General features: G+C 46.3%; 1 protein-coding gene across 2 annotated transcripts; it reads left to right on the plus strand.

Annotated features, from left to right (window-relative positions):
- Positions 1-1,962: 1,962 nt before the first annotated feature.
- On the plus strand, positions 1,963-50,955 carry FBXL8 (F-box and leucine rich repeat protein 8). Of its 2 annotated transcripts, none has more exons than XM_077455221.1 (3): positions 1,963-2,039; positions 25,579-25,753; positions 46,485-50,955. In XM_077455221.1, exons 2-3 carry the CDS (start codon positions 25,602-25,604, stop codon positions 47,482-47,484), a joined length of 1,152 nt encoding a protein of 383 aa, XP_077311347.1. In that variant the 5' UTR covers positions 1,963-2,039; positions 25,579-25,601; the 3' UTR covers positions 47,485-50,955. The 2 variants fall into 2 exon arrangements, with proteins under 2 accessions (XP_077311347.1, XP_077311356.1); XM_077455230.1 differs by lacking the exon at positions 46,485-50,955 and adding an exon at positions 36,191-39,169.
- The last annotated feature ends 63,426 nt before the right edge of the window (positions 50,956-114,381 follow it).

Below are 114,381 nucleotides of genomic sequence, written 5' to 3' on the forward strand. Positions count from 1 at the left end.
ATAAAAGAGATCAAACTGTCATTGACGTTAAAGGCGGCAATACACGGTATTAAGAACTGGGGTATGCCAGCTTTTGATCAGGGTCATTTGGGTAGTTTCTGTTGCCACTATGACTTAAAAAGAGTAAACACAGTTGATAGATAATAAATGGCTTCAGCCAAACACTAACCACGAGTGAAAAGTTTTTTTTTATCATTCATTTTCTCTGAATTTTTTTTTATTTTTTTTGTGTGTTGTATGGCGCTGCAGTGCCTGTGGTATATGTACTGAAGTACTGCTTCTGGCCAACTCGCAGCGACAGTTTAGAGCCAAGGGAACCTCCTATCTAGAGATCTGTAGAGTTCTATGCTGGGGAAGGGGGCTGGGGGATTTTGAGTCTGTACTGAGGAGGGGCTTGCACTGAGGAGATTCTATACTGGGGGGGGGGGGGGGGGTCAATACTGAGAGGTGAGTCTGTATCAATGCACTCTATACTGAGAGGGGGGTCTATAGGGAGGAAAGAACACATATTTTGGTATAAAACCATTTCACGCCAATATGGATTTTGCCAGGACTTGTGTTCTATGGTCCCTAGAGACCGTTAGAAATAGGTCAGTGCGTTTCCTTAGGACCTCCCATCACCACTTAGATCATCACTTGGTATCTATATCAAGTTTGACAAATATGATCAGGTTCATCTATGAGTGTGGAAAGAAAAGGACAAATCCAAAGATGTCCTACTGGCCCCTGGGGAGAGCAAGACCACTCAAAGGGGGACCTATTAAGGGTCTATCGCATTCTCAAATACATTTTTTCCCAATGGCAAAGATGAAAAATACCACCTGGGGGCTGTAAGTCCCATGGCTGGAATTGTTTAAACATTTAGCCCAGGTTCACACTGAAAGCGGGATTGGAATCATGTCAGCCCCGACTTCAGGGGCGTTTTCAGAGACATCTATGTGGGTTGCTGCCCAGATGTCTATACAAATCACACCCCAAAGTTGCCAAAAATAGTACAGAAATGATTCAGACGGTGCCATTGCTGGAAATGGCTGCCGATTTGGCATGCGATTTAACATGTGAAATCCCCCATTGGTGGTTATTTTCAAAAGGCAAATCCACTTTGCACTACAAGTGCACTTGAGATTGCACTGAAAGTGCAGCCGCTGTAGCTCCGAGGGGGACATGCAAGGAAAATAAAAAAACAGCATTTTAGCTTGCGCATTATTGGATGATAAAATCAGCAGAGCTTCCCTTCATTTCAGATCTTCCCCTCAGATCTACAGCGACTGCACTTCCACGTGCACTTGTAGTGCAGAGCGGATTTGCCTTTCGTAAATAACCCCCACTGTTTTTAAAAAAAATAAAATAAAAATAGTCGCCCTTTTTTTGTATAAAGCACAAAAAAAAAAAAACGCAGAGATTATCAAATAACACCAAAAGGAAGCTCTATTTGTGGGGGAAAAAGGACATACAGGGGGTTATTTACGAAAGGCAAATCCACATTGCACTGCAAGTGCACATGACAGTAAAGTCGATGTAGATCTGAGGGGGACATGCAAGGAAAATAAAAGGACACAGGATTGGATGATAAAATCAGCAGAGCTTCCCCTCATTTCAGATCTACCCCTTAGATTTAGTGCGACTGCACTAGAAAGTGCACTTTCAGTGCAAAGTGGATTTGCCTTTCGTAAATAACCCCCACAGTTTATTTGGGTACAGCGTCGCACGCCCATGCAGTTGTCAGTTAAAGTAAAGCAGTGCTGTATCGCAAAAAATTGCCTGGTCGTGAGGAGGAGGGTGGAGTAAATGTTCTGGAGCTGAAGTGGTTAAAGTATATATAAATAAAAAAACTATAAATAGCCATTGATGAGCAAACAGGATAATGAAATGTGACGTAGTGGTAGACGTTTGGATTTCTGCTGCTGATGACAGTCAGTACGCCTCTTCTGTACATCGCACGCCTCCTTCCTGGCTCTGACTGTCATCTGACCCTAGAGAGCCAATACAGATTTGTAGGCGGTAGGGCAGCCTTGTGTTGCAGGAAGGGATCAGACTTGGTGAGTGTGCAGGGTGTGTTCTTCTATACACTTCTATTATGCTAGTATCAGCCTATATTTTCTATTATCATTAAGTACACAGTTTTATCTTATGGTGTGCCTATAATCTTATTTAGTGACTCTTTGATAAAGCGGCTTTTCAAAGGTTAAATGATTTTTGTTCAAGTGACAGTAAAGTGACAGTTGCTATGGGAGCGCTTGTACTGCCAGTGAATCGTGCCTGCGAAAAATCCCTTTGACCTTTTTAAATGCAACAAAATGTGTGAAGAATGTTGTCGGCGTTGATGGGATCAACGTTGGTGAAAAGTGGGCGTTATTTACGAAAAGCAAATCCACTTTGCACTGAAAGTGCACTTGGAAGTGCAGTCGCTGTAAATCTAAGGGGTAGATCTGAAATGAGGGGAAGCTCTGCTGATTTTATCATCCAATCATGTGTAAGCTTAAATGCTGTTTTTTTATTTTCATTGCATGTCCCCCTCGGATCTACAGCGACTTTACTTCCAAGTGCACTTTCATTTAAAGTTATTTATTTGCAAATCTGACATTAATTTGCAGTGCTTTGCTTACAGTGATTTTAACCACTTGCACACTGGGCACTTTTACCCCCTTCCTGCCCAGGTCAATTTTCAGCTTTCCGCGCTACCACACTTTGAATGACAATTGAGTGGTCATGCTACACTGTAGCCATATGACATTTTTATCATTTTTTTTCACACAAAGCTCTTTCTTTTGGTGGTATTTAATCACCACTGGGGTTTTTATTTTTTGCTAAACAAGCAAAAAAAAGAAAAGACTGAAAATTTAGAAAAAAAAGTCTCTTTGTTTCTGTTATAAAATTTTGTAAATAAGTACGTTTTCTCCTTCACTGATGGGCTAATGAGGCGGCACCGATGATGAGACACTAATATGCAGCACTGATAGGCGGCACTGATATGCAGTATTGATGGGCACTGATAGTTGGCAGGGATGGGCACTGATATGCAGCACTGATAAGTGGCACTGATATGCAGCACTGATGGGCACAGGTTGGCATCCCTGATGGTGGTATTTAATCGCCACTGGGGTTTTTATTTTTTGCTAAACAAACAAAAGACCAAAAATTAACCACTTTCAGCTTTTCAGCGCTGTTGCACTTTGAATGACAATTGCCCGGTCATGCTACACTGTAGCCAAACTAAATTTTTATAATTTTGTTCCCGCAAATAGAGGTTTCTTTTGGTGGTATTTGATCACCTCTGAGATTTTTATTTTCTGCAAAACAAATAAAAAAATACCAAAAATTTTGAAAAAAAACCAAACTTTTTTTTTTCTTGTTACTCTTACAAAACTTTGTAAATGAGTAGGTTTTCTCCTTCCCTGATGGGGCTGCACTGATGGGCACCGATGAGGTGGCACTGATGGACACTAATATGCAGCACTGATGGGCATTGATAGGTGGCACTGATATGCAGCACTGATGGGTACACATAGGTGGCACTGGGTACTGATAGGCAGCACTGATAGGCGGCATGGATGGGCACTGATGTACAGTAATTGAGGGTACGGATGGATGCCAATCATTGCCAAACAATAATGCCTGCCAATCAGTGATGCCCATTGTGGGCACTGATTGGCATCCATTGTGGGCACTGATTGGCATCCATTGTGAGCACTGATTGGCATCCATTGTGGACACTGATTGGCATCCTTGGTGGTCTAAGGTGGCATACCTGGTGGTGACATCCCTGGTGGTCCTAGTGGTGTCCCTGGTGGTCCAGTGTGGACATCCTCGGGGGACTTCACTGATAATCAATCAGCACAGACCCCCCTGTGAGAGGAGCAGCCGATCGGCTCTCCTCTACTTGCGTCTGATTGGACACAGCTGATCACGTGGTCAAAAGTCTCTGTCAGAGACTCTTTACCTAGATCGTTGTTGCGTTGAGTCAGACTGACACACCACACCACCGATCGCTGCGATGTGCGCCCCCCCAATGGGCGCGTGTCGGCTGTTATCCTGCTGGACATCATATGATGCCTGGTCAGGATATTGAAACCACTTTGCCGCTGCCATTTTGCTATATGGCGGGAAGCAAGTGGTTAAAAAAAAAACAAAAAAACTGTTTTCAGAGTTATACAATTTTGCAAAAAGGTAATTTTTCTCCTTCACTGATGGGCACTGATAGGTGACACTAATGGGCACTCGTGAGGTGGCATTGGTGGGCACTGATCAGGAGGCACTGATAGGCGGCACTGAGGTGGCACTAATGGGGAATAATAAACAGGGCCAAGGATAAATTCAAGGAAAAAAACAAGCTTACTTACCGACCAGCTCGCAGACAACCAAAGTCCTTGGCCCTGTTTATATCTTCTTTCGCCCTCCAATGCTGCTTACTGCGATGGCCAGTTATAGAGGGGGGGCAGTGGCGCTTTTTATGTGACACTGATGGGCAATGGTAGGTGACACTAATAGGCAGTGCTGATAGGTGGCAATGATGAGCACTGATAGGTGGCACTGGTGTGCCCTGCTTAGCAGTACGGATATGCACTGGCAGGTGGCACTAGTTAGTAGCAATGACTCTCGGTGCATGGCACGATGTCCCATTTTATACAAGCCGGTAATTAGCTTATTTATTTCTCTTCATGCTGTCAGCACGAGGGGGGAAAAAAGCGGATTAACAGCTTCTGTTTACATCATGTGATCAGTTGTCATTGGCTGACAGCTGATCATGTGATAAAGGGCCTGGATCAGCCCCTTACTCTGATCTGTGATCACCTGAGTCTCATAGACTCGCTGATCACAGAGCGCACCGCCCACGCCCTGCAGGGGGCATGCAGTCAGTGGTTGCATGGGAGGACATACATGGATGCCTCCTGGCAATTTAGGCCCATGTTGAAGCAGTCTTTCGGCTATAGAGTGGGCGTGAAGAGGTTAAAGCAGTATTAAACCTAAAAGCAAACATTTATTTTATTACAGCATAACAATTCTTAGATGTAATGGCTGCATTACTTTTCTTTTTTTTGGCTTTCTGTCCTTTATTTTCATCTGGAGATTCAGCCAGTAAATCAGTTTTTTTCTAAAGATCAAGCCCTCCTCCAATTAGATCAGTTTACATGGATGACACATCAATTTAACACTGGCAGGGGTGCTTACAATGATCAGCTTTTATTAGTGCATGTAAAAAACTTTCTCCCAAAAGAAAAAGAGGTTTGCTGTGACTGATTATAAAGTGTTAGCTGGAGTTCAGCTTCAGTTTGTTAGTGTATTTAAATTTGCTAGTACATCTAACATTCATCCCCTTAGTCTGACAATGGCGCCGCTGTCTGCTGTGCCTCCGCGCTTATTTATTAAGATTGGGGGCACGAATACAGGAGGTGTTTTACTGGCCAGATCAGCAGGTAAAAACAGAGGGAGAAAAGCCTAAATTAAAAAACAAAACAAAAACAAATGTAGTCACCACAGCTAGGGACTGGTAAGCTGCAATGTGCAGTATTAAATTTTTGGGTTTGAAGTGAATGTGAAAGTTCTTTATAAAACAAAAAAGTGTTTTATGCCATATAATTCTGTGTAATGATATGGCACAGAGCAGCCTTCTAGGTCCCCTGGTCAGGTCAGGGTTCCTCTCCTTCTCTACCGCTATTGGAAAATCCTGAGCTGTGCTGTGTGTGTCCATTGACACACACAGTGCAGCTCGGCCCCACCTCCCGATACCTCATGACTGGATTTGATTGACAGCAGCAGGAGCCAATGGCTTCTGTTGCTCTCACGAAGTCCAGTGAGGGGGGAGAGAGAGAGCAGCGCTGGATCGAGATCAGACTCGGGTAAGTATTTAGGGGGGCTAAGGAAGATGCTGTGCATAAAGGGTTTTGCCTTAATGCACTGAATGATTTAAGGTAGAAAATCTGTAACCTTTACAACCCCTTTAATAGCTAAATTTTTAAGCACGTTTAGCAACTGATTGAATAAGAAGCTTCTGCATCTTTTAAATTCTCTGTTCCAGTTTGAAGGAGTTGTAAACCCTCAGGCCGCGTACACACGCGGGGACTGTTCGCTCAACTTTGTTTGTCAAACAGTTTCAGCGGACAGTCCGCTCAAAATTAGCATGGACGGACTTGGCCACACACGACGAACGAACAGTCCGCTGAAACCGTGCGCGATGACGTGAACGGCACGTACGACGGGACTAGAAAACGACGTCCTATACACTGCAATGCAAACTTCGGCGTGTAAATCCTTTCTGAGCATGCGCGGAACTTAGTTTGACGAACAAGCCTACACACGAGGGGACTGTCCGCTGAAACAAGGTTTCAGCGGACAGTTTTTCGGAAATTCCGAAAAACTTTGTTCAGCAGACTGTTCGCTGAAAGCCCACACACGAGCGGACTGTCCGCTGAAACACTGTTCAGCGGACAAAGTTGAGCGAACAGTCCCCGCGTGTGTACGCGGCCTCACAGTTTTGCATAGAATGCATTAAGGTGAAGACCTTTTGTGCTGCCGCCCCCCAGAGCCCCCCCTTTTCCTTACCTGCAATTGTTCCAGCGATGGTGACGAACACAGCAGTCCCAGCTGCTGTCTCAGCTCCTCATTGGATAGATTTATGGCAGCAGGAGCCATTGGCTCCCGCTGCTGTCAATCAGATCCAGTGACATGGGAGCCAGGGGCGGGGCCGAGTCTGAATGAAGGGGTTCAGGTAAGTAAAATGGGGGGGGGGGCGGTGACTGCCAGGTGTTTTCTCACCTTAAGGCTGGGTTCACACTGGAGCGGCTACGAGAACCGGATGTGATTCGCACCGCACTGCAGTGCAAATCACATCCGATCTCTGTGCGATGCGAGTTCAGCCATACAGATAGTATGGCTGAATTTGCATCACACCCGCCGCAAACTCGCACGGGACCCTTTTTTTGGTCCGCAGCAGAATCGGATCGCATGGGTGTTCACACCATGCGATCCGATTCCTGTCCGAGTTTGCAGATCGCACTGCGATATGCAAACTGATCTGGGGGTGTCATTAAGGTTTCACTGACACTCCCAGCAGTCCGCATAGGGCAGTGTGAACTGCCGGCGGGAGGCATGCGATGCGGGAACCCGCCGCGGATTCCCGCATCGCTTCAGTGTGAACCCAGCTTTATGCATAACGTGAAAAAACACAAACCTTTACAACCCCTTTAAGTTGGTGCCATGGCCACTGCCCCCAGTGGTGGTTTCAGGTTGGTTCATTTCTTTTGCATGGTAGGACTAAAGTTGAAACCCCCTACACTTTGTTCTTCAATAGAAACACAAGGCCCTCCCCATCTCCTCCCTCCTACCCCCTCTCTTCTGATAGCTAACAGACTGGCTGGAGACTGCACTGTCCACTGTTCACACCAGCGCAATAAGGGGACAGGTGTGATTACAGTGCCGGTTCCCACATCGCATAGAACTTCCAGGCAGTTCACACTGCCCTCTGGGAACCACTGCAGGTGTCAATAGAATGTAAGGACACCCCCAGATTGGTTCACATAGCTCTGTGCGAACTGTGAATTCGGACACAAATCGGATTACCCATGCGATCCGATTCTGGTGCAGACAAAAAAAATCTTGCATGATTTTGGTCTGAATGCGATGCAAATTCAGCCATGTGATCTGCACAACAGTGCGGTGCAAAGCACATGCGATGTCTGGAAATCGCACAAGTGTGAACTGGCACTTGTAGTTGTAAATTGCAAGTGCCGGGAAAATAATTTTAACAAATAGTTTACTGGGGGATGCTAATTTTATTGTGCTCAATGTGGAAAAATAAAAACATGCAAGAAGTTTGATACGGCTTCCAGGCTAGGTTTCCACTATTGCGACCTGAAAGTTACGTGATTTTGCTGTGATTTTGATGAGACTAGAAGCAAAGCCCGTGTATTCTTGATGTCTATGGACCTAAAGTCAGACCAAAAGCAGGGCAGGAACTACTTTGAAGTCGCTGTGATGCACAGATATGAGCGGTACAGGGGGTCCCCGAGTTACAAACCTCCGAATTGCGAACAACTCTTACTTACGAATGGCAGGCGCCGCTGGCAGGCACATCAAGGTTGGAAAACGAGGTTGGAAAATAGAAGAAAACATTGGAAAACGCTGCAATGCGCACTCGCGTCTGAATTACAAACAAAATCGGCTTAAGAACAAACAAGCAGTCCCTGACCTGTTCGTAACTCGGGAACCCCCCTGTACTCATTGGAAATCATGGGGGTACGACTTTGCAGTCCCAAGTCACATGACAAGTCGCACTAGTGGAAACGTAGCCTAGTATTCATCCACATTTTGTAGCCTTACAACCTCCACTTAAAGGGGACCTTCGCCCCCTTCTCATAAATTGAAATGTATTTTTTTATTTCTGTCCCCTACTACCCATTTAGGGACATTTCCTGGCACTTTTGAGATTCTCATCTAGAACAGAATGATGTCCGACTCGCCTGCAGCCTCCTGGGATACTGACATCACACATCCCAGGAGGCCTTGGGGTACCTGACAGTGCTTGTCATCAGGGGTGTGGCTATCTCTTCCTGTTCAGAATTATCACTCCCTGATTCACCTGTGGGTGTGGATTCTTGCCATACACTGCGAGACTCTGATTGGAGGAAAGGCACCCCCCCCCCCCCCCCCCCACATAGGCAGAAAAAGGAAGAAATAATGCAAAGCTGTGCTGTGAATAGACCAGCTCTCTGCTAATCTATTTATAGTTGATGAAGAACTTGCCAGAATCATGCTGATAACAGAAGAAAGGAGCAGGAGAAAGCCAAGAGACTTTGAAGAGAGCTAAGTAAACACTGCAGATATTTGTGCCCAGCTCAAATTGCATGACTGGCGTTTACATCCACTTTAAGTAAACAACACGATGCAATCATTGTTACGTTTGCAAAATGGGGTGCGATTTGCAGAATCGGATCGCAAGGGTGTGAACACCCATGCGATCCCATTCCGGCACGGACAGAAAAAGGGTCCTGCACCAGTTTATGGTAAGTGCTCATGCACATGGACGTTTTAAAAAACTGGCTGCAAAGCTTGCTCCGATGCCTGGAAAAATCTTCATTAAAAACCGCGTTTTGCATTGGCGTTTTTGCGCGTTTTTTAGCGTTAGCGTTAAGTAACGTTTTTTAAGAAACACATCTCTTGGCTATAGCACTCAGAAAACAAAGAAAATATGTTGTGCGTTTATGCGCGTTTGTGCGCGTTTTTGCGCGTTTTCCCGCGATTCGCGTTTTTACAGCTCTAGCTCCACGCCACGGAACGCACTGGTCCTGGGTTTTTTTTACAGCTTAAAAACGCCTATGCCATTTGCAGCTCAAAAACGCCTAGGTGGGCATGAAGCCATAGACTAACATGGACAGCCGTTTTTAAGCTGCAAAAAAAGCTCAAAAAAGCGGCTGTAAAAACGTCCGTGTGCATGAGGCCTAAAAGAAAACGCTGGCAACCCAAAGCTTCTAATTATAGAATTGTATTTAAGCACAATAGCAGTGTACAATCCACATGATGCTTAGCGTGGACACTGCTATTGTGCCTAAATCCATTTCTATAAGTAGAAGCTTTGAGTTGATTTCTTTTACCATGGATTCACAGTGATCCAGCGCACCGACTCCATCAACATCAATATAGCAGTAGAGCTTGGGTGAGCGTCTTTCCTGCACCAGTTTGGTGCAAATGCTGTGCGATTTCAGCCATACAAATCCATAGCTCAATTCGCACACCGGAGACACTGCATGTAATTCGCACAGGAATGTGCTGCGATTCCTGTGTGAATTACATGCAGTGTCTCGCACAGCAGCAGTGTCTCACTGAACTGGCAGAATTTCAATCCATGTATGGCTTCAGAGGGGAAAGCTGACAAGCTTTACAGTGCTGAAGTTCACAGGTCCATGAAGGAGAAAGGAGAGAATACCAGGGAGAGAAGATAAGAACTTGGTAAGTTAACTCTTTTGTGTCTCCCCGGCAGCTGCTCCTGCTTCTCTTTTCTCCCTCCCTAATCTGTGTTCCCTCTTCCCGAATCCCGACCGCCTCACGCCGATATACGTCGGCAGAAGGGCTCGTACAGGCAGAATCACGTACCTGTACCTTGCCCTTTAAGAGGCGGCGGGGGCACATGCGCCCGCAGGAAGCACAGTGAGTCCGGTCGCGGGTCCCACGGACTCGATCGCCATGGGGATACCTGCGATTGCCTCACGCAGAGGAAGAACGGGGAGATGCTAAAGTAAACAAGCATCTCCCTGTTCTGCCTAGCAACAGTGACACTGATCTCTGCTCCCTGTGATTGGAGCAGTGATGTGTAAAACACAGCCATGACCCCCACAGTTAGCAACACGCCCCTAGGACACACTTAACCCCTACACTGCCACCTAGTGGTTAACCCCTTCACTACCAGTGTCATTTACACAGGAATCAGTGCATTTGTATAGCACTGATTGCTGTATAAGTGACAATGGTCCCAAAAATGTGTCAAAAATGTCTGATGTGTCCGCCATAATGTCGCAGTCACGATAAAATTCGCTGATCGCCGCAATTTAAAAAAAAAAAATGCCATAAAACTATCCCCTATTTTGTAAATGCAATAACTTTTTGTGCAAACCAATCAATAATCGCTTATTGTGATTTTTTTTTACCAAGAATATGTAGAAGAATAAGTATTGGCCTAAACTGAGGGGAAAAAAAATATATCTTATATATTTTTGGGGGATATTATAGCGTTTTTTTCAAAATTGTCACTCTTTTTTTGTTTATAGCGCAAAAAATAAAAACCACAGGGGTGATCAAATGCCACCAAAAGAAAGCTCTATTTGTGGGAAAAACGGAAGGACGTCAATTTTGTTTGGCAGCCATGTTGCATGACCGCGCAATTTTCAGTTAAAGCGACGGAGTGCCGAATCGCAAAAAGTGCTCTGGTCAGGAAGGGGGTAAATTCTTCTAGGGCTGAAGTGGTTAATGTGGAGTCCCATCCAAAAATGTAACTTCCGCTTATCTGATCCCCCCCCCCCCCCCCCGACTGCCTCATTTGGCACCTTTTGGGGGGAGGGCATACCTGTTTTTTCACAGGTACCCTTTCCCCACTTCCGGGCGACCAGGCCGTGGCAAATTACGTTCGCAACTCGGCCCCCCTTCTTCAACCGGGCCAGTGAGAGAGCACAACACGCTTCACACATGCACAGTAGGGACCCGGTCGTGTTGCCAAAAGGCTATCTTCCAGTTCCCTTACCAGCAATGGTGGTGGCTAAGGATGAGCTCTGGCATGTTCGCACAGCCCACGTGCAGAGCCCGCCAGGAAGTCGGCGCTGCGCTAATTACAGGCAGTGAGACATTTCGCGATCTCTGTGCGAACACACCGGAGATCATCCTTAGTGGTGGCAGCACACGGCCAGCAAATGGAAACATCAGCTGCGCTGCCGACATCACTGGATTCCAGGACAGGTAAGTGTCCTAATGTCTTGAATGGGTAAGTTTGACAAGTGCACATTTGCATTGTGTTTGTTCCACTCAAAATTGTTGATCGGCAAAGAAAAGGCATTCAAGAGTAGTGATGGACGAACGTTTCGCCCGGCGGTCGTTTCGCGGCGAATTTCCGACTTTCGCCGTCCGCGGGTTCGAACGCCTTTTTCCGTCGTTCGCCCCGGCGGACTTACGTGTTTAATGTATACAAGAACTTTAACCTTTCGTGACACGTTTATCATGTGTTACAGGACAACCAATTGAGACATGACAGCTCATGGACACTTGGACATTCCCCCTAACCTATAAATACACCCGATCCGGTGGCCATTTTACATTCTTTCTTCTGTCACTGTAGGGAAAGGATCCTGTGTGGAGTAGGGACAGAGAAAACGCTAGCTATTTGGTACACAAAAGTTCTTTTCAGGACTGGTATAGGTGTTAGGTCAGCAGCCTGAGTTTCTTTTGTCAGTTTAGATAAAGGGACAGAGCGCTGTATGCTGCTATTTTAGGGACAGCTCAGCCAGATTAGTCTTTCTTCATCATCATCATCATCATCATCATTAGCTGTTACTATCAGGTCCACAAAAGAGCTGTTCCAGCTAATCGTTCCAGCCTACTCTTTTTTGCCAATTTGTATAGGGACAGGCAGGAAGCAGTGTGTCAGGCAGTGAGGATAATTTTAAAGACTTGCTGTTACTATTAGTTCCACAAAGGTTCTTTTCAGGACTGGTATCAGTGGTACAGTAATAGGCTTGTACACGTATAATATTCTTTCTTCCAAATATAGAAAGAATATTATACTTGACTGCTGCCCTTCTGCTGCAGTCTGCTAATCATTCACAACTCACTTGTTCCACAAAGCTCTTTATCAGGACTGGTAACTTGGTCTGTCTAGGGTGCTACGGTACATAGGCTTGGGTGCGGTACAGTCTGCTGTTCTGTAAGGACCGCTATCGGTCCACAATACATAGGGTTGCCGTGCACTACTGCTGACCGCTGCCCTATACTGCAGCAGTCCTTCAGCGGTATAGGGACTGACGCACAGTCTGCTAAACACTAATACACAACCTGCTTGGTCCACAAAAGTTCTTATAAGGACTGGTAACTTGGTATAGGGTGCTACGGTACATAGGCCTGAGTGCGTTACAGTCTGCTGTTCTGTAAGGACCGCTATCGGTCCACAATACATAGGGTTGCCGTGCACTACTGCTGACCGCTGCCCTATACTGCAGCAGTCCTTCATTGGTATAGGGACTGACGTACAGTCTGCTAATCACTAACACACAACCTGCTTGGTCCACAAAAGTTCTTATAAGGACTGGTAACTTGGTATAGGGTGCTACGGTACATAGGCCTGAGTGCGTTACAGTCTGCTGTTCTGTAAGGACCGCTATCGGTCCACAATACATAGGGTTGCCGTGCACTACTGCTGACCGCTGCCCTATACTGCAGCAGTCCTTCATTGGTATAGGGACTGACGTACAGTCTGCTAAACACTAACACACAACCTGCTTGGTCCACAAAAGTTCTTATAAGGACTGGTAACTTGGTATAGGGTGCTACGGTACATAGGCCTGAGTGCGTTACAGTCTGCTGTTCTGTAAGGACCGCTATCGGTCCACAATACATAGGGTTGCCGTGCACTACTGCTGACCGCTGCCCTATACTGCAGCAGTCCTTCATTGGTATAGGGACTGACGTACAGTCTGCTAATCACTAACACACAACCTGCTTGGTCCACAAAAGTTCTTATAAGGACTGGTAACTTGGTATAGGGTGCTACGGTACATAGGCCTGAGTGCGTTACAGTCTGCTGTTCTGTAAGGACCGCTATCGGTCCACAATACATAGGGTTGCCGTGCACTACTGCTGACCGCTGCCCTATACTGCAGCAGTCCTTCATTGGTATAGGGACTGACGTACAGTCTGCTAATCACTAACACACAACCTGCTTGGTCCACAAAAGTTCTTATAAGGACTGGTAACTTGGTATAGGGTGCTACGGTACATAGGCCTGAGTGCGTTACAGTCTGCTGTTCTGTAAGGACCGCTATCGGTCCACAATACATAGGGTTGCCGTGCACTACTGCTGACCGCTGCCCTATACTGCAGCAGTCCTTCAGCGGTATAGGGACTGACGCACAGTCTGCTAAACACTAACACACAACCTGCTTGGTCCACAAAAGTTTTTATAAGGACTGGTAACTTGGTATAGGGTGCTACGGTACATAGGCCTGAGTGCGTTACAGTCTGCTGTTCTGTAAGGACCGCTATCGGTCCACAATACATAGGGTTGCCGTGCACTACTGCTGACCGCTGCCCTATACTGCAGCAGTCCTTCATTGGTATAGGGACTGACGTACAGTCTGCTAATCACTAACACACAACCTGCTTGGTCCACAAAAGTTCTTATAAGGACTGGTAACTTGGTATAGGGTGCTACGGTACATAGGCCTGAGTGCGTTACAGTCTGCTGTTCTGTAAGGACCGCTATCGGTCCACAATACATAGGGTTGCCGTGCACTACTGCTGACCGCTGCCCTATACTGCAGCAGTCCTTCATTGGTATAGGGACTGACGTACAGTCTGCTAAACACTAACACACAACCTGCTTGGTCCACAAAAGTTCTTATAAGGACTGGTAACTTGGTATAGGGTGCTACGGTACATAGGCCTGAGTGCGTTACAGTCTGCTGTTCTGTAAGGACCGCTATCGGTCCACAATACATAGGGTTGCCGTGCACTACTGCTGACCGCTGCCCTATACTGCAGCAGTCCTTCATTGGTATAGGGACTGACGTACAGTCTGCTAATCACTAACACACAACCTGCTTGGTCCACAAAAGTTCTTATAAGGACTGGTAACTTGGTATAGGGTGCTACGGTACATAGGCCTGAGTGCGTTACAGTCTGCTGTTCTGTAAGGACCGCTATCGGTCCACAATACATAGGGTTGCCGTGCACTACTGCTGACCGCTGCCCTATACTGCAGCAGTCCTTCATTGGTATAGGGACTGACGTACAGTCTGCTAATCACTAACACACAACCTGCTTGGTCCACAAAAGTTCTTATAAGGACTGGTAACTTGGTATAGGGTGCTACGGTACATAGGCCTGAGTGCGTTACAGTCTGCTGTTCTGTAAGGACCGCTATCGGTCCACAATACATAGGGTTGCCGTGCACTACTGCTGACCGCTGCCCTATACTGCAGCAGTCCTTCAGCGGTATAGGGACTAAGAGTTTTGTCACAGGGTGATTTAAAAAATGACAGGCAGAGGAAGAGGCAGGCCCTTCCGCAGGGGTGGTAGGGGTAGGGCAGGAGCAACAGCCTTGAGCCAAAGTGGGAAGTTGCAGAAGGTGCGTTCAATTACTTTAAAGGACGCACCAGACTTGGTTGAGTGGCTCACTCAGCCTTATTCTTCTGCACCCTCCTCATCCTCTCGATCTGCACCCTCTTCTTCACTCTCTGCTATGTGCACCCCCAAAGACACTACCACCAACAACACCACCACCACCACCACATACCTTCCGCTTGAGTGCAAATGGGGGCCTTCATGCTCCAGTGTTTTAATAGGGACCCCCGTATAAAAAGCATGAGGGTCAAGGACCAGTACTGGGTGGCAACGTACTTAGATCCCCGGTACAAACACAAAATGGCGGAAATGTTACCGCCGTCGCAGAGGGCTGTCAGAATGCAGCACTTCCAGGCCTTGCTTCGAGAAATGCTGCATTCTGCTTTTGCGTGCGCTGGCAGAGGAGCAATTCCCACTCCCAGAGAAGGATTTGCGGGTACCAATCCAACAGCGCCTGCAAGAAGAGGCCGGTTTGAAGATGTGTTGGTGACTTCGGATATGAGGTCATTCTTTCAGCCGACCCATCGACAGGTGTCATCCGGATCCAGCATCAGGGAACGCCTAGACCGTCAGGTGTCCGACTACATTGGGTTAACGGCCGATGTGGACGCTCTGAGGAGTGATGAACCCCTAGACTACTGGGTGGGCAGGCTTGACCTCTGGCCAGAGCTTGCCCAATTTGCAATCGAACTGTTGGCTTGCCCCTCATCCAGTGTCCTGTCCGAAAGGACGTTCAGCGCAGCAGGGGGGATTGTGACCGATAAGCGTACTCGCCTAGCTCACGACAGTGTTAACTACCTCACATTTCTAAAAATGAATGAGGCATGGATCTCGGAGGAATTCAACACATGTGATCAGTAGACCATGTATATGTCTATAAACAATTTTTGGAATCAAGCACACAGACCTTCTTAATTCATTTGGCTCACTTCCCTGACCCAAAAAAGCACACCGTACTATATGCCCCTACCCTCCTCTTTGAAGAGGTTGAGCGGTGTCATATTTCTACTGGGGCTGCTTATTATGAGGGGTTCCCACCATCCCTGTGCTGTGCTGACTTCCTCCTGGGTGTTCTTATTATGAGGGGCTCCCACCATCCCTGTGCTGTGCTGACTTCCTCCTGGGGGTTCTTATTATGAGGGGATCACACCATCCCTGTGCTGTGCTGACTTCCTCCTGGGGCTGCTTACGGTGCTGCTGTCAGCGCTGTATGTCACGGAGCTGCTGTCAGCGCTGTATGTCACGGAGCTGCTGTCAGCGCTGTATGTCACGGAGCTGCTGTCAGCGCTGTATGTCACGGAGCTGCTGTCAGCGCTGTATGTCACGGAGCTGCTGTCAGCGCTGTATGTCACGGAGCTGCTGTCAGCGCTGTATGTCACGGAGCTGCTGTCAGCGCTGTATGTCACGGTGCTGCTGTCAGCGCTGTATGTCACGGAGCTGCTGTCAGCGCTGTATGTCACGGAGCTGCTGTCAGTGCTGTATGTCACGGAGCTGCTGTCAGCGCTGTATGTCACGGAGCTGCTGTCAGCGCTGTATGTCACGGAGCTGCTGTCAGCGCTGTATGTCACGGTGCTGCTGTCAGCGCTGTATGTCACGGAGCTGCTGTCAGCGCTGTATGTCACGGAGCTGCTGTCAGCGCTGTATGTCACGGAGCTGCTGTCAGCGCTGTATGTCACGGAGCTGCTGTCAGCGCTGTATGTCACGGAGCTGCTGTCAGCGCTGTATGTCACGGTGCTGATGTCAGTGCTCTGTATTACGGTGCTGCTGTCAGTGCTCTGTATCTCCTGCACCCTCTTGTTTGCCTACCCTGGTCCCTGACCTTCCCTCTCCTCCATTGCCTTCATTAGCTCCATAGTCCTGAATTGTCAGAACAATTTCCCAAATAAAAAAAAAATGCTTGTAGTTATCGATCCCAAATTCACCTCATACATGTATTATGCTATTGTCCAGGTGGTGGGACTACGTGCTACCCCCTAATAATTACCCCGTGGCCGCAAATTCGACCTAAAGGTTTGCGAAATTCGCCTCCCATTGAAGTCAATGGAGCCCGCGGCGAACGGTCGTTTTCGCGAACGTTTGTGTCCGTTCGCGTTTCGCGTTCGCGAAACGTCCCGTCGGAAGTTCGTCCATCACTATTCAAGAGATGGCAGTATCTGTAAGCTGCTGATTAAGGATGAGCTGCGGCGTGTTCGCACACTCCACGTGCAGAGCCCACCAGGAAGACGGCACGGCACTGCGCTAATCACAGGCATTCAGACATTTTCCAATGTGCAGCTGCAGAGACTGGGAAATGTCTCACTGCCTGTGATTAGCGCAGCGCCGTGCCATCTTCCTGGCGGGCTCTGCACATGGAGTGTGCGAACACGCCGGAGCTCATCCCTACTGCTGATTAAGCCCTCGTTCCCACTGGGCCGATTTGACATGTCAAATCGCATTCCAAATCGGAGCCTATTGTCAGCATTGGCACCGTTTGAATGTGACGACTTTGCGGTTCCGCACCGATTCCCAAAAGTAGTTTCTGCACTACTTTTGGTGACTTTGGGGGTGATTTCAATAAACATCTGTGCAGGAACCTGCTCAGATGTCTGTCAAATCGCCCCCCAAAGTCAGACTGAAATGCCAGTTTGAAATTGTATGAGTTCAGCTCTCAATGTGAACGTGGGCTAAAGGCAAAGTTCACCTTTCTTTAAAAAAAAAAAAAAAAAAAAAAAAAAATACTAAATGCACATTTTGCAGGTAAAAAAAAACAAAAATGCATTTATTATTATTTTTTTTCCTTGTGTCCTGCAGACCTTGTCCCCCTGGTTAGTGGATCGTGGGTGCAATGTCAGGATCCTGAAGACAAATCTCTGCCTGTACCTCTATAGAGGCAGACAGTTACTTGCTGCAGGGAGTGTCGGGGAACTAGGAGGGCACTGATAAGCGCCTTGGTAGTTCATTAAAGCAGTGTTCCGCTTAAAAAAAAAAAATTAAAGTCAGCAGCTACAAATACTGCAGCTGCTGACTTTTAATAATCGGACACTGACCTGTTCCAGGGTCCAGCGATGCGGGGGATCGAAGCCCCGCTTGTCTCCCTCTCCGCTTGGTGGCGCCGGGATTTTAACTGTGGGCATGCGGCTGTGGCTTCACAGCCAGGCATCCACTGCGCATGCGCCGTGACTGGCTGCGCAATCATCTGGGACCTGTCACATGTTCCAGATGATTGACAAGAGGGAGGGGGGAGAGGCGAGGGAAATGACGTTAGGAGCCCAGGTGCCAAAGGAGGCAGATTATGAGAGACCCCCTAGCAACAGGCATTTAGAGAAGAGTAAAACAAAAAAAAATCTCCAGTTGTTGTTTTTTATTTTATTTTATTTTTTTTAAGCACATTAATAATTTTTTTTTTTTTGGGGGGGGGGTCGAACTCCACTATAAGAACTACAGGCTGATTAGCACAGTGGAAGCGGGGACTTGTACTTCATTTATTCACAGATCTCTCTGGGCTCGGGCAGCACAGCTGTGTAGTTTCTAAAATGTGACAGCAGGTGTGTGAAGAAGAACCCCCTCCCACTGTCAGGGGGGTGAGGGAGGTGAGCGGGGATGCTACATAGTAACATATAACTTCTTATACTCTAAACACCAGTCACATGTTACTGAAGGGGAACTGATCCTGTAATTGCCCACTGAAATATGATCCACCACAGATAGCTTTTCAGAGACAGCTCTAGTGTGAACCTAGTAGATTTGCCACCTCATCCCTTTAAACCTGAACACCTTTAAATTACACAGGTTCTTCGGCTAAGTAAATGCAGATAAGGCACCAAGTGAGTTTAATTACCACCTTAATCAGCCACAGAACCTGTGTAATTAATATGTGTTCGGGTTTAAAGGGATGCAGCGGCAACCATAGAACCTAGCCTAATCTAGGACTGAATTTAGCTGGATAAGGTGACAGTTTGCATGAGCGGATCATGCTAGTACCGGTAGTAGCGATTAAATGAGAACTTTATTGGCTGAAATGAAGATCCATGTGAATAGCAGTTGAGTTACCAATTACCTGATCCAAAGAGATCTTCAAGTCATCAGTTCCGGGTGTGCTGAGACAAGCCAACTGTCTCTTTCAGCCCCAGAAGAGGCTCTGAATCTAGAATGTTACTAAAGTTAACTAGTTAATTGGGGAAAAGGCTGCACAAGACTTTTGGCCTAGATAAGCAGTAAGTATAAGGCCGGGTTCACACTGGTATGACAAATGCTCTGACATTGGGAGCTCATGTCGCATGACGTGTCAAAATCAATGTTTCCCCATGAGAGCCGCCTAGACTGGTCCAATACAAGTCGGTCTGACTTTGAAAATGCTTCCTGCACTACTTTGGTCTGAATTTGATCCTACTTCAGCCCACTGAATATCACTGAAGTCAGATAGCCGTCTTGACTGATCCGACTTTGGCATGCGACTTGTGCTCTGATCTTGATCCACGCCAAATTATTAATAAAAAAAAACGAAAAATGGTATGGGTTCCCCCTCCAAGGCCCTTCGGTTTGTTATGGGTTTTAAGGGTAACCCCCACGCCAAAAAAATGACATGGGGGCCCCCCAAAATCCATACCAGACCCTTATTCGAGCACACAGCCTGGCAGGTCAGAAAACGGGGTGGGGACGAGCACGCACCCCCTCCTGAACCGTACCAGGCCACGTGCCCTCAACATGGGGGGTGAGTGCTTTTGGGGCAGGGGGGCCCTGCACCCCCCCCCCCCGACCCCAAAGCACCTTGTCCCCATGTTGATGAGGACAAAGGCCTCTTCCCGACAACCCTGGCTGTTGGTTGTTGGGGTCTGCCGGGGGGGGGGGGCTTATTGGAATCTGGACGCCCCCTTTAACAAGGGGGCCCCCAGATCCCGGCCCCCTACCCTATGTGAATGAGTATGGGGTACATTGTACCCCTGCACTCTTAACTAATGAACAGGCCACCCCTAGTGTTGCTGCAATGCATGGCATTGTAACATACTACATTTTTGCAGTAAACATTTTGTAGCATGATTTATTTTTGGTGCATTGGCAGCCCTTATTTCAATGGGTTACTTTAACCCAATGCACATTAACATGCAACATAACAAGCATTTATGCAGTTTTGCTAGGACACTACATAAATGTAAATGGGCCTGCAATGTATTTTAAGTTACAGAAAATGTATCAGGAAAAGTGAGAATCCTTGGTGTGATGGAAGGGTTCCAGAGCCAGTACTATGGAAGCACAATAAATTTTACATATACAAAGACCGAGAAATTTTATTGGACTAAAATGGAATCAGTGTTTATTTAATGTCCAGGAATGTTCTTGACTTTGTGGGGGTGTCATTCAGATATCGGCTTTTTCAGCCGGCGCTTCCCTAAACGATAAGAATGATCATAGTGGCGTTCTTCCGGCGCATCCCTCTGGTGCATCTACTGACTCACCGCTTTCATTGGTTAGTCCGAGAACGGATGCGTTGGCCGCAGATGGTGATCACAGATATTTCTGGTGGACCAGATGGTCGCCGGAGTCTCTATGATCATTCAGAGGCCGGGCACGATGTTATCACATCACGCCCGTCCTCTGCATTCAAACGAATGGCGCTGCCTCAGCTGTGAAGCTGAGATTGTTTATTTTATTGTTTTGATTTCAGGTTTCCCAGCCTAGAGGTGAGATGCGGGGTCTTATTGACCCCATGTTTCACTGTAAAGAGGACCGATCATGCCATATTCCTATTAAAAGGGATGTTTATATTCCTTGTAATAGGAATAAAAGTGATCAAAATTATTATTATTTTTTTTAAAGTGTCAAACTAAAAAAATAAAAGTCAAATAAACAATAATTTTTTTTTTTAAAGTGCCCCTGTCCCCTTGTGCTCGCAGTCGAACACTTATGTAAGTCCCACCCACATATGAAAATGGTGTTCAAACCACACATGTGAGGTGTCGCCGCAAACGTTAGAGTGAGAGAAATAATTCTAGCCCTAGACCTCCTCTGTAACTCAAAACATGTGACCAGTAACAATTTTTAAAGTGCGCCTATGGGGATTTTTAAGTAGCGACGTTTGCCGCCCTTCCCACGAGCATGTGCAATTTTGAAGCGTGACATGTTAGATATCTATTTACTCGGCGTAACTTCATCTTTCACAGTATGCAAAAAAAATGGGCTAACTTTAATGTTTTGTTTTTTTTAAACAGTTTTTTTTTTCCAAAAAAAAAAGTTTGAAAAATTGCAATGACCGCCATTGTATTATCTAGGGTCTTTGATAAAAAAAAACATATATAATGTTTGGGGGTTCTATGTAATTTGGAAGTGGTTAAAGGGGCTGTAAACCCTTGTGTTTTTTCACCTTAATGATTCCATTCATTAAGGCGAAAAAACATGTGGCAGTCACCAACCCCCCAGCCCCCCGTCTTACTTACCTGAGCCCCTTCATCTCCTCGGCAGAGACATGCTGTCCCTCTCTCCGCAGGGTCCCAGGTCTTGATTGGATAGATTGATATAAATGCAGCCATTGTCTCCTGCTGCTGTCAATCAAATCCAATGACCGGGGCAGAGTCCGGCATTCATGTCTGTGGATGCAAATGCTGGACTCGGAAGCATGCCCGCAAGGTAACCCCCAGGTAGAGCGCTTCTCCTAGGGGGTTATCTGATGCAGAGAGGAGCTGCAAGAGCCGATGGGGGACCACAGAAGAGGATGTTTGGGGCCACTCTGTGCAAAACGAGCTGCACAGTGGAGGTAAATATGACATATATGTTTTTTTTTTTTTTAAAACAAACAAAAAATGATCCTTTACAATCACTTTAAGGAGTTACAGCAAGCCATCCATAAAACGACCATAAAACAAAACTAGCTCATTCTGCAAGACCCTGGCCAAACATTAAAGCGGAGGTCCACCCTAAAGTGGACCTTCCGCTCATTAGAATCCTTCCCCCCTCTGGCGCCACAATTGGCACCTTTCAGGGGGGAGGGGGGTGTAGGTACCTGTACAGTACAGGTATCTGCACCCACTTCCGGTGTAGATTCTGCAGAAGGTACGCCCCTTTCCGAAAGTCCCCCGCTGCCTGCTGGAAAACACACGGATCCCAGAGACAGCGGGGACCATCCTTATTGCACAGCGCAGTAGGGAACCGGGAAATGAAGCCGAAAGGCTCCACTTCCTGATTACCATACCCAAGATGGCGGCGGCAGCACCCGAGAGACGATCGAGAGATCGGCTTCGGGTGCCGACATCGCGGGCGCGCTGGGCGGGTAAGTGTCATTATTTTAAAAGTCAGCAGCTGCAGTATTTGTAGCTGCTGGCTTTTTAAAAAAAAAACGGCGGACTCCCGCCAGCTCCAGATAGTTAAATACATCACATTGTCCATCCAACACTAGACTGGATGACTAAAACCGGCCATAGATGGAGTGATTTTCTTTCCTGCAACCTATGCAAAATCGCTCAATTCCATCAACACAATCAGTGTTGATGGGTGAATCCCTCTCGCTGAACCATTTTGTTCTCCGGGGGGGTGATCACTGCTAGTATTAAGCGCATGTAAAATCCAACAGGCTGGTTTTGATCAACTTGGGTACATTGGATGGAATCGATCGATCGATCAACTTGGGTACATTCAGCTTGCCCATGCATGGTTCGAATCCCAGCTAGTCCCTGCTGATCTGGTTCGAGATTCAAACCATCTATGGCTGGCTTTACCTAATAAAAACACAGTGAAATATAAAAAAGTTTTAAGAAATGGGAGGAACTGTGCAAAGCTTTGATGAGGTCCCCTTGGGGTGGTTTTCTAACAGAGTGGAGGTGTAAAAAATAGGTTGCAGGTATGTGGATTAATAGAGGGTTAGCAGCATAGCCCCTTACTAGACATGGGAGCCCCCCATAAAATAGTCTCCTTTTACCATCAAAGGCCTTATAGCAGGGACCTCCAAACATTTCAAAGGGCCAGTTTACCGTCCTTCAGACTTTAGGGGGGCAGGATTGTGTCCAGTCGGGTGCAAAAGGCCTTGGGCCAAGCATCCATGAGAATAAACATGGCCTCAGGGTTGGGGATCTGTAGAATGAGGAGTAGTGCTCCATCATTGGTATCAATGGGAGGAATAGTATCCCATCATTGGTATCAGTGGGAGGAATAGTATCCCATCATTGGTATTAGTGGGAGGAATTGTGCCCCATCATTGGTATTAGTGGAGTGAATAGTGCCCCATCATTGGTATTAGTAGAGTGAATAGTGTCCCATCATTGGTATTAGTAGAGTGAATAGTGTCCCATCATTGGTATTAGTGGAGTGAATAGTGTCCCATCATTGGTATTAGTGGAAGGAATAGTGGCCCATCATTGGTATTAGTGGGAGGAATAGTGGCCCATCATTGGTATTAGTGGAGTGAATAGTGGCCCATTATTGGTATAAGTGGAGTGAATAGTGTCCCATCATTGGTATTAGTGGGAGGAATAGTGGCCCATCATTGGTATTAGTGGAGTGAATAGTGCACCATCATTGATATTAATTGGAGAAATAGTGCTCCATCATTAATGTCAATGGCAGGAATTTTTCCCCCCTGCTGTCAGTGGGAGGAATAGTGCCTCTAATCATTGGGAAGAAAGGTGCCCGAAGGGCCGGATAAAGGCTAGCAAAGGGGCCCTCAGGGCACAGGTTCGAGACCACTGCCTTACAGCTTTAGCAGAATGCCAGAGGGTAGGAGGCAGAGCAGATCTGAACAAAGGTGCACTTCCATCCTTTTCTGAATGCTTAGGGGTGGTCCTGCATTCTGCCTGCCCTGGATCAGCATCATGCATTGCCATGGTGTGAGCTGGATGCTGGGCCCTAGAGCTTTATTAGTTGTTATAGTCCTGGCGGGCGTTGCTGCACATGTTGCGGATCCAGGGCATTTTGTGTCTGTGATCGCAACACCTGGGAATCCAAATGGCACCCAAGTGCCCTAGGGCTAATTCACATGATGCAATCCATAATGCAACATATTTTTTTTGTGTGTTAAGGCTTGCTGCATTAAGGCAAGCTATTGGTTTTGAATTGCACCTTAACCACTAGACGACCTGCCGCCACAGTTATCCTGCAGCAAGTTGGTTCGCCTGGGCAAATCACCGTAGGTATACATCGGTCGCTTTAAGACCACTACCCTGTTTCCCTGAAAATAAGACCTAGCAAGATTGTCGGTGATGGCTGCAATATAAGCCCTACCCCCCAAATAAGCCCTACCCTGTTTCCCCAAAAATAAGCCCTACCCTGAAAAGAAGACATACAAGGACTTTAACTAGGGCTTATTTGGAGGGTGGGGCTTATGTTGCAGCCATCACCGACAATCACGCTAGGTCTTATTTTCGGGGGGAAACAGGGTAGGGGCACGTGCGTGTGACGATGGAGCCGAGGGGGCCGCAATGTTGACCAGGCACCCATGATCACTCCTGAGAGACACAGAATGGAGATCTGTCAATGTAAACAGACAGATCTCCGTTCTGTCAGGGGTGCGGAGACACATCTGTTGTTCATACTAAGTATGAACAGTGATATGTCTCATCCTCCAGGCAGTCCCATCCCCCCTACAGTTGGAATCACTCCCTAGGACACATATTTAAACCCTTGATCGCCCCCTAGTGTTAACCCCTTCCATGCCAGTGACATTTATACAGCAATCAGTGGCTATTTTGAGCTCTGATCGCTGTATAAATGACAGTGGTCCCAAAAATGTGTCAAAAGTGTCCAAATTGTCCTCCGCAATGTCGCAGACCCAATAAAAATCGCAGATTGCCGCCATTACTAGTAAAAAAATATAATAATAAAATTGCCATAAATGTATCCCCTATTTTTCAGATGCTTAAACTTTTGCGCAAACGAATCAATATACACTTATTGCAATTTTTAAAAAAATTTTTTTACCAAAAATATGTAGAAGAATACATATCGGCCTAAACTGAGGAAGAAAATCTTTTTTAAAATATTTTTGGGGGGGGGATATTTATTATAGCAAAAAGTAAAAAATATTGCTTTTTTTCCCAAAATTGTCACTCTTTTTTTTGTTTATAGCCCAAAAAATAAAAACCACAGAGGTGATTAAATACCACCAAAAGAAAGTGTGGAATTTGTGGAAAGAAGGACATCAATTTTGTTTGGGCACAACGTCGCACGACCGGCAATTGTCAGTTAAAGCGACACAGTGTCGTATCGCAAAAAATGGTCTGGTCATTAAGGGGGTAAATCTTTCCGGGGCTGAAGTGGTCTACACTGTCTACTGTCAATGTCTACAAGAAAATGCACCTGCAGTAATTTTTGTCGAAGCAGTTTGCAGTGGTGTGCTGTACTGCAGGTGCGCCAGCAACTCATGTGCAAGCGCCATGGGGGCCATTCATACTGACTGCATTCTACGCCCATTGGCATTAACATATGTAATGGGCCCTCAATAATCTAATTAACATTCCAGCCCAATAACCAAAACTAAAAACAGAAAAAGTTGGCATATTAAAACCCGCTGTATGTCCTGGCTACAAAAATCCTTCTACTGGAAGAGTAACCACCATCAACCTTCTATTCGGATCATTTGGCCTCTTACACAATACAGGGCACTATTTATCTAGCTCAACCTGCCTGTTTGAACTTTTACCCGCCATGAGTAATTCCTTTTAAGGTCCAACAATGTTTAATTTAGACCCATAAACTTTTTCCTGAGTGCAACTTAAATAGGCCAATGAGAGAGAAGGAAAACTGCGATGACCATGTTTGGTATCAATGACGGTGCAATAAAATACCTGTGCTTGTTCCAAACAGGTTAAGCTGGAAACAGAGGCACGATGTCTGAGCAATGGGAGTACATGCCTCAAGATGTCCTCACACAAGTGTTCTATTACCTGCCTATTACTGATAGAAGGGCTGTCTCCCAGGTCTGCCAGTCCTGGGCATCGGCTGTGGCTTCAAACTCTGTCTGGCACTACACAGAAATCTGGTAGGTAATAAGGTTTTTATTTAAAATGTTATTTAATTTATTTATTATAGGTATTTTTATAGTGCTGACAATTTACGCAGAGCTTTACATGTATTCTACATTCACATCTTACCTCAAAGGAGCTTACAATCTAAAGTTCCCACCTTCCGTGCATATATGCACATACTAGAGTCAATTTAGACAGAAATCGTGTATCATTTATCATACAATATTTGCTGCTTTATTATACAGTTAGGTCCATATATATATGTATTTGGGCACAATTTAATTTTTTTCAGGTATTTACCAAAATATATTCAAGCTATAGTTATATACTAGATATGGGCTGAAAGTGCACACTCTCTGGTTTAATTTGAGGGTATTTACATCCAAATCTGAGGAATTGTTTAGGAATTACAGCTCTTAAAGTGGTAGTAAACCCTTACAAACCACTTTGACCTACAGGTAAGCCTAGATTAAGACTTACCTGACGGTCCAAGAAATATCTCCTAAACCTACACGGTTTAGGAGATATTTACTAAAAGACACATACAGCTGCGCCGTAGACAGCTGCGCGCAGGTGCACTATCGCCGTTAGCAGCATGCTGCTGCTAACGGCGATATGCCGTTAGTGGCGGCTCCCGTGCGCACGCGCGGGAGTGACGTCATCGCTGCTCCGGCGCTGTGAGTGGCCGGAGCAGCGATACCCAGAAGAAGATGGACGCTCGGGACTACAGGGGACAGTGACGACGTCGCTGGCTCCTGTGTCAGGTAAGTGACACATAATGGGCTACTATGCGATGCATAGTAGCCCAGTATGCTTTACCTTTGCAAGTAGACAAAGAGGAAGTAAACCCATCAGGGTTTACTTCCTCTTTAAGAATAGCCATCCCCTTTTTTTAAGGGGCCAAAAGTAATTGGACAATTGAATCAAAAGCTGTTTCATGGCCAAGTGTGGGCTACTCCTTTGTTATTTCTTCATCAATTGAACAGGTAAAGGGTCTGTAGTCAATTTAAGTGAGGTATTTGCATTTGGAATACATTGCTGTGAACCCTACATCATGTTTTGAAGGGAGCTGTCCATGCAAGTGAAACAGGCCATTGTAAGGCTTCAAAAATGAAACAAATCCATCAGAGAGATAGGAGCAACATTAGGAGCGGCCAAATCAACAGTTTGGTGCATTCTGAGGAAAGAAGAACGCACTGGTGAGCTCAGCAACATAAAAAGACCTGGTCGTCCACGGAAGACAACAGTGGTGGATGGTTGCAGGATCCTCTCTATGGTAAAGAAAAACCCATTTACAACATCCAGACAAGTGGACACTCTCCAGAAGGTGTATCATTGTCAAAGTCTACAATCAAGAGAAGACTTCACAAGAGCAAATACAGAGGGTTCACCACAAGGTGCAACCATTCATAAGCCTGAAGAATAGAAAAGCCAGATTAGACTTTGCCAAAAAACATCTAAAGAAGCCAGACCAGTTCTGGAAAAGCAATCTTTGGAAGGATGAAACTAAGATTAATGTGTACCAGAATGACGGGAAGAAAAAGGTGTGGAGAAAGCTTGGAACAGTTTATGATCAAAGGACACAATGTCATCTGTAAAACATGGTGGAGGCAGTGTGATGGCATGGGCATGCATGGCTTCCAGTGGCACTGGGACATTGGTGTTTATTGATGATGTGACAGAAGACAGAAGCAGCCGGATGAATTCTGTAGTGTTTAGAGATATACTGTCAGCCCAGATTCAGCCAAATGCAGCAAAGTTGATTGGATGGTGCTTCACAGTACAGATGGACAATGATCCAAAACACACTGCAAAAGCAACCCAGGAGCTTTTGAAGGAAAAAAAGTGGAATATTCTGCAATGGCTGAGTCAATCACCTGATCTCAACCCAATTGAGCATGCATTTCACTTGCTGAAGGCAAAACTAAATGCAAAAAGACCCACAAAGAAAGAACAACTGAAGCCAGCTGCAGTTAGAGCCTGACAAAGCATCAGAGAGGAAACCCAGTCTTTGGTAATGTCCATGGGTTGCAAACTTCAGATAGTCATTGCCAGTAAAGGATACTCAACAAATTATTAAAAATGAAAATTTTATTTATGATTATATATATATTTGTCCTATTACATTTGAGCCCTGAAAATGGGGGGACTGTGTATAAAAATGGTTGTAGTTCCTAAAATTTGTACTTGATATTTATGTTCAACCCCTTGATTTAAAGCTGAAAGTCTGCACTTTTCAGTTTTTCATTTGGATTGTTTTGTTTTAATTTTGTGCTGGTGGCATACAGGCCCAAAAATATGAAAATTGTGCCTGTGTGCAAATATATATGGACCTAACTGTATATCCACAAACTTTAGAACTTTTTCAGCCATAGAAGAACATTGTTTATTTCACCTGTGATTCTGAGAACTGGAGAGCTGATATTGGCGTATGAGGCCAGAATTAGGCCATGATGGACCATGACAGCCATAATCTCTGCTGACACAATGTACCTTTCATGTTCATATTATAATTGACAGTACCAGTATGTAAGTACATAGGACCAAATAGAGCAATACAATTTCAACAGGGATGCAACACAGTACTTCCCTACTCTAAAAAAACTCTTGGGCTAAACTTACACTTTAAAAGAAATGTACAATTTGCCAACCCAGAAGCATGCTGATAGGAAAAGCAAGCAGAGTGACAGGGAGATTAACTGATCACTGTGCTGCTTCTCCTTTCACTGTCCATTCAGAGACATGGGCGGATCCATGACAACCTGGCTGTCATTCAACCTGGAAGACTGAGGACAGCTAGTGGTGGAACAGTAGTACTGCAGGGTACAGTCTCAAATCAAAGGGTTATTTCTTATTTATAAAAATAAACTGCCTATTGCAGGTAAGGGCCGGTTCACACAGCGGGCGATGCGAGGCGACACGACTCGCCTCGCTCCCGCAAGTCGCCCCCGTTCTGTACAATGGAACCGTTCTGAGAGGAGCGACTCGAGTCGCTCCGACTCAGAAAAAAGGTTCCTGTACTACTTTCGGGCGACCTCGGGGCGACTTGCATTGACTTCTATACAGAAGTCATTTGCAAGTCGCCGACGAGGCCGCTGCAGGTCGCGGCGAGGCAAGTCGGAGTCGCCTCGCCTCGCCTGCAGTGTGAACCGGCCCTAAGGGGTGTTTATAGTTAAAAACAAACTCTGCGGCTATGACTAAAGTTGAATATTGCCCTTGCTATAGGTGTAGGCCATTTATGTACCTCCAGAAGCCCAAGTGAAATACTCCCAGGACTTTGCTGGGACAGTTAAGCTGAGTTCTTCTTTACACATTACCAGGCTATAAACTTATTTTTTTCCTGTGTTTAGTTGCAAATCCTTACCATTACCTAAATTATTCTAATGAAGGCAAATAGATGAAGAAGGATATCATGTTTAAACAAACTCAATAAGAGCTTGCGTGTTCCAAAACCCTCAACAACAGGATATATGATTCAGACACCCTCTGCGTAGTCACCTGGTTGATATCACTATTCAAATATTGAGGATTCAGAGCTTTTTATGTTGCCTGCCAGCTCACTGGACAATAAAATAACGCAATCACATTGCTTAGATTTTATTTCTTCTTCTTGTAAGCTGATAGGCGCTGGGTTCACATATATCCCCGCATGTGATTCGGATAGGAATCGCACCGCATTCCTATTCAAATCACGTGCAATGTCTGTGCGGTGCAATTTTAACCATTCATTTGTGTGGCTCAAATCGCACCAAATTCGCACAAAAAAGGTGCAGAACCCCTTCCTACACCGGAATCGGATCACATGGGTGTTCACATCCATGCAATCCAGGTATTCAATCGTGCTGAATTTTTCATACCATTTCGGGGTGTCCTTAGCTTAACATTGACCCCCCCCCCCCGCAGTTCGCATGAATGCCGTGCAATTTCAGTGCAGTGCAGGAAACGCACAGGATACCCAACATTTCTCGCACCGTATATATGTGAACGAAGCTTAAAGGACAAGTAGGGCCAAAGCTTTTTTGCCCCTACTTCTCCAATAGATCCCAGGAGTGCAGAAAGTCCACCCAGATGCCTAGATTGGAAGCTGGCTCATCCTCTCCAATGAGCTCTGGGTGGGCAGAGCACAGAGCTGGTGACTGACAGTGACTCTGCTCGCTGAAAAGACCGAGAACTGAGTAATCAGGGTTTTCCTTTATTTTTTTTTTAAGAAGCCCGTTCCTCTTTTTAAGAAAAATCCTTCACCAGCAATGCAATATAGCTCAATTGGTTCACAATGCTTACCCCCCCCCCCCCCCCCCCCCTGCAAGGAATTATGGGAAGATGATATACACTTTAATTTTAGGCAATTATTCTAGCAGTATTTAAAGATGTATGTCATAATGTTTAATGAGTACACAACTGGAGTAAAGGGTGGGTACTTTTTCTTGATTTTCATCTTTTGTCTGAAGTTCAAAGTTTAAAGCCCACCTCTGGGAAAATTAAAGAGGAGGTCCACCCACTCTGCAAAAATGAAGAGCCAGCAGCTACACATACTGCAGCTGCTGACTTGTAATAATAGGACACTTACCTGTCCTGAAGTCCAGCGATGTCGGCACCGCCACCATTGCTGGTAAGGAAATCCGGCAGTGCAGCATTACGGCTTCACGCCGGGTCCCTACTGCGCATTCGCGCGAGGCACCGCCACGCTCTTCAACTGGCCCAGCGGTGGGGGAAGGAGGAGGAGGGACCTGAGACACTGACGTAATTCGCCACGGCCTGGACTCCCAGAAGTGGGGACATGATACCTGTTCAAGACAGGTATCTGTTCCCCCCCAAAAGGTGCCAAATGTGGCAACGGAGGGGGGAGAAGATAAATGAGCGGAAGTTCCACTTTTGAGTAGAACTCCGCTTTAAACTGTAATTTCCCTCCTACTTCTGTGCTTACCAACAAGGGTTTCTTCACCAAGTACTTAGTCGTGTTTTGCTTGGGGATCGAATACTTATTTTACTCACTGAACTGCAACTCGATTTATAACATTTGTATCGTGTTTTTTCTGGATTTTTGGTTGATATTCTGTCTCTATCATTTAAAATACACCTATGATAACAATTAGAGACCCCTCATTGCTTTGTAAGTGGGCCAACGTACAAAATACACAGGGGATCAAATCATTATTTTCCACACTGTATAGTGCATATGCATAGCTCCCAACTGTCCCTGATTTTGAGAGACTGTCCCTGATTTTGAGGGACTGTCCTTGATTTCGAAGCACTGTCCCTGATTTTGAGAGACTGTCCCTGATTTTGAGAGACTGTCCCTGATTTTGAGAGACTGTCCCTGATTTTGAGAGACTGTCCCTGATTTCGAGGGACTGTCCTTGATTTTGAGGGACTGTCCTTGATTTTGAGGGACTGTCCCTGATTTCGAGGGACTGTCCCTGATTTGGAGCAGTATCCCTCTTTTCTCCTCATTTGTCCCTCATTTTGGTCTGATCTAGATAGATGTGTATAAAATGCACATCTATATAGCATATAGAAAAAGTGTTTCCCAGTGCTAAACTTTTCATCTGATTTATAAATGGCTGCATTTGTAAATTCAAAAAGCCAATATAAAGGAATAGTAGTGGTAAAAAAAAAAGTACTTGTGGGTTTAACCAATCTTGTTTTTTTGTATAATTCTCCTTTAAGGGGGTGTGTCCTATGCCTGCATACTTTTGCTGATAGGTGTCCCTCATTCCCTTCTCAGAAAGTTGGGAGGTATGGATATATTCTGATCAGCAGATCCTGCTCTACTGTAAATGCACCTGTTAATGCTGACTGTAGCTCGACCCCATTCTGAGGTCCACATTATGGGCATTCCTTTGGGGGAAAGTACAGCCAGAAAAGTGCCCCTCCCCCTTTCCAAACTGAGTGAACTGTCACTACTAACAATGAACAATCAGAACTGCTTGTTCATTCATATAAGTACAGGTATACCCCACTTTTAAGTACACAATGGGGTTTATTTACTAAAGCTGGAAAGTGCAAAATCAGGCTGACTTCTGCATAGAAACCAATGAGCTTCCAGGTTTTATTACCAAATCTTAATTGAACAAGCGGGGGTTAGAAGCTCATTGGTTTTTATGCAGAAGTGAGCCTGATTTTGCACTTTCCAGCTTTAGTAAATAAACCCCATTGTGTACTTAAAGTGGTGTTCCACCCACAAAAAAAAAAGCTTAAAATTCTTAAAAAAATAAAATAAAAAACATTTGGATTTTTTTTTTAAACTCACCTCTAAACGCCTGTTGCTAGGGGGTCCCTCGTAGTCTGCCTCCTTCAGTGCCTGGGCTCCTGACGTCACTTCCCCTCGGCGCAGGAAGGGCTCAGCTCTGCCCCTCCCTCCTGTCAGTCATCTGGGACACATGACATTTCCCAGATGACTGCGCAGCAACGAGAGGAAGGGGGGATGAGGGGGGCTTCGTTCCCCCGCATCGCTGGACCCTGGGACAGGTAAGTGTCTGATTATTAAAAGTCAGCAGCTGCAGTATTTGGAGCTGCTGCTTTAAATTTTTTTTGCAAGTGTAAGTTCCCATTTTTAACCACATCAGCCCTGGAAGGTTCGCCCCCCCTTCATGACCACGCCATTTTTTGCGATACAGCACTGCGTTACTTTAACTGACAATTGCACGGTCGTGCAAAAAACACTGTACACAAGTAAACTTCACCTCTGCGGTTGTTATTTTTTGCGCTATAAACAAAAAAAGACCAACAATTTTTAACAGAAAAAAATATTTCTTACTTTCTGCTATAAAATATATCCAATAAAAAAATGTAAAAAAATCTGCATTTATTCATCAATTTAGGCCAATATGTTTTCCGCTACATATTTTTGGGAAAAAATATCCAAATAACCATATATTGACTGGTTTGCGCAAAAGTTATAGTGTCTATAATGATATATTTTTATCTTTATGGAATTTTTATTTATTTTTTTATTTGTAATTGCGGCGATCAGCGATTTTAAGCTGAACTGCGACATTGCGGCGGACAAATCGAACACCTAACTACCACTTTTTGGGGACCAGTGACACTAATACAGTGATCAGTGCTAAAAATAAATATGCATTTTCACTGTACTAATGACACTGGCAGGGAAGGGGTTAACATCAGTGGCGATCAAAAGTGTGCTTAAGTGTGCTCCTAGGGAGTGCTTTCTAACTGGGGGGAATGCTGTGACTGGAGGAAGACAGAGAACCTTGTTTCTGCTTAGCAGAAATACAAGATCTCCATCTTCCTCTCTCACAAAATGGCAGTCTGCTTTGTTTACATAGGCAGACTGCCGTTCTGCCTCTTCAGAGAACGATCGGCGGGTCCCGGCGGACATTGCGTCCACTGGACCTGCTGATTGGCTCCCACTGTGTCCAATCACAGTGGGAGCAGGTTGCCGGTGGCGCATGCATGCCTGTACATGATTTGACGCAGGAGGGCCTCCCTGCCGCAGTATATCTGTGCACAGCGGTCCTTAAGAGTTTAATGTACAAGAAACAGCAAATAAGTGTATAAACAGCCTCCGATTTTATTTTCTTCTATACGGAGCACTGTGTGCTTTATATGAATGGCAGTGCTGGTCTCCAGAGCAGGGAAGGGATGTCCAACCAGGCTGCTTAGCAACCCGGGGGACAGATTTGAAGGGGACCAAGTGCTATATGTACTAGGTTTCCAGTAGAGCAGGGGTCTCCAAACTTTCTAAACAAAAGGCAAGTTTAGTACAGACTTTAGGAGGGCTGGACTTTGGCCAGTGATAGTGGAAATTTCCCTGGCATCAGTGTGAGTAAACATTGCCACATTTGGTATTAGGGGGAATATTAGTGCCCCATTGTTGGTATCATTGGAAGGGATAGTGCCCCATTTTTGATGTCAGTGGGAGAATTGGTGCCCCATTGTTGTCAGTTGGCAGTGGGAGGACTACTCTAGTGCCCCAAGGGTTGGATAAAGGCAAGCAAAGGGCCCCCGGGCTGCAGTTTGAAGACAACTGCTTGCTGAATCTGTACCCCACTGGTTGCCCCGACCATGCAAGCCATCTGACACTCTGGGTTCAGACATTTCTCGATGATAAGAATTAAAGACACACATACACACTTTAGGTGTAAAAGTTGGATAGTGTTTACTGAAAAGCTAAGAGCATAAATCCCCAGTGGTTTAAACTTGACCCCTGGGGAAGTTTCACAGTAACAAGAAAAATACAATAGTGACAATGATATAAAACAAAGACACAAAAGCAAAATTTGGTTGTAGAGTGCAAAGATTTTCAAATAATACTCTATACGGATGTGAACAGGCAGGGGGAGGTCAGAGGGGTGACCGCCTTTGTGTCAAACCACTCCCTTCTATGCCTCAGCACCACAGGCCAAGTGGGGCAGCAGGTTATAACAATGTCCTTACATTGATAAAATGATTAACTCTTGAATACTTAAACCCAGGGCCGTCTTTAAGGCAGAGCAAAAGGGGCAGCTGACCTGGGCCCTGTCATTGTTGTGGGGCCCAAAGCAGCTGCCTCATACTTGCCAAGTATCCCAGTTTAAATTCCCTTGTCCCTTGAAGTTTTAGTCCTGTGCTGTGTCCAGATAGCTCAGTGTGAAGTGCTGCTACTAATGCTGCCCTGCCCGAGTTTGCCCTATTGTTGTGTATTGATGACTCAACCTGCAGACACTGTGATTACATGTAAATAACCAGTATTCATATGTAAGTACATTACATTACTAAGTAAATAGCTGCGGCCCATGGCATTGATATGTAAATACAGGCGGCAGTCATATGTATATCATGCTCCCCTGCAGTGAAGAGATGATGTGATGTAACCTCTAGCAACCAGTGAGCAGTATTACTGTACAGTAATCTCTAGCAACCAACAAGCAGAAAACATTTGCTTTAACCTCTAGCAACCAATCAGTGAGCCGTAATGTGTGCTGTAACCTTTAGCAACCAGCCAGTAAGCAGTAATGATATGCTGTAACCATTGGCAACCAGTCACAATTGCTGCCTGATCTGATGCAGTAAACTGATAGCTAGCTGCTATTTATTGTATGTCTCAGAGCAGGTGGAGAGTGAAATTGCATGGTGGGGGGGGGGGGGCAAGAAAATTTTTGCTCAGGGTCCAATCAATATTAAAGATGACCCTACTTAAACCCACTCTGCCAGAAAATAGAGTCCTGGGTGTAGACACTTATACTTATGTTTCTAACTGAACAGTCCCTCAGTGGGGAGGAGGCTATATATTGTAGTCTCTCAGAGAAGAAAGAAGCCTTTGGTCTTCAGCTACCCCTTTAATGAAGTAGTTGAGATATCCTGGCTATTGAGAGGAGGTAAAATAGCCTGGTGAAACTTTAACTAACAATGTGTAGCAAAAGGTATTTATGATGTCCTGTGGAGAAGGAGCACTGCTGTTGTTCTGCAAAGTGGCTCTGCGGCACCAGGTCCTACAGGCTTAGGCAAAGGGATAAGCAGTGATGTCTGCATGCAGTGTCTTCATGATAGAAGAATGGGCAAGTGCCTGCTCACCAGTCCCAATGACTCTTGGTAGTGGACACGACATGGGCCTCAACAATAGGCTTTGAGGGAGCCCTGCTCAAGGATACAGCAGTCTGGTGACACACCACGTTTCAGCCTGGCTGGATCTGGCATGGACATGCAAAGAGCGACCTCCAGATTGCCGCTGGTCGGACAGAGGTAGCTGGCAACAGATGCCCCTGCACCCACATGCGATGACTCTCAACAGAGTCACTTGCCAGCAGCTTTCAGGCCGGGGGCCCCAAGAGGCAGATTCCACCCGCACACAGGCCTTTTATCACCTCTCCCAGCATCCTGTTCTTCCTCTCCAGCCAGCTGGTATTTGTAGTTTGAACCAGCCCAGCTGAATGCAGATCGTAACTCTATGGACTATACTTCCCAAGATGCTTTTCTTTTCTTAGAGAACTCAGTTACCCTACGTTCAGGATATGACAACGCAGAGTCCAGCTGAACACTAGAATAGAACAGCTCTACAGCAGCAATGCTGCACAGTGTGTCCTGACAATGTAGGCAGCATTAGCCAGCTCCTGGCTACATCTAAGACCTTATGCTAGGTGTCAGGGGACAGTTAGGCCACAGGAACCATGCTTGGTATATTAAAATGTTTCTACTTTAAATGCAAATACAAGGTCTAGCCACACCCCTAACCAATAACGTATCTTGGTGTTCACCACTGTTTGCAAAATGCATGTGTAGGTACTGGCATTCTTTCGGACAAAGGAAAGGGATGCCAAATATGCACCGTATGCTAGTACTATGTGGTCAAGAGGGCTTGGATGGAAAGCAAAGGACCAACATGTCATTCATGCAACTATCATAGCATCATACATTGATCAAGAGTAACGGTTAAATGTTCCTAAGGTGTACTGTGTGCAGGTAACGTTATCAATATTTCAGTCACATCCTGTATTTTCTTTCTTTTGTAGCTGGATAACAGAGGATCAGCTACATTCCCTAGATGGCTTGCAAGATTTCCTTGGTCAGATTAGACAATTGAAGATTGTGTTTGACCAATCCAAAGAAGCAAATAGAAATAATGTCATCCAGATGCTTAACTGTTTGGCCAAAGAGGGCAAAAAGTTACAGAGTCTGACCATCATATGTTGTGGGGAGAACCCTTTATTTTACTCCGGCTTAGAAATTTTGGACAGCATTATGGAACTGTGCCGTAAGGAAAGCAACGTAGATCTCCATCACATCGACTTAAGAAAACTTCCATTTACTCTCAGCGATGGGTTTACAAGGCTCATTGCTACAGGAAGTCCAAATCTCCGTAGCTTGTACATCAACAATAGAACATTGGTTTGCAAAGTGACTCCTGACACACTTATAGAGGTCTTACAAAAGTGTCCCAAGCTGACTGTTCTAGGTGCCTTTTGTTCCAGTCTTTCAGAAGATGTATTCCGGGAACTTATGAAACCAGAAAGACCACCCTTTAAACACCTGGATATCTTGTGTGAACGTCTTGATAAGTACCTTCCTGCTATTTCTGATGAGGTTTGGGGAGAACTTCATCAACACCAACCTTCTCTGTCTGTGGATATGGAGTTGGACCACACTGTCCCAGCATGGAAAATTCCACGGATCCTAAAGCCGAATATACCTATATCTACATTACAGCTCAACACTTACAATGAAATGACAAAACAACTAGCATTTGTCAGTGAACATTATGTGAAGACTCTCAGGAAGCTTGTGGTACAGACCACCTCCTCTAGTGGACTCAACTCAAGTTTGATTGACCTAGCGACAAAGTGCCTTCAGCTGGAGGAAATCCACTGCTACTGCGTAGTTAGCTCTGATGTTTTTAAGGCTTTCCTAACACACTGTCCTTGTTTAAAAAAATACACACTAAAAGTTGATAAAGAAAGTTATCCTTGGAAGGCAACCTATTGTCAACCACCATCTAAAAAACGATAGCTTAACACAAATTTTAGAGACAAAAAAAGCCTTGTGCTAAAGGGTGCATATTCTTGCTAAATGTTAAAGTACTGTATATCAAAAACTATTTTCTTAACCATCAGGGTCAGCCCACTCAGCTTCAAAAATCCTCATTTGCAGTGTTGTCCATGTGTCTGTTTGGACCCTCTGGCCTCAGTACACCTCCGCACGTGGTGCTTCCCCCAAATGAATGTACCTATAGGTGCTAATGTATGCTAATCCCCTGCTGAGCTGAGCGCATCATCCGGGTGACAGGTTTTTGCCCACTCTACTTATACAGATTGGACACGGACACCGCCAGCTCTGCTCTACGGGCAGCCGGATGTAAACAGACGAGCGGTCTGTTTACACCCGACTGCTGTCCATTCCGGCCAGATGGAGGGGAGTGGATCCCCTTCCATTTTTTTGCCGGATTGGGCCCGGAGGTAGCCGGGTGTAAACAGTCCCCAGTCCATTGACATCTGGAGCTCTATTGAGAAGAATGGAGCGTTCCATCATGTCCGAATGAAAAATGGACAGACGGACCCAATCTGACCTCTCGTGTGAAAGAGGCCTAAGCCCTTGTACACAAGGTCAGACATTCCGACAACAAAATCCGTCGGATTTTGTCCGACGGATTTTGTCTGAAACTTGTGTTGCATACACACGGTGACGACGTTATTTCGTTACGACCGGACTACGTTCAGGCTAGTAGCCAATAGCTTTGGTCTAGGAATTTGTTCTGAGCATGCGTGGCACTTTGTCCGATTGGAATTCTCTACACACAATCGGACAAAGTCCGATCGGATCATGTTGTCGGAAAGTTTTATAGCCCAGCTCTAAAACTTTGTTCGTCGCATATTCCGACGGAAACAGTCCGATGGAGCCCACACACAGTCGGATTATCCGACAACGCGGAATGTCCGACCGTGTGTACAAGGGCTAAGAGGTACAATATAATCTGCTCCTGAACTGCTCTCAAGTAACTCAATTTGCAAAGGGTTTATATGACTGACAGGTGATTTGAAGTATTTATTGTAGAAGTATTTGAAGTACCTAGTATCAAATACTGCATATCTATATCAAATATATATTTTTTTAATTATAAGTGCATTCATGATAATTGGTAACACTTAGGCCTCGTGTATACGCAATTTAGAAAACGCTGCTAAATCTGGCCATAGATTTTTGAACAAAAATCCGTAGGAAAAGAAAGTTTGTTAGTTCTTCCAGTCATTAGTGGGTCAAATCGACGTTCCTTTTTATCCACAGTGACAAGACAATTTGAAGGAGCAGGATGGATAATTTTTCTCAAAACAAATTTCTAATAGTGTATTTGGTTTTCGTTTGGTAAAATCCATTCGTTCCGAACTCAAATGTGAAAAGCACACAAAATCTTTCGAATGCCATTCAAACATTATGAGAATGTTCTTCGAATTTTCGCAGCAATTTTCATGAGATTTTTCCTAAGAATTTTTGTTCAAATTTTATCCCTCTGCTGTATGGGCAGCTTTATTAGGCTTCATGCACAGGGGCATAAAAATACTGCTGCTAAGGGTGTTTTTATTTTTTTATTTTTTTTATGCCACGAACACAGTTGTATGTTATTTAATGTGGCCATGCACATGCAGGCGTTTATATGCAAATTTGTACCCAGCACTCAGAGGGGAAAAAAAAAAAGCTTCACTTACACTGAACACAATACACATGTACACGCATAGACTTACGCAGCATTATCTGCATTGTTTTCTGCCAATTCCTCGCAGAAAAAAACAGCATATTTGAAGTGTTACCATGTGCATATCCTTAAACAGGCATTCAGCTTTTCTATGTAAACGCATACCACTTTAGTGCTGAGTGTCATTTCTTATGTAACTTTTGTGTTTATTTCTGTTTTGTATTATACCTCATTTTGAGTATGTGTATAATTTTTGGTGTGCATTTCATGGTTTATTCAATAAACATATTTTTTCTGATTTAAAAAACTCACTCTGTCACAATCCCCACATACTTACTCCTTGTGACACCTATTCACTATGTCCTGTGAGCAGGGCAGGACTTAGGGTGGTGGGGGTCCCTGGGTATTTATCGGCGTATGACACACACCGGCATATAACACGCACCCCAAGTTTAGGATGGAATTTTAAGGAAATAACTTTTAGGAGGGAAGTTTAAGGAAAAAACTTACATTTAAATGCCCATCAATGCAGCCTTATCAGTGTCCATCTGCAGCCTTGCCCATCCATCTGCAGCCTTGTCCAGTGTCATTGCAGCCTTGTCATTTGCAACCTTGTCATTGCAGTCTTGAAGTTTAAAAATAGTGTCCTATGTATCTCGGCGACTCTTGGGTCCTCTCGGCGGTGTAACAACATATTCCGCGACCTATCGCAGTTTGCTACCGAAGTGACGTTCCGTCGTCGCCATCTTGCTACACCCCACACTCGTCCACTGTAAGGATACACTAAAGCCTCATACACACGGTCGGACTTTGTACAAACTTTTCCGTGGACTTTTGTACAAAGGGCGTGGTACACAAGTTTGTATTGCATACACACGGTTCGGACTTTTTGATAACAAACACGGACGTAGTGACGTCACAACGTTCTGACGCTGCTTCAAAAGAGGACGTTCAATGACTCCAGCGCCACCTTTGGTGAACTTCTGTATTGTAGTCTGATCTTTTGCATTGGTTCTGAGCATGCGTGTTTGTACCTTGTACAAAAGTCCGATGCTTTTGCATACACACGGTCGGACTTTGCTCCATCTGACTTTTGTTGCCAGAAAGTTTGTCCGTTCGCACAGCCAACAAAAGTCCGATGAAAACAGAAAAAGTTTGTCCGATGGAGCGTACACACAGTCGGATGTTGCTCCAAAACAGCTAATTTGCATGTTTGTTGTCAAAAAGTCCGACCGTCTGTATGGGCCTTAAGAAGGGGTAAACCGGAAAATGTTATTACACCCACCCGAGTTTTGCATTTTACATGTATTTATAACAGTAAAGTCAGTTTATATAGTGAAATACAGGACTTAGAACTCCGTCTGACTACTTTGATCTTGAATTTTAAAAGCAGCGGCATCCTTGCTCATCTCACAGGTTTGCTAATCTGACAGAAGTTCACTGCTTTTAAAATTCAACATCTAAGTAGTCAGACGGAGTTGTAAGTCCTGTATTTCACTATATACTAACTTTAATGTTATAAATACCTCTAAAATGCAAAACTCTGGTGGGTGTAACAATATGTCCGCTTTACCCCTTCTTAGTGTATCCTTACTATGGACGAGTGTGGGATGAAGCAAGATGGTGGCGATGGAACATCACTTCCGTAGTAAACTGCGATGGGTCGCCGAATATGTCATTGCAGCGGCTCTTGGGTCTGCCGAATAAGTTGTTACAGCTGCTCTCGGGTCATCTCGCAGTCCCGAGCGGAGCCAAGAGTAGCCGAGTGTACTCGGTTCGGCTCACAGTCACGCCCAGTCCCTGTGTTATGTCCATCATAGGGCGGGACTGGGCGTGACTGTAAGCGGAGCCAAGCCAAGTACACTTAGCTATGTATCTCGGCAGGGGCCGTGGAGCCCTCTATTGGGCGGGGCCCATGGGCTTGAGCCCAGTCAAGCCCAATGGTAAGTCCGGCCCTGCCTGTGAGTAGGCACTGCTATGTCAAGCATTTCACAGAGCCTGTCTTTTGACCTACAGAGGTGCTGAGAGGAGGCATTTCAGGAGGCGGAGTCAGTACAGGAATCACTGCTTGAAGGCTACAAGGTACCATGGGATATGTAGTCCTTAGAAATTGAAAGTAAGCAGAGGAGAAGTTGCAAAGCATGCAGGATAATGTGTAAAGAGATGACCAGCAGAGAGGCAGCACTCACAACATGAAAGATTATATTGGATTATCATTATATAGCGCCAACAGTTTGTGCAGCGCTTTACAAAATAAAAGGAGGCAATACAGCAACATTGCAAGAGGATTAGGGCCCTGCTCCTGTGGGCTTACAATCTAAAAGGGAGGAGCTGGTGGAACAAAAGGTAATAACGTTGAAGAATGAATTGATGAGGGAAGTAGAAGATTTTAGTTATTAGCTGAAGGCAGGATATTCTTCCCTGAAGAGATGAGTTTTCAGGGATTGCCTAAAAGTGGACAGAGTAGGGGCTAGCCGGGCAGATTGGGGTAGGGAGTTCCAGAGGATGGTAGATGCTCTGGAGAAGTCTTGGAGATGAGCATTGGAGGAGGAGACAAGGCTAGGATGGTTTGGGTGATATTTGGAGTTAAGATTGGTGATACAAAGCCATTCACAAGATTGCGAATGGCTTTGTATGTTGTTAATGTTTTGAATTTTATTCAATGGGATGCCAGTGGAGGGATTTGCAGAGAGGAGTGGCGGACACTGAACGGTTGGTAAAGTGGATGAGTCTGGCAGCGGCGTTCATGATATGCTGAAGAGAGGATAGCCTGTGAAGAGGTAGGCCTATGATGAGGACGTTACAATAGTCACGGCTAGAAATAAGAAGTAAGGGAATAAGTTGCTTAGTGGTTTCAATCGTTAAAAAAGGGAAAAAGCTGTGATTAAGCGCCAACTCACTTGTGAAAGTGTATGCTATTTGCCTCTACCTCTGCATAGCATGGAATGACTGTTTGGATTTTAATTCATCAATAAAGGTGTTGTATCAGTTTTTTTTCAGGACTTTGTTTAGTGAGGCCTAGTTGCTACTGGTCAACTCCACCATTACAAGAGTGAGCTACTGCATCAAGGGAGGGAAAGAGCATGTGAGGTGGTGTGAATCACAGAAGCTCACTCCGGTTATAGTGGAGGTGAGCAGTAATGACTAGGTCTCACTGAGCAATGTCCTGGGAGTATTTCACTCAGGCTTCTGGAGGTATGTAAATGGCTTACACCTATAGCAAGGGCATTAGTCAACTTTAGTCAGAAATGCAGTTTGTTTTTATCTACAAACACCCCATAATTTCAAGCTGTACCTTGCAGTACTACTGTTCCACCACTAGCTGTCCTCATTCTTCCAGGTTGAATGCAGACAGCATACTTTAACCCACTTCTTCAGAGGCCAGGTTGTCATGGATCCGCCCAGGTCTGTGAATGGACACACCCCCCACATCTCTGTACCTGCCCCTCCACACACACACACCCCCGTGCACCTCCCAGCATCCTCTTTATGCCTCTAGCACACCACTGTACACTGCGGCAAGTGAACTTGGCACCCTGTACACACACCCCTAAGGCCCCATTCACACGGGGTGGATCCATCTGAAAGGGGCCTAACATATCTCTGCTCTGTACCCACTGGATGTATAACCCGACCCCCACCCTCACTTTTACCCCATGGCCACCCACCTGCATATTGATGGCAGTCTGTGGTGCCTGCAACATCTCCCCTTGCACCTCAGATCACATCAGTTGCAGTTCACTATGCAGTAAAGGGAGGTGGGAGGAGGCGATCATTGGCTTTGTGGTGCCCGCGGGATCTCCCTCTGGCTACCAGTGCACTTTGTTCTATATAGTGCACCCCCCCGCTGATCTGAGGTCTCTGGGCCCGGTACAACAAGGCTGGCTGTAAAGGCCTTTCAACGGCCCTGAGGACAGTTCTAAGCCCTTGTACACACGGTCGGAAATTCCGACCACAAAATTGGCCTTTATGATGTCAGGAGCTGACACCAGTGGAGCATGTGGGAGAAGGTGCAACAAGGGCTGGTCTAGCAGCACAAAGAAGTAAGGGCAAGTAGACTTTCTTTTGTATGTCCCCTAGATATAAAAACAAGCAATTATCTGCTCCCACACTGCAAGGGATCATTTTAAAAGTGGAATTCTGACATAACCCCAACTACTCTTAGCCCTTGTACACACGGCGGAAAATGTCCGATCGGATTATATTGTTGGAAAATCCGATTGTGTGTGGACTCTATTGGACTTTTTCCGTCAGAGATTCCAACGGAAAAAATTTGAGAGCAGGATCTCAAATTTTCCGACAACAAAATCCGATCCGACTTTTTCCAATTGTTTGTAGAGAATTCTGATCGGACAAAGTGCCACGCATGCTCAGATCAAAGTACCAGAGCAAAGCTATTGGCTACTAGGCTGAACGTAGTCCCGTCGGAACGAACGAACGAACGTCATCACGTTCCGAACGATCGGATTTTCCGACAACTTTGTGCGTCCGTGTGTATGCAAGACTAGTTTTGGCCAAAATCCGTTGGAAAAAATCCGATGGATTTTGTCGTCGGAATGTCCGACCGTGTGTATGGGGCATAACACATGAATATGCTTTGATTTAAACCAGTGTTCTCCAAACTGCGGCCCTTTGCTTTCCTTTATCTGGCCCTTGGGACACTATTCTTCCCTCTGATATGCAGAACTATTCCTTTCTGCATTGACTACAACAATTGGGGACTATTCCTCCCACAGACACCACCAATGGGGCGCTATTCTTTCCACTGACATCAATGATGGGACACTATTCCTCCCACAGACACCACATATGGGGCACTATTCTTTCCAAACAAAAGAACTTGCTGCTCCAGGTGAGACAGGAAGCCTAACAATATTACAGGTGCCCGCCTTGGCTCGCCTCCGCATACAATCGACACTGAAGAAATGGCTGCACTTCAAGATCCATCAAAATTCTTGTTTAATAAACAAACAACCCAAGTGTTACAAACAGTTCAAATAGTAGACGCGTTTCACACACCAAGAGGTGTGCTTATTCAATACCAGTGTGTGAAACGCGTCTATTATTTCAAGTGTTTGTAACACTTGGGATGTTAATTTATTGAACAAGAATTTTGATGGATCTTGGAGTGCAGCCATTTCTTCAGTGTTGTACTATTGTTTCCATGGATATCAACGATTGGGCACTATTCCTACCACTGACCCCAGTGATGAGGCACTATTATGCCCACTGACACCAACAAAGGGGCACTAATAATTCCCTTAATACCAAGGATGGGACATAGTTTACTCACACTGATGCTGGGACATTTTCTACTCCCGCTGGCTGTAGTACAGGCCCCCTAGTCAGAAGCACAGTAAACCAGCCCTTTGTTTAGAAAGCTTGGAGACACCTGATCTAAACCATTCCATTGTAGCTCTGGCTGTATGTTTAGGGTCATTGTCCTGCTGGAAGGTGAACCTCTCTGCCCCCGTCTCAAGTCTTTTGCAGACTCTAACAGGTTTTCTTCTAAGATTGCCCTGTATTTGGCTCCATCCATTTTCCCATCAACTCTGACCAGCTTCCCTGTCCCTGCTGAAGAAAAGCATCTCCATAACATGATGCTGCCACCACCATGTTTCACTCACAGTGTGGATGGTGTGTTCAGTGTGATGTGTAGTGTTTTTCACCACACATAGCGTTTTGCTTTTAGGCCAAATAATGTTGGTCTCATCTGACCAGAGCACCTTCTTCCACATGTTTGCTGTGTTCCCCACATGGCTTCTCACAATATGCAAACAGGACTTCTTATGGCTTTCTTTCAACAATGGCTTTCTTCTTGCTAATTTTCCATAAAGGCCAGATTTGTGGAGTGCACGACTAATAGTTGTCCTGTAGACAGATTGGCCTCTCTGCTGCTTCTCTAATTAATGCTCTCCTTGCCCGGTCTGTCAGTTTAGGTGGACGGCCATGTCTTGGTAGGTTTGCAGTTGTGTCATACTCTTTCCATTTTCTGATTATGGATTGAACAGTGCTCTGTGAGATGTTCCAAGCTTGGGATATTTTTTAAAACCTAACCATGCTTTAAACTTCTCCACAACTTTATCTCTAACCTGTCTGGTCTGTTCCTTGGCCTTCATGATGCTGTTTGTTCTCTAACAAACTTTGGAGAACTTCACAGAACAGCCATATTTCTACTGAGATTAACCGATTCCCGACCGGCGCACGCCGATGTACGTCGACAGAATAGCACGGACAGGCAAATGGGCGTACAGGTACATCCCTTTAAATAAAAAAAAATGTCTCTATTTTTTTGTTTATAGCGCAAAAAATAAAAACCACAGGGGTGGTCAAATACCACCAAAAGAAAGCTCTATTTGTGGGGAAAAAAAGACGTCACTTTTGTTTGGAAGACACGTCGCACGACCGCAAAATTGTCAGTTAATGCGACGCAGTGCCGAATCGCAAAAAGTGTCTGGTCTTTGGCCAGCAAAATGGTCCGGGGCTTAAGTGGTTAAATTACACACAGGGGAACTCTATTTACTAATTAGATTTCTGAAGGCAACTGGTTACACTAGATTTTAGTTAGGGGTATCAGAGTAAAGTTAAGGTTGGCTGAATACAAATGCAGGCCACAATTTTCAGATATTTATTTGTACAAAATTCATCATTTTCCTTCCACTTCACAATTAGGTGCCACTTTGCGTTGGTCTTTCACATAACATTCCGATAAAATACATTTACATTTTTGGCTGTAACATGACAAAATGTGGAAAACTTCAAGGGGAATGAATACTTTCTCAAGGCCCTGTATTGGCTACTTTTACAAATACAGAGCCCCAGTTGATGGATCACACATCACCGCAGTGCTGAGTGATCTTTTACTTTTACAAATGAACAAGAATGGATGTCGGGCTGGTGCCGTGTATGACACAGCCTGGCTAAACTTTAGGGGGGCTGGACTTTGGCCAGCAGTAGTGGAAATTTTCCTAGCATCGGTGGGAGTAAACATCGCCACATTTGGTATTAGGTGGAAGTGAAGTGCCCCATCATTGGTGTCATTGGGAGGGATGATGCCCCATTTTTGATGTCAGTGGGAGAAATTGGGCCCCGTTGTTAATGTCAGTTGGCAGTGCGAGGAATAGTGCCCCAAGGGCCAGGTAAGGGAGGCATCTGTGGAGACCACTGCTGTATGGAATAAAAATAATTTTTCAAAGTTATAAGGATACTTATTCTTTAAGACCTTATGCTTGATGTCAGGGGACAGTTAGGCCACAGAAACCATGCTTTCCACATTAAAACGGTTTCTACTCTAAATGCAAATATAAGGTCGAGCCCCCTAACCAATAAGGTATCTGGTTATGATGCCACCTGGTATTAACCACAATATGCAACATGCATATGTAGATTCTGGAATTCATACTGAGGAAAGAAAGGGATGCCAAATATGCACCATATGCTAGTACTATGTAGACAAGAGGGCTTGGATGGAAAGCAAAGGACCAACATGTCACTCATACAACTAACATATCATCCTGCATTCATCAAGAGTAAGTGTTCTTGTTAATTGTTCCTCAGATGTACTGTGTGCAGGTAACGCTATCAATATTTCAGTCACATCCTGTATTTTCTTTTTTTTGTAGCTGGATAACAGAGGATCAGCTACAGTCCCTAGATGACTTGCAAGATTTCCTTGGTCAGATTAGACAACTGAAGATTGTGTTTGACCAATCCAAAGAAGCAAATAGAAATAATGTCATCCAGATGCTTAAATGTTTGGCCAAAAAGGGCAAAAAGTTACAGAGTCTGACCATCATATGTTGTGGGGAGAACCCTTTATTTTACTCTGGCTTAGAACTTTTGGACAGCATTATGGAACTGTGCCGTAAGGAAAGCAATGTAGACCTCCATCACATTGACTTAAGAAAACTTCCATTTACTCTCAGCGATGGATTTACAAGGCTCATTGCTACAGGAAGTCCAAATCTCCGTAGCTTGTACATCAACAATAGAACGTTGGTTTGCAAAGTGACTCCTGAAACTCTTATAGAGGTCTTACAAAAGTGTCCCAAGCTGACTGTTCTAGGTGCCTTTTGTTCCAGTCTTTCAGAAGATGTGTTCCGGGAACTGATGAAGCCAGAAAGACCACCCTTTAAACATCTGGATATCTTGTGTAAACGTCTTGATAAGTACCTCACCGCTATTTCTGATGAGGTTTGGGGAGAACTTTGTCAACACCAACCTTCTCTGTCTGTGGATATAGAATTTGACCATACTGTCCTAGCATGGAAAATTCTACGAATCCTAAAGCCGAATATCCCTGTATCTACATTACAGCTCAACACTTGCAATGAATTAACAAGACAACTAGCATTTGTCAGTGAACACTATGTGAAGACTCTCAGGAAGCTTGTGGTACAGACCACCTCCTCTAGTGGACTCAACTCAGCTTTGATTGACCTAGCAACAAAGTGCCTTCAGCTGGAGGAAATCCACTGCTACTGCGTAGTTAGCTCTGATGTTTTTCAGGCTTTTCTAACACGCTGTCCTCGTTTGAAGAAATACACACTAAAAGTTGATAAGGAAAGTTATCCTTGGAAGGCAACCTATTGTCAACCACCATCTAAAAAACACAAATTTTAGAGACAAAAACGCCTTATGTGATAAAGAGTGATATTCTTGCTAAATGTTATAGTACTGTATATCAAAAACCAAAAAAATAATTCTTAGCCATCAGGGTCAGCCCACCCAGCTTCAAAAATCCTCATTTGTTTTGTTGTCCATGTCTCTGTTTGGACACTCTGGCCTCAGTACACCTCCGCACGTGGTGCTTCCACCAAATGAATGTACCTATAGATGCTAATGTATGCTAATCCCCTGCTGAACGGAGTGCATTGGCCGGATGACAGGTTTTTGCCCGCTTTGCTTGTGCAGAGTGGACACGGACACCGCCAGCTCTGCTCTATGGGCAGCCGGATGTAAACAGGTGGCTTGGATCGGGCCTGGAGGTAGCCGGGTGTAAACGATCCAAATCTATTTACATCTGGCGCGCCATTGAAGAGAATAGAGGGTTTAATCATGTCAGGCTGAATAACTGACAGACGGACCCGATCGGACCTCTTGTGTGAAAGAGGCCTAAGTCAACTTTTTGTCCAGGTTACATATATGAATTCATACCCTCCAGCATGACCCATCTGAAAAGGTATATTATTATCTGCTCCTGAACTGCTCTCAAGTAAGGCCCCTTTCACACTGGGGCGGTGCGGGCGTCGGCGGTAAAGCGCCGCTATTTTTAGCGGCGCTTTACCGTCGTTTTAACGGCGGTCTGCGGGCGCTAGCGGCTGAAAAAGGGTTAAAACTGCCCGCAAAGCGCCGCTGCAGCGGCGCTTTGCCGGCGGTATTGCCGCGCTGTCCCATTGATTTCAATGGGTAGGAGCGGTGAAGGAGCGGTGAATACACCGCTCCTTCACCGCTCCAAAGATGCGGCTAGCAGAACTTTTTTCCACTGTCCTGCCAGCGCACCGCTCCAGCGTGAAAGCCCTCCGGCTTTCACACTGGAGTGAAAGGGGCCGTTTTTTTTCAGGCGCTACACAGGCGCTATTTTTAGCGCTGTAACACCTGAAAACCGCCCCAGTGTGAAAGGGGCCTTACTCAATTTGCAAAGACAGGTGATTTGAAGTATCTAGTGTAGAATTATTTGAAGTACCTAGTATCAAATATATCTTCTTTTACATAGTTAGTCTGGCTGAAAAAAAAAACCACAAGCTCAATCTAGTTTAACCAATATAAGGAAAAAAGGTGAGTACACCCCTCACATTTTTGTAAATATTTTATTATATTTTTTCATTTTCATTTAATTTTTTCATTTCACTTTTTTTCCCATAAATAGAGCTTTCTTTTGGTGGTATTTGATCACCCCTGCGGTTTTTATTTTTTGTGCTATAAACAAAAATAGAGCGACAATTTTGAAAAAAATGCATTATTTTTTACTTTTTTTTATAATAAATATCCCCAAAAATATATCAAATTTTTTTTTCCCCTCAGTTTAGGCCGATATGTATTCTTCTACATATTTTTGGTAAAAAAAAAAAAATCGCAATAAGCGATTATTGTTGGTTTGCGCAAAAGTTATAGCGTTTACAAAATAGGGGATAGTTTTATGGCATTTTTATTAATATTTTGTTTTTTTACTAGTAATGGCGGCGATCAGCGATTTTTATTGTGACTACGACATTATGACGGACACATCAGACATTTTTGACACATTTTTGGGACCATTGTCATTTATACAGCAATCACTGCTATATAAATGCAGTGATTCCTGTGTAAATGACACTGGCAGTGTTACTAACTGTTGGGGGCTGGGCTTTCATTTAGTGAACACTGATCTCTGCTCCAATCACATGGAGCAGAGATCAGCATCACTAGTTGCTAGGCAGAACGGGGAGATGCTGTTTACAACGGCATCTCTCCGTTCAGCTGCCCCATGAGACGATCGCGTGTATGCCTGCGGCGATCAAGTCCACGGGACCCGCGACCGGACCCACGGGGGTCCCGACCAGCACGCAAGCAGTCCACCGGCGGCACGCTCGCGATGGCAGGGCGGCATTAAAGATTGGACGTACCTGTATGCCAATATGCCTGCCCGTGCCATTCTGCCGATGTACATCGGCGTGCGCTGGTCGGGAACTGGTTAATGTCTGAACCGCTGGCAACAAAAGTGAGTACACCTCCAAGTGAAAATGTCCAAATTGGGCCCAATTAGCCATTTTCCCTCCCCGGTGTCATGTGACTCATTCGTGTTACAAGGTGTGAATAGGGAGCAGGTGTGTTACGGCAAATAACTCTCTGAGGATCTGAAAAAAAGAATTGTTGCTCTACATAAAGATGGCCTAGGCTATAAGAAGATTGCCAAGACCCTGAAACTGAGCTGCAGCACGGTGGCCAAGACCATACAGCCATTTAACAGGACAGGTTCCACTCAGAACAGGCCTCACCATGGTTGACCAAAGCAGTTGAGTGCACGAGCTCAGCATCATATCCAGTGGTTGTCTTTGGGAAATAGAGGTATGAGTGCTTCCAGCATTGCTGCAGAGGTTGAAGGGGTGGGGGATCAGCCTGTCAGTGCTCAGACCATACGCCGCACTCTGCATCAAATTGGTCTGCATGGCTGTCGTCCCAGAAGGAAGCCTCTTCTAAATGATGATGCAAAGAAAGACCGCAAACAGTTTGCTGAAGACAAGCAGACTAAGGTCATGGATTACTGGAACCATGTCCTGTGGTCTGATGAGACCAAGATAAACTTATTTCATTCAGATGTTGTCAAGCGTGGGTGGCAGCAACAAGGTGAGGAGTACAAAGACAAGTGCGTCTTGCCAGCAGTCAAGCATGGTGGTGGGAGTGTCATGGTCTGGGGCTACATGAATGCTGCCTGTGTCCGATCAGATAGTGTCCCCCATCACATAGTGTCCACCCTGTACTGCGCTTGTACGGGGGGCAAGAAGACGAATATCTCCGAAGATAAACGACCCCTGCACACTGTGTCCAGGTTCAAGCCCCAACATCCAAGTGGACATAGAGTTAGAATATAAACGAGCTGAGCAAAGCGAGGCTGTGCCCGAAGCGTGGCGAGCGAAGCGAGGCCCTGTTACTATGAGCAACCCAATGTCCACTTGGATGGTGGGGCTTCAACCTGGACTCAGTGCGCAGATGCCATTTTTCTTCGGAGATGTTCGGCTTCTCCTTGTCCCCCGTACCGTACAAGCGCTGCGCCTGCGCAGTACGGCCCGGACACTATTCGATAGGCAGATACTCTGTGTCAGAACACCGGCACTGGGGAGCTACAGTTCACTGAGGGAACCATGAATGCCAACATGTACTGTGACATACTGAAGCAGAGCATGATTTCCTTCCTTCGGAGACTGGGTCGCAGGGCAGTATTCCAACATGGCAACCACCCCAAACATACATCCAAGTTGACCACTGCCTTGCTAGAGAAGCTGAGGGTAAAGGTGATGGACTGGCCAAGCATGAATTAATTAATTAATATTAATGGTTGTGTGTTGAGTTATTTTGAGGGGACAAAAAATGTATACTGTTATACAAGCTGTATATCTATCTATCTATCTACAGTGCCTTGCGAAAGTATTCAGCCCCCTTGAACTTTTCAACCTTTTGCCACATTTCAGGCTTCAAACATAAAGATATCAAATTTTTATTTTTTGTGAAGAATCACCAACAAGTGGGACACAATTGTGAAGTGGAACGAAATCTATTGGATTTTTTAAACATTTTTAACTAATAAAAAAATGAAAAGTGGGGCGCGCAAAATTATTCGCCCCCCCTTGCGTTAATACTTTGTAGAGCCATCTTTTGCTGCGATTACAGCTGCAAGTTGCTTGGGGTATGTCTCTATCAGTTTTGCAGATCGAGAGACTGAAATTCTTGCCCATTCTTCCTTGCAAAACACCTCGAGCTCAGTGAGGTTGGATGGAGAGCGTTTGTGAACAGCAGTTTTCAGCTCTTTCCACAGATTCTAGATTGGATTCAGGTCTGGACTTTGACTTGGCCATTCTAACACCTGGATACGTTTGTGAACCATTCCTTTGTAGATTTTGCTGTATGTTTGGGATCATTGTCTTGTTGGAAGATAATTCTCCGTCCCAGTTTCAGGTCTTTTGCAGACTCCAACAGGTTTTCATCCAGAATGGTCCTGTATTTGGCTGCATCCATCTTCCCCTCAATTTTAACCATCTTCCCTGTTGAAGAAAAGCAGGCCCAAACCATGATGCTGCCACCACCATGTTTGACAGTGGGGATGGTGTGTTGAGGGTGATGAGCTGTGTTGCTTTTACGCCAAACATATCGTTTTGCATTGTGGGCAAAAAGTTGGATTTTGCTTTCATCTGACCAGAGCACCTTCTTCCACATGTTTGGTGTGTCTCCCAGGTGGCTTGTGGCAAACTTTAGACGAGACTTTTTATGGATATCTTTGAGAAATGGCTTTCTTCTTGCCACTCTTCCATAAAGGCCAGATTTGTGCAGTGTACGACTGATTGTTGTCCTATGGACAGACTCTCCCACCTCAGCTGTAGTTCTCTGCAGTTCATCCAGAGTGATCATGGGCCTCTTGGCTGCATCTCTGATCAGTCTTCTCCTTGTCTGAGCTGAAAGTTTAGAGGGACGGCCAGGTCTTGGTAGATTTGCAGTGGTCTGATACTCCTTCCATTTCAAAATGATCGCTTGCACAGTGCTCCTTGGGATGTTTAAAGCTTGGGAAATCTTTTTGTATCCAAATCCGGCTTTAAACTTCTCCACAACAGTATTACGGACCTGCCTGGTGTGTTCCTTGGTCTTCATGATGCTCTCTGCGCTTTCAACAGAACCCTGAGACTATCACAGAGCAGGTGCATTTATACAGAAACTTGATTACACACAGGTGGATTCTATTTATCACCATCAGTCATTTAGGACAACATTGGATCATTCAGAGATCCTCGCTGAACTTCTGGAGTGAGTTTGCTGCACTGAAAGTAAAGGGGCCGAATAATTTTGCACGCCCCACTTTTCAGTTTTTTATTTGCTAAAAAAGTTTAAATTATCCAATAGATTTCGTTCCATTTCACAATTGTGTCCCACTTGTTGGTGATTCTTCACAAAAAATTAAAATTTTATATCTTTATGTTTGAAGCCTGAAATGTGGCAAAAGGTTTAAAAGTTCAAGGGGGCCGAATACTTTCGCAAGGCACTGTATCTATCTATCTCTCTCTCTCTATATATATATATATATATATATATATATATATAAATACACACACATACACACACACACACCTGTAGTCCTATATATACAAACCTATACCCACAGTTTTAATAATTATTCATGATAAGTAATTGATAACACTTAGGCCTCGTGTATATGCAATTTAGAAAATGCTGCTAAATCTGGCCATAGATTTTCGAACAAAAATCCTTAGGAAAAGAATCTTCTAAGAAAGTTTTTTCATTTTTCCAATCATTATGCCCTGTACACACGATAGGATTTTCCGACAACAAAATCCATGGGATTTTTTCCAACGGATGTTGGCTCAAACTTGTCTTGCATACACATGTCCACACAAATTGGTCGTAAAGTCCGAACGTCAAGAATGCGGTGACATACGACAAGCGGATAAAAATTAAGTTCAATAGCCAGTGCTGCTCTTCTGCTTGATTCCGAGCATGCGTGGTACTTTGTGCGTCGGAATTGTGTATTTTTTTTTTTACTCTGCACATGTCATGTCTAATAATCACCGTACCATGCCTAAATTGAAAACAGACTGAAGTAAAATAACTCCAAAATACATATATTGATTATATATATATATATATATATATATATATATATATATATATATATATACACACACACACACACACACACACATTTGTGTGCACCACATCTGTGAATAGTATACACAAGTAGAGGGGCAAACAAACTAGAGCAATCACATACACATGCTACAAAATCTATTAGAAGCTGTTAATTATATTAAGAAATAACGGAAAATTGTATACTCACCTTTCCGTAATTTTCCTTTCCTGTTGCATCTCATGGCAGCATACACCTATGGGTTGTGGCTCCGCCCCCGCAACCTGATAGGACCGTTTAACTATTAAATCTTGAGAGGGCCCCTGCTTCAGCATTCTCAATATATAGATACCTCACCTTAGACGGGTGGGCATCTGTATGCTGCCATGAGATGCAACAGGAAAGGAAAATTACGGAAAGGTGAGTATACAATTTTCCGTTTTCCTGTCGCATCATGGCAGCATACACCTATGGGGAATAACTCGCAAAACTGGGTGGGTCTAAGCAGAAAAAGTTTATTTACAAGGAATGGAGGAATTGGACTGAATAATCGCTCTACCAAATTCCACCGTGGACAACCTAGCGGAGTCCACTTTGTAGTGGGATATAAAAGTACTTTTTGAAGACCATGTGGCTGCCTTGCAGTTGGTTTCTGAGGAGACTTTGCAGAAGGCTGCCCAGGAGGTTGCCATTGCCCTTGTAGAGTGCGCCTTTAAGCCCTCAGGTATCTGAGCTTGATTAGAAGAGTAGGATTTCTTTATGATTTTCACAAGCCATGCTGCGATGGTGCGGGAAGTAGCTGCCTGTCCTCTTCTGGAGCCATGAGGGATGACTAGGAGGTTTTCCACTTTCCTGAAGTCATTGGTCTTCGAGAGGTAGGCCAGTAAGTTAGATTTTACATCCAGTGGATGAGGGTCGCCCTGCTCTGTAGAAAGAGTGGGAAGGCATATTTCCTGATTAAAATGAAAGGAGGAAGCCACTTTGGGGACGAAGCGGTCTGAAGGTTTCAGAACTACCTTGTCTGGGTAGATGGTAAGGTATGGTTCCTTTGCCATTAGTGCATGCATTTCCGACACCCTCTTGGCTGATGTAATCGCTATCAGAAAGGTGATTTTGAGGGTTAGATTCCAAAGGGAAGCTTTTTCAACTGGAAAGAATGGGTCATGGGATAGGAAGTCCAGTACTACCGAAAGATCCCAAGTTGGAAATGAGGGCTTTCTGGGAGGTCTCAATCTTAGACAAGCCCTCTGGAATTGAGAAATAAGAGGTTCTTGAGCCCATTTCACCCCCGTAATGGCAGATAGAGCTGATACGTGTACTTTCAAGGTGCTTGAACCAAGACCTTTGTCAAGACCTAGCTGAAGGAACTCTAGGACCTGAGCAACTGTAGGGGATGAAGGGTCCCAGGCTTGTTGTTGTGCGACCGAGAGGAACTTATCCCAGATTCTCTTGTAGGTGTTATTAGTGGTAAACCTTCTGGCTTGGAGAAGGGTGTTTATCACTTTGTGGGAACATCCGTGAGCTATGAACCTAGCCCTTTCAGTCTCCATGCTGTTAGGTGTAATTTCTCTGGGCATGGATGGAGGAATTGACCTTGAGAGAGTAGATCCGCTGTCACAGGGAGCGGCAATGGTTCTGCTGTACTCAATTGGAGTAGGGTCGTGAACCACGGCCTCCTCGGCCAAAAGGGCAGGACTGCTAAAACTGTGGCACTTGATTTCCTGAGTCTGAGTAGAAGCCTCGATATGATTGGAGTTGGTGGAAACACGTAACCTAGGTGGAAATTCCAGTTGTGTTGTAAACAATCCGTGCCTTCCGCCGAAGGAAAGGGAACTCTCGCCAGGTACCTCTGACACTTTGCGTTGTTTGGAGTTGCTGCCAGATCGATATCCGGAACCCCCCAAGTCTTCGTTATCAGAGAAAAGGCCTGACTGCTTAGGGCCCATTCGTGGTTGGATACTAACTGTCGACTCAAGGTGTCTGCTATCTGATTCTGGACACCTGGTACGTATGTTGCCCTGAGACTGGTTAAATTCAGTTGCGCCCATTGGAAGACTGGTTGGACTTCTTGCAACATGGAGCGACTCCTGGTGCCTCCTTGCCTGTTGATATAGGCCACAGCCACTCGATTGTCCATCTTTAGTAGGACATCTTTTCCCTCCAGAAATGGGCTGAAGGCTAGTAGTGCCTGGAATGCTGCTTTCATCTCCAATAAGTTGGAAACCACATCGTGTGTCCTGAATGGCCAACAACCTTGGGCTGCGTGGTGACGATAGTGTGCTCCCCATCCTTCCATGCTGGCATCCGAGGTGATTACTTCTTGAGAGAGAAGGACTAAGCGTTTGCACCTCTTCAGATTGTGTGGTTTTGTCCACCATGATAGCGATTGCTTCACCTCTTCTCGGATCACTATCGGCTGGGTCATTGACACGCCGTTCCATTGTTTGAGGAATGATATTTGAAGAGGCCTGGCATTCCACTGGGCCCATTGTACCATTGGGATAGTCGCCGAGAATGACCCTAAAATACTGAGACATTCTCTGGCGGGGATGGTAGTGGCCACGAGTAACCTCTTTACTTTCCGGATTAGGATGGGAACTTTCTCCTCCGGGAGTTCTATTGTATTGAGTCGGGTATCCAGCTCTGCCCCCAGAAAAATAATTCGCTGTGTGGGATTTAGACTGCTCTTCCCCCAATTTATCAGCCACCCAAATTTTTGCAGGGTGGAAATTAGGATTGCGCGGTGAAGTAGGAGGGAATCTCGGTTGTCGGCCAGGAGAAGGATATCGTCTAGGTAGTGGTGCACCCTCAGGCCTTGCTCCCTTAATAGGGCAATTACTGGCAGTAACACTTTTGTAAATGTTCTTGGAGCAGTGGATATTCCGAACGGGAGACTTTGGAATTGGAAATGTTGATGACCTACAACAAAACGGAGACATTTCTGAAATGAGGTGTGAATGGGAACGTGCAGGTAGGCGTCTTGTAAATCGATGGAGAGCATCCAATCTCCTATGTTGATGGCCTGGAGGATTGTCTGCAGACTCTCCATTTTGAATGCCTCCACCAGGATTCGGTGATTGAGTTTCTTTAAGTCCATGACAGGACGTAAGTCTCCTATCTTCTTTGTTACCAGAAATAGAGGAGAATAGAATCCTCTCCCTCTCTGTGGTAGAGGAACTTCCCTTATAGCTTGCTTCTGGATTAGGTCCTGAACATATCCGTTCAGTAGTACTCTCTTTTGGTGAGATGATGGTATCCTTGTTATTCGGAAATGGTCCCTTGGGTGCTTTCGGAACCTCCATCTGTGTCCGAATTGGACAGTCGCCACTGCCCATGGATCCTTTATTGTCCCCGCCCATACCTGCTTGAACAACCTTAGCCTGGCTCCTACTACAGCTGGTTGGGCGGGCGCACCTTCAAAAAGACTTTTGATCCCCTGAAGTAGGGGTCTTGGCTTTCTGGAGCTTGAGGAAGGATGATTGAGGGTTCTTCCAGTTTCTCCTGTACTCCTTGCCAGGTCTATAGGATCTTGCCTCCCTATATTTGTCTGGGAGGTTACGTCTGGGGGCTGACGGTCTTTGCTGTTTAGATCTTCTATCTGAAGGGATCAGACCCGATTTCCCCCCGGTAACTTTAGAAATCGCAGAATCTAGCTTTTCTCCAAAGAGATTTGCTCCGTCAAAGGGAATCTTGCACCAGTTTGTCTTCGAGGATGGGTCTGCAGACCAGGGTTTCAGCCAAAGTGCCCTTCTGGCCATTACTGAGCTCAGCATTGCTCTAGATGTAGATTTAATTATATCTACAGAGGCTTCTGCGACAAAGTCACCTGCGAGAGATAGTTCCTGTAGGGCTGAGATTACCTTCTCTTGTTCCCCTCCTTCTGACACCAGTCTCTCGGTATTGGCGGACCAGTTGGAAATGGCTCTACCGACAGCTGCTAGGGCCACAGCTGGTCTGCATGCGCCTCCTGCTGATAGGTAAGATCTTTTCAGATCTAGGTCAATTTTCCTATCTAGTACATCTTTAAATGTAACCGCATCTTCGATTGGAAGTGTCACATGTCTGGCAAGACGCATCAGAGAAGAATCCACCACTGGCGGGGTCACTAAGGGAGTGACACTAGGCTCCTTCAGGGGATAAAGTTTTGCTAACCTGTTAGTTAGACTGATCTTCTTATCCGGCTTTTGCCATTCCTCTTTAATCAAATCCTCTAGTTCCTCAATAAAAGGGAAGGTCTCAGGATCTTTCTTGAGATTTGGAAAATATTTCCTCAGCTTCTGAGGAGTTTGTTTTTCTTCCACCCAATTGATCGCTTCCTTCACTGATTTAATGAAGGGTTCAACTAGTGCGAAGTCGAAGCCGTTAGAGGCGTCAATGTCCTCATTATCTGACAAAGGATCTGACATCCTTGAAGTGGAGGGAACAGCAGATGTGGTGCCTTGCAAAGGTCTGCTAGTTTCCGGCCCTGCGATTTGGAGGGGCAATTCAGTAGCTGGAGTACTAGGATCTAATTCCCTGTCTTTTGTTGCTTCATTGAAGCATGAACGACAGGCCAGCTTATCTGGGAGTGCTATTGCGCCACAAACCCAGCATGAGTTTCCAGAGGGATGGAGACTTTGAGCGCGAGAAGAGTGTCTGCTAGTAGGGGATCTTCTGTGGTAGGAGTGTCCATGTCGGGAGTAGGACCTTGATCGCCTCCTCCTGTGATCTCCGCTCTCTCTGCGCCTTGAGCGGCTTCTGCTATGGTCTCGGTCCCGTCTATGACTTGAGCGGCTTCTTCTTGAGCGCCTTGAGTGCGACGATCTGGATGACCTGATAGGGCTGTGCAATTTAGACAGCGTTAGTGACAGGCTCTCTTTTTCCTCTTCGTACTTACCAAGTTGACCCCACTTACCTAATAGGCTGGCGATGGTCTGCTGGGGCAGCGGCCTCCATGAAGAGTGAATCCTAAAAACGAACGGAAATCAGTGTGCAAAGACAGGTAGGGAGATATGCCAGTTGCAGAAAAAGAACTTTAGAAACGAAGAGACTGACCTGAGATCCGAAGGGAACGATATGTAAGAAACGATCGGAATGACGAAGACGATCTTGGTCGTGAAGCGGCAGCCATGGTACACAAAGCAAAAATGCAATTTTTAAACCCCGCGCTAATGCCGTCGTAACGCCGACGTCATCCCGCACATGCGCAGAAATGTCCCACGACGTTCGGCTCCATTTTGGAAAGTGGCGAACCGGCAATACAACGAGGCACTGAACGCCAGCGCATGCGCAGAGGAGTTCAATCATCGGCGCCCGAGGAGCGAGGTTCTACAGAGCTTGACAGGAAAGGAACAGAAAATACATAGAAAGCACAGGTTAGAGGCCGCTGCATAATAAATCTGTTTAAGATTTGTAAAGATAAATAATGATACCCCTGAGACCATCAGAGTGGGGATTCCTCCATTAAGCTCATTTAGAGGCTGTACAGGTAGGACTTCCACCCAGGAGAGGCTTGAACCTGGCTGGGGCGATAGCGGTAAGGGGTGATGTCCGGTCTTCTCAGGTGAGGAAAAAAAGGAGAATGCTGAAGCAGGGGCCCTCTCAAGATTTAATAGTTAAACGGTCCTATCAGGTTGCGGGGGCGGAGCCACAACCCATAGGTGTATGCTGCCATGATGCGACAGGAAAAACTGTTGCAACCATGCAAATTGTACATGAAAAATATGTCATTTACAAAATAAACAGCACAGCAGTAAGTGTATAGACACTAATGAGGCTCATTATTAACAAAAGTATATCATTTCTTTTTCTCTTAAAAAACAAACAAAAACTTGTTCCAACATATCTGAATAAATAACTTTAGAATGTTATCCTCTCTGCTACCAGTTTGCCTGATCCACTCATACAAATGTGTTTTCCTGGTTTAGCTTTACAATTTTTCTTTTTCTTTTTGTAAATTTAATTAAAAAAGTGTAGGCCTAGCCTTGATAGAGATATAAGCCTTGCCCTAAACTACACAGGAAATGATTTAATAAAGGCAAATACACTGTGCACTCCGCCAGCACGGCCGCTCCACAGCCCAGCAAATGAGGTAAAGCTTAAATTTACAAAGAATACCCAATCACTTGCAAGAAAAATATAAAATAAAATGTGTTTTAGCTTGCAAATGATTGGATGATGGAAGTCATTAGATCTTCTGCTCATTTACTAAGCTCAGAAGCAACCGCACCCGCAAAGTGCACAACCCGCTTGCCTCCAGTAAATCAATCCCATAGTGTTCCATCAATAAACTCCATGCCATGCTGAAAACATGATAAATATAACAAATGATGATAAAAATAGTGATAGAAATTACAAACTATAATACAAATTTATTGAAAAATAATGTGAAAGTCCAAATATCATATGAAGAATCCAGGCTGTATCATACAGGAGCTCTGTATGTCTTAAAGCGGAAGTAAACCATGATGGGTTTACTTCCTCTTACATTTCCTGCAAAGGCAAAGCATAATGGACTACTATGCGTCACTTACCTGACACAGGAGCCAGCGAAGTCACCGCTGTCCCCTGTAGTCTGGCGCATCCATCTTCTCGGTGGGTCTCACCGCTGTCATTCGGCGAAGCCGCGATGACGTCACTCCCGCGCATGTGCACGGGAGACGCCACTCGCGGCATATCGCCGTTGACCGCGGCACGCTCAGTGCGCCTTCGCGCCGCTGTCTACGGTGCATGCGCCGTAGACAGTGGTGCCTGTCTTTCGGCAAATATCTCCTAAACCGTGTAGGTTTAGGAAATATTTCTTGGACCTACAGGTAAGCCTTAATCTAGGCTTACCTGTAGGTCAAAGTTGGTTGTAAGGGTTTACAACCACTTTAACTCTACTCAAAAAGAAAAACACCCCATGTGCTCTTACACCCGGTGACAATCTCAGCTTACCAGAGGATGTGTGACTCGGAATTGTGTATACACAATTGAAATTTCCGACAACTCATTTTGTTGTCGGAAAATTTGACAACCAGATCTCAAATTTTGTGCGACGGAAATTCCTATGGAAAATGTGTGATGGAGCCTACACACGGTCGGAATTTCCTACAACAAGGTCCTATCACACATTTTCCATCGGAAATCCTGTCGTGTGTACAGGGCTTTAGTGGTTCAAATCGACATTCCTTTTCAACCGCAGTGACAAAGTTGTCGGAAAATCCGATCGTTCGTAACGTGATGACGTTATTTCGTTACAACGGGACTACGTTCAGGCTAATAGCCAATAGCTTTGGTCTAGGAATTTGATCTGAGCATGCGTGGCACTTTGTCCGATCGGAATTCTCTACACACAATCGGACAAAGTCCGATCGGATCATGTTGTCAGAAAGTTTTATAGCCCAGCTCTAAAACTTTGTCCGTCGGATATTCCGACAGAAACAGTCCGATGGAGCCCACACACAGTCGGATTATCCGACAACGCGGTCCGATCGGACATTTTCCGTCGGAATGTCCGACCGTGTGTACAAAGGCTAAGAGGTACAATATAATCTGCTCCTGAACTGCTCTCAAGTAACTCAATTTGCAAAGAGTTTATAAGACTGACAGGTGATTTGAAGTATTTATTGTAGAAGTATTTGAAGTACCTAGTATCAAATACTGCATATCTATATCAAATATATCTTGTTTTAATTATAAGTGCATTCATGATAATTGGTAACACTTAGGCCTCGTGTATACGCAATTTAGAAAACGCTGCTAAATCTGGCCATAGATTTTTGAACGAAAATCCTTAGGAAAAGAAAGTTTGTTAGTTCTTCCATTCATTAGTGGGTCAAATCGACGTTCCTTTTTATCCACAGTGACAAGACAATTTGAAGAAGCAGGATGGATAATTTTTCTCAAAACAAATTTCTAATAGTGTATTTGGTTTTCGTTTGGTAAAATCCATTTGTTCCGAAATCGAATGTGAAAAGCACACAAAATCTTTCGAATGCCATTCGAACATTATGAGAACGTTCTTTGAATTTTCGCAGCAATTTTCCTAAGATTTTTCCTAAGAATTTTTGTTCAAATTCTATCCCTCTGCTGTATGGGCAGCTTTATTAGGCTTCATGCACAGGGGCATAAAAATACTGCTGCTAAGGGTGTTTTTTTTTTATGCCACAAACACAGTTGTATGTTATTTAATGTGGCCATGCACATGCAGGCGTTTATATGCAAATTTGTACCCAGCACTCAGAGGGGAAAAAAAAAAGCTCCAAACCTGTGTTTGGTGTAAAGATTGTCAGTGTGTTTTATGTGCAAAAGTTCATCTAAATGTGAATAAGTGCACATATATAATTTTTTCCAATGGTTAGAATAAATGAATATGCTGGCCAGTAGTCCCGTCGTAATGAAATAACGTCATCACGTTCAGAACAATCGGATTTTCCGACAACTTTGTCCGACTGTGTGTATGCAACACCGGTTTCGGACAAAATCCTTCCGATATAATCCAACGGATTTTGTTGTCGGAATGTCCGACCGTGTGTACAAGGGCTAAAACTTTGTCGGTCGGATATTCCGACGCAAATAGTCCGATGGAGCCCACACCCGGTCGGATTATCTGACAACACGGTCCGACTGGACATTTTCCATCGGAATGTCCGACCGTGTGTACAAGGGCTAATAGTGTATTGGGTTTTCGTTCAGTAAAATCCATTCATTCCAAAGTCAAATGTGAAAAGCAGACAAAATCTTTCCAATAACCTTCAAACATTATGAGAGTGTTCTTCGAATTTTTTCTAGCAATTTTCTTAAGAATTTTTGTTTAAAATCAACAAGCGTAGAAAATACTGCTGTGTTTTTTTTTATACCATGAATGCAGCTGTATGTTATTTAATGTGGCCATGCACATGCAGGCGTTCATGTGTACATTTGTACGCAGCACAAAAAAATGCCCCAAACCTGTGTTTGGCGCAAAGGTTATCGGTGTTTTTTATGTGCAAAACTGCATCTAAACGTGCATAAGCGTACATGTAAATTCATTCCAATGAATAAATGAATATGCTGCCCAGTAGAATGCATTTACACTGAACACAATACACGTGTACACGCATAGACTTGCGCAGCATTAGCCCTTGTACACACGGTCGGAGATTCCGACAACCAAATCCGTCGGAATAATTCCGACGGATTAATTCCGGAAGAGGTCCGGAAGTGATGTTGCATACACACGGTCGAACTAAGTTGTTGGAAAATCCGATTGTACATAACGTGATGATGTTATTTTGTTACGACGGGACTACGTTCAGGCTAGTAGCCAATAGCTTTAGTCTAGGAATTTGATCTGAGTATGCGTGGCACTTTGTCCGTCGGAGTAGGCTACACATGATCGGAGTATGTCCGATCGGAGCATTTCGTCTGAAAATTTTACCGGCAAGTTGGAAAAATTGGTCCGTCGGATATTCCGACGGAAACAGTCCGATGCAGACCACACACAGTCGGAATATCCGACAAAACGGTCCGTTAGGAAACATTCCGACGGAATCTCTGATTGTGTGTACAAGGGCTTAGAGGCATTTTTTCTGCCAATTTCTGGTTCCTGGTGTTACCGTGTGCATGTCCTTATACAGGTGTTCAGCTTTTTTATTCCTGTAAAAGTACCTCTATGTGGCAATGCATGCAAAGACATTTAGGCTGGGTTCACACTTGTGCGATGTTAGACATCGCATGTGATTCGCACGAGATCACTTGAGATGTCGGCACGATGCAAATTCAGCCCTACATATTGTATGGCTGAATTTGCATCATATTTGCACCAAAATGGTGCAGGGCCCTTTTTTTGGTCCGCACTGGAATTGCGGAACACCCATGCGATCAGATTTCTGCACCATTTGACGGTTCGCATTGGGATATGAGAACTGATCTGAGGGTGTCATTAAAGTGTAACTCCACTTTTGTTGAGAAAAAACACATTCCCCTTTGGGTGATCAATGAACATTGCAAGGATTATAACAACCTTTGTTGCAGATTCCTACCTTTTGTTATTCTAAAGAAATCCCTGTGTGTTTGTCTGTGCCTCTGTTCTGAGTGGGTCTAATGGGAGTGGTTTCATAATTAACTATGACAGCTGTAGGGCACTAATGAGGAAATTTGATGGGTCTGCATCCCTTTAGATGTGTTCCTATTGAAAGTATCTCTCCAAAAATGACATTTTTGTTGCAGGAGAGTCCTAAAATCTGACTTGTATCTTAGTGCAGATTTCTGGGTAAATTGGTGAGCCAATCACACAAGCAGGAAATGATGTTTCTGGGGAGTGGTCAGTACACATTCTGTGTACAAAACAACTCCAGGTAGCCATATTGCAATGCATTCTCAGAAAAGAGCTGCAGATTGAAAAGGAAAGGTCATTTTTAATAACATTCAATTACAATATGATTAGTGTTGCAGTTATATGTGCAATATTATTATTTTTTTCTCCCACGAAAGTGGAGTTACCCTTTAACTTTCTATTGACACCTGCAGTGGTTCGCATAGGGCAGTGTGAACCGCCAGCGGGTCACATGCGATGTCGAAACCTGCACTAGAATCACACGTGTGAACCGAGCCTCACAGGCAAATTTGAAGAGAAGCATTAACCCCCCTGACGGTATTCCTGAGTCTGGCTCGGGGTGGATTTTTTATACCAAGAGCAGTATCCCCGAGCCAGACTCGGGACTGCATCGCTGGATCCAGGAGGAGGTTTACTTACCTTCTCCCTCGGATCCAGCGTTGTCTCCCCGCTGTACGAGCGAGCCGTGTCTCGCTCGATGCATTACATCGCCGATCTCCGTGCCCTGCGAGCGTTGCGACGCACGGGCACGGAGATCGGCGCCAAATTCAAAAAGTGAAACAAACAGTAAACATACAGTATAATGTAATCTTACAGATTACATTGCTGTATGTAAATATTTCACATCCCCGTTGTCCCTAGTGGTCTGTCCAGTGCCCTGCATGCAGTTTTATATAATAAAAACTGTTCTTTATGCCTGGAAACTGGAGATTGCCCATAGCAACCAAAACTGTCACTGTACATCAAAAATGACTTTAGACCAGCTAGAAAACAGCGATAATAAATTAGAATCACTCGCAGAATTGAGCTATAGCGATTTGTGGGGAGATCCGTCATCAAATACTGAAAAGTAATGACAGTGACAATTCTGCAACTGAGCAAATTTCAGTGTTTTTGATTTGATTACATTATTGAATAATTTTTATTATTGTTATATTATTATTTGGTACAATTATTTATAATTATTTATTATATTATAATTTATGATTTAATTTTTCAAACTTTATCATACCCGGGATGTCTGCTGGTTTGGACACATTTAAGAGAGTTATTCCTAAGAATTGCAGGACTACAATATAAAACGCCAAATTTTCATGCAAAATAATGGTACCGCTTTTAGCACCTAAAATCCGAAATAATCGTACCGCCAGGGAGGTTAAGGCCCATACACACGATCTGACTTTTTGGCAACAAACAACAAAGCAAATTAGCTGTTTTAAGGCATCATCCAACTGTGAGTACGCTCCATTGGACAAACTTTTTCAGTTTTCATCGGACTTTTGTTGGCTGTGCGAACGGACAAACTTTCCAGCAACAAAAGACCGATGGAGCAAAGTCTGATCGTGTGTACAGAAAACCATCGGACTTTTGTACAAAAGTACAAACACGCATGCTCAGAACCAATGCAAAAGATCAGACAACAATACAGAAGTTGACCAAAGGTGGCAGTAAAGAGCAGAAAAAACATTCATTTTGATTTGGTGAAAGTTGGCTGAAAAAGTGTGATCAGGTGTATGCTTAACAAGTTCAGGGCCAACGCCCTTGTACAGAAATCCACGGGAAAGTTTGTATAAAGTCCGATCGAGTGTATGAGGATTTAGCCTTGTACACATAGTCAGATTATTGGACAAATTTTTGTCAGTTTTTTTTTAATGCTAGTCTCAAATCGAAAGTGAAGCGGGTACACACCAGCAGAAAATTTTCTGACGACAGAATTCAACGTCAGAAGTGACGTAATGTGTTGAATTGTTTTGTATGTGTTCTTTCATTTCTGAGCATGCCTAGTCTTGCTCTTCAGATTCTTTTTTTTTGGCAGAAAACCGTACTAATGAAAAGAAAATTGGATATTGTGGTTACATCAGACACAAATTTGGTATGGTCACCATTAGGTTGTTTGCCAATTTTGAATGCTTTAATCGGATCGCACATCGACTGGATAAGAAACACTAATTATGTATGGACACCGTTAGATTGTTCACCAATTCAAATGTTTTGATTGGATAATAAACACTAATCGTGTATGACTACCATTAGATTGTTCACCAATTTGATCATTTTGATCAATCAGATAATATGATTAAAGCATGTATAGCCATTATTAAATCATTCACCAAATTAAACGTTTTGACTGGATCCCTCATTGATTGGACGATAAAATCAAACCCCGTATGGGCACCTTTCAACTTCTCACCAATTCAATTGTTTTGATTAAATCCGTCAGATAATACAGTCAGTGTGTATGACCACTGTTATATCGTTCGCCAGTCTGAAGGTTTGGATTGATCTGCAAATTTATTGGATTATAAACACTAACTGTGTATGGCCACCATTGTATTGTTCTCCAATCATTTTGATTGAATCACACATCGATCGAACAATACAATTGAAGCGTGTATGGTCATTTGTCAATTAGAATGTTTTGATCAGGTTGCACATCGATCAGATAATAAACAACACCTGTGTATGGCCACTGTTAGATTGTTCACCAATGCCATCATTTCGATCTAATCGCAAATTGATCACATTATACAATCAAAGCATGTATGGTATGGTCCCCATTAGGTTGTTGACCAATTCAATCGTTTGGTAGAAATACACATTGATCGGATAATAAACACTAATCACATACGGCCACCATAACTTATGGTCTGATTTTCCCCCAATCTGGCAGACAATGCAACACGGCACACACAAGCTAAGGAAAACCCTTTGCAAATAACCAACAATCGCTGTCAGATTGTACAGAGATCTGACACCTATAATGAACGCCTCCAATCACCATAAGCACGCAATGGGGGAGATTTACTAAAACTGGAGCAATCAGAATCTGATGCAGCTGTACATGGTAATCCAGTCGATGTGTGATCCAATTAAAATGTTCAAATTGGCAAACAACCTAATGGTGACCATACACGATTTGTTTGTGTTGTTCGAACAGTGTGTGATTTGATCAAGATGATTCAATTGGTAAACAATCTTATGTTGGTTGTACATGGTTAGTGTTTATTATCCAATCAATATGCTGATCGATTGAAACGTTCAGACTGGCAAACAATCTAAAGCTGGTGAATATATTATCTGATCGATGAACACTTTGACTGTATTGTGAAAGTGTTTATGATCTACTCCTACTCTGTTTTTCTAAAAAATGGAAACCTCATGGATCTGGGTGGGGTTATACCCGGCCGATCGATGGATTATTTGCTTGCCAATGTGCAATTCCTCATGAAGTCAGCAGAATAGCCAAGTGATCTCAGATTCTCCCCTTACCGATCGTGTGTCCCTGGAAGGACTTCAAGAGAAGGATTGTATGGGGAGTACAGAGCCCCGGCATGAAAGGGTTAAATAAAAGAGGAAGCTATTCCAATGAAAATATCCCAATTTTTATTGTATGTTTGGAAAGTAGAACAACTAGTACAAATTTTTTCATGTGCTCTGATTAAACCAAGAGTCCTTTGGTGAAATCGATTGGTCAGAAGTGACGATCTAGTGACCCTCTCTCCCATTCGCTAACATACTTTTGACCAATAGATTCCAAGCCTGCCCACCACGACAAGGTAGACTCTTCTAGGGCAGGACCTACACTAAACTACACTAAGCTACCCTACTGGATGCTAGTCATCGTTTTTCTAATGTTGGATGTATGTTTGTAGTAGGCCTCGTCCTATAATCTGTGTGTGCGATCTGCTCTCTCCTAATCAGTCGTTTTCTTTCCTTCAACCTCTCCAAATCTTACAGTGTATGGCTATCTAAATGTGCTTCTAAAGCCCTAAGTTTTATCACCTTAATGCACTCTATGTACTAAGGAGAAGGACCTTCTCTGTTGAAGCTGCCCACCCAACCCCCCTTTTCCTTACCTGAGCCCATCCGATCCAGCTTCCACCGCTGTCTCTCTCCTCATTGGACAGACTGATAGCAGTGGGAGCGATTGGCTACAGCTGCTCTCAATCAAATCCGATGACATGGGGGTGCGCGGTGGCCCGAGTCCTGCTTTCTGTGTCAATAGATGCAGCAGCGAGTCTCGGGAGTGAGCACGCACAGGTGCCCCCAGGGAAAGCGGCTTTCCGTGGGGGCACCCAATGAAGAGGAGGGTCATGGAGTGCCAGTGGGGGGTACCCAGAGGGGCTGCTCTGTGCAAAACCATTGCATAGAGTAGGTAAGTATAGGCATGTTTTGTATTTATTTATTTTTTATAAAAATTCCCAGTCTAAAAAGAAAATATCTGTTATTACTATACTTATACATTCATACAATTTTTTTTTTTTTTGTTTCTTTTCTTAAAACATCAATTACTATAAAACTGCTAGAAGTATGCTGTATAGAGGAAAGATGTTAAATATTTATACATTTACATGTATACATTTTCTATACATTTTTTTCAAACCCTTAACTATTAGGCCCCCTTCACATGGGACGAATCGGATGGATGGGCTCCGCTAGCTCAGTGGGGGATCGCTCCGTTGATCCTCGCTGAGTCGGCAGATGACAGGTCTGTCTCCGCTCCCTGTGCAGGGATGGACCTATCAGAGCCCCGCTGTTCTCTATGGGCAGATCGGATGAAAATGGACTGCGTGACCGTTCTCATCCGATCCCATCTGATCCGCTGGACGGATCGCAAACGTATCGCCATCTGTCTGTTTTGAGCAGATCTTGTCGGATCGGATGGCAGGTGGGTGTCAGCGGACACATCTTCACTGACATCCGCCTGCCCATATGAGTCAATGAGTGGCCGGCTCAGATCTGACTGAAAATGGATCCGAGAGGGTCAGTCGTGTAAAAGGGGCCTTACAGTTGTCACCAAACTGCAGCCCTGGGGCCAAATGTGGCCCCTTGCTTGCTTTTATCCTGCCCTAGAGGCATTATTCCTCCCACTGACTCCAATGATGGGGCACTATTCCTCCCACTGACACCAATGATGGGGCACTATTCCTCCCACTGACACCAATGATGGGGCACTATTCCCCCACTGACACCAATGATGGGGCATTATTCCTCCCACTGACTCCAATGATGGGGCACTTTTCCCCCACTGACTACAATGATGGGGCACTATTCCCCCCACTGACTCCAATGATGGGGCACTATTCCCCCCACTGACTCAAATGATGGGGCACTATTCCCCCCACTGACTCCAAGGATGGGGCACTATTCCCCCCACTGACTCCAAGGATGGGGCACTATTCCCCCACTGACTCCAATGATGGGGCACTATTCCCACCACTGACTCCAATAATGGGCCACTATTCCCCCCCACTGACATCAATGATGGGGCACTATTCCCCCACTGACTCCAATGATGGGACACTATTCTCCCGCTGACTCCAATAATGGGGTACTATTCCCCCCCACTGATTCCAATAATGGGGCACTATTCCCCCACTGACTCCAATGATGGGACACTGTTCCCCCCCTGACACCAATGATGGGCCACTATTCCCCCACTGACTCCAATGATGGGGCACTATTCCCCCACTGACTCCAATAATGGGGCACTATTCCCCCACTGACTCCAATAATGGGGCACTATTCCCCCCCACTGATTCCAATAATGGGGCACTATTCCCCCACTGACTCCAATAATGGGGCACTATTCCCCACTGACTCCAATGATAGGGTACTATTTCTCCACTGACTCCAATAATGGGGCACTATTCCCCCCATTGACTCCAATTATAGGGCCCTATTCCCCCACTGACTCCAATGATGGGGCACTATTCCCCCACTGACTCCAATGATGGGGCACTATTCCCCCACTGACTCCAATGATGGGGTACTATTCCCCCACTGACTCCAATGATGGGGCACTATTCCCCCCATTGACTCCAATTATAGGGCCCTATTCTCCCACTGACTCCAATAATGGGGCACTATTCCGCCACTGACTCCAATAATGGGCCAATATTCCTCCCACTGACTCCGATGATGTGGCACTATTTCCCCACTGACTCCAATAATAGGCCACTATTCCTCCCACTGACACCAATGATGGGGCACTATTCCCCCACTGACTCCAGTGATGGGGCACTATTCCCCCACTGACTCCAATGATGGGGCACTATTCCTCCCACTGACTCCAATGATGGGGCACTATTCCTCCCACTGATTCCAATGATGGGGCACTATTCCTCCCACTGACTCCGATGATGGGCCACTTTCCTCCCACTGACTCAGATGATGGGCCACTATTCCCTCCCACTGACTCCAATGATGGGGCACTATTCCTCCCACTGACTCCAATGATGGGGCACTATTCCCCCCGCTGACTCCAATAATGGGGCACTATCCCCCCCCGCTGACTCCAATAATGGGGCACTATCCCCCCCGCGGACTCCAATAATGGGGCACTATTGCCCTTGCTGACTCCAATAATGGGGCACTCTTCCCCCACTGACTCCAATAATGGGGCACTATTCTTCCCACTGACTCCAATGATGGGGCGCTATTCCCCCACTGACTCCAATGATGGGCCACTATTCCTCCCACTGACTCCAATGACGGGGCAGTATTCCTCCCACTGACTCCAATGATGGGGCACTATTCCCCCACTGACTCCAATGACGGGGCAGTATTCCTCCCACTGACTCCAATGATGGGGCACTATTCCCCACTGACTCCAATGATGGGCCACTATTCCTCCCACTGACTCCAATGATGGGGCACTATTCCTCCCACTGACTCCAATAATTGGGCACTATTCCCCCACTGACTCCAATAATTGGGCACTATTCCCCCACTGACTCCAATAATGGGGCGCTATTCCTCCCACTGACTCCAATAATGGGGCGCTATTCCTCCCACTGACTCCAATAATGGGGCACTATTCCTCCCACCGTAAACTGGTCCTTTCTTTAGAAGGTTTGGAGACCCCTGAACTCAGGGGCAGGCTGGGCCGGGGGGCAGGGGGGAAATTTCCCCCCAGGCCGGCACCTACATTATGTTTAAAACGGCCGCTGGCCGTTTGTTCATTTCTTTTTTTTTTTACGCTGTTTCCCGGTAGGCCGTCTGCACTAAGGGCTGCTTGCCTGGCTCTGGCTGTCAGTAATACAAAGAGCAGAGGCGGCGCTGGCAGCATCCAATGCCTTCTCTGATCCGGCGCCGCCCACTGACCTGCAGGTTGAACCTGCGGAGTGATGTGCCTGATGGGAGGAGCAGGAGAACGTCATAACGTCGTGGACTCGTGGTGCTGCTTAATTCCTCCTTCCATCTGGCCTGTGCGGCGCCAGCACCGCCCACTGTTCTCAGTCTGCATGCAGCCAGTCGTAAGGGCATAGGAGAAGTGAACGGCAGCCGTGGAGCAAAGGATTAAGGTGCTGCCTGCAAGCTGTATAACCTCTCTCTCTCCAGTGCAGCCACCCCCCCTCTCTCTCTCTCTCTCTCCCCCTCTCCAATGCAGCCCCCCCCTCTCCCTCTCCAGTGCAGCTCCCCCCTCTCTCTCTCTCCAGTGCAGCCCCCCTTCTCTCTCTCTCTCTCTCCAGTGCAGCCCCCTCTCTCTCCAGTGCAGCCCCCCCTCTCTCTCTCTCCAGTGCAACCCCCCTCTCTCTCTCCAGTGCAACCCCCCTCTCTCTCTCTCTCCAGTGCAACCCCCCTCTCTCTCTCCAGTGCAACCCCCCTCTCTCTCTCCAGTGCAACCCCCCTCTCTCTCGCTCTCCAGTGCAGCCCCTCTCTCTCGCTCTCCAGTGCAGCCCTTCTCTCTCTCTCTCTCACTCCAGTGCAGCCCCTCTCTCTCTCTCCAGTGCAGCCCCTCTCTCTCTCTCTCCAGTGCAGCCCTTCTCTCTCTCTCTCGCGCTCTCCAGTGCAGCCCCCCTCTCTCTCTCGCTCTCCAGTGCAGCCCCTCTCTCTCTCTCCAGTGCAGCCTCTCTCTCTCTCTCTCTCCAGTGCATCCCCCCTCTCTCCAGTGCAGCCCTTCTCTCTCTCTCTCTCTCTCTCTCTCTCTCGCTCTCCAGTGCAGCCCCTCTCTCTCTCTCTCTCTCTCTCCAGTGCAGCTCCCCTTCTCTCTCTCTCTCTCTCTCTCCAGTGCAGCCCCCTCTCTCTCCAGTGCAGCCCCCCTCTCTCTCTCTCTCTCTCTCCAGTGCAACCCCCCTCTCTCTCTCCAGTGCAACCCCCCTCTCTCTCTCTCTCTCCAGTGCAGCCCCCCTCTCTCTCGCTCTCTCTCCAGGGCAGCCCCTCTCTCTCGCTCTCCAGTGCAGCCCCTCTCTCTCGCTCTCCAGTGCAGCCCTTCTCTCTCTCGCTCTCCAGTGCAGCCCCCCTCTCTCTCTCTCTCTCTCTCTCACTCCAGTGCAGCCCCTCTCTCTCTCTCCAGTGCAGCCTCTCTCTCTCTCTCCAGTGCAGCCTCTCTCTCTCTCTCTCCAGTGCATCCCCTCTCTCTCTCTCTCCAGTGCAGCCCTTCTCTCTCTCTCTCTCCAGTGCAGCCCCCCCTCTCTCTCTCTCTCTCTCCAGTGCAGCCCCCCTCTCTCTCTCTCGCTCTCCAGTGCAGCCCCCTCTCTCTCTCTCGCTCTCCAGTGCAGCCCCCCTCTCTCTCTCCAGTGCAGCCCCTCTCTCTCCAGTGCAGCCCCTCTCTCTCTCTCTCTCTCTCTCCAGTGCAGCCCCTCTCTCTCTCTCTCTCTCCAGTGCAGCCCCCCTCTCTCTCTCTCTCTCTCTCTCTCCAGTGCAGCCCCTCTCTCTCTCGCTCTCCAGTGCAGCCTCTCTCTCTCTCTCTCTCTCTTTCTCTCTCCAATTATGGGCACAGTCAGGCTGCAATTATGGGCACAGTGAGGCTGCATTTGAAACGCACTGGTGAGACTGCATTGATCTCTTGTATCATGTCTGCAGTCTCTGACCATCTCTTGTATCATATCACTGTCCTCTGGAGTTTGGAGAGGAGTCAAGAGTGGAAATGTCGCTAAAATGGGGGTCATGGGAGAAGTCAGACGTGTGTGGACTGTGGAGAGGCCTTTCATGAACAAAAAAATAATGACGTTATGCTGTTGGGCTGGTATAATAATGCTATGGGGCTGGTATAACATTTTTTCCAGGGCTGTTTTTTATTCCCAGTCCGGCCCTGGACGTGAGTCATGCGACCACAGAGAAGGGGATTATTGCTCCGGGTCCCGGATCACTGAGCCGACAGATGTCACTCCACTCGGGTGCTGCTCGCACCTCCCCCCTGCAATGCCACTGCCTTGGGCTCGAGGTATTATGGGTCCTTAGGGGGGTTCTTTACTGTGGGGGGTCCTGCACTGTAGAGGGGGTCTGCACTGTAGGGGGGTCCTGCACTGTAGGGGGGTCCTGCACTGAAGAAGGGGTCCTGCACTGTAGAGGGGGTCCTGCACTGTAGAGGGGGTCCTGCACTGTAGAAGGGGTCCTGCACTGTAGAGGGGGTCCTGCACTGTAGGGGGAGGGGTCTGTACTGTAGGGGAAGATTCGGCAATGTAGGGGGGTCTGTACTGTAGGGGAGTCTGTACTGTAGGGGGGTCTGCGCTGTAGGGTGGAGGGGTCTGTACTGTAGGAGGGTCTGCACTGTAGATGGGGGTCTGCATGGTAGGGAGGGGGGTCTGCGCTGTAGGGGGTCTGTGTAACATGCAGGGGGTCCAGAGCTGTGAGGGGCTGTGTAATGTAAAGGGGTGCGGAGTGCTGTGTAATGTAAAGGGGTCCAGAGGTACAAGGGCTGTTTAATGTAAAGGGGTCCAGAGGTTCAGGGTGCTGTGTAATGTAAAAGGGTCCAGAGGTACAAGGGCTGTGTAATGTAAAGGGGTCAGGAGGTAAGGGGTCCAGAGGTACAAGAGCTGTGTAATGTAAAGGGGTCCAGAGGTGCAGGCTGCTGTGTAATGTAAAGGGGTCCTTAGGTGCAAGGTCCTGTGTAATGTAAAGGGGTCCTTAGGTGCAAGGTCCTGTGTAATGTTAAGGGGTCCAGAGGTGCAGGGTCCTGTGTAATATAAAGGGGTCCTTAGGTGCAAGGTTCTGTGTAATGTAAAGGGGTCCAGAGGTGCAGGGTGCAGTGTAATTTAAAGGGGTCCAGAGGTACAGTTGTGGAGAGGGGGGGTACACAGTAGTGACAAAAAGATATTGAAGGATGCAGAGGTATGCAGGGGACACAGTGGGTGTTTTTACATTTTATGGTGTGGGGGGGGTGCCAGATATAGGATCCGCCCCGGGTGCCAAATGCTCTAGGTACGCCCCTAGTGTGAGCACAGCAGACTACAACTCTTACCTCCCAGGAGTCTCAGAGGCAGGCCAGGTGTGTGGCACGTCAGGGGAGGGGACGCCCGGCGTCAAGAACGTCACGTCGCACGTGACCTGCTGGGCTTATGGGGAGCAGTGGCTAGCTGCAGTCTGCAGAGAAGATGAGACCTGCTTCAGGATCATCACCCCCCCCCCCCCCCCCCCAAAGAGTGGCAAGGACCTGGCTCAGTGTCTCCAGTCCTCACTCAATCAATGCTCCCCAGCCTGAAGTAAGGCATCTGTGATAACCTTCACAAAATGGAGTAGAATGAGAAAATCCGCTTCAGTTGTAAATTTAATTAATAATGCATAGTCATCAAGACAATTTAAAATTTTGGCAGTGGCAGCGTGTTTTTTTTTTTTTTTTCTAGCACCTCCCCCCCACCAGCGGACTTAACACCCTCCCCCCCAACCAGCGGACTTATCTAACACCCTCCCCCCCACCAGCGGACTTAACACCCTCCCCCCCAACCAGCGGACTTATCTAACACCCTCCCCCTCACCAGCGGACTTATCTAACACCCTCCCCCCCACCAGAGGACTTATCTAACACCCTCCCCCCCACCAGAGGACTTATCTAACACCCTCCCCCCCACCAGAGGACTTATCTAACACCCTCCCCCCCACCAGCGGACTTATCTAACACCCTCCCCCCACCAGCGGACTTATCTAACACCCTCCCCCCACCAGCGGACTTATCTAACACCCTCCCCCCACCAGCGGACTTACCTAACACCCTCCCCCCACCAGCGGACTTACCTAACACCCCCCCCCCCCACCAGCGGGCTTACCTAACACCCTCCCCCCACCAGCGGACTTACCTAACACCCTCCCCCCACCAGCGGACTTATCTAACACCCTCCCCCCACCAGCGGACTTATCTAACACCCTCCCCCCCACCAGTGGACTCACCTAGCTGATTAAGTGGTTCAATGGGCCACTTGACTGGACTTGCCCCCCAGGCCTAAGGCTGCCAGCCCTCCCCTGCCTGAACTAGTACTACACCACTTCATGTAATGTATATAAAAAGAAAATGTGTCACACAATGGGGATTAGAAGCAGATATGGAGCACCATTGGGATCAACACGAATGGCAAACCTGTAGTTGAGCATTTCTTCAAAGGTGATTGGGTCATCAGTGGGCAGTCTGCGGGGCAGTCGGGGAACAGCAGCCCGGCACAGAGGACAGGTCCTGCTCTGCTGCGCCCATCGCTGGATGCATTCCAGGTGGAATTGGTGACTGCAGGGCAGAGTCGTAGTGTCTTCTCCATTTTGAAAATCTATAAAACAAATGGTACATATCAGCTGGTCCTCACCACCCGGCTGGATGGGTGGCGGTGGTGATGGGGGTTGTTGAGGAGCTCTGCCGCGGTCTCTAGGAGAACGGCTCCTATGGTCCTCCTGTCTCCTCCTCCGACGGGCTCTAGACCTCGTCCGATGGGCGATGGGTGACTCTCCGCCGTCCTGACGAGAACGCCTCTGCCGGGATCCGGGACGAGAAGGACGAGGCATCCCGATGGTATAGGGTGCCTTTTATACCTGAAAAAGGCTAAAAAATTATAATATTAATAATAATATTATAATTAGCAATAAGATGGTAGAAATAGCGATAACTATCAATTAAAATCGATAAAATCGCAGTCAGTCACGAGGAAAAGCAGTAAAGCGCTGTGAGATCGCAGAGCAACAGCTCAGAGCAACCGCACTCAGCAACTCGTAATGAGAAGTGACCTGAGACAGGCTCAGCCTCATCCCCCTCTAGTAAGCGCCTGTCATTCATCTTATGGTGACCTCACAGCATCGTATTTGTTGCCCATATGTCATCATACAACACTGTACACATCTACATCTTATATCATTACATTCATTTCACATTTCATTACATTCTAATAGGTTTTTTAAGGGTTTAATTCTTTAAAATTGCCACTAGGTGGCAGTCTCCGTTTTCCCATAGCTAATTTGCATACCGCTATGTCCCTGTCCAATCAGCTGAAGGCTGTGCAGTGAGGAGGGTGGGAGTTGGGCGCCATCTTGGCTAATGGTTGTCTATGGGGGATTGATATGAGTTTATATTTGCTGGGAAAGCTGAAGAAATCACCCAATCCGGGAATTTTGGTGAGTGAGGAGAGCAGAGCTTTACAGGTGAGGAGTACAGAGGGGAGGAGAACCGGGGGTAGGTAGGAGAAGGCGGTGGGGAGAGGGGGGAGGTAAGTAGGTGGGGGGGTAGGTCACATGCATTGTGTGCTCTGTGGTCTGAGGTGTAATGGGGAGTATATAGCCGGCTGTAGAGGTGATAATATCTGGGGGAGGGGGGACAGACATAGCTGGAGCCCCCCATCACCCCTCATCTGCCCCCCCAGTCTGTGTCTCCTAATCCCCCCTCATCATTGCTGGATAAGAGGGGGTGCAGGTGTAGGGGAGGGGGGACTGTCACTAATACAGGGATGGTCACATGACACTTCCATGACCACTAATGATGGGGGGAGGAAGTTTCTGTAAACCTCAGACATGAAATATGAAGAATGCATATCCCTCTATAGCTGGGGTCGGCAACCCGTCGATCCCCACACAGTGACTGGTCGATCACCACCTCGGCTTGCTGAGCCGACTATCAGATGTGGGACTGTTTATTGGCAGCGGATGCCTAAAAAACGCATGGATAGTAGGTTATATGCTTTACAGTGACATAGTTTACACCAGTGCTTGCATTTCCAGTGCGTTTCAATTGCAGAGAAAAAAGAATAACATGCTGCATTTTTCCTTCACTGGACTGTACTGGAATTCTATAAAACGCATCAAAAATGCACCTAAACACACTGGAACACACATGTCCTTAGGGCAGCTTCACACCATAGAAACGCGGTCCAGATTCCTTCCAGTTGCTTTTCTACATGTGCATTTTTGATGCATTCCAGTGCGTTTTTAATGCAGTCCAGTGCATTTTTCCCCCCCTTTTTTTTCTCAACGCTAAATATGGACATGTGTGTTCGGGTGTATTTTTTGTGCGTTGCAGTGCGTTTTTGATGCTTTTTACAGCAATCCAATACAGTTCAGTGCAGAAAAAATGCAGCGTGTTCTACTTTTTTTTACTAGAACTGCAAGCCTGGTGTGAACTATGCCATTATAAACCATATAATCTACTTTCCATGATTTTTAATGCTGGAAATAAAAAAACGCACTGGACTGCATGTGGTGTGAACTGGCCCTAAATAAGGACATGTGCATTTCAGTGCGTTTTTGATGCGTTTTAATACATTCCAGAAAAAACGTAGAACATGGTGAATTTTTCCTGCACTGGGCTGTACTGAAACACTGTAAAACGCACTGAAACGCAACAAAATGCACCAAAAACGCACTGAAACATGCATTTAAAGTTAAGAAAATATAGGTAGAAAAAAATGCACTGGACTGCACCAAAAATGCGCATGCAGAAAAGCATGTAGAATGCATCCGGACTGCGTTTCTATGATGTGAACTGGGCCTAAATAAGGACATGTGTGTTTTAATGCATTTTTGGTGCATTTAGGTGCGTTGCAGTGTTTTTTTAATGCGTTTTACAGCGTTCCAGTGCAGGAAAAATGCAGCATGTTCTACTTTTTTTTTTTTTCCTGGAACGCACTGGTGTGAACTATGCCATTGAAAAGCATATATCCTACTCTACATGCGTTTTTGATGCAGAAAAAAATGCAGTGGACTGCACGTGGTGTGAAGCGGCCCTTAGGCCTGACTCTCACCTATACAGGTTGCAGTTTTCATATTCCAGGTGCATTTTGCATTTTTCATCCATTGAAGTCTATGGAACCAAAACCAGAAAAACATCCCTGGCCCTTTCCATAAAACGCACAGATGTGATCTATAGCCATACTGTAGTGTGTTTCTGCAAAACTAAAAACGCACTAAAAAATGCGTGCACTATGCGCACTAAAAAAAGGTGTGAACCAGGCCTTACCCGTGGGCTGAGATTCAGAGCCAGCTGTTAATCAGGCAGCTGGGTGGATCCCAACAATATGGTCGGGATCCTTCCAGATCCTATAGCTGCTCTGCCATGTCAGCTGACAACGGGCAATAGTGCTTGTCTCCCTTCTCAGGTACTGAGCGGCTGTATAGTGCAGGAGTCACTGATAGCTGGTAGTTCACACCACATGCAGTCCAGTGCGTTTTTTTTCTGCATCAAAAACGCATGGAAAGTAGTTTATATGGTTTCCTATGGCATAGTCCACACCAGTGCGGTCAGTTCTGGGGCTTTCCAGTTCCAGAGAAAAAACAACGTGCTGCATTTTTCCTGCACTGGAACACAGTAAAATGCATTAAAAATGCAATGTAATGCATCAAAAACGATCCCATTAAAAGGAAAAGAAAAAAGCATCTGGAATGCATCCAAAATGAACCAGGACGCTACCACTAGGCGGACTAGGCAACTGCCTAGGGCAGCCGGCCGCTGGCTATTTTACTCCTGCACTGTCCTTGCAACTACTCTGCCATGTCAAGTAGTGCCAACGCCACCCCGCCCCCCACTCTGGCTGTCCGCTGACATGTTTCCAGTCCACACAGACAGTAATCCCCCCTCTCTGCTCTATCATGCAGCGAGCCAGTAACAGTGTCACATGTGTCCAGTCCACTATTATTGGAGTCCACTGTCAGTCTGTAACATTTCATATCCCACCGAGGCCGCTCTCCGCTCTACAGTGTGTGTCCAGCAGCACAGCCCCCCCCCCCCCCCCCTCCAACGCTTTCCTGGCCATGTCACTGGAGCGGAGTATGGATGAAGGATGCATCATGGGATACAGCATGGCGGCGGCTCTCTGGGCTTGGGGACAGGTGGAGCCTGGGCTGGCTGGAACTGTAAGGGGCACTCAGGCACCGCACTGACACAGAAAAGAAGCAGCAGGCAGCCTGGCAGGTACACAGGCAGTACAGCAGAGTTAATGAGATTGTATATGTGATGACAATGAAACGTCATTTTAAAATGTGTGAGTGTATATGTATTATACTGACTGATCTGCCAAATGTCCCCCCCCAGTCCGTATTTGATGGGCATAGGCGAGTCTGTGTTGGATGGGCACAGGCGAGTCTGTGTTGGATGGGCACAGGCGAGTCTGTGTTGGATGGGCACAGGCGAGTCTGTATCGGATGGGCACAGGTGAGTCTGTATCGGATGGGCGCAGGTGAGTCTGTATCTGATGGGCGCTGGTGAGTCTGTGTTGGATGGGGGCTGGTGAGTCTGTGTTGGATTGGCAAAGGTGAGTTTGTATTTGATGGGCACGGGTGAGTCTGTATTTAATGGGCACAGGCGAGTCTGTGTTTGATGGGCACAGGCGAGTCTGTGTTTGATGGGCACAGGCGAGTCTGTGTTTGATGGGCACAGACGAGTCTGTGTTTGATGGGCACAGGTGAGTTTTTATTTGATGGGCATAGGCGTGTCTGTATTTGATGGGTGCTGGTGAGTCTATATTTCATTGGCGCTGGTGAGTCTGCATTTGATGGGCGGTGGTGAGTCTGCATTTGATGGGCGCTGGTGAGTCTGCATTTGATGGGCGCTGGTGAGTCTGCATTTGATGGGCGCTGGTGAGTCTGTATTTGATGGGCACAGGTGAGCCTGTATTTAATGGGCACAGGTGAGTCTCTATTTGATGGGCGCTGGTGAGATGGTATTTGATGGGCCCAGGTGAGTCTGTATTTGATGGGCCCAGGTGAGTCTGTATTTGATGGGCACTGTTGAGATGGTATTTGATGGGCACTGGTGAGATGGTATTTGGGGGCTGGTGAGATGGTATTTGGGAGCTGGTGAGATGGTATTTGATGGGCACAAGTGAGTTTATATTTGATGGCCACTGGTGAGTCTGTATTTGATGGGCACAGGTGAGTCTCTTTGATGGGCGCTGGTGAGATGGTATTTGATAGGCACAGGTGAGTCTGTATTTGATGGGCACTGGTGAGATGGTATTTGATGGGCACTGGTGAGATGGTATTTGATGGGCACTGGTGAGATGGTATTTGATGGGCACAGGTGTGTCTGTATTTGATGGCCACTGGTGAGTCTATATTTCATTGGTGTTGATGGGCGCTGGTGAGTCTGTATTTGATGGGCGCTGGTGAGTTTGTATTTGATGGGCGCTGGTGAGTTTGTATTTGATGGGCACAGGTGAGTCTGTATTTGATGGGCGCTGGTGAGATGGTATTTGATGGGCACTGGTGAGTCTGTATTTGATGGGCGCTGTTGAGTCTGTAATTGGGCGCTGGTGAGATGGTATTTGATGGGCACAGGTGAATATGTATTTTATGGGCGCTGGTAAGTCTGCATTTCATTGGCGCTGGTAAAGTGGCATTGATGGGCGCTGGTGAGTCTGTATTTGATGGGCACAGGTGTGTCTGTATTTGATGGCCACTGGTGAGTCTATATTTCATTGGCGTTGATGGGCGCTGGTGAGTCTGTATTTGATGGGCGCTGGTGAGTTTGTATTTGATGGGCGCTGGTGAGTTTGTATTTGATGGGCACAGGTGAGTCTGTATTTGATGGGCGCTGGTGAGATGGTATTTGATGGGCACTGGTGAGTCTGTATTTGATGGGCGCTGTTGAGTCTGTAATTGGGCGCTGGTGAGATGGTATTTGATGGGCACAGGTGAATCTGTATTTTATGGGCGCTGGTAAGTCTGCATTTCATTGGCGCTGGTAAAGTGGCATTGATGGGCGCTGGTGAGTCTGTATTTGATGGGCGCTGGTGAGTCTGTATTTGATGGGCACTGGTAAAGCTCCATTAATGGGCACTGGAGAGTCTGTATTTGATGGGAGCTGGTGAAGTGGCATTGATGGGCACTGGTAGGTTGCATTGATGGGTATTGGTCGGCTGCATTGATGGGGGCTGGTGAGGCTGCATTTGATGGGTGCTTCATTAAAATGGTGGGGTGTACATGGGCAGGGTAAAGGGGGGGGGGGGGGGTCAGCAAAATGTGGTTTCACCTGAGGTGTCAAAAATCCTTGCACCAGCCCTGACTGGAATGCACCACAAAATGAATTAAAAACGCACATGCAGAAGCGCATCCGGAGCAGATCTGTAATCCATTTTTATGGTGTGAATGGCCCTAAATGTCCTATCTGTGAACTGAAGCCGTATGGGCAGAATTATTATTGCATGTTTTTTTCTGACATGTGCTGCACAACGCTCTATTCTGTTTTTCTGGTGGATTTATTTTTCTACTATAAATGGATTATCTTATTAACAATAGAGAGAATAACAATAGACTCTCAAATATTTATTATTAATAATTTTGAATAAAAAAAAATGCAATGATTTTATTAGGAACGGTTCCCACTGGTGCGATACCAGACATCGCATGTGATTCGCACCACACTGCTGTGAGACGCAAATTTAGCCATACAGGTTGACAAACCTCATGCAGGACCCTTTTTTTGGTCCGCACCAGAATTCCTGTCCGAATTGACAGGAGCGACAGCATTTAAAATCTGTAACCAGGAGCACTGGAGCAGGAGGCTGAGGAGCATGCAGCGACGGCAGAACGGAGGAGCCCTGCATCCAAGCAATCCAGATTCCACGGGGAGTCAAGGACAGAGTGACAGCCCATAGCCCAGCCTATGGTGACAGCAGGTAGGTGATGGTGGCAGGCCGCAGGGGGTGTTGGAGGCAGGGGGAGATGGAGGCTGGGGCTGATGGAGGCAGGGGGTTGAAGGCAGGGGGGGTGTTGGCAGGCAATCCAGATTCCAGAGGCCACGGGGTGTCAAGGATGGAGTGATAGCCCAGCCGACGGTGACAGCAGGTGATGGTAGCAGCCACAGGGGGTGATGATGGCGCAGGGTAATGGTGGCAGGGAGGGTGGAGGCAGGAGGTGATTGGACTAAAAAGTGTTAGGCCTTGGTCAGAACAGAGGAGAAATGCTGGGCCTTGTGGTCTCCCCAGTTGTAGTATAGCATTAGCAGACCCTGTTTAGGACACAGATGGGAAAGCTGAGCCTTGTAATCCCCCCCAGTTTCAGAGTAGTAGTCCTTGATTCAGAGAGGAGGATTACTGAGACCTGTAGTCCCCCCAGTTGTGTAGTGGGCCTTGGTTAGTCTTTTCTGTGGGCTTGCTTTGGACCCGCTATGAGGGGGTTGGAGACCGGTAGCCCCCCATTTGTGCGTTGGACTGGCTATGGAGGGAGGTTGGAGGATGCTAATCAGACTGGTTGTGGGGGGAGGTTGGAGGCTCTTATTGTCTTTTGCAGTTATGCCTTGGACCGGCTATGAGGGGAGATTGGAGGTCGGAAATTTTTTCTGGCAAGCATTCATTGGACTGCCTGTTTTTCCAGGCGTGCGTTTCACCAGCTATATGGGAAGGTGATTTCACATATGATTGCAAATATATGCAACCAAAACCTCTGTGTTTTAAATATTTTTTTTAACTAGTTTAGACTTTCAATGTATTTCTTAATTTGGAGATGACATTAGAGTAGAGTTAGGGACCGCACTTTGCAGAGGTGCCTTGACGTGGCAGTGCGGCTTCACATATATTTGCAAATGTATCCACAAAAAGGGGTGATTTACTACAACTGGTGCATGCATCTGGTGCAGCTGTGCATGGTAGCCAATCATCTTCTAACTTCAGCTTGTTCAATTAGGCTTTGACAATAAGACCTGGAAGCTGATTGGTTTCTATGTAGAGCTGCACCAAATTTTGCACTCTGGTTTTAGTAAATTTCCCCTAAACTGTTCAAACAATTTAGACATTTTTATTTTGCTGGCTAGCTGGTAAGTATCCTGGAAGACTGTGTGTATTGTATTGTTCTATGAACTGCCATGCTTAACCCCTTCCCAACAGCCACCGCAGATACACTGCTGCAGGTTGGCTCCCCTGGAACAAACAGATCTCTGTGCTGTCAGGGGTGAGGAGAGCGATCTGCGATCCTGCCTCAGCTGCTGCCTCTGCATCTAAAGGGGGTAGGGACCAATGTATGTAATGTGGGCAGTGTGGCAGGGCCACAGGGGGCCCCATGATCTCCTATTGCCCAGGGGCCCCATGAGTTGTCAGTCCACCGCTGGGTCACATGACACCAGGGAGGGAAAATGGCTAAATGGGCCCAATTTGGACATTTTCACTTAGGGGTGTACTCACTTTTGTTGCCAGCGGTTTAGACATTAATAGCTGTGTGTTAAGTGTCATTTCTTCAGTGTTGTCACATGAAAAGATGTAATAAAATATTTATAAAAATGTGAGGGGTGTACGTACTTTTCTTAGATACTGCAAGTCAGGGGTGCTCAACCGTTTGAAGAGTGGGGGCAACATAAAATGATTGTAAAGTCTTGTTTTTTTTTCCTATAAAAATAATAAACCTGTTATACTTCCCTTCTCTATTGCTGTGGATTTGCACAGAGCAGCCCCAATCCTCCTCTTCGGTGCTCCTGACTCCTCCCTCCTGTGTATTATACACACGGCAAGACTTTTTGACAGCAGAGGTCCGATGGAACGAGTCCATCGGACAATTCGATCGTGTGTGGGCTCCATCGGACCTTTGCTTGCCAAAAGTCCGGCAGACTTTAGAAATAGAACATGTTTTAAATTTTCCCGCCGGACCAAGAAATCCGTTCGTGTGTATGCTAGTCCGATGGACAAAAAACGACGTTAGGGCAGCTATTGGCTACTGGCCATGAACTTCCTTATTCTAGTCCAGTCGTACGTCATCACGTTCGAATCCGTCAGACTTTGGTGTGATTGTGTGTGTCCAAGTCTGTTCATTCGGAAAGTCAGTCGGAAAGACTGTCGGACCTAGTCCGTCAAAGTCCGCTCGTGTGTACACGGCATAAGGAGAGGCTGCTGCACACAGGTTTTTTATCTTAATGCATAGAATTTACAACTCCTTTAAGTGATTTGGTAACCGGTCACAGCCCATAATGAACTATGAGGTTTTACCACCCCCTAAACTGCAAATGTAAATGAGCCCTTACTGTCCTGAGCCTGTAAGCCTGCTTTCACACTGATGCGCTGTGGTTTACTTACACGGCAAGTGCAGTGCAATGCACCTGCGGCTTTCCTGCGGGCTAGCTTCGCTTTGCCATAGACTTTTAATATATCTTGTGGGTGTGGGGCACTTTCTGAAAGCACAGCAACTTGCAGGATATAATAGAAGTCTATGGCTCAGTGTAGCTAACCCGCAGGAAAGCTGCAGGTGCACTATCAGTGTGAAAAGAGCCTAATAACCCATTTTTATAAGTGCTAAATGCCTATTGCAAAAGTGCAATGCATATGATGTTTAATACTCTGACCTTTTCCTCTTTCAGCTTCTGCTGGCATCCCTCTCCAGGCTGCTAGGAATGTCCCAGGAGAAATGCACTCGGTATCAGTCTGCCTGGTACAGGAGCTGGCGCTACAGAGGAAGCATCGGCTTATGCGGCTCCCTCCCTCCACCTCTGATGCTCTGGGATGGCAGGTTGCAAACCCATTGATCACGAGTTGGGCTTGCCAACCCACCCTCCCAGAGCATGGGCATGCACTTTCCTGGTTTGAGGTCGGGCCACATCAAAGGTCTCCGAGGGCCACATGTGGCCTGTAGGCCACAGGTTAAGCACCCCTGGCATAAGTGAATAAAAAAAATTAGGGATGCACTGAAATTTTAACCGCCGAAACATATTGGCCGAAAAATGGATGGGGCCTGGACGGTTGGGGGGGGGGGACTCCGCCCCCTGACCTTGGTGCTTGTAGGCCACAGGTTAACCTCCTCCCACCCGCCCTATAGCCGAATGACGGCCTTAGAGCGGGCGGGTTCCTTCGCCTGGCCGTCCCTGGACGGCCTGGAGTTTACTTCCGCAATGCGCGCCGCCGGGGGCGTGCATCGCGGAAGTATTGTATTCGCCGTGTCTCCCGGAGACAGGCAAATACAGATCGCCGTGAACGGCCAATCAAAGCGGCCGTTCACAGCGCGATCGCAGCTGCCAATGGGAGATGATCTCATATGTAAACATATGAGATCATCTCCCATTGCAGTGTCTCTCCCTCCTCACACAGAGACAGCGTGTGAGGAGGGAGAGCGATCTGTGTGTCAGCCCCAGTGCCAGTCCCAGTGCCAGTGCCAGCCCCAGTGCCAGTGTCAGCCCCAGTGCCAGTGCCATCTGTCAGCCCAGTGCCATCTGTCAGCCCCAGTGCCAGTGCCATCTGTCAGCCCAGTGCCATCTGCCAGTAGTGCCAGTGCCACCTGCCAGCGCCAGTGCCTGCCGTCAGCCCCAGTGCCGTCAGCCCCAGTGCCGTCAGCCCCAGTGCCGCCAGCGCCAGTGCCACCTGCCAGCGCCACCTGCCAGTGCCGCCCGTCAGTCCCAGTGCCGTCCGTCAGCCCCAGTGCCGCCAGTGCCGTCAGCCCCAGTGCCGCCAGTGCCGTCAGCCCCAGTGCCACCTGCCAGTGCCACCTGCCAGTGCCACCTGCCAGTGCCACCTGCCAGCGCCAGTGCCATCCGTCAGCCCCAGTGCCATCAGCCCCAGTGCCGTCAGTGCCGCCAGTGCCAGTGCCACCTGCCAGCGCCAGTGCCACCTGCCAGCGCCAGTGCCATCCGTCAGCCCCAGTGCCAGTGCCACCTGCCAGTGCCAGTGCCGCCAGTGCCAGTGCCGCCAGTGCCACTTGCTAGTGCCACCTGCCAGTGCCACCTGCCAGTGCCACCTGCCAGTGCCATCCGTCAGCCCCAGTGCCGCCAGTGATACGTGCCAGTGCCACCTGCCAGTGCCACCTGCCAGCGCCAGTGCCACCTGCCAGCGCCAGTGCCACCTGCCATCCGTCAGCCCCAGTGCTGTCAGCCCCAGTGCCGTCAGCCCCAGTGCCGCCACCTGCCAGTGCCACCTGCCAGCGCCACCTGCCAGCGCCAGTGCCATCTGCCAGCCCCATTAGCCAGAGCAATTAGCCAGAGCAAATAGCCAGCACCATCTGCCAGTGCCATCTGCCAGTGCCAGCCCCAGCCCCATCTGCCAGCCCCATCTGCCAGCCCCATCTGCCTCCAGTGCCATCTGTCTCCAGTGCCATCTGTCAGTGCCACGTGTCGTCAGTGCCACGTGGGGTCACTTTGTGGGCATTTCCATTGTCCTGGTGCTCCAGGGCCTTCAAAACTGTAATAGGTGGTTGAGAAATAAGATGTGTAATTTATGCTCCTAGAACGCCTGATGGTGCTATTTCAATATTGGGCCTCTGTATGTGGCCAGGCTGTGTAAAAGTCTCACACATTTGGTATCGTTATACTCAGGAGGAGTAGTAGAACGTATTTTGGGGTGTCCTTTTTGCTATGTACATGCTATGTGTTGGAAATATCTTATAAATGGACAACTTTGCGTAACAAAAAAAGGTTTCATTTTTTTTCCACATTTTCCCAAAACTTCTGGAAAAAAAATGAACCATTCAAACGACTCATTATGCCTCATAGATTATATGTTGGGGTGTTAGCTTTCCAAAATGGGGTCAGTTTGTGGGCATTTCCATTGTTCTGGTGCTCCAGGGCCTTCAAAAATGTAATAGGTGGTTGAGAAATGAAATGTGTAATTTATGCTCCTAGAACGCCTGATGGTGCTATTTCAATATTGGGCCTCTGTATGTGGCCAGGCTGTGTAAAAGTCTCACACATTTGGTATCGTAATACTCAGAAGGAGTAGCAGAACGTATTTTTGGGGTGTCATTTGTGGTATACACATGCCATGTGAGAGAAATAACCTATTACATTGAAAATTTTGTGAGGAAAAAAAAAAAAAATCTTCATTTTGCAAAGAATTGTGGGAAAAAGATGACAACATCAAAAACCTCACCATGCATCTTAGTAAATACCTTGGAATGTCTACTTTCAAAAAAGGGGTCATTTGGGGGGTATTTGTACTTTCCTGACTTGTTCGGGTCGCAAGAAATGAGATAGGCCACCAGTACATCAGGTGTAGACTCTCTAACTTTCACAAAGACCAAATAATATCCACTAATTTGGGTTATTTTTACCAAAGACATGTAGCCGTATAAATTGTGGCCAAAATTCATGAAAAAAAAATTATAATTTGCAAAATTTTATCACAGAAACAAAGAAATATGCGTTTTTTTTCAAAATTTTCGGTCTTTTTTCATTTATAGCGCAAAAAATAAAAACCCCAGAGGTGATCAAATACCACCAAAAGAAAGCTCTATTTGTGGGAAAAAAAGGACACAAAATTCATTTGGGTACAGTGTTGCATGACTGAGTAATTGTCATTCAAAGTGTGAGAGCACCAAAAGCTGAAAATTGGTCTGGTCAGGAAGGGTGTTTAAGTGCCCAGTAAGCAAGTGGTTAAGCACCCCTGGCATAAGTGAATGAAAAAAATTAGGGATGCACCGAAATTTCAACCGCCGAAACATATTGGCCGAAAAACGGCCGATAATGGAGCCGAAAATGGGATGGGGCCTGGACGGTTGGGGGGGACTCCGCCCCCTGACCTTGGTGCCGCCCATCATGGGGGTGTCCTATAGCGCAGGAGAGCCACCTCCGCCGCCTGATTGATCACAGCTCCGGGAACATCACAGCTTTTATTTCAATAGCTGTGTGTTCCCGGCCGCGTGCCGTCACATACAGACCCTCCCCCTTGTCCGGGGAACTTTGACAGATCATCCGTCCAATCCTGGGACAGGTGATCTGTCTATCACGGTGCAGGTGTCAGTGCTCTATATCACGGTGCTGGTGCTGGTGATCATCTACTGCACCCTCTGCTTTGCCTACCCTGACCTTCCCTCGCCTCCATTATCTCAAGATTCCTGAATTTTCAGAATTTCACATATAAAAAAAGAATGCTTGTAGTTGTCGATCCCAGATTCACCTCATACATGTGTTATGTCACAGTGCTGGTGTCAGATCACTCTATCACGGTGCAGGTGTCAGTGTTCTATATCACGGTGCTGGTGCTGGTGATCATCTCCTGCACCCTCTTCTTTGCCTACCCTCACCTTCCCTCGCCTCCATTGTCTCAAGATTCCTGAATTTTCCGAATTTCACATATAAAAAAAGAATGCTTGTAGTTGTCGATCCCAGATTCACCTCATACATGTGTTATGTCATTGGCCATGTGGTGGGACTATGTGTGCACTGCTAGTAATTATTTTGTGGCTGCAAATATAACCTGTAGGTTTGCAAAGTTCACCATCCCTGTGATGTTCTGACTTCCTCCTGGGGCTGCTTATTATGAGGGGCTCTCACCATCCCTGTGCTATGCTGACTTCCTCCTGGGGCTGCTTACGGTGCAGGTGTCAGTGCTGTATATCACGGTGCTGGTGTCAGTGCTTTGTTATGCTGCTGATGTCAGTGCTCTCTATCACGGTGCTGGTGTCAGATCACTCTATCATGGTGCAGGTGTTATTGCTGTATGTCACGCTGCTAATGTCAGTGCTCTCTAGAGGTCGACCGAAAAAAAAGGGCTAACTTGCGTTTGAAAGACCTCTGCGCAAATACCGCGTCACATAAAATATTGCAACAACCACTATTTTATTGCCTAGGGTCTCTGCTAAAAAAAATATATAATTTTTGGGGCTTCTGAGTGATTTTCTAGCAGAAAATACTGGATTTTTACTAGTAAGCAACAAGTGTCATAAAAGATTTAGTCTTTAAATGGTTAAACTGAGAACATCTACACACAGAGTTCAGCCCATTGAAGAAAAATCATTGTATCACTTTGATCTTTTCTTGGCAGCCTGCCCAGAGAGGAGGAAAGTCCTTCACTGATGTCTTCAGGCAACTTACATTGACTTCTATCACAGAAGTCTTTTACAAGTCATAATAAGCATAATGACTGAGTCCTCGTCCGAAATCCGGAATTCGTAAACAAAAGTTCGTATTCCGTACAGAATTCGGACGCACGGCAATTCGTATTTTGGATCCTCCCGAACGTAAGAATTTTTGGAAATTCGGACGAATTTGAGATTCGTACGAAACGAATCGCACATGTCTAATATATATATACACAGTGGCTTGCGAAAGTATTCGACCCCCTTGAACTTTTCAACCTTTTGCCACATTTCAGGCTTCAAACATAAAGATATTAAATTTTAATTTTTTGTGAAGAATCACCAACAAGTGGGACACAATTGTGAAGTGGAACGAAATCTATTGGATATTTTAAACTTTTTTAGCAAATAAAAAACTGAAAAGTGGTGCATGCTAAATTATTCGGCCCCTTTACTTTCAGTGCAGCAAACTCACTCCAGAAGTTCAGCGAGGATCTCTGAATGATCCAATGTTGTCCTAAATGACTGATGGTGATAAATAGAATCCACCTGTGTGTAATCAAGTCTCTGTATAAATGCACCTGCTCTGTGATAGTCTCAGGGTTCTGTTGAAAGCGCAGAGAGAATCATGAAGACCAAGGAACACACCAGGCAGGTCCGTAATACTGTTGTGGAGAAGTTTAAAGCCGGATTTGGATACAAAAAGATTTCCCAAGCTTTAAACATCCCAAGGAGCACTGTGCAAGCGATCATTTTGAAATGGAAGAGGTATCAGACCACTGCAAATCTACCAAGACCTGGCCGTCCCTCTAAACTTTCAGCTCAGACAAGGAGAAGACTGATCAGAGATGCAGCCAAGAGGCCCATGATCACTCTGGATGAACTGCAGAGAACTATAGCTGTGGTGGGAGAGTCTGCCCATAGGACAACAATCAGTCGTACACTGCACAAATCTGGCCTTTATGGAAGAAGAGTGGCAAGAAGAAAGCTATTTCTCAAAGATATCCATAAAAAGTCTTGTCTAAAGTTTGCCACAAGCCACCTGGGAGACACACTAAACATGTGGAAGAAGGTGCTCTGGTCAGATGAAACCAACATCGAACTTTTTGTCCACAATGCAAAACGATATGTTTGGCGTAAAAGCAACACAGCTCATCACCCTCAACACACCATCCCCACTGTCAAACATGGTGGTGGCAGCATCATGGTTTGGGCCTGCTTTTCTTCAGCAGGGACAGGGAAGATGGTTAAAATTGAGGGGAAGATGGATGCAGCCAAATACAGGACCATTGTGGATGAAAACCTGTTGGAGTCTGCAAAAGACCTGAAACTGGGACGGAGATTTATCTTCCAACAAGACAATGATCCCAAACATACAGCAAAATCTACAAAGGAATGGTTCACAAATAAACGTATCCAGGTGTTAGAATGGCCAAGTCAAAGTCCAGACCTGAATCCAATCGAGAATCTGTAGAAAGAGCTGAAAACTGCTGTTCACAAACGCTCTCCATCCAACCTCACTGAGCTCGAGCTGTTTTGCAAAGAAGAATGGGCAAGAATTTTAGTCTCTCGATGTGCAAAACTGATAGAGACATACCCCAAGCGACTTGCAGCTGTAATCGCAGCAAAAGGTGGCTCTACAAAGTATTAACGCAAAGGGGGCCGAATAATTTTGCACGCCCCACTTTTCATTTTTTTATTAGTTAAAAAAGTTTCAAAAATCCAATAGATTTCGTTCCACTTCACAATTGTGTCCCACTTGTTGGTGATTCTTCACAAAAATTTAAATTTTATATCTTTATGTTTGAAGCCTGAAATGTGGCAAAAGGTTGAAAAGTTCAAGGGGGGCTAATACTTTCGCAAGGCACTGTATGTTGCGCTGTGTCTTTAAGATTCTTTAAAGGATAAATCCACCTTTGGGAACGTATTACATGTTTCATCCGTTTTTAAGGTGAAACATGTAACATGTTCCTACTGCTGCAGCCATTCACCGTTTCCTCCTCTCCCTCTGGCAGCAGCATGGGGAGAAGTTCCCTATACTAGCTGTCACTTTTTGAAAACAGTGCGGCCGCACGGGGCTCTGCTCACATGGCTGCATTATTCATTCACAGGACTCTGTGTGTGTGAATGATCTACAAGCATCGCCATCCATTGCGGCTGTTGGTTTGCAGTTCTCAATGATCTACCACTGCGCTGTTCAATGCTATGGTAGTTCACTGAGTCTTCTTGTCAGTGTGAAACTGCCTCGCTGTACGATGTACAGGGCAAACAGCTTACGCTGACAGTCTGCAGGAGACCTGCATGGTATCAGCAATCTGCTGATCGCTGGTGCCATGTTTTCCAAGCTCCAAAAGGCAAAAAAATGTTGCATTTATTTATTTGATGTGAACTTCTCATTAACCTCCCTGGCGGTTTCCCGGAGTGTGGCTCGGGGTTAAATTTCCGCACCATTAGCGGTAACCCTGAGCCACACTCGGGATTGCATTGCACGATCCTGCTGCAATGTACTAACCTTGTCCCCAGGATCCTGCAATATCCCCCCGCTGTGTCTGTGTCTTCCGCCCAATGCCTCTGTGTGCCGGGCTCCATTCCCTGCGAGCAGCGCTTGGGGGTAGAGCCCAGCAGCAAATTCAAAAATGTGAAAAATCATAATACATACAGTACACTGTAATCTTAACGATTACATTACTGTATGAAATGATTTTACATCCCTTTTGTCCCTAGTGCTTTGTCCAGTGCCCTCCATGCAGTTTTATATTATAAATACAGAGGAGTGGTGTCGCCCCTGTATGAGACTTGATTGTCAGTGAACCCACATCCCTAGTACAATAGAAAAAGAATCCCTGAAAAAGAGTGTATATCCTCTGATGGGATTTTAAATAGTTTACTGGCGATAGGTAATAGTAGAAAGACTCTAATCTCTTCTACTCTTGTACTATTACCTATTGCCAGTAACCCTATTTAATTTCCCATCAGAGGATATACACTCTTTTTTTAGTGATTCTTTTTGTATTATAAATACTGCCTGGAAACTGGAGATTGTCCATAGCAACCAAAAAGTGTCCCTTTATGTCAAAAGTGGTTTTAGACCAGCTAGAAAACGGCAATAGTAAATTAGAACACTTGCAAAATTGAGTGATAGTTAATCATGTGGAAATTTATTTTATTACTATTATATTATTTTTTTTTAGAATTATTTATATTTATTATATTATAAGTTATGATTTTGTGTTTCAAACTTCATCATACCCGGGATGTCTACTAGACTCTTGTTTGGACAGATTTAAGTGTGTTATTCCTAACACAAATCGCCAAATTTCTATGCAAAATAATTGTACTGCTTTGAGACGCAAAGATCTAACATAATCATACCGCCAGGGAGGCTACGACTGGGTTCACACTATTGCAATTTGGATGCGGTAGCTGCAAAAATGTCAGTCCAGCGCATTCGTGCGGGAGCCTCAGCACAGAGCTCTGGAGGAATGGCACCAATGTTCAGTTTCTTCAAAGTACATGCGCTGGTGATGTCACTGGCTGCTGCTCACTGGAATATCTCCTAAACAGTGCACATTTATTACATATTCCTATTACCTACATGTAAGCTTTATTATAAACTTACCGATAGGTAAAAATGTCATAAAAGACTTTACGATCACTTTAATTCAGAGTGGATAATCCATCTCCATCTAGTGGTCACGTTTTATAATGACACATCAATCTATACAATTCGTATTCGTCTTGAAAGGCAGCACCCTTTACAAAATCCATGATCACCTCCTAATCAATATCATCAACTAAAAATCGAACAAATAAAAAGAGACCGCAGGTGAAACGTGTTCCCCTCCCATGCAGGAAATGTGCACAGAATGCCCCTTTCCTGTGTGAACAGACCCTCAATGTCACCCCAAACCCGGGTAGCAGTCTTGTGACAAAATATGCTTGGCTCTCCGCTGAAAAAAAATGTACAGGAGCTACTTTGGCGCTGGCTGCCCTATGCTGTCACACAACAAATGCACCAAAAAAAAGCAATGTGTCGGCCAGGTGTGAAGGCGGCCTGATTGTTAAAGCGGAGGTCCACCCTAAAGTGGACCTTCCACTCATTGGAACCCTCCCCCCCTCCGGTGCCACAATTGGCACCTTTCAGGGGGGAGGGGGGTGCAGGTACCTGTACAGTACAGGTATCTGCAACCACTTCCGGCGTAGATTCTGCAGAATCTACGCCCCTTTCCGAAGGTCCCCCGCTGCCTGCTGGGAAACACACGGACCCCAGAGACAGCGGGGACCATCCTTATTGCGCAGCGCGACTCGCGCATGCGCAGTAGGGAACCGGGAAATGAAGCCGAAAGGCTCCACTTCCTGATTCCCATACCCAAGATGGCGGCGGCAGCACCCGAGAGACGATCGAGAGATTGGCTTCGGGTGCCGACATCGCGGGCACGCTGGGCGGGTAAGTGTCATTGTTTTAAAAGTCAGCAGCTGCATTATTTGTAGCTGCTGGCTTTTAAAAAAAAAAACGGCGGACTCCCGGCGGACTCCCGCTTTAATGGCAATTAAATATATGGCACATTGAACAATCTTTTCAGTCTTTTCATTGTATAGATCATTATTTTTCTAACTTTTATCAGTCAAGGCACCCTTTAAAAAATATGGACAGTCTGGGGGCTCCCCATTTCAAAAGGTAAAAACTATTCTAATAGTTTTGCATAACACAGCAGCATCCACACATGTAGGACCCCCAACATTAGGGGGGATTTATTCTTCCAAAGCAAATCATATTTATAAACTGGTATTGACTAGGATTCCAATGTTTCTCTTTTCCCTCAAATTTTCTCCATCACTCAGCTAAAGTGCCCTCAAGAAGGTTGTAATGGTGCACAATGGAAACCTGTGGCTAAAAGGCAGCTTTATCCACATGCTGGCTTGTATGCAATTTTGGGGCAATTTTCAGGCATTTTGCCAAGGCACCTCTGAAGAAACCTCACGGTGCCCCAGGGTGCCTGGACATCCTGGCTGATAAAAGCTGGTATAGATAATATGGTTATATATATATAACATTGTTTTAAGTCCCTTTTATGCTGGGTTATCTCTGCCCAGACAATCCAGTGTTGTCTTGCTGCGATCCGCTACTCAGTTGTCACATCCTGGGTCCCATGCCGCCATCCTGGTCATTGAGAGTTGGCTGCCTCTTCTGGGTTCAGGCACAAGCCCCGCCCCCACCTCTCCAGATGATCCACACCAGCACGCCACGTCTGCCTATCAGATGCTGCGGATCCCTTCTCCTGTAGCCTCCTAGGATACATGATGTGGTATCCCAGGAGAGTGGTATGAAAAAAGTTAACTGAAGAATAGCATTTTACTATACAGAGGGGGGTGGGGGCTGAGAGTGCATGTAGGGTGGGTCATTTTAGGATTGTAGGCTCCACTTTAAAGTATATCCCCAGCCAACTTTCACAAGGTGGCCTTCCTTATTGCCATCATGTCTGCGAGGTAAGTGCTAGCAATATTGTCTTGTATAAAACTTGTATGGACAAGGTTGTCTTGAGGCCTGGAGCCTCCTTTCATCGTAAAGTGGATGTAAACCTGATTCATGAACTTTTTTCATGTGCTCTGATTAAACCAAGAGTCCTTTGGTGAAATCGATTGGTCAGAAGTGACGATCTAGTGATCCTCTCTCCCATTCGCTAACATACTTTTGACCAATAGATTCCAAGCCTGCCCACCACGACAAGGTAGACTCTTCTAGGGCAGGACCTACACTAAACTACACTAAGCTACCCTACTGGATGCTAGTCATCGTTTTTCTAATGTTGGATGTATGTTTGTAGTAGTCCTCGTCCTATAATCTGTGTGTGCGATCTGCTCTCTCCTAATCAGTCATTTTCTTTCCTTCAACCCCTCCAAATCTTACAGTGTATGGCTATCTAAATGTGGTTCTAAAGCCCTAAGTTTTATCACCTTAATGCACAATTGCACATACCTACAACCTGCAAATCGCATATATCTACAACCTGTGAATAGCACATATCTGCATTCTGTAAATCGCATTCTGTATGTATGTATGTATGTATGTATGTATGTATATATATATATACAACCTGTAAATTGCACATTATCTACAACATGCAAATCGCACATATCTACAACCTGTAAATCTTGTTGGGGGGGAGTGTATACTGCCAAACACCGATAATAAGTTATCGTGGTCAGCAGCATACCCCCCCAAACAAGATTAAAAAAAAAAGGGTTATTATCGGTGGTCGGTAGCATTAACCTCCATACCTGCCCCCCCAAACAAGATATAAAAAATGGGTTAATATCGGTGGTCGGCAGCATTAATCACCCACCCCCCCCAAACAAGATTTTATCGGTGGTCGGCAGCATACACCCCCCCCCAGACAAGTTTTTTTTTTTTTTTTTTTAAAGCTTCTTGGGGGGGGGGGGGGGGGGGGGTATGCTGCCGGCCACCGATAACACATTTTGTTTAAATCTTGTTTAGCAGGGCGGTGGGGTATGCTGCCAAGTGCGACCACCATAGTAACCTTGTGGATGAGGAGGGGGTACCGGCAGCTGGGCTGAATGAATAATCAAGAATTTCTAAGCTGCCATGCGGCAGCCCCTTACCTGATCCTCTCAGGCGGGCAGAACAGAGAATTGCTGTGCCAATGTCACTTCCTTGAGTGACGTCGGAAGCACCGCTCACTCAAGTGCAAGTCTATGCACTTGCTCGGTCAGTCGATCGCACTGGAAGCTGTGGCGCGATCGGCTGCGCCACAGAGCGCTCTTTTTTTGGCCAAATGAAGTGCCTCGTCTGCAATCTTGTGATTGCATAGACGTGGCGCTTCCTATATTGCACTGCGCCCGGCGCCAGTGCACATAGGGAGGGAAATTATTTTTAAAAAAGTTCTTAAAGGGACATGTTTAAAAAAAAATCTTTTTTTTTGTATTTTTTTTTTGACTACATGGGAGGGGGGTGGGCAGTGCCTGGGCGCCCCCTATGGATGGGCCTCCACTGGGCTTTGGGCTGCAGGTTTTGGGATATGGGCTGTGGGCTTTGGACTGTGAGCTAAAGGAGAGGTTTGGGAATTAATGGAGAATGACAGAGGGAGGCATAAACATACAGAGACAATTCCATGACAAATAGTTTACAAGGACGTTAACTAAAATGTCTATCTTTATATTTGATTTTTTTTTTTTTTAAAACAAGACCAAAAATATACATACTATTTTATCCTATCACTATCCTATGTGTATTTACAAAATATATATATATATATATATATATAATCTTTTTATTTTTTTTTTATTTTTTTTCAAACAGAGGTGGGGTTTGGGAGTTAACAGAGGATGTGACGAGGAATCGGAGACGCACGTAAGAAACAATTTCATGACAAATAATTTACAAGTACATTGACTTAATAATATCCATCTTATCTATAAAAATCTATACAAGAACAAAAATCATACATACTGTCTTATCATATCACTATCTTATCTATGTTTACTAAAAAAATTTTTTTTGCATTTTTACATTTTTTTTTTAAAACAGAAGTGAGGGGAAAGGGAGAGGTCCGGTAGTTTAACCACTTCATGCCCAAAGTATGTGATATGACGTCATAGACTTTGAGGGGGATATCTGAATGATGCCTGGATTGTATTTTTTCAGCCAGCGACACTGCGCACCGTAAGAACAATCCCAACAGCTCAGCCGCTTGACCGTTCTTACAGGCAGCGGGAGGGGATGCCCCCCCTCTGCCACTCTCCGGTGCTCTTCGTGGGCTTGCCTGTACAATCGGCGACCCAGAGAAAGAATCGGTCACCAACGGAAGTTTACCGTAGAGATTTATGACACTATGTCACATCCGGGCTGGCGGATGTAAACAAAGCCGAGAGCGTTCATTTTATTTTATTATTTTTAACGATCTCAGCCTTTCCAGCCTGGAGGAGAGATGTGGGGTCCATAAAGAGGACCTGTCACCCACTACTCATATAGTAAACTCTGGTTTAAAAATATATATTCAATTTAAGTATGTGTTCTTAACCCAAAAACGTAGCTATGGGCTTTTGGACTGTGGGCTTTCTTCTCCCCAATTAACCGCCCAATCACACTTCTTTTGTGTACTTTGGTAAAGAAGTGACACTAAACTCCAGTCCCTTCATTTATTTTATGATCCAACTTCCTGAAAAGGGCAATGGGCTTTAGACATTATGCTATGGGCTTTGGGCTATAAGATTTGGGCTATAAGATTTGGCCTATAATCTTTGGGCTCTGAGCTTTGTAATGTTCATAGAGCAGTGTGCATGACTGCAACTAACGTGCACTGCTCATTCGAAACAGATGTGAGGGGAAAAAGAAGGGGTGTAGGAGGACCATTAACTAATGGATGTGTATGAATTTTTAATGAAAAATAAGGATATTGTTTAGTGGAAAAAAAAATCCGGCCTCCTCCACCCCTTATATCCAACAATCCCTCTCCATCTTTGTAAGATTAAAAAAAAATGTGTTTTGCTGTTTATATGTTGAGTTTGTAACTACATTTTGTAGTCTGGTCTGGAATCCTCAACTTCATCAGGATGAAGGGACTCCTTTTCGGTGATAATTGTCTGAAGCGCTCATCTGGAAAGCTTGAAGCTGCATCAGGTTGAAACGACTCCTTTTCGGTGATAATTGTCTGGAACGCTCACCTGGAAAGCTTGAAGCTGCATCAGATTGAAACTACTCCTTTTCGGTGATAATTGTCTGAAGAGCTCACCTGGAAAGCTTGAAGCTGCATCAGGATAAAGCGACTCCTTGGGCACTGATGAGATGGCACTGATGAGCACTGATGGGCTGCACTGATGAGGTGGCTTTGAGGTTGGAACTGATGGGCACTGACAGGAAGCACTGATGGGCACCAATAGGCAGCACAGATGTGCCACTGATGGGAACTGATAGGTGGCACTTATAGGCAACACTGAGGTGGCACTGATAGGCAGCACTAACATGTGGCACTGACAGGTGACACTGATGGGCAGCACTGAAAGGTGGCACTGGGCAGCACTGAGGTGGAACTGGTTGGCACTGGCAGGTGGCAATGGTTGGCACTGGCAGGTGGCACTAATTGGCATGTGTCACTGGTTGGGATTGGCAGATGGCACTGGATGGCAATGGTGGGTTTCACAGCCGATAGTGTAACTGAATGCTCTCTGCAGCACTGCGGCGTGTGAAACTGTATGGAGAAAGAGAGGAGCTGACAAATTCAGAGTGATGTCGGAGGTGGTCGGGACACGGGGTGGGCGGGACCCGGCAGCTATCCAGCCAATGATTGGGCTGTTTAAGAAAGGGGCAGGTGTTGGATAGCTGGGTCTCGCCCATCCCGGGTCCCGCCCACCCCGACATTCAACCTCAATTTTGACAGCTCCTCTCTCTCTCCATACAGTTTCACACCGTGGCGCTGCTCTGCCAACAGAGTGTGGAGAAGGGAGGAGGAAGCTCTCGCCATGTCAGCGGCTGTTGCATTGCTCCCTTCCTGCTCCATCCCCACTCCTGCCGCTAATAACTTTACCAGACAGTGCTCTGTGTGTGGAGGGCCTACGAGGCCTGCAAGGCACCTCCACTTTCCCAGTCAAGACCCCACAGCCCGCTCTGTAGCAGGGGCACCTGTCACTGACAAAAGCCCAGGCCCCGGGGCACAATTTCTAGTCGCAATGGTGACCTGGCGCCTGGGATTTGTCGAGCCCTGCTCTATAGGGATCATTACCACATTACCACCTATCGATTACCTCATACTCATCGTCCTCATCGTCCTCTTCAAAAATCTGAAAGTAAATCATCAGCTGTTCAATGTTAAAGTACCACACATTACCATTTTCATCAAGCTGAACCTCAAACCTGTCGTTGAGCCACTCATCGATGTCAATGTCAAAGTGGATTCCGTGGTCCTGCTGGTCCTGCTGGGGGATGGCAATAGGAGCACGGCACAGTGGACAGGTTGCGCTTTGCTCGATCCAACGTTGGATGCAGCCCATGTGGAACTCGTGAGCGCAGGTCAGAATGGCCGTGTCTTCTCCAGGTTCATACCCTAGAAGACAAATTGAACATCTCACCTGCTCCACGCCACGCAGCTCCATGGCCGGCGGCGGTGCTGGAAGATGTTCAGCCACCCTGTCGCGGTCTCTCGGCGAACGGCTCCTGTTCCTGGGTGGGTCCGCCTCCTGTCTCCGCTGATGTGGGGCTCTGGATCGCGTCCTGTGGGCGATTGGTGACTCGTCGCTGTCCTGGCGTGAGCGCCTTCGCCGGGATCTGGGACGTGAAGGCCGAGGCATCTTGTTGAAAGTCTGTATACCTGCAAAAAACTATAAAATTAATGATAATATTCTAATAAGGGTTAGTAATAGCGATAAATATCAATAAAAATTATAAAAATTGTGGTTATTTGCCATCAGTCGCTGAAAATCGCAGTGAAATACGGGAGCTCATAGGTTTGCTAATCTGACAGAACTTCGCTGCTTTTAAAATTCAACATCTAAGCAGTCAGACGTTCTAAGTCCTGTATTTCACTATAGAAACTAACTTTACTGTTATAAATACGTCTAAAATGCAAAACTCTGGTGGGTGTAACAACATCTACCCCCCATCAACCCCCTTCTGTGTTCACTCATCTACCCCTCATAACTCCCCCTTCTATGTTCACTCAACTACCCCTCATAACTCCCCCTTCTATGTTCACTCAACTTCCCCTCATAACTCCCCCCTCTGTGTTCACTCATCTACCCCTCATAACTCCCCCCTCCGTGTTCACTCATCTACCCCTCATAACTCCCCCCTCTGTGTTCACTCATCTACCCCGGATCACCCAACCGTGTTCACTCATCTGCCCCTCCATCACCCCCCTCCTTGTTCACTCATCTGCCCCCCATCACCCCCCCGTGTTCACTCATCTACCCCTCCATCACCCCCCTCCATGTTCACACATCTGCTCCCCATCTTCATTCATGTATCACCCCCCCCTCCCAATTACCTCCCTCGGTGCTCACTAACCCACCATTCACTCATCTACCCCATCACCCCCCTCCCCATCCATGCTCACTAACCCCCCCATGTTCACTCATCTATCTCACCCCCCACCTGTTCACTCATCACCCCCCCTTCCCTAATCAACACCCCTGTATTCACTCATCTGCCCCCCATCACCCACCTCAGTGCTCACTATCCCCCTCCCCCCCATGTTCAGCACCACCTGAATCGGATGACCAATTCCCAATAAGTACTTCCTGTATTACTTTTGCTGATATTTTAATTGTTGGTGTGAAATTTTATGCGTTCAGCTGGACATTTCTATCCTCTCCATGTCATCCTCCTGGAAGAAGTCTGTTTTTTTATCAGCAAAACAAGCTGTCATGCAGATGTAGCAGTTAGAGGGTTGAGCCAAACCATGTGCCACTGATAGGTGATTGCAGTGATCAGCTCTTTTATTTATTTGTGTAAAACCTTTATCCCAAAAAATCTGTCATTCTAACTGCTTGTGAGTCTAAAGTGTGACCTGGAGATTGGCTCCAATTTGGTAGTATATGTAAATCTGCTAGTACATCTAATCCCCCCTCCCCCCAGACCAACAATGCTTCTGTCCTAAGATGTGCCCCCCTGTGCTCCTTCATCCAGAGTGGGGGCAGTCTAGTACAGGAGGTGTGTTACTGGCCAGATTACCAAGGGGAAAAGCCTTCGGTCCCTTTCACACGGGCGGACCACTCAGGTCCTCCTGTCAGTTTTTTAGGGCGACCTGAACAGAGGCTCCATACAGGTCTATTGTGGGTCGGATGTCAGCGGTGACATGTCCACCGACATCCGACCCGCTAAAGTCAGACGGATGGAAATCCTATTTTCCATCCGTCTGTACAGAGATGGAGCTGTCATCCGCCTGCTGAGCGGGGATCAACGGAGCGATCCCTACTGAGCAAAGCAGAGTCCGTACACGGACACGTCCATGTGAAAGAGCCCTTAGAAAATGAATACAGCCACCACATCTACTGATCGTTAAGCTGCAATAGATGACATCCAATCAGGCGGCTGGCTGAACGTGTCGCCATACTTCTGGTTTTAGCGGCACAGATGGCAGGCGGGTGTCGGGGGACACATCTCTGCTGACATCCGTCTCCCTATAGGAGTCAATGGGGGGCCCGCTCAGATCCACTTGAAAAATGCACAGATCAGAGCGCGCCGATCATGTGGGAGGGGCCAAAACGTTGGTGTGCATCCCGAGTTCCTTTATTTACTCTTCAGGTACATTTCATGTTATATTCCAATGGAGAAGACGATTGAAGTGGGAAATAACGGTGACATATGTAAGGAGATGTCAGGAACACTTAGGGCTGCTTCACTCCGCCAAAACGCCTTCCGCATGTGTTTTGCATGAATGTGTTTAATGCGTTTTTGGTGCGTTCCGGTGTGTGTTTGATGCACTTCCAGATGCTTTTTTCTTTTTTTTTTTTTCAGTTTTTCACTGTACTGGGGTCCGGTGCATTTTTGATGCATTCCAGTGCAGTTTTTTATGCGTTTTATTGCCTTCCAGTGTAGCAAAAATGACACTTTTTTTTCTGGAACTGGAAAGCCCCGGGGCACTGCACTGGGGGGACCTATGTCATTGGAAACCATATAACCTACTTTCCAATGCGTTTGGGGGAAAAATGCATTGGACCGAATGTGGTGTGAATTACGTTTTTTTTTATATATATATTTCGGACATTAACCACTTAAGGTCCGGAAGATTTACCCCACTCCCCCTTAATGACCGAGCCATTTCTTGCGATATGGCACTGCGTTATTTTAACTAACAATTGCACAGTCGTGCGACTCTGTACCCAAATAAAATGTCCTCCCCCCCACAAATACAGCTTTCTTTTGGTGGCATTTGATCACCTCTGCTTTGCTTTTTATTTTTTTGCTCTAGAAACAAGATAGATAGAAAAAAAAAGAAAATTTTGGAACAAATAAATATTTTTTGCTTTGTGCTATAAGGGCCGATTCACACTGATTCGCTGTGTGAGATCGCATGTGATTTGCACCGCACTGCAGTGCAATTCACATGCAATGTCCGTGCGATGCGATTTCAGCCATACAGATAGTCGCATTCGGGCCAAACTCGTACAGGAAACTATTTTTGGTCTGCACAAGAATTGAATCGCAGGGGTGTTCACACCTATGCGATCCGATTCATGGCCAAACTGACAGTTCGCAGTGCGGTATGCGAGCTGAAATGGGGGCGTCATTAACATTATATTGACACTCAGAGTGGTTTGCATATGGCAATGTGAAGTGCTGTGCGAGTCGGGTGCGATGCGGGAACTCACAGGGTTTCTGCATCGCACTGGTGTGAACCCAGCCTTAAACACATCCGATAAAAAATGTAAAAATAAAAAAATAAAAAAAATCACATTTCATTATCAGTTGAGGCCAATATGTATTCTGCTACATATTTTTGGTACAAAATCCCTATAAGCGAATATTGATTGGTTCGCACAAAAGTTATTGTGTTTACAGACTATGGGATATATTTATTGGAATTTTTTTTATTGCTTTTTTTTTTTTACTAGTAATGACGGTGATCAGGGACTCATAGCGGGACTGGGAGATTGCAGCTTTAAAACTGGACACCTTACAAGCACATTTTTGTGAACCAGTGACACCAATACAGTGATCAGTGCTAAAAATATGCACTGTCACTGTACTAATGACACTGGCAGGGAAGGGTTTATCAACTTGGGCGATCAAAGGGTTAAATGTGTGACCAACGTGTGGTACTGTGTGTGCTCTGTGCTGTTTTCTACTTCCTGCTTTGCAGGGAGAAACAAACCGCACATTGCTGCTGTCAGAAGAGATTACATGGGGCTCTCTCAGTACATATTGTTAGCACTGATCGCTGTATTAGTGTCACTGGTTCCCACAAAGTGTGAAAAGTGTCACTAATGCCGCGTACACACGAGTGGAATGTCCGACAGAAAAAGTCAGACGGAATCTTTTCATCGGATATTCCCATCGTGTGTGCGCCTCATCTGACTTTTTTTTCGAAAATTCTAACGGACCTAGAAATAGAAAATAGTTTTAAATATTTCCGGCGGAACCAATTCCTATCGGGGAAAACCCTCGTCTGTATGCTGTTCCAAAAACGACGCATGCTCTGAAGCAAGTACGAGACGGCAGCTATTGGCTACTGGCTATTGAACTTCCCTTTTCTAGTCCCGTCGTACGTGTTGTACGTCACCGCGTTCTAGGCGGTCGGACTTTGGTGTGATTGTGTGTAGGCAAGACACACGATTTTCCGTCAGAAAAACCTTCGGAGTTTATTCCGAAGGGAAAACCAGTCGTGTGTAAGTGGCATTAGTGTGCGATTTGTCCACCGCAATATCGCAGTCCCGCTATGAGTCACTGATTGCTGCCATTACTAGTAAAAAAATAAAATATGTCCCCGGATTTCATTTTAAAAATCTGGTCACCTTATTTTAGGGTGAAATATGTAACCTGTTTCCAGTGCTGTAGCTGCCCTACAAAGTCCACACCTCATCAGTGCCACCTATCAGTGCCCATCAGTACTGCATATTAGTGTCACTGTCACATGACATAAAAAAAAAAGTATCAGCAATCGGTATCAGCAAGTATTTTATAAAAAAAATGATCAGTACTTGTACTCTGTCTTAAAGTGGTATTGGGACAACCCTATTTAAAAATGGAAGTATAGGTAAAACGTTTTATTTTTTGATAGAGCAAGAGAGTGTTATAACCCCTGCCAGATTTTTTATTATTATTATTATTTGTTTTCACCATCTGTGTCCCATTTTGGAGATTTTTTTCCTGTCTCATAGCCAAACAGGATGTGAGAGGAAGCATACAGTGCCAGACCGTCAGAGCCCATGCCATAAATGGCGGCTCCTATGCTCATGGGCGGGAGTGACGTCATAGCGCCCCTGGCCACTCATGTACCCGGAGGCCATGAACCCGGGAGGCCGGATGAAGATGGAAGTCCTGTCAGCAGTGAAAGTGCGCCATTGCACGGCTTTGTTTTAAGGTAAGTCTCTATTAATGTGCTAGTATGCGATACATACTAGCAAATTATGACATTGCCTTACGGGGGAAGTTTTTTTGTTTTGTTTTTACTGCAGTTTACTACCACTTTAAGGGAATCCCTGGGGGAACCCCAAGTGACCAGAACTGGTGTCCCCATTGGAAGATTTCATCTCAATTATTTTTCTGGGGACACCCCAAAATGTGGGATTTTCTTTACTTTCAATGATAACGGTAATATATATAATATATATACTGTAGATACATATATATTTTGTTATAAAATGTTGAAAACTGGAAATTTTTCTCCTTCATTGATATACAAATGATAAAACTGCTTTGATGGGCACTGATGAGGTGGCACTGAAGGGCATTGATAGGTGACACTGGTGGGCACTGAGAAGGGGTACTAATAGGTGGCACTGATGGGTGGCAGTGATGGGCACTGGTAGGTGACAGTGATAGGCAGCACTGCAAGGTGGCACTGATTGGCATCACTGGTGGGCATTGATAGGTGGCACTGATTGCTGGCACTGATTTGTGATTCGTGCCACTGTGGGCACTGGCAGGCGGCACTGGTGGGCACAGATGAGATGGCTGTGCATCTTCCTCTTCGGGACTGATGTCCTTTGCACATAAGCCAGTGATTGGCTATTTTTTCTCCTCGCGCTCCTCTCATTGGCTCGGTGATCACAGTGCGGGGGGGGGGGGACGTCTATTGATGGCCTCCTGGCAATGTAGGTCCACACTGTAGCTGTCATTCGGATATAATGCGGATCTGAAGGGGTTAATATTACAAAGCACTTTAATTCTGTATTTTGCTTGGGGATCTATTCAGGTTAAAGCGGTAGTAAACCCGCATTTTTTTTTTTTTTTTTTTTTTAAACCTGCAAAGCAAAAGGCATAATGAGCTAGTATGCACCGCATACTAGCTCATTATGAAATACTTACCTTAGAACGAGGCCCCGACATCTCGCCCGATCCACGCCGAGGAAGCCGACATGCTCCCTCGGCGTCTCTTCCGGGTATCGCGGCTCCGGCGCTGTGAGTGGCCGGAGCCGCGATATCGTCACTCCCGCGCATGCGCGCGGGAGATTTAAATCCGGCCGGACGAGCGCTGCCGGATTTTCGCGGAGAGAACCCCCTTGTGCGCATGCGCCGCTGCAGTCAGCGGCGCATACCGAGGGGAATATCTCCTAAACCGTACAGGTTTAGGAGATATTTTTTTTACCTACAGGTAAGCCTTATTATAGGCTTTCCTGTAGGTAAAAGTTAAAAAAGTGGGTTTACTTCCACTTTAAATATCTGGCACAGGCACTAAAGCCATATTATTTCTAGATTTTGTATATTCTTTATTACATCCGGAGATTCATTTTTGATTTTTTTTCAATCAAAACAAATGGACGTCCCCCCTCCCCCCACCTTGCTTTTTTTATTATTTTTTTAAAGGACTAACGTTTATAGTGCAACACCCCCCTCCCCCCCCCCCCCATTACCCCAGTAGTATTTTCAATGTTTATTAAAGAGGAAGTAAACCCTGATGGGTTTACTTCCTCTTTTTTTCCCTGCAAAGGTAAAGCATAATGGACTACTATGCATCGCATAGTAGCTCATTATGTGTCACTTACCTGACACAGGAGCCAGCAAAGTCGCCGCTGTCCCCTGTAGTCCGCCGCATCCACCTTGCTGGTGGCGTCTCGCAGCTCCGCCGAATGACAGCGGCGAAGCCGCGATGACGTCACTCCCGCGCATGCGCACGGGAGCCGACAAATTAGGCAGCTCCATTCTTGGACTTGCCGCGTTTAGTGCGCCTGCGCGCCGCTGTCTACGGCGCATGCGCCGTAGACAGCGGTGCCCATTTTCAGGCAAATATCTCCTAAACCATATAGGTTTAGGAGATATTGCTTGGACCTACAGGTAAGCCTAAATCTAGGCTTACCTGTAGGTCAAAGTGGTTTGTAAGGGTTTACAACCACTTTCATCTTTATTTTCTTGCTCTCTTAATTTTTTTTCCCCACTGCTTGTGTGTGGAAAATTACAATTTTTTTTCCCCATTTATTCACAGTATATATCTCAATTTGCTGATATTGACTCCATCATAATATATTTGTTAAAAAAAAAAAAACATTAAAACACAATTATGGCTTTGTTAATGTGTCTTTTTTTATTTATTTTCTATTCAGTCCAGCAGACATTGTGTGTGGTATTTGCAAGGCTGTTTAAATGGGCTTTTTCATGCATCCTCTGCAGCATTAAAAGGGTATACTGCAGGCCACATATTAACGAGGTGCATTGGCTCCATCAGATTCCGGGTGAAAGTGTGTTCCGCTAACTCCAAGCCAGGGTGTGGTATGAGCAGGGAAAAGTGTACCAGAGGTATGTGGCCTGAGCAGGCTAAGGTGTGTGCGAAGAGATCCAGTCAGAGTATGGGGTAAGGTCAGGCACGTCTATAACCACTTGCTTACTGGGGACTTAAACCCCCCTCAGTCCCAGACCAATTTTCAGCTTTCAGCGCTGATGCACTTTGAATGACAATTGCGCGGGCATACAACACTGTACCCAAATGAAATTTTTATCATTTTTTTCCCACAAATAGAGCTTTCTTTTGGTGGTATTTAGTTACAGCTCAGAATTTTATTTTATGCTAAACAAACAAAAAAAGATGCAAAAAAAAAAAAATCATGTTTTAATAGTTTGTTATAAAATTTTGCAAACGGGTCATTTTTCTCCTTCATTGAAGTGCGCTGATTAGGCGGCACTGATGGCTGCATTTGTGGGCACTGATGGGCTGCATTGGTGGGCACTGATGGGCTGCATTGGTGGGCACTGATGGGCTGCACTGGTGGGCACTGATGGGCTGCACTGGTGGGCACTGATGGGCTGCACTGGTGGGCACTGATAGGCATAGTTAAGGCGGCACTAATAGGCACAGATAAGGCGGCACCGATGGGCACAGATAAGGCGGCACTGATGGGCAAAAATGGGCACAGATAAGATGGCATGGATGGGTGGCACGGATAAGTGGCACGGATGGGCACTGATAGGTACCACTGATAGATGGGACTGATGGGCACTGATAGGTGGCACTGATAGGTGGCTCTGATAGGTGGCACTGCTGGGCACTGATGGGCGGCACTGATGGGCACTGATGGGCGGCACTGGGTCGCAGCACCTTTGAGGCAGATTGTGGGCACTGTGGGTGGCACTGTTGGTGGCACTGCTGGATGGCACTGTGGGTGGCATTGTGGGTGGCACTGTAGGTGGCACTGTGGGCACTATGGGCACTGATGGGGGGCACTTACTTTTATTCAGGATGGCACGGCGGTGGGCAGGTGGGCACTGGCAGGGGGCAGGTGGTCAGCTGTATTGCTGGCCGTGATCGGGACTGATGTCCCGATCACGGCCGCCGGTGATCGGCTTTTTTTTTCTCTCCTCGCGCTGTCAGCGCGAGGAGGAATAATAGCCGATTGCCGGCTCCGTTCTATCACATGATCAGCTGTCATTGGCTGACAACTGATCACGTGATAAGGGGTCGGGATCGACCCCTTGCACGGATCGGTGATCAGGCGAGTCTCACGGACTCGCCGATCACAGAGCGCGCCGTGCGCGCCCCTCAGGGGGCGCGCAGGCCGCTCGTATCCGGGACGACGTCAATAGACGTCGTCCCGGAAATGTAGGTCCGCGCTGATGCCGTCATTTGGCAATAGCGCGGATCTGTAGTGGTTAAGGCGGGGCAAAAGGGGAAGCTGCCCCGGTCCCAGTTATTTTTATGGGGACCAAAGCAGCTGCCCCTTGAGCCAAGGGTTGCTCATAGCTATAGGGGCCCATGCTGCCTCCCTATCATATCAGAGTAGCTGAGCGCTCTCCCCTCACACTGCTGCACAGGCATTACAGGTCTCGGGTCTGCTGTGCTATCACGGGGAAAAGGCGCGGCTGCAGGTTGTCTGTGTGCTCGCAACCTCCTGCCCACCCCCCCTGTCAGCAGCCAGCTCTGTCTAATCACTGCTCGCTCCCTCTTCCCCCTCCCTCCAGCTAAGCAGAACGAGCTGCCAATCAGAAGAGACTTGAGGGGCATGAATGGGACATGTAGTCTCAAGGAATGGCCTATTCACCAAAGTCCATGGGGCCTGAACTCAACCCGCTTTTTGTAGAGGGAACAAGATTTGCCCAGGCAAAAATTCACCAGGATGGCGCAGTGTTATGGGAGAGTTGGTGAGCGGTACAGCAGTACAGTTACAGTCCTCCCCATGAGAGACTGAGCTGCTGAAAAAACACCAAGCGAGTACTATGTGGGGGAGACTGGAAGAGTGAGAAGACGTGTTGCTGAGCCACTGCCAGGATATAGACCTTGCTGCAGTGCCTACTGGAGATGTCACAGGCAACCAAGCAGTGAGCTTTAATGATGTGCTGTTGTCTCTAGCAACCATTAAGTGGTAATGATGCACAGTAACCAATAGCAGGGGGTCGTCCAACTACGGCCCTCCAGTTGTTCAGAAACTACAATTCCCATCATGCCTAGTCATGTCTGTGAATGTCAGAGTTTTACAATGCCTCATGGGATGCGTAGCTCCAACAGCTGGAGGGCCGTAGTTTGAGAATCCCTGATCTATAGCAACCAATCAGTGAGCCGTAATGTGCAGTAACTTTTAGCAACAAAGCAGCCGTAATGTGTGCTGTTTCCTCTAGCAACCAGTTATTGAGTGGTAATGATGTGCTGTATTCTCTGGCAACCAATCTCAATTGCTGCCTGATCTGCTGCAGTAAACTGATTTTGAGTCTAGCTGCTCTCCTAGCAGTTGGAGAGCAAAATTTACCAAAACTATGTAGCTGAATACATATTGGCCTAAATTGATGAAGAAATTATTATTATTTTTTATTGGATATGTATTATAGCAGAATGTAAAAAAAATTTTTTTTATTTTATTTTTTGTTTTGTTTTTTTTGCGCAAAAAAAATAAAAAACTGCAGAGGTGATCAAATACCAAGGAAAAAAAGCTCTATGTGCGGGGAAAAAAGAACATTCATTTTATTTGAGTACAGCATCACTCGACCGCGCGATTGTCAGTTAAAGTAACGCAGTGCCGTATCGTAAAAAATGGCCTGGTCATTAACCACTTGCTTACTGGGCACTTAAACCCCCCTCCTGCCCAGACCAATTTTCAGCTTTCGGCGCTCATGCACTTTGAATGACAATTGCGCAGTCATACTACACTGTACCCAAATGACATTTTTATCATTTTTTTCCAACAAATAGAACTTTCTTTTGGTGGTATTTCATTTTTATTTTTTGCTAAACAAAAAAAGAAAATTTTGAAAAAAAAATAAAAATCATGTTTAAAGCGGTAGTAAACCCGCTAATGTTTTTTTTTTTTACCATCTGCAAAGCAAAAGGCATAATGAGCTAGTATGCGCCGCATACTAGCTCATTATGAAATACCTTAGAATGAGGCCCCGACATCTGGCCCGATCCACGCCGTGGGAGCTGACATGCTCCCTCAGCGTTTCTTCCGGGTATCGCGGCTCCGGCGCTGTGAGTGGCCGGAGCCGCGATATCGTCACTCCCGCTCATGCGCGCAGGAGATTTCTTTCTGGCCGGTTGGCCACTGCCGGATTTTACAGCCGAGAATCCCCTTGTGCACATGCGCTGCTGCAGGCAGCGGTGCATACCGAGGGGAATATCTCCTAAACCGTACAGGTTTAGGAGATATTTTTTTAACCTACAGGTAAGCCTTATTATAGGCTTTCCTGTAGGTTAAAGTAAAAAAAATAAAAAAAATAAAAAGGGAGTATACATCCACTTTAAAAGTTTGTTATAAAATTTAGCAAACAGGTCATTTTTCTCCTTCATTGATATGCACTGATGAGGGGGCACTGGTGGGTACCGATAGGCACAGTTAAGGTGGCACTGATGGGGACAGATAAGTCGGTACTGATGGGCACAGATAAAGGGGCACTGATGGGCCCTGATGGGTGGCAGGGATGGGTGGCCTTGATAGGTACCACTGATAGATGTTTTTTCCAGTATCGTACTTACCTAGGTGGACGCCATATCTGTCCCCCGGCCCCTCTACACTGAGAACCAATCGATCAAACACTGTTGATTGCTCGGTTCTCACAACTCCATGAGCAGAGAGCTGCAGACTGTCAGTCACAGCTCTCTGCTCTGCCCCCTCCTCACTCATTGGAGTGCTCGGCTGTGGAGAGAGCGGAGGCCACATGCCCTCAACATTGGGAGTCTGTGACCCCTCAAAGCACCATGTCCCCATGTTGATGTGGAGAATGGCCTCATCCCCACAACCCTGAGCGGTGGTTATGGGGGTCTGCAGGCGGGGGGCTTATCAGAATCTGGAAGCCCCCTTTAACAAGGGGACCACCAGATCCCGGCCCCCCCTGTTTGAAATGGTAAGGGGGTACCCTACTATTTCACAAAGAAAGTGTAAAAATGGTTAAATAAGACAAACACACTTTTGAATAATTTCTTTATTAAAAATAAAAAAAAGATTCCAGCGGTGCTAATCCACTCTTGCTATCCAGCGATGGATGACCATATCCAGCGACGGGGGATCTCTCAGTCCAGCGCTGTCCATACATCCGTCTCCTGTCTCCACTGCGGGGATCCCAGCGCTGATGTTTCTTATATCATGAGGGCGGGGCCTCCCGTCACCTGACCCCGCCCCCTCTGACGCTGGTGAGGGGAGCCAGGGATTCCCTAATGACGTATGGGTGACCCCGCCCCCTCTGATGTAACGGAAACCTGCGTTACATCAGAGGGGGGCGGGATCACCCATACGTCACTGGGGAACCCCATAGCTTTCCTCACCAGCATCAGAGGGGGCAGGGTCAGGTGTAGCCCAATCTAACCAGCAGCTCCTTTGGGGGTTAGTGCTACATTTGTATATATCTCTTTGGGATGTGGTGCCATTATATATATATATATAATACATTTAATATATAAATGTCCAGACCCCAACCGGATAAAATAATTTTTGGGATGATTTACAGCAGAGACTGCGAGCCAGGACTTCTCGTCCACATCAGTGCCTGACCTCACCAATGTTCTTCTGCAAGAATGGTCAAACATTCCCATAGACACACTCCAAAACCTTGTGGACAACCTCCCCAGAAGAGTTGAAGCTGTTATAGCTGCAAAGGGTGGGCCAACTCAATATTGGACCCTACAGAATAAGACTGGGATGCCATTAAATTTCATGTAAAGGCAGGTGTCCCAATACTTTTGATAATATAGAGTGTGTATACACAGACGTTTAGAAATAAATGTAAACAAACATATTAAAAAAAGAAATCATGGATGGTGTCAATAGGGCAGTGGCCAGTGTCAGTAAAACGGGAATATGTGCCGCACATGGTAATTAGGATGTGCCCAGGCTCACCCTGTGGGCATACTGTTGGGAATGCCATAACCCTGGTATCCTCTTCAACAGCGGGCGGTCCGCTTTCAGATAAAAGTGGTCTCTGCAATGGATTTGTCGCAAGATCACTTTTATCGTCGGAGGGAGAAGGCCCCCCCCGCCGTGCTGCGGCCATCTCCACCGCTTACCAGAGCCGTCTGTAGTGGCAGAGACGATCGCGTCATCTTCCCTGTGAGGCTGGATGCCACGTGAGGGAAAGATGCCCCCACTCTGCTCCATACCATTGGATGGCGGAAGAGACTTCAAAGGTCACTTCCCCCTAATGGTTTTAAAAGGGGATTTTTTTTGTAAATAGATAAAGACATTTAAGTGTAAATGTGATATCTGAGGTCTGCTTGACCCCCAGAACTCACATTTAGGAGGTCCTGTCATGCTTTTTTTTATCACATTTTTTTTTTTTTTTAAAGGACAGAGTACAAGTAAAATAAGAAGAAAATTATTTTTTTAAGTGCCCCGCCGAGCTCGCACGCAGAAGAGAACGCATACGTTAGTTGTGCCCGCATATGAAAACTGTGTTAAAATGCCAAGCCCTCTCTACCCCACACACACCCCCCTCTCTACTCCTCACACCTCCCCCTACTCCTCATACACCCCCTACTCCTCACACACCCCCTACTCCTCACACACCCCTCTCTACTCCTCACCCCTCCCTACTCCTCATACACCCCCCTACTCCTCACAAACCCCCCCTCTCTACTCCTCACACACCTCCCCCTACTCCTCACACACCTCCCCCTCCTCTACTCCTCACACAACCCCCCCCCCCTCTACTCCTCACACACCCCCCCCCCCCTCTACTCCTCACACACCCCCCCCCCCCTCTACTCCTCACACACCCCCCCCCCTCTACTCCTCACACACCCCCCCCCCTCTACTCCTCACACACCCCCCCCCCCTCTACTCCTCACACACCCCCCCCCCCCTCTACTCTACTCCTCACACACCCCCCCCCCTCTACTCCTTACACACCCCCCCCCCTCTACTCCTTACAAACCCCCCCTCTACTCCTTACAAACCCCCCCTCTACTCCTTACAAACCCCCCCTCTACTCCTTACAAACCCCCCCTCTACTCCTTACACACCTCCCCCTACTCCTTACAAACCCCCCCTCTACTCCTCACACACCCCCTCTCTTCTCCCTCTACTCCTTACACACCCCCTCTACTCCTCACACACCCCCTCTCTTCTCCCTCTACTCCTCACACCCCCCTCTACTCCTCACACCTCCCCCTACTCCTCACACACCCCACACCTAGGGTTGCCACCTGAACACATATGAATTACACAGGTTCTGAGGCTAATTTAATTCAGATAATGCACCAAGTGAGTTTACCACCTTAATCAGCCACAGGACCAACTGCTGGATGGAGAGGCACAGACATGGCAGGATCCAGGGGGTGCCGATTTACACCCAGATTTCAGTTGTGCCCTCCCTTTGATGTGATGCCTGATTGGCCACTGATCTCCCCCCACCATCGCCTGCACTCAGAGCTGGGAAAAGGCAATGGCATCCTGCAGCAGTGAGAGGAGAAGTGGCAGAGTGGAGAGATGCCATCGGACTGTACACACACACTTTGATTACCGCCCCCCTATCTCCTCCAAGGGCTGCTCATCTCCTAGTGTTCTGTTGAGAAGTGCCCCCCCCCATCGAATAGTGCCCGGTATGTACTGCGCATGCGCCGTACGGAACAGCACAACAGCTGATTTGCCGGTCAGATGGGCTGACGTAATCAGAGCATAGGGCGCACACCGTAGGAGGTATCTCTCGATGGGAGATACCATTTCACAGGCACAATTTAAATCTATACAAACAGCGGGGGGAGACAGTAGTTCTCACATTGTGCATCGCTGCTGCTGGAGGGCGGCTAGTGTGTGTTGAAGAGCTGGTATTGTCTGTGTTGCAACCCGACCTTTCCCACAGGCAAAACCGGCCGTTCAACACAGCAAACCCGCCTGCAACACAGACAAAATCCGGACCATCAGCGCACTGTAAAGCCGCCCGCAACAGCGAGGCACAATGTGAGAACTACAGTCTCCCCCCGCTGTTTGTATAGGTTTCAATTGTGGCCCTGAAATGGTATCTCCCATCGAGAGATGCCACCTACGACGCCCTGGTCATGTCACTCCAGCTGATTGGCAAATCAGCTGAAGTGCGTCTCCGTCCTGCGCATGCGCGGGCACTATTCCATGGGGGGGCACTTCTAGACAGAACACCGGCAGCAAGAAATGTGGATGGGGGGCGGTAATGACACTGTGTGTGTGTGTACAGCCCAATGTCATCTAAGAGCAATCCTGTCTCATGTGCTGTAGGAGCGCTGTAATGACAGGAGAGGATGAGGAGGGGAAGGTCACAGGGAAATTGTACACAATGGAGGAGGGGAGGGGGGGGGTAAAAGTTTGTGCTTTGGATGTTTGTGGAGAAGGGGGATGGGCATTTATCTGTGCTGTGAGGTGTAATCAGGATGGGGGGATGTATTTGATAGAAGGAGAAATAGGGGGGGATATGTGCGAGGACAGTTTTGGGGGATTTGAGCCGGATGGGGAATGTTTGCCCTAAGGGTGTGTGAATTTCTGCTAAGAGGGGGAAATTTCTTCTGGGGGGAGATTTGGGTAGGGAGGAGGAATGTGTGCTAGAAAAAGGGTAATTTGGAGGGGGTTGTGGATTTGTGGGGGGATTTCCTCTTGAAGAAGGGATTTAGGGATTGTTTTTTTTTGCTAGGGGGGAGAACTTGTGCTAGGAGGAGGGATTGGGAGAATTTGTTAGGAGTGAGGGCTGGGGGAGGATTTGTGCTGGGAGTGGGGGTTGGGGGGATTTGTGCTGGGAGAATGGATTGGGGGGGTTGTTGTTAGAAAGGGGGGTTGGGAAGGATTTGTGTTAGGAGGGGGGGTTGTGGGGAATTCTGCTGGGAGCGGGAGGATTTGTGCTAGGAGAGGGAATTGGGGGGGTAGATTTCTGCTAGGAGGGGGATAGGGGTGGGATGTGAGTTGGTGGGGGGGGCATAATAACTGTGTAGTGGATACTCCCACTTTGAATTAGATATAATGATGAAAAGTGACCCGCTGCCGCAGGCACCCGATATCTTATGGGTATGTAATGTGATTGGTATATATATGGAATGGAGGGGCTGCTGTAGTGATTGCCAAATGAATTGATGCATCAAAGCTGACATGACATCGGTGTACAAGGATGTAATTAATGGCCATTCAAATAATGTGACAATAATGAGCAAATAAATATCCAACACGTGAGAATTCATATAACACAATCCAGAGCACTTTATGTGCTGATAACAGTAATAAATATATGAAAAAGAAGGTGGAGATGAATGTATAAAATACGGAGGATTCATCTGTCAATGTGCAGCGATTGCTATGAAGACAGCAGAATATTAATAGTGATTTATAAACAGACGACTCCGAAGTAAAGGGGGAGATGAGAAATCTGAGGCGACTTTCACACTGAAAAATAGCGGCAATTTACCGCCGATTCCCCCATCCCCCCCCGTGTGAAAGTGCCCTAAATTGTTCTCTCTTGTAATCCTTTAATGTAATGGGGTGTCCCTTTCCA

Source organism: Lithobates pipiens, unplaced genomic scaffold (genome assembly GCF_037356315.1).
Source record: "Lithobates pipiens isolate NorthernLeopardFrog02 unplaced genomic scaffold, aLitPip1_a1.2 Scaffold_10, whole genome shotgun sequence".
Taxonomy (NCBI): Eukaryota; Metazoa; Chordata; class Amphibia; order Anura; family Ranidae; genus Lithobates; species Lithobates pipiens.

Excerpts from the sequence above, each read along its gene's own strand:
- FBXL8 (XM_077455221.1), top strand. The coding sequence starts at position 25,602 with ATGTCTGAGCAATGGGAGTACATGCCTCAAGATGTCCTCACACAAGTG. Across the intron at positions 25,754-46,484 it reads TGGCACTACACAGAAATCTG|CTGGATAACAGAGGATCAGC; the intron begins GTAGGTAATAAG and ends TTTTTTTTGTAG.